The sequence below is a fragment of the Elephas maximus genome, chromosome 20 (genome assembly GCF_024166365.1).
Source record: "Elephas maximus indicus isolate mEleMax1 chromosome 20, mEleMax1 primary haplotype, whole genome shotgun sequence".
NCBI lineage: Eukaryota > Metazoa > Chordata > Mammalia > Proboscidea > Elephantidae > Elephas > Elephas maximus.
Window position 1 is genome coordinate 52,774,788 of NC_064838.1, and position 144,179 is coordinate 52,918,966.

The 144,179-nt window shown below is 43.4% G+C and overlaps 2 protein-coding genes across 4 annotated transcripts; one reads left to right on the forward strand and one right to left on the reverse strand.

Annotated features, from left to right (window-relative positions):
* Nucleotides 1-13,132: 13,132 nt before the first annotated feature.
* On the reverse strand, nt 13,133-113,663 carry LOC126063825 (CTP synthase 1-like). 3 transcript variants are annotated; one of them, XM_049862219.1, is made up of 19 exons: nt 113,436-113,660; nt 109,446-109,624; nt 107,287-107,457; nt 96,565-96,665; nt 95,638-95,754; nt 88,020-88,103; nt 87,436-87,516; nt 81,974-82,125; nt 80,068-80,200; nt 78,806-78,894; nt 77,899-77,993; nt 77,125-77,187; nt 75,030-75,073; nt 74,640-74,736; nt 73,337-73,392; nt 73,142-73,238; nt 72,483-72,627; nt 71,566-71,660; nt 55,898-61,198 (listed from the first exon to the last, which is right to left on the reverse strand). In XM_049862219.1, exons 2-18 carry the CDS (start codon nt 109,609-109,611, stop codon nt 71,576-71,578), a joined length of 1,776 nt encoding a protein of 591 aa, XP_049718176.1. In that variant the 5' UTR covers nt 109,612-109,624; nt 113,436-113,660; the 3' UTR covers nt 55,898-61,198; nt 71,566-71,575. The 3 variants fall into 3 exon arrangements, with proteins under 3 accessions (XP_049718177.1, XP_049718176.1, XP_049718174.1); XM_049862217.1 differs by lacking the exon at nt 55,898-61,198 and adding an exon at nt 64,707-69,717 and having other exon boundaries at nt 113,436-113,659; XM_049862220.1 differs by lacking the exons at nt 55,898-61,198; nt 71,566-71,660 and adding an exon at nt 13,133-13,223 and having other exon boundaries at nt 113,436-113,663.
* LOC126064358 (schlafen-like protein 1) lies at nt 64,060-66,297 on the forward strand. The gene is made up of 2 exons (XM_049863364.1): nt 64,060-64,420; nt 65,986-66,297. Exons 1-2 carry the CDS (start codon nt 64,106-64,108, stop codon nt 66,295-66,297), a joined length of 627 nt encoding a protein of 208 aa, XP_049719321.1. The 5' UTR covers nt 64,060-64,105.
* Nucleotides 113,664-144,179: the final 30,516 nt, after the last annotated feature.

Here is a 144,179-nt window from a genome sequence, read left to right on the forward strand (position 1 = left end):
CTCTTGAACATAGAGTAGCTAAAGTGAAAGGAAGAAATGATGAAGTAAAAGAGCTGAACAGAAGATTTCAAAGGGGGGCTTGAGAAGACGAAGTAAAGTGTTAACAATGACATATACAAAGATCTGAAGATAGAAAACAAAAAAGGAAGAACACAGTCAGCATTTCTCAAGCTGAAAGAACTGAAGAAAAACTTCAAGCCTTGAGTTGCAATTTTGAAGGTTTCTATAGGGAAAATATTAAAAGACACAGGAAATATCCAAAGAAAAGGAAAGGAATATAGAGAGTAACTGTACCAAAAAGAATTGGTCAATGTTCAACCCTTTAAGAAGATGGCTTATGATCAAGGCCTGATGGTATGGAATGAAGAAGTCTAAGCTGCACTGAAAGCGTTGGTGAAAAATGAGCCTCCAGGAATTGATAGAATATCAACTGAGATGTTTCAACAAATGGATGCAGTGCTGGAAGTGCTCACTTCTCTATGCCAAGAAATGTGGAAGACAGCTGCCTGGCCAACCAACTGTAAGAGATCCATATTTGTGCCCATTCCAATAAAAGGTGATCTAGCAAAATGCAGAAATTATTGAAGAATATCAATATCACGTGCAAGCAAAATTTTGCTGAAGATCATTCAAAAGTGGTTGCAGCAGTACATCGACAGAGAACTGCCAGAAATTCAACCTGTATTCAGAATAGGACATGGAACAAAGTATATAATTGTTGACGTCAGATGGATCATGGCTGAAACAGAGAATACCTGAAAGATGTTTACCTGTGTTTTGACTACGCAAAGGTATTCGACTGTACGGATTATAACAAATTATGGCTAACAGTGAGAAGAATCGAATTTCCAGAACACTTAATTGTGCTCATGAGGAACCTGTACATAGACCAAGAGGCATTCATTTGAACAGAACAAAGGGATACTACATGGTTTAAAGTCAAGAAAGGTGTGCATCAGGGTTGCATCCTTTCATCACACTTATTCAATCCGTATGCTGAGCAAATAATCAGGGAAACTGGACTATATGAAGAACGTGGCATCAAGATTAGAGACAGACTCATTAACAACCTGTGATATGCAGATGACACAACCTTGCTTGCAGAAAGTGAAGAGGACTTGGAGCACTTACTAATGAAGATCAAAGGCCATAGCCTTCAGTTTATATTACATCTCAAGGTCAAGAAAACAAAAATTGTCACAACTGGACCAACAAGCAACATCTTAACAAACAGAAAAGACTGAAGTTGTCAAGGACTGCATTTTACTTGGATCCACAATCAACACCCATGGAAGCAACAGTCAAGAAACCAAATGACGTATAGCACTGAGCAAATCTGCTGAAAAAGATCTCTTTAAAGTGTTTGAAAGCAAGGATGTCACTTTGAGGACTAAGGTACACGTGACCCAAGTCATGGATTTTTCAATCACCTCATATGCATGTGAAAGCTGTAAAATGAATAAGGAAGACCAAAGAAGAATTGACACATTTGAATTATGGTGCTGACAAAGAATACTGAATATAACCTAGACTGCCAGAAGAATGTACAAATCTGTCTTGGAAGAAGTACAGCCAGAATGCGCCTTAGAGGCAAGGATGGTGAGACTTCATCTCACATACCTCGGACATGTTATCAGGACAGACCAGTCCCTGGAGAAGGACATCAAGCTCAGTAAAGCAGAGGGTCAGCAAAAAAGAGGAAGACCTTCAATGAGATAGACTGACACAGTGGTTGTTGCAAGAATGGGCTCAAGCATAACAATTCTGAGGATGGCAAAGGACCAGGTGGTGTTTTGTTCTCTTGTACATAGGGTCACTATGAGTCGGAACTGACTTGATGGCACCTAACAGCAACGTCACTTTGAGGGGAGAAAATCACCCAGGACAGCGCTGTTGAGCTGCTGGGTCTGTACTCAGGAGGCTGGGGGTGGAGGAAGAATCGCTGGTTAAAGCAGTCCTACTGGTTAACACACAATCTATAGTCCAGTGCTCCTTGGCTATGTGGGTGAAGTGGCCAAGTCCAGTGCCTGGCCAAGGGACACACCTCCATAATAAACACTAAATGCCCATTTCCCGCCCCTCCCCCTTTTCTAAGTCAACCAGCATACTCAACATCCATAACTTTTCATCTCTATCATTCTATCCCCAATGTGTCCGTCAGTTTGTCGTACTGTAGGGGCTTCTGTGTTGCTGTGATGCTGGAAGCTATGCCACTGGTATTCAGGTACCAGCAGGGTCACCCATGGAGGACAGCTTTCAGCTGAGCTTCCAGACTAAGACAGACTAGGAAGAAGGACCCGGCAGTCTACTTCTGAAAAGCATTAGCCAGTGAAAACCTTATGAATAGCAGCAGAACACTGATAGAGTGCTGGAAGATGAGCCCCCCAGGTTGGAAGGCACTCGTCTGGGGAAGAGCTGCCTCCTCAAAACAGAGTCGACCTTAATGACATGGATGGAGCAAAGCTTTCGTGACCTTCATTTGCTGATGTGGCATGACTCAAAATGAGAAGAAACAGCTGCAAACATCCATTAATCGGAACCTGGAGTGTACGAAGTATGAATTTAGGAAAATTAGAAATCGTCAAAAATGAAATGGAACACATGAACATTGATATCCTAAGCATTAGTGAGCTGAAATGGACTGGTATTGGCCATTTTGAATCAGACAATCATATAGTCTACTATGCTGGGAATGACAACTCAAAGAGGAATGGTATTGCATTCATCATCAAAAAGAATGTTTCAAGATCTATCCTGAAGTACAATGCTGTCAGTGATAGGATAATATCCACATGCCTACAAGGAAGACCAGTTAATACGACTATTATTCAAATATACACACCAACCACTAGGGCCAAAGATGAAGAAACAGAAGATTTTTATCAGCTGCTGCAGTCTGAAAATTGATCGAACATGCAATCAAGATGCATTGGTAATTACTGGCGATTAGAATGCGAAAGTTGGAAACAAAGAAGAAGGACCAGTAGTTGGAAACTATGGCCTTGGTGATGGAAACAACGCGGGAGATAGAATGATAGAATTTTGCAAACCAACGACTTCTTCATTGTGAATACCTTCTTTCACCAACATAAACGGCAACTACACACATGGACCTCACCAGATGGAACACACAGAGATCAAATTGACTACATCTGTGGAAAGAGATGATGGAAAAGCTCAATATCATCAGTCAGAACAAGGCCAGGGGCCAACTGTGGAACAGACCATCAATTGCTCATACGCAAGTTCAAGCTGAAACTGAAGAAAATCAGAGAAAGTCCACGAGAGCCAAAATATGACCTCGAGTATATCCCACCTGAATTTACAGACCATCTGAAGAATAGATTTGACCCATTGAACACCAGTGACTGAAGACCAGACAAGTTGTGGAATGACATCATACATGAAGAAAGCAAGAGGTCACTGAAAAGATAGGAAAGAAAGAAAAGATCAAGATGGATGTCAGAGGAGACTCTGAAACTTGTTCTTGAGCATCAAGCAGCTAAAGCAAAAGGAAGAATTGATGAAGTAAAAGAACTGAATAGAAAATTTCAAAGGGCGTCTCAAGAACACAAAGTAAAGTATTATAGTGACAAGTGCAAAGAGCTGGAGACGGAAAACCAAAAGGGAAGAACGCGCTCGGCGTTTATCAAGCTGAAAGAACTGAAGAAAAAATTCAAGCCTCGAGTTGCAATACTGAAGGATTCTATGGGGAAAATATTAAACGACGCAGGAAGCATCTAAAGAAGATGGAAGGAATACACAGAGTCATTATACTAAAAAGAATTAGTTGATCTTCAACCATTTCAAGAGGTGGCATATGATCGGGAACCGATGGTACTGAAGGAAGAAGTCCAAGCTGCTCTGAAGGCATTGGTGAAAAACAAGGCTCCAGGAATTGATGGAATATCAATTAGATGTTTCAACAAACAGATGCAGCGCTGGAGGTGCTCACTCGTCTATGCCAAGAAATATGGAGGACACCTTCCTGGCCAACTGAGTGGAAGAGATCCATATTTATGCCTATTCCCAAGAAAGGTGATCCAACCGAATGTGGAAATTATAGAACGATATCATTAATATCACACGCAAGCAAAATTTTGCTGAAGATCATTCAAAAACGGCTGCAGCAGTATATCAACAGGGAACTGCCAGGAATTCAGGCTGGTTTCAGAAGAGGACATGGAACCAGGGATATCATTGCTGAAGTCAGATGAATCCTGGCTGAAAGCAAAGAATACCAGAAGGATGTCTACCTGTGTTTTATTGACTATGCAAAAGGCATTCGACCGTGTGGATCATAACAAACTATGGATAACATTGTGAAGAATGGGAATTCCAGAACACTTAATTGTGCTCATGAAGAATCTTTACATAGATCAAGAGGCGGTTGTTCGGACAGAACAAGGGGATACTGATTGGTTTAAAGTCAGGAAAGGTGTGCGTCAGGGCTGTATTCTTTCACCATACCTATTTAATTTGTATGCTCAGCAAATAATCCGAGAAGCTAGACTATATGAAGAAGAACGGGGCATTAGGATTGGAGGAAGACTCATTAACAACCTGTGTTATGCAGATGACACACCCTTGCTTGCTGAAAGTGAAGAGGACTTGAAGCACTTACTAATGAAGATCAAAGACCACAGCCTTCAGTATGGATTGCACCTCAACATAAAGAAAACAAAAATCCTTAAACTGGATCAAGGAGCAACATCATGAGAAACAGAGAAAAGACTGAATTTGTCAAGGATTTCATTTTACTTGGATCCACAATCAACAGCCATGGAAGCAGCAGTCAAGAATTCAAAAGACTTATTGCATTGGGCAAATCTGCTGCAAAGGACCTCTTCAAAGTGTTGAAGAGCAAAGAGGTCACCTTGAAGACTAAGATGCACCTGACCCAAGCCATGGTATTTTCAATCGCGTCATATGCATGTAAAAGCTGGACAAGGAATAAGGAAGACGGAAGAAGAGTTGACGCCTTTGAATTGTGGTGTTGGCCAAGAATACTGAATATACCGTGTACTGCCAAAAGAACGAACAAATCTGTATTGGAAGAAGTGCAGCCAGAATGCTCCTTAAGGCAAGTATAACGAGACAGCATTTTACATACTTTGGACATGTTGTCAGAAGGGATCAGTCCCTGCAGAAGGACATCATGCTTGGCAGGGTACAGGGTCAGCAGAAAAGAGGAAGACCCTCAACGAGGTAGATTGACACAGTGGCTGCAACAATGGGGTCAAGCATAACAAAGGATGGTGCAGGACCAGGCAGTGTTTCGTTCTGTTGTGCATAAGGTTGCTATGAGTCGGAAGCAACTCGATAGCAGCAAACAACATCATTCTGTGCTGAGAACCTCTACCTGAAGCCTTCTCAGAAAATTCTGATTCCTATTAGAAAGACAGGCTCCCCTCTGAGTTTTTGAACAAATGATCCCTCACTGAAGGCTGCTCACCTGGAGGGGAGCCTCCACCACAGTTCAGCAGACTGAGCACAGGCACATCCCGCATAGTGCTCAGACATTTCCACCTGGCCGAGGACAGAAAGAGAATGAAGAGCAAACCATGCCTCTCATTCTGCATTATTTATTTCTCATGTTAGAGAGCACATGTTAAGTCCAGCCAGAACACAGTAGGCATACAGCTGTGGCTATAGTTACATCACACTAAGGAAATAGCTTTTCATATCGCATTTCAACTGCAGTAACACCATTCTGGAAAAAAGATTTCCCCTTGAGGCAAAGCTGTCTCTCCATGAGGGTTTCAGAGGCAGTTTCTCAAAGTTTTTTGTTTTTTTTTTAAAGCAACCCCTTGATGCAAGGAGTGTCTCCCAGCTCCAGGAAGAGGAAGCATGGCCAAAGGCATGGGGGTTTAAAGTTGCACTTCAGAGAGAAAGATTTCTCAACATTTCATGTGACATCAAAGTGACTGTCCCTTTGGACAAGTACCAGCCACAGTTGGCACTGAAAGTTCCCGTAGCTCAGGGCAGTGTCTACATTTTGACTCTGGTTTCACTGTTCTTGGTGGCAAGCAATGCCTTCAAGGCACCAGCACCAAAGTGTTTTAAGTACTAGCTAAGCATACCTTTCCATGCTTTTAAGTCCACGTGGCACACTTTCTATAATGGCCCAGGCATTCAAGGGAAAAGGAACAGGTATTGCACTCGAATCCACAATGACACAAGGTAGTTGGAGAAACATGGTGGAGGGGCGCTCTACCAGGCCCCACCTATCATCAGCTCCCTTCCAGACCTGCTGCTGCTCTTCACAGAAACTCAAGAACTGCACAACAGTGTCAACAGCAGTACACTGCATGGGAGTCAATACACATAATTGACATAGCCATGGTTAAGACTGTGTGTCAACTTGGCTGGGCCATGATTCTCAGTGGTTTGGCAGTCATATGATGTTGTGATCACATCCATGACGGGATCTGCTGTGAGTAGCCAATCAGTTGAAAGGGAGCTTCGTTGGGTGTGTAGCCTTCATCAAGTATGTGGACATTCTGGCAAGGCTCATGGTTTTGCTCACTCTGGATCCTGCAGCTGGCTCCCCTTTGTCTGACCTCTGGTTCTTGGGACTCGAGCCAGAACCTTACCTGCGGTCTTGCCTGCCGATCTTGGGATTCATCGATCTTTGCAGCCTGTGAGCAACACCCCTGCTTTCTGACCTGCCAGTCTTGGGTTCATCAGCCCCTGCAGCAATGTTAATCAGGAGAAGCCTCTAGCACGACCCACGGACTTGGGACATTCTAATCTCTCCAACCACATGAGCCATTTCCTTAATAAATACGTACATATTTATACATTTTACTGGTTTTGCTTCTCTAGAGAACCCAGCCTAAGATGTTTGGTGCCAAGAGTGGTTCTAGAGAAACAAAATTGTAAGGATGAGTTTTCTAAATTGGTTCTCAAGTCCAGTGAAAGATGCTGATGGCTCAGCTTCCAGCAGTAAAAAGGGCACTGCTAATCTATGGCATGAGGTGGCAATACAAATACGCAAAATATCACCAAAAATCAGGTAGTGGTGAAAGGCGAGGCTCTGGGTGAACACGTGTGATACCTTTCCACAGTTTTGTCATAACAAGAAGTATAAGGGAGCTGGTTGGTTGGTCCTACTTTCACTAGACAAACTGGTGAAAGAGATGAGGTCAGGGCTTCAAAGTAAAACTCAAGTGCCACATAAACAACCTTAAAGTTTTTACTTGTGCCTTGAAAAGAATGCCTGATTTCTTGTAGAAACAGAGCTGATAGTGCCCAAAACCAAACCAAGTCTTATTGTAAAAGTGGCTAAATTACAACATCAACTCAATTGCCAATCCTGAGAGGTGTCTGAAGTTAAAGTGAAGGCATTGACTGGGAAGAAATGGGATCCCGAAACTTGGGATGGAGACATATGGACCGATAATCAGGAAGCTGCAGACACTGAGCCCCTAAACTCCATTGAATCATTCCTGCCAACAGAACTAGCCCTCTCACTCCCATCTGAAGAGTTTATTCCATATTTGTCTGCTAAACTACCCTCCCCAGTAAAATCATTAGCCCCTCCACCCCCATCTAATGAGATCAAACCAGCTGCATCTAAAGACCCTTTGAGTCATCATTGCCTGGGGCATCACCTGAGGCAGATGCTAGAGGGAGACAATACTGAATGTGCTCAAAACACTTCCCCACCTATTTTGGCTTCTATACCTATAACTAGACTTAAGACCCAGCAAGCCTTAAAAGGTGAAGTATAAAGTGTGATCCAGGAGGAGGTACACTACACGCCAAAAGAACTGTTTGACTTTTCTAGTATGTGCAGACAGAAGTTAAAGGAATATGTATGGGAATAGATATTACGGGTGTGAGATAATGGCAAAAGGAACATAAAAATGGATCAGTTTACTGACATGGGCCCACTAAGCACAGATTCTTCATTCAATGTTTCAGCTCGGAAGTTAGGAAGGGATCTAATAGTTTATTTGGTTGGGTCGCTGAAGCATGGGTTACACAGTGGCTTACGCTAAATCAAGTTGAAGTACCAGACCTGTCTTGGTATACTGTAGAGGAAGGCATCACTTGAAAGTGGACAGTGGCAGCACTACAGCCCCTTTCTGGGACCTCCCTGAAGGACATTGGTGAAGGGAAATCCTCCCAATGGGCAGAACTTCGAGCAGGGCACCTGGTTGTTCACTTTGCTTAGAAGGAGAAACAGCTAGATGTATGATTGTATATTGATTCATGGGCTGCGGCCAATGGTTTAGCTGGATGGCCTGGGACTTGGAAGGTACATGATTGGAAAATTGGAGACAAGGAGGTATGTGGAAGAGGTATGTGGATAGATCTCTCTGAATAGGCCAAAGAACTGAAGATACCTGTCTCATGTGAATGCTCAACAAAGGTGACCTCAGCAGAGAAGGATTTTAACAATCAAATGGATGGGATGACGTATCTGGAAACCAGTCTTCTTTCCCCAGCCACACCCATCAGTGCCCAGTGGGCTCATAAACAAACTGGACATGGTGGCAGAGATGAAGGTTATGCATGGGCTCAGCAACATGGACTTCCACTCACCAAGGCTTATGATTTAGCTGCAACCACTGCTGAGTGCCCAATCTGCCAGCAGCAGAGACCAACAATGAGTGCCTGATATGGCACCATCCCTCAAGGTGATCAGCCAGCAACCTGGTGCAAATTGATTACATTGGACTGCATCCATCATGGAAAGGGGAGCTTTTTGTTCTTACTGGAATAGACACTTACTCTGGATATGGATTTGCCTTCCCTGCATGCAACGCTTTTGCCAAAACTACCATCCGTGAACTCGCATAATGCTTTATCCACTGTCATGGTATCCTACACAGCATTGCCTCGGATCAAGGGACTGACTTCACAGCAGAAGAAGAATTCCACGCTCATGGAATTCACTGGTCTTACCATGTTCCCCATCATCCTGAAGCAGCTGGCTTGACAGAACAATGGCATGGCCTCCTAAAGACACAATTACAGCGCCAGCTAGATGCAGATACCTTGCAGGTTTGGGGCAATGTTCCCCAGGGGGCTGTATATGCTCTAAACCAGCGTCCAATATATGGTGCTGTTCCTCCTATAGCTGGGATTCATGGGTCAAGGAATCAAGGGGAGGAAATGGGACTGGCACCACTCACTATTACCCCCTAGTGACCCACTCGCAAGATTTTTGTCTCCTGTTCCTGCGATGTTATGCTCTGCAGGTCTAGAGGTCTTAGTTCCAAAGGCAGAAATGCTCCCACCTGGAGACACATCACTGATTCCATTGAACTGAAAACTAAGAATGCCACCTGGCCATTTTGGGCTCCTTATGGCTCTGGATCAACAGGAAAAGAAGGGAGTTACCATACTGGCTGATGTGATTGATCCTGATTACCAAGAGGAAACCGGATTGCTATTACATAATGAAGGTAAAGAAGAGTATGTCTGGAATGCAGGAGATCCCTTAGGACATCTCTTGGTACTACCATGCCCTGTGTTTAAAAACAGTGGAAAGCTACAGCAACCCAATTGTGACATGACCACTAATGGCCCAGACCCTTCAGGAATGAAGGTTGGGGTCACCCCACCAGACAAAGAACCACCACCAGCTGACGTGATTCCTAAGGGCAAAGGGAATACAGAATGCATGGTGGAAGAAGGTAGTTCTAAATACCAGCTACGACCACGAGACCAGTTGCAGAAACAAGGACTGTAATTGTTATGAGTATTTCTGCTTTGTATGTGTGCTTCAAATAATTTTTGTTTTCTTCTCTTATAAAATATGAGATGTAAACATAGCTAGTGCATTTTTGGTTGTATTGTGTTCGTTGTATCATGTTAGGTGTATGTATGACTTTATAATTGTCTTTATTCAGAGATTATGCATGGTTTAAGGAGATGTGCACAGGTGCCAGACTGACAAGGGGGGCTGTGATGATTAAGATTATGTGTCAACTTGGCTGGGCCATGATTCTCAGTGGTTTGGCAGTCATATAATGTTGTGATCGCACCCATGATGTGATCTGCTGTGAGTAGCCAATCAGTTGAAAGGGAGTTTCCTTGCGTGTGTGGCCGGCATGGAAAATGTGGACATTCTGGCAAGGCTCACAGCTTTTGCTCACTCTGGATCCTGCAGCTGGCTCCTATTCCTCTGACCTCTGGTTTTTGGGACTTGAGCTAACAGCTTACCTGCGGTCTTGTCTACTGCTCTTGGGATTCATCGACCTTTGCAGCCTGTAAGCAACAACCCTGCTCTCTGAACTGCCTGCTATGGATCATCAACTTGACTAAGCCACGGTTCCCAGAATTATGTGATTCCCCATCAGTTAGTCTTCTGATGTGATTTTCCTATGTGTTGTAAATCCTATTACTATGATGTTAATGAGGTGGGATTAGCAGCATTTATGTTAATGAGGCAGGACTCAATTTATAAGATTAGGTTGTTTTAAGCCAATCTCTTTTGAGATATAAAAGAGAGAAGCCAGCAGAGAGACATGGAGACCTCATACCACCAAGACAGCAGTGCTGGCAGCAGAGTGCGTCCTTTGGACCCAGGGTTCCTGCACCTGAAAAGCTCCTAGACCAGGGGAAAACTGATGACAAGGACCTTCCTCCAGAGCCAACAGAGAGAAAGCATTCTCCTGGAGCCGATGCCCTGCATTTGGACTTCTAGCCTACTAGACTGTGAGAAAACAAACTTCTGTTTGTTGAAGACATCCACTTGTGGTATTTCTGTTATAGCAGCACTAGATAACTAAGACATTGCCAATCTTGGGTTTGCCAGCCCCTGCAGCTATGTGAATCAGTAGAAGCTTCCAGCCTGACCCCCGGACTTGGAATATTCCAGTCGCTACAACTGCGTGAGCCATTTCCTTATACAAAGCTCTCTCTATGTATTTATACACTTCACTGATTTTGCTTCTCTAAAGAACCCAGCCTAAGACAGACATGCCGGTAACAGTTTTCCAAACACACTTCTCTCATAATAAAATAATTTTAATAAAAACAATTTAAAGGAAGTGTCAAAAGCTGAGTGTAAAATCAAATCTGTAAACTCTATCGAAGTTCAAAGGTTCTCTTGAAGAATCATCCCTGTTTAAAAAAAAAAAAGCAAACATTTTAGCAATTACATGATGTCTGTTAAGGCAGAAACGTTAGGAGTTATAGTCAGTTGCCTGGTAAACTATACACCTGCTTTTCACTGAAGAACAGTCGTAGGAGTCTGGTATAAGTAAGAGCTAAAGCCATAATCCCTACAGAAGCATACATTTTCAAGATCTTCCGTCAACTCCTGCCTCTGCCCCTGTAATACAAGTGTTCTATTTCACAGCACCCAGCCTCTTAACAGTGCCGCCAACGGGGAATTCTCTACTTAGCAAGGCAGTTAGAAATTCCATATAATTGACCAAGTATTGGCCACCTTTACTGTTAAGGTTTCCTTTCTCTTTATATCAGCAGCTTAGACTGTCAAATAGCCTATGGCCAAGGGCAGGTTACCCAATAAGCAAGGTAAGCACAGGCTTACTGGTGCTTACTTAGTAATCTGCAGTGAATAGCTTTACATTTTTTCACATCAAAGATTCTGCTTCTAGGTATGGCTGGCCTCTGTCTCTCTCCAAACCCATAGAACCTTGTTACAGAATCAAATGCTCTGTTCAAATTTACAGTTCCTGACAGGGACAGATTACTCAGTAAGCAAGGTAAGTACAGGCTGACTTGTGCTTACTGATCTGTAGCAATGGGGTAAAAACCATGTGAAATTGTTTACTACAAATTAGTAAGTATACACAAGTCAGCCCATATATACCTTCCTTATCGGGTAATCTGACCTAGATTCTCATACCCACTCAAATACTTAAGGTTAAGGCCAAGTGGCTTATCAACCAAGGCAGAAGGGAAAACATGCCAATCATGTGATCATGCAGATCAGACCAGCACAGTAAGAGGCCAGCAGATAGGTGGTGAAAGGTATGCAGGATTCAGGGAGGCCTGCCTACCCGAAGGAAACCCTGGTGGTGTAGTGGTTAAGAGCTACGGCTGTTAACCAAAAGGTCAGCAATTCAAATTCACCAGGAGCTCCTTGGAAACCTATGGGGCAGTTCTATTCTGTCACATAGGGTCACTATGAGTTGGAATCAACTCAACAGCAATGGGTTGGGTTTGGTTTGGTTTTGGTTTACCTAACCGAAAGGAGCCCTGGTGGTGCAATGGTTTGCTTCCATAAAGATTACAGCCTCAGAAACCCTGTGGGGCAGCTCTATTCTGCTCTATTGGATGGGTATGAGTTGGAATCAACTCATGGCAATAGGTTTACCAGCCTGAGCCTTGGGGCAAGAACTCGTTTTACCTGTGGTTGGACCCCCAATTGTGGAGCCACACCCATAAACCTGGTTCTCCTTTCAGAGCCCACAGATTCCTGACCGACACCCCAAACCCCTTCTGATAGATACCCTCCCCAGCAGAATATGCTGTTCTGCTGACACCATCCTATCAGGTCACCTTAACAGGGCTTTATACGACCCACCGCACTGCCCATATAGTCACTCCACGTCACAAATCTACAGACCTTGTCACTATAAAGACAAATATTCAAAGTCTGTTCAATAATTGTTCAGATTTTGAAGGATTTCAGAATAAGCAGCAATTAACATACAAATTTTATTTTATAAGCAATATCAGGTTTGAATCACTACAACTGATGAAAACATGAGGTTTGGCAAAAATGACAAATGCCATAACGTCACCCCGTCCCCTTCTTCAAGATCTCCCAAGATTATGACCAAGTAAAATAAAGAAGGTCTAAGAATCTAGTTCCCCTAGAACTGATCAGACTGGCACCTGCATGTACGATCAGGAAATGAGGCAACAGTACAAATCAGCTGAGAAAACAAACTACCCAGTGCCTGGTGCCCTCCCCTTCTTGAGGCCCCCAAAGCAGGGCAGATAGGTGCAATGTAACCTGGAGGAGGTGTCCTCTTCCCTCACCCTCCTCAGCAAGGGGTACCTGTCCCTCATCTGACACCCACAGTGACTTTGCCACTCTCATTCTCTGGCAGATAAAAATTTTCCGCACTAAACTTCCTTGTAATCCTACTATATTATCACCATTTAAAATCAATAATAATAAATATCACTTACATTGCCAGGTTCAGTCATGATTTATTGATGGGAATTTCAATTCCATGATTTCAGAGTCAGGGGAGCTGCTTCCACTTCTGTCACTGTAGGTGTCCCTGTAGAATTCAGATGGTTAAGTCATCATCTCCCACCCAAGGCTCACTTTACTTCCCTGATTTTGTAACCACCATTACTTAGGGCCCTTGTCTGTACACAGCAGGATTAGAAAGACTCCTTACTGCATTACACATTTAGCATGAGGCTGGAGAGGGATTTCCTTCTAATTACTGAAGACACACCATCAATTTAAACTTTAGTCATGATGCCCCAGTCATCAAATCAGAGAAAGTAACTGGTGTCTGATAAAGGTGGCAATGGGGTGTGATCCGCCCCCCAACATTGACCACAGGGTCCTACTGCCAAATGTGATCAGTTCAGCATCGCCGGAACCCAGATGCTGCAGGAGGGGGACCTGGCCACTAAGCTGGGGCGGCAGAGGCAGCACAGCAGCAGCCTGAGCAAACCCTAGGAAAGGGAATGTATGCGTAGATGTGAGGAGGAGCACAGGGCATGCCGCCCAAGGACCCTCGGCAGGAAAGACGCCCTGGTTCCCATGGCTTTTCTCAATAATAACCATGTGATGCCTCATCACAATGGGTTAGTGACCACCTAAAGGACTGAAATGAGCCCTCACGGCACAGCGGTTAAGCAAGAGCCTGGCTGCTAAACGAAAGGTCGGCGGTTCCAACCCATCAGCTGCTCCACAGGAGAAAGATGTGGCAGTCTGCTTCCATAAAGCTTAACAGTCTTAGAAACCCTACAAGGCAGTTATACCCTGTCCTATACGGTTGCTATGAGTTGGAACTGACTCGGTGGCAACAATTTGGTTTTTGGTCTTTAAAGGACTGGAGAAGATGAGAAATTGGTGACTGGGGGACCAGTGAACCCACCTGGGTGAGAGCCAACAGCCATTCTGGAGGTAATGTGGGAGCCTCCCTACAGAGGCCAGGAGAAGGCCCAAGTAGGGTGGGGAAGGCTTGATAGGTCTGGGCAGGAACTTAGGGTAGTACTGAACCCCAACAAAAAAAGGATGATCTGAAACAGAAATTCACAAGAAACAGCTCCCTTATGAATGTTAGAGACGGTAAAGAGGATGAAAAAAAATCGCGTTAAATATTCCTATTTCCATCAACCCTAACTTATTAAAAAATAATTTAGTCGTAGGCAAAAAGCAACCCCAAAACATGAGAGATTTATGACCTTTCCTCCAACAGAAGGGTCTCCTCTCCTGGCTCTTGATCCCTGCTTCCCTAGCTCCCATGACTTCCAAAAGACTGGGTCATGCATTTCCTGTAAGATCTGAAAGGGCTTTAATACCAAGTCCAAGTATCATTTGAGAACAAGGAACTGAGACCTAGAGATTAAACAGCTGCCCAAGGAAAACCATGGTACAAAGATGAACCTCCCAGGGTTCCAGATACATTGTCCACCAAGGCTCTTCCTAATTCTGTGAGGTCATGGCAACACCTTGCATTCTTCTACTTTCCCACATGCCAAGAAACTAAATTTTCCATTAAATACAACTACCCAAGTAATCACCTTCCAACTCCACAATTTCCAACTCTCTCCTTCCACATCCTGGCCAACAAACTTCAAGCCTTGCTCTTCCAAAAGCTTTTTTTTTAAAAAAATAATTTTTATTGTGCTTCAAGTGAAAGTTTACAAATCAAGTCAGTCTCTCACACAAAAACCCATATACACCTTGCTACACACTCCCAATTACTCTCCCCATAATGAGACAGCCTGCTCTCTCCCTCCACTCTCTCTTTTCATGTCCTTTTCACCAGCTTCTAACCCCCTCCACCCTCTCATCCTCCCTCCAGGCAGGAGATGCCAACATAGTTTCAAGTGTCCACCTGATCCAAGAAGCTCACTCCTCACCAGCATCCGTCTCCAACCCATTGTCCAGTCCAATCCATGTCTGAAGAGTTGGATTTGGGACTGGTTCCTGTCCTGGGCCAACAGAAGGTCTGGGGGCCATGACCACTGGGGTCCTTCCAGTCTCAGTCAGACCATTAAGTCTGGTCTTATGAGAATTTGGGGTCTGCATCCCACTGCTCTCCTGCTCTCTCAGGTGTTCTCTGTTGTGTTCCCTGTCAGGGCAGTCATCGGTTGTAGCCGGGCACCATCTAGTTCTTCTGGTCTCAGGATGATGTAGTCTCTGGTTCATGTTGCCCTTTCTGTCTCTTGGGCTCGTAATCGCCTTGTGTCCTTGGTGTTCTTCATTCTCCTTTGATCCAGGTGGGTTGAGACCAATTGATGCATCTTAGATGGCTGCTTGCTAGCATTTAAGACCCCAGACGCCACTCTTCAAAGTGGGATGTAGAATGTTTTCTTAATAGATTTTATTATGCCAGTTGACTTAGATGTCCCCTGAAACCATGGTCCCCAGACCCCTGCCCCTGCTACACTGGCCTTCAAAGCATTCAGTTTATTCAGGAAACTTCTCTGCTTTTGGTTTAGTCCAATTGTGCTGACCTCCCCTGTATTATGTGCTGTCTTTCCCTTCACCTAAAGTAGTTCTTATCTACTATGTAATTAGTGAATACCCCTCTCCCACCTTCCCTCCCTCCCCCCTCTTGTAACCACAAAAGGATGTTTTCTTCTCAGTTTAAACTATTTCTCAAGTTCTTATAATACTGGTCTTATACGATATTTGTCCTTTTGCAACTGACTAATTTCACTTAGCACAATGCCTTCCAGGTTCCTCCATGTTATGAAATGTTTCACAGATTCCTCACTGTTCTTTATCGATGTGTAGTATTCCATTGTGTGAATATACCATAATTTATTTATCCATTCATCCATTGATGGGCACCTTGGTTGCTTCCAGCTTTTTGCTATTGTAAACAGTGCTGCAATAAACATGGGTGTGCATACATCTGTTCGTGTAAAGGCTCTTATTTCTCTAGGGTATATTCCAAGGAGTGGGATTGCTGGATCATATGGTAGTTCTATTTCTAGCTTTTTAAGGAAGTGCCAAATCGATTTCCAAAGTGGTTGTACCATTTGACATTCCCACCAGCAGTGCAGAAGTGTTCCAATCTCTCCACAGCCTCTCCAACATTTATTATTTTGTGTTTTTTGGATTAATGCCAGCCTTGTTGGAGTGAGATGAAATCTCATTGTAGTTTTGATCTGCATTTCTCTAATGGCTAATGATCGTGAACATTTCCTCATGTATCTTTTAGCTACCTGAATGTCTTCTTTAGTGAAGTGTCTATTCATATCTTTTGCCTCTTCCAAATACTTTTTCAAGACTGGATTTACCTGTTGAAGCATGAAAGATAATTCTTCTGGTCTCTCAGCTGTGATTCCAGAGTAACAGAAAGGAGAACATTTTAAAGGTCACAGGCTCAAATCTTCACCTCAAATCTGTGGCGGTGCCTCTCCTCCCTGAATTCTGGATCTCCATAGAGTTTTCCTGGCAAACAAGCATCTGATGTAAGGAACTCTCATTTCACCACATAATGTGTTCACGACCACACCCTGCTCCCAGTTTCCATTTCATCATCTATACTGCCAGGCTTATGAAGGTAGTTCTGTGATTCTCCTACCAACCACGTTCACCAGCTTTTAACAGCACAATTTAGACTATTCTCGGGCTACCGACTTTTTCTGAGCCCTCCAAGGAAAATCATAACAGATGCAGACTTTTCCCACCACCCTCAAACACACGATCAGTGAAGTACACAGCACTATTCTACTGCAAACTGCCATGGAAAACAAATCAGAATGTACCAAAAGGCCGAAGCCCTGAGAGTGAACAGGGAAAGGAAGACATTTTAAGAGCTACACAGAAGACGCTCAGGGCCAGCACCGTGCGGTTCAAGCCACAGTGCCTCACAGCATCGAAGGTGACTGGTGGCTGTGGGTGAGCAAGCTCTGCATTTGCAAACGGGCTGGTTTACTGACTCATTCGCAGCCACCTGGTGAGATCCCCAAACCACAGAACATTGGAGTTGAAAATTTCAAGACTTGAAGATCATCTACTCAAGTGATTCTCAAAGTTTGCTGCTATGAAACCCCCAGTCAGACACAGGGGTGCTATTGCTAACAGATTAAAGGTGGAATTTTCCCAGCCGGCAAGTAAAAAAATCCCAGCTAATAGAGTATTTTTCTTAAATATTTCCCTCGTTCAATTTTCTCTAAATCTTTAGCACCTATTAGTAATTTGTTACAATAAAATCTATTTAGATTGAGGATGGCGCAGGACTGGGCAGTGTTTTGTTCTGTTGTACATAGGGTCGCTATAAGTCGCAACTGACTCGGTGGCACCTAAAAACATTTAGATCAAACCGTATGAAACTGCCGTTTTTGTGGGATGAACATGGTCAAATATCAGCAATTCCACACAGGTCAACCTAACAGTATAATAAAGTAACAGATTCTAATGGACTGAACCCAACTGCCTCATTGCAGTGAGTGGTCCATAAGCAAGGTGCCCAGGTCCCTGTGTGCATAGCCAGTGACGTTTCCCAGACCCACACTGCTTCTTTGGCTGTCATAGTGCATTCTGAAAGAGCAAGAATAGGAGTGGAATAAATAGAACTTTAAAAGCAAGAACAAAACCAAAAAAGCCAGCCTGGTCTTTCAGAGCCATGGCACCACCCGAGTCCCAGGTGTGCTGAGCCGAAGACCCAGGTTGGCACGAGGCAGCTCTTACTCATGACTGAGTTCTTGGTCTGGAACACGGTTCTCCTCTTGCCCAGCCTCATGGTTCCGCCCATCTGCCCAGGATTGTGTTTGGGCATGTCTATGACCTGAAGGTGTTCAGAAAACAAACATGGAATGCCCAAACTCTACTTGTTATGAGACAGACTGCCTTGTGGAATGAACTAAGCCAGTGAGTAGGTTCTATTTCCCAGCCTTTCCTTATAAGAGCTGCTTTGTCACAGGGTAAAGCACCCCTATTATCATGTTAAACCTTTTGTTGGGTAGGAGTTTTACACTTCAGCCTATCCTTAGGGTCTGCAGGACTGGACACAGCTCCCTCCTCTAGCCATTCCCATTCCCACCTCCAGCACTGTGGATCACTACTGCGGCTAGAGAGCACATTCCAGTGAAGACTAATACAAGAGAGTGTGTCTGAGACTAACCAGTGATCAGCTACCTTTGAGTCTATTCTGACTCATGGTTATTCCATGTGTTTCAGAATAGAACTAAACTCCATAGGGTTTTCAATGGCTGATTTTTTGGAAGTGGATTGCCAGGTCCAAGGTACCTCTGGGTGGACCTGAACCACCAACCTTTCAGTTAGCAGCCGTGCACGTTAACCGCTCGGGGACTCCAGTATAACACTATATGTTATACCATGACATGTCTGTCTCCCCCACCAGACGATGAGCTGCTCTAAGGCAAGAATGTTCATCTCTGGTCCGCTGTGTCAGGAGCAGGGCTAGCTGTCAGCAGGAGCTTGGCAGGCGACTGTGAAATGAATGACTGAGGGAGTGGGTCGCCGTGGCATTCCAGCAGTGACGCCTCAGCTCAGCTCACAGGGCACCACTCCTCTGAGCACTGCTGGCCTCAAGGACCTTCCCTGTGCCCTGGCTCCCCACTCCCGCAAGGCTCCACACTTCAACACCTGTGCCCTTCTTCTTCACGTAATGGCCTGGTCTTTGTAACCTAACTATATCAATAAGTGAGGAGTGGGTATATATACGTGTTTCATATCAATATTATTATAAAGTGCTCCTAGGAGCTGAGAGGACCTGGGGTGGATAAGTATTTTAAACAGGAATCCCCTGCAGCTGGCTATGGCGGTACCTGTCTTAAAATTTTCTGTGGCAAATTGGGAAGATTACTAAAGAATTACATAATGAAAAATAGAAGTTTTTCCTGTCCAGTAAACCTAAAAGAGCAAACCTCAGGGTTCTCTGGGATGGACTGAAGTGGTCTCACTTCCTGTTTCTAACCATCCATCCCTTTCATAAAAGGCCCTTCCACACCTTCTAAGTTGTACTGAGATTTGAACACTTGACTCACCACCAGGTGACTTGTCTTAGAGTCAAACTCTGTAGAATTGGCATCTGAAAAATCAAAGTACCTGTGTTACAAACAAAGCTGTTTATTTAATAGTTTCATTCCTAAGCTCTAAACTGCAACTGCCCTCCTCAGTTTAAAGTCATTCAATGATTAAAACAGAACCTAGGGACAGCATTTTTTAAGACTTGAAATAATCAGCACGCCAACTCCAGTCAATTTTTCTATTCAACCTGTAACTCTCTGGGAAGTCGAGCGGTACAAAATGGGGACACCAAACCCAGTGGCATAACCCAATAATCTTTATTTAGAGAATGCATCTTTGTGACAGTTCTTATATTACTGTCTTAATTTTTTCACTTTTTGTTTCAAGACTCTCTCTCCAAGATGGGCAAGTGCTATTTCATCTCCATTTCTTTCATCCTCAGCATCTAATACATTGCCTTATTCACTTGCCTTGCTCAATAGCGAAATCAGAAACTAACTGATTTCAAAACCCAAATAGCCTTTCTATCCTTCACTGAATTTACCATCTAACCATAAGCAAAAACTAATGACTAAAAGGGAAGGAACCAATTTCCTGGTACTGCGTGTCTGGTTCTTTCTGTGTCAAAGATAGGTACTATTCCCTCCTGGGCCTGAACTGGGGCCGAGTCTCAACTGAAGGGTAAGCTCATGCCCAGGTCAGTCACCTATCTGGGAACCGGAGTAGGAGGCACGGGGATCACAGCTGGGAAGGTCCAGGGTGCCTGGAAGGCCAGCTCTGGGGTACCAGGTGGTAAGACAGTACCTGTCAAGAGCTAAGAAGTCAGAAACCAAAGGACATACCACCTACAAAACTGAGCTCCCGCCCCCTCGGGGTTACTGTGAAGCAGCCTCAGGAAAAATGCAAAATGGGAGCCCAGCCTAACAGCAAGCTGGCTTCAGAGAACCACCTGTGCTCTGTAGAACCAGTACATTCCTTCAGGTTGCTTTGTTTTTCTTAGAACTTATAAAGTCTCTCTGAAAATCTAGTATTTGTTGGTCAAGCTAAGGAAATGAAGGGGCTGTGGCCGACTATGATATCAGAGGCCCCATGAACCACATTCTCATGTACTCCCTTCCACACTGACTCTGGGCTTGGCCATGTGACCTGATGGCACGTTGGGCTTGTCATTTTGGAAGCCAGCCACCATGCCATGACGAAGTTTGGGCTGAACTAGCAAATAGTGAGCTGCCACATGGGAAGACCACCTCGAGGTCCCTGCCTGAACACAGGGCAGGAGTGGTCGCAGATACACCATGTGGAGCAGAGAAAGTGTCCCCCCAGTCCAGTCAGCCCAGGGAACACTGACAAATACTAAATCACTGCCACATGAAGCCACTCTGTTGGGGGTGGTCTGTTACGCAGTATTGCACAGCTAGCTAGGCGGAGAGCTGGTATTATAGGCCAGGCAGTGCTGAGGACTATTTACATGAATTATTTCACTTAGTTTTTACAACCATGTGAAGTAGGTGCCGTTGTTATCCTCAGAATACAGAAAGAAACAAACAAAAAAAGGCCCAGAGAAGATAAGGGGCAGGGAAACCAGACTACTGGAAATGGAACAACCAGAACAGAAAGAGAATGTTGACACACTGAGAAAAATGTAGCTAATGTCACTGAACAATTTGTGTGGAAATTGTCAAATGGGAACCTAACTTGCTGTGCAAACTTTCACCAAAAACACAAGAAAATATTAAGAAAAAATTTAAAAAAAGGCTCAGAAAGCCTGAGTAATTTGCCTAAAACCACTCAATTAATTATCCACTTTAAGTCAGAATTTGAGGCCAGGTCTGAAGGCTCCAGAGCCAGAGTTCCCAGTAACTAAGCTTCACTTAGGCCCGTTTCCTCACTGGGCACAGCCCCATGATGGTGGCCATGGTAACCACCATGATTCAGGAACAGAAAGCTGGGCTTCATGCTCAGCAGTGCTCCCTCCTTCCTGTGCTGTGGGCCTTGAGGAACCAGGCTCCGCCTCCACGAACATGACAGTCCCCCTGTGCTGTACCCTGTGAGGCACTGAGAAACCAGGCCTGTCCCCTTCCTCTGCTCCCACTGCCCAGTGAGCAACAGGCTTCCCACCCTTCCAGGGAAAATGTGAGCGGGAACTTAAAGTGGTCTAATATTAGGCATAAGGTTTTAAATGGACACTTAACCTTGCCATCCCAGCACATTTCTTGAGAATTCCACCACAGCCAGCTGCATTCCTAAGCACACACCTTCCGAGTGGGGAGGAAAACAAATGAAGCTCCATTGAAAAGGCACCTCCCATGTTTCTAACCAGCTGCTGTGGACTTTGTGCCCCATTTGGTCACAGAACTACAGTCGCGATCAAACTTCCACCATCTCCTGCTATAAACAAGACCCCCTGCCCTTAGGTTTTATCTGTATCAGACTCCAAACACTGGGTCCAAGTGCATATAAGGCTTTCAAGTTTGGGAAAATTATTCCATTTACAGATAAGCAATATTATTTCAACACTTAAAAATTCAGGTTAACTTATGGACCACAGCTACCACAGCCTCCACCAGACTAAGTCCAGCACAACTAGATGGAGCCCAGCTACCATCACTGACTGCTCTGACAGGAATCACAGCAAAGGGTCCGGGATATAGCTGGAGAAAAATGTAGAACAAAATTCTAAATCACAAAAAAAGACCACACTTACTGGCCTGACAGAGACTGGAGAAACCCCGAGTATGGGCCCCGACACCCTTTCAGCTCAGTACTGAAGTCACTCCTGAGGTTCACCCTTCAGTCAAAGATTAGACAGGTCCATAAAACGAAACAAGACTAAAGGGGCACACCAGCCCAGGAGCATTGACTAGAAGGCAGGAGGGGACAGAAAAGCTGGTGATTGAGAACCCAAGGTCAAGAAAGGAGAGTGTTGACAAGCTGTGGGGTTGGTAACCAATGTCACAAAACAATATGTGTACTAATTGTTTAATGAGAAGCTAGTTTGTTCTGTAAACCTTCATCTAAAGTACAATTAAAAAAGAAATTCGAGTTAAGAAAACCTTTCATCAAGTCCCCACTTACAACTGATCAGGGTGAAAATTACTAAAATTTACAGCACCAGGAAGCATCCTAAGTCACGTTGTCCAATTACAGTCAGCTGGCATGCCAAGTGAGAAGGTTTTAATACTCGATCTTACATGAATGATCAAATAGTCCTTAAGTGGACAGAATTTCCTAATTGATATTTCATCCCACCCAAAATTCCATGACATCTACATGTAGCTCCCAAGCTTGTACATTTTGAAGGTGAGTTTGAATTTCTCCCCAACAGAACCAACAAGGCTTCTTGAGCTTCTGTCTAGAAAGAAAGCATCTATGGTTTGTTTCAATGACCTTCCAGTGTTATGTATGGGTGCTCTTTCCTGCTCAGGCTGGAGAGTGCACTGAGTAGCTCCTTACCTAAAAAAGGCTTTTTCTGTTTTCAAGCCCAGCCAATTGCTTGGATTTTTCCTTCCACTCCTCGAACACCGAACCTGCCTGGAACCAGCACTCCACTGCACAACAGAACAAACCACGTGGCAACTCCCCTTCCACCAGTCCAGCCTTCAGTACACACCTACCCAGCCATTACTGAGACACTGGCACCATGAACATACTCCATGTATTTTGTGCCTGGGACTGTGTTATTTAAAGACTGCCAATGAGCTGTGTGCAAACACCATGAACTTAAAAAACAAACAAAATCATGGACTCTTCTTAATAACATTAGAAAATGCTTATAACAAGTGAAAAAAAAAATACAATATACACAATAAAAAAACACGGTAACTGCACAATTAATATTTGCCCCAGGTACTGATTCTTTCATAATTTTACTTTCTATTAACATCATTTATTTTACCTCTTGGCTTAAAGTACTCCCCCTTTATAACGCACCATTTCTATGTGTGATGGAGTAGGAAGGGCCTTTCCACATCAGCTCTGTGTGCCAAACTGGCCAAAAGTCTCAGTAATAGCTGCAGTGGCTCCATAACATTCAATTGTTTAGCAAAATAGAAATTATTCCTAATTTTTCATTATTATAAATAATAGCTGCCCAAAGCAAAATATTTTTTAGAGTCTATTGAGGGGCACTCATCGAATACTACAGATAAAAAAATCTTTAAATAAGCCTCATCAACGTATACATGTAGCAAAGAAGACCAATAAAATGAGGACATGTTTTCCTCAGGCTGAACTATACTGGTAAATTGTGTTTTTGTAAGGCTTAAACCATATAGCATACAGCCTTTTTGGTCAAGGGCTATGGCTGCCAACCAAAATGTCAACAGTTCGAATCCACCGGCTGCTTCTTAGAAACCCTATGGGCAGTTCTACTCTGTCCTATAGAGTCACTATGAGTCAGAATTGACTGGATGCCAACAGGTTCAGGTTTTTATAGTCTTTTCAGTAATAAAAATATTAAAACAAGTAGAGGCAGTTGTTTGGACAGTACAAGGAGATACTGATTGGTTTAAAGTCAGGAAAGGTGTACGCCAGGGTTGTATTCTTTCACCATACCTATTTAATCTGTATGCTGAACAAATAATACGAGAAGCTGGACTATATGAAGAAGAACGGGGCATTAGGATTGGAGGAAGACTCATTAACAACCTGCGTTATGCAGATGACACAACCTTGCTTGCTGAAAGTGAAGAGGACTTGAAGCACTTACTAATGAAGATCAAAGACCACAGCCTTCAGTATGGATTACACCCCAACATAAAGAAAACAAAAAACCTCACAACCGGACCAAAGAGCAACATCATGATAGACAGAGAAAAGACTGAAGTTGTCAAGGATTTCATTTTACTTGGATCCACAATCAACAGCCATGGAAGCAGCAGTCAAGAAATCAAAAGACGCATTGCATTGGGCAAATCTGCTGCAAAGGACCTCTTCAAAGTGTTGAAGAGCAAAGATGTCACCTTGAAGACTAAGGTGCACCTGTCCCAAGCCATGGTATTTTCAATCGCATCATATGCGTGTGAAAGCTTGACAATGAATAAGGAAGACAGAAGAAGAGTTGACACCTTTGAATTGTGGTGTTGGTGAAGAATGATGAATATACCATGGACTGCCAAAAGAACGAACAAATATGTCTTGGAAGAAGTGCGGCCAGAATGCTCCTTAGAAGCAAGGATGGCAAGACTGCATCTTACATACTTTGGACATGTTGTTAGGAGGGATCAGTCCCTGGAGAAGGACATCATGCTTGGCAGAGTACAGGGTCAGTGGAAAAGAGGAAGACCCTCAACAAGGTGGATTGACACAGTGGCCACAACAATGAGCTCAAGCATAACAACGATTTTAAGGATGGCACAGGACCGGGCAGTGTTTCATTCTGTTGTGCATAGGGTCGCTATGAGTCTCATGAGACTCAACAGCACCTAACAACAGCAACAATAGGACACAAAAGCATAGTATTTTGTTCTTTAAAAAAAGAAAAAAACAGGAAGCCAGAGGTAGAGAACACGACTTACTGAGCACTGCAGAGCTTCTGACACACTTCGCAGTACGGGCTGGGATCTTCTTGTAAGGTGCTTGGCTCCAGGTCTGTAAAATCTCTGCACTGGGGGTTGTTCAGACAAGAGAGGAAGAAGCCGGCTCATGTCTCCAGAGCCACATTCTTCCACAATTAAAAAAAAAAAAAAAAAAAAAAATTTTTAAATTTTGTCAATACTCCATCTTTCTCAGTTTTAAAAGAATAAAGTCAATATGTTTATAATTAATTATAATTTTAAAATAAATTTGAAAATCTTTCTTATATTTTAAAATACAAGAGTTTCCTTCAACATCATCCAGCTCCCATATCCAGCTCTCCATCTGCACATACTTGAGTCTGCTTAGGATCCCGTCTCCGCTAAGCCACTGGAATAGGCTCTCAAGTGTTCTCTATCCAAGTGACACTTTCTCTACTTCATCTCCCACCCAGATTCTTTTCATTTTTCAAAACTTTACTGAAGTATAATTTTACATATGATAAAATGTAAAAATTTAAGTGGACACTTCTATGACTTTTGTCAAATGTATACACATGCCCCAGTCATCCTCAAAAGAAACGTATTATCACTATCTCTTTTTAAAGATGACGGATATGAGGCACAAAGAAGGTGAAGTAACCTGCCAGGGTCACACAGCTCATAAGTGGCAGAGACAGAATTTGGGCCACCTGGCTCCAGGGCCCATGCTCTGAACCTTGACACTCTACTGCCTGTGTAGAGGCAGGGAGGGTCACTGCCCTCACATTCCACAGCTCAGCTGCTGCTCACCACTTTACAAACCAGAACATAAGAACTACTACTGACCAAGTGCCACCCATGTTCCAGGCCCCAGTTTATGAGATGGATATTATTACCCCCACCTTACAGATGAGGAAAATGGTACCAGCACAATTTAAGAAAGGGAGTCCAAAGATTCAGAGCCTCAAAGGCATGGCCTCAGAATCACAAGGCATCTAGAATGGCTCCTAGGCAGTGTCTTCAACTGTGCAACCCACCTCTGGCCCATTTCCATGGGCTATTTTACTGGGTCCCTGATATTCAGATCCAAGCATTCACTCTCATCCAGTGTCTACTCTGACCATGTCTCCCCTTCATTCTTTCATCAAAATGCCCTACTGCTCTCTCAAAGCCAGGAGCCGACCACAAATCTTTTCATCCCTAAAGAGAAACTCTGAGGCAGGGCCAAGATGGTGGAGTAGTCAGATGCTTCCTGTGGTCCCTCTTACAACAAAGACTCAAAAAAAAAAAAAACAAGTGAATTGAATATATATGACAATCTAGGAGCCCTGAACATCAAAGACAAAGTTGAGGAATCAGGCCAAGCTGCAGGAGGAGGGAGAGACGGTTCAGAAACAGCAACGAGTTGCCAGATCTGACCTGGCTGGCACCAGCACACGGCAGGCTGAATCGGCTAGCGCGAGTAGTGAGGCAAGCAGTGGCACTCAGGATACATCTTCCACATCAGGAGAAACCAAGAGGCAGAGAGTCTGCTCAAACCTCCAGAACCACCGAGAAACTGGGCTCGGTTGGCAAAAGAGAAGTACAAGTGTCTAATCTACCGCACAGATCAAAATACAAAGATTAAAAAAAAAAAAAAAACCTTTTGGGATGTAGATCTTTCCCATTTACCCACCCCCTCCCTGCTCTCCTTTGGGTCCCAGTCTGCTTCAGCGATTGCTGCTCTCCCTGGGCTGGAAGTAGGACCCGTCACACGCTCTGAGCCATTCTCCTAGCTTTGGAGAGGGAACAAAGTAACTAACAGGAAAAAAAGAATCTGCCAGGAACTCAGGGCAGACATAGCCCCTTTGCCTAAGCACAGGCATAAGGGGCCCACGGACTTTGAATGCCTTTCACCCCTGCATAGACCTGTGTGGGCCCATTTCAAGAATGCAGGCCCTCATTAGCACAGTATAACACAGTATATACCCGAAGCCTATTTGCATCTGCATCTGCTATAAGGGGGAGTGGCAGATTCATGACACTTGACACTGCCCTGCCCATTAAGCAGGATCCTCACCTATCCACATAAGGGGCCTGAGGGCTGGTGGCTCCACCCACTACACCCAGCCACCTACAACAGGGGTCCAAGAATAAGTGGTGACTCCAAGTTCTTACAGCCAACAGCATTGGGTACCCATAGTCCGACTGCAAAATCCACCTACCTATGCACTGTAGGGACATACCTTTCACCCAGACAGGGGTAGCAGTCAGCCCCCTGCCTTGATCAGCGCATGACCCCCTACTCTAGCCAGATACCTGTATCTAATCCAATTACCCCTGCTCGTCTAGGGCTGTAGGCGAGAGCCTGCACCACACACTTGGTGGCCGACTACCTGGACTCCTGAGCTGAATCCACACAAGAAAAGTAAATGCACTCCTGGGCTCGCATACCTAGTAACAGCTCTAGCCACTTGGAGACAGGACATGAGAGCTTCAAAGATGCCAATAATCAAACTAGTTCACATGACCAGCTTATTTGGGCATATCAAAACAAAACAAGAAGCTAGGACACAGTAAGCAAACATAAAATAAATAAATATAATAACTTATTGATGGCTCAGAGACAACAGTCAATATCAAATCACATAAAGAGGCAGACCATGATGGCTTCAGCAAGCCACCAAAACAAAGAATCAAACCTTCTGGAGGAAGATAATTTCTTGGAATTACCAGAGGTAGAATTCAAAAGACTAATATACAGAACTCTTCAGGAGATCAGGCAAAATGCAGAACAAGCCAAGGAACACACGGACAAAGCAACAGAGGAACTTCAGAAGGTTATACAAGAGCATAATGGCAAATTTAACAGGTTGCAAGAATCCACAGACAGAAAACTGAAATCCAAAAAATTAACACTAAAATTTCAGAATTAGACAACTCAACAGAAAGTCATAGGAGCAGAACTGAGGCACTGGAAGTCAGAATTAGTGAGGCTGAAGATAAAGCACTTGACACCAACTTATTTGAGGAAAAATCAGATAAAATAATTTAAAAAAATGAAGAAACCCTAAGAATTATGTGGGACTCTAATATCAAGAGGAATAACCTATGAGTGACTGGAGTACCAGAATGGGGGGGGGGGGGAGGGGATAACAGAAAATACAGAGAGAATTGTAGAAGATTTATTGGCAGAAAACTTCCCCGATATCATGAAAGACAAGAAGATACCTATCCAAGAAGCTCATCAAACCCCACACAAGGTAGATCCCAAAAGAAAGTCACCAAGACACACTATAATCAAACTTGCCAAAACCAAAGATAACAAGAGAATTTTAAGAGCAGCTAGGGACAAATGAAAAGTCACCTACAAGGAGAGTCAATAAGACTTAACTCTGACTAGTCAGCAGAAACCATGCAGGCAAGAAGGCAATGAGATGAGATATATAAAGCCTTGAAGTAAAAAACTCCCAACCAAGAATTATATATTCAGCAAAATTGTCTCTCAAATATGAGGGTGAAATTAGAACATTTCCAGATAAACAGAAGTTTAGGGAATTTGTAAAAACCAAACCAAAATTACAAGAAATACTAAAATGAGTCCTCTGGTTAGAAAATGAGTAACATCAGGTAACAACCCAAGACTAGAGCAACTAGATATCAACCCAGATAGGGAAGTCACAAAAATAAATCAAAGCTTAACACTGAAAATAGGGAAATAGATATGTCAATATGTTAAAGAAGACAACATTAAAACAAAATAGAGGGACTAAAAAATGTAGTCCTAAAGAGAAATTCTGAGCTCCAAAAGTGTGAAGCATGTATGCACAGCATCTGCTCATATCGAATCTGCCACCCTGTTCACCCCTTGGCTGCACCCACACCATTCCACCTTACCTTGATTTCCAATTTGTGGTTAATGGCCAGCACAGAGTGCTCCAAAGCTTTAGTGACAGATACATACGAGTTCAAGTTCTTGGTGTATTTGCCCACGAGGGCAATAGAGCAGGTCTTGAGTAAGCAATCATCTCTACCAAACAAAGGTCAACAAATACCCGTTTACTTAGACTGTACATAACCTCTTCAGACCACACTTGCTTTTTTAAGAAGAAAAACATGTTGGGAAAAAATATAATAGGAGCAGATATTAACTGATTTCTATGCACCGACCAGCAAATAGGATGCAATTTTCAGATCAATATGGAAGGCTATTTAAAGAAAGTAGATTTCAGAAGCTGTTACAAACAGACTATTTGAAAACCTCATATGAGAGGGTGGGGTGAAAATAACAGAGTAGTCAGACACTTCCTGTCGTCCCTCATAATGAAGACCAAAAACAAAAAGTGATTCGATTATATATGACAATCTTGGAGCCCTGAACATCAAAGACAAAGGTGAAGCGTTGCCAGTTGCAAGGTCACCAGCACCTTGCTGCCTGGGTTGGTCGGCACATGAGGGCTGAGGTGAGCAGTAGCATTTGAGATGCATCCCGCCACATTGGGGGAGGCCCGGTGGCAGAGTCTACACAAGCCTCCTGAGCCCATGCAAGGGCAAAATAACCCCTCCCCGACAGTTTCACGAAGGGAGAGGTGCTTCTTTCCCCTCACCCACCCCCAACTGGCTCCACAGCAGTCCAGCAGTATTCAACAACTGCCATGCCTGCTAAGCCAGTACTCAGGGTAGGTCGGGGGGCCCTGCCCTTTCATCCAGCCACTGGTATGAGGAGTCCACAGACGCACAGCACCCTTCACCCCTGCCTAGACCTGTATGGGCTGATTCAATACTCTAAGTCCTCATTAGCATAAATCAGCAGGGCACACACCTGAAGCTCATTTTCAACTGCAGCAGCCAGGGGGGAGCTGCAGATTTGATCATATTTGACACCACCCTTCCCCTTCAGCAGGGACCTCACCCACCCATACCAGAGAATAAGTTGTACCTCCCAGTCCCTTCAGCCAACAGCACTGGGTGCAATACCACCCACCCAACTATACACTCTGGGAGGTAGGGACAAGCCCTCCACCTAGGCACCTGGGAGTAGCCTTCTGCCCCCTGCCTTGCTCTGCACATAGCCTCCTCCTGCAGCCAGATACCAACGCCTGCTCTGAACACCCCTATATAGCCCTGCCCATGTAAGACTGTAGGTGAGAGTCTGCACCACATGCTCAGTGACCAACGACCTGGATACCTGTGCCACACCTGCACAAGAAAAGTGAACAGGCTCCTAGGCTCATGCACCTGGTAGCTGCACTAACCACCTGGGGACAGGATGTGAGAGCTTCAAAGACACCAATAACCAAAGTAGCTCACACACACCCAGCCTACTGGGGCATATCAAATCAAAAGAAAACAAAAACCTAGAACACAGTAAACAAACACATAATAAATAAATACGTTACTGATGGCTCAGAGGCAATAGTCAATGTCAAATCATATAAAGAAGCAGGTCAAGATGGCTCCAACAAGCAGCCAATATAAAGAACCAGGAAACCTTCGGGAGGAAGACAAGGTCATGGAATTACCTGAGACAGAATTCAAAAGACTAACATACAGAGCTCTCCAAGAGATCAGGAAGTATATCAGGCAAAACTCAGACCAAGCCAAGGAACACACAGACGAAGCAATACGGGAATTCAGGAACATGTTACAGGAACAAAACGACAAATTTACCAGACTGCTAGAAACCATAGAGAGACAACAACTAAAAATCCTAAAGATTAACAATAAAATTTCAGAATTAGACCACTCAATACAAGGTCATAGGAGCAGAATTGAGGCAACGGAATGCATAATTAGTGAGACTGAAGATAAATCCCTTGACATCAATTTGAGGAAAAATCAGAAAATAGAACTTAAAAAACGAAGAAAGTGTAAGAATTATGTGGAATACTATCAGAAGGAAAAACTTATGAGTTATCAGAGTACCAGAACAGGGGGGAAGAATGGAAAACACAAAGAGAACAGTTGAAGATTTCCCAGCAGAAAACTTCCCTGATATTATGAAAGATGGGAACATATCTATCCAAGAAGCTCAACAAGCCCCATAAAAGGTAGATTCAAACTTGCCAAAACCAAAGACGATGATAGACTCTTGAAAGCGGCTACGTATAAATGAAAAGTCACCTAAAAAGAAGAGTCAGTAAACTAAGCTCTGATTAATCAGAAGAAACCATGCAGGCAAGAAGGCAATGGGATGACATACATAAAGCTTTGAAAGAAAAAAATTGCCAGCCAAGAATTACATATGCATCAAAACTGTCTCTCAAATATGATGGTGAAATTAGATTTCCAGACAAACGGAAGGTAAGGGAATTTTTAAAAACCAAACCAAAATTACAAGAAATATTAAAAGAGAGTCCTCTGGTTAGAGAACCAACAATATCATACAGCAACCCAAGACTAGAACACAGGACAGATCAACCAGTTATCAACTCAGATAGGGAAGTAGCAAAACAAAGTCAAAGCTAAAAGACTAAAAACAGGGAACCAGAGGTGCCAATATGTAAACAATGACAATGTCAAAACTGAAAAGAGGGAATAAACAGTACAGTCAGAACTTCTATATGGAGAGGAAGTTAAGGTGATAACAAGAAATAGAAGTTTAAACTTAGAAAAATAAAGGTAAATTTTAAGGAAACTAGCAAACCTACACATCAAAATAAAAAAGAATAAAAACATAAGGACTGAGCAAATACAAAATCAATAATAATGAAAAAGATGAAAACAAAACACATAAAGAAAAACAACTCAGCACAGAAAATTAAGTGGAAAAAGAAACTGTCAACAACACAAAAAAACACATCAAAATGACAGTAGTGAACTCATGCCTATCAATAATCACACTGAATGTAAATGGACTAAATGCACCAATAAAGAGACAGAGAGTGGCAGAATGGATTAAAACAAAACACGCTTCATCTATATGCTACCTCCATGCCTTAGATTTAAAGACACAAACAAACTAAAACTCAAAGGATGAAAAAATATATATCAACCAAACAACAACCAAAAAAAAGAAGGAGTGGCAATATTAATCTCTGACAAAATAGATTTTAAAGGAAAATCCACCACAAAGGATAAGGGAGGACATTGTATAATCATTAAAGGGTCAACACACCAGGAGGACATAACAGTAATATATGTTTATGCACCTAATGACAGGGCTCCAAAATATATAAAACGCACTCCAACAGCACTGAAAAGAGAAATAGCTCCACGATAATAGTAGGAGACTTCAACACACCACTTTTGGTGGAGGACAAAACATCTAGACAGAAACTCAATAAAGATAGAGAAGATCTAAATGATTACATCAATCAACTTGACCTCATAGGCATACACACAACACTCCACCCAACGGCAGCCGAGTATACATTCTTTTACAAAGCACATGGAACATTCTCCAGAACAGACCACATATTAGGCCACAAAGCAAGCCGGAACAGAATCCAAATCATCAAAATAATACAAAGCATCTTTTCCGACTATAATGCCATAAAAACAGAAATCAATGCTAGAAGCAGCAAGGAAAAAAAGATCAAGTACACGGAAATTGAATAACACTTTGCTCAAAAACAACTGGGGGTTACAGAAGAAATCGAGGATGGAAAAAGGAAATTCATAGAACCAAATTAGAATGAAAACACATCTTACGAGAACCTTCGGGACACAGCAAAAGCAGTGCTTAGAGGTCAATTTATATCAACAAATGCACAAATCTGAAAAGAAGAAAGGGCCAAAATTAAAACATTAACCCTACAACTCAAACAAATAGAAAGAGAGCAGCAAAAAAAGCTCTCGGGCACCAGAAAAAAAGGAAATAATAAAAATTAGAGCAGAAATAATGAAATACACAATAAAAAACAATTGAGTCAACAACACCAAAAGCTGGCTCTTTGAAAAGATCAACAAAATCGATAAACCATTGGCCAAACTGACAAAAGAAAAACAGGAGAGGAAGAAAATAACCCAAATAAGAAATGAGACAGGCGTTATCACAACAGACCCAACTGATAAAAAGGATTACAACAGAATACTACGAAATACTGTACTCAAACAGTTTTGAAAACCTAGAGGAAACGGGTAAATTTCTAGAAACACACTACCTACCTAAACTAATACAAATCGAGGTAGAAAAACTAAATAACCCATAACAAAACAAGAGATCAAAGAGGTAATTAAAAAAACTCCCAACACCAACAGAAAAAAAAACTCTGGCCTGGGCTTCTTCGCCTGAGAATTCTACCAAACTTTCAGAGAAGAGTTAACACCACTACTACTAAAGGTATTTCAGAGCATAGAAGAGGAAAGAATATTCCTGAACTCATTCTACGAAGCCAGCATAACCCTGATACCAAAACCAGGTAAATACACCGTAAAGAAAGAAAATTGCAGACCAATATCCCTCATGAACATGGATGCAAAAATCCTCAAAAAATTCTAGCCAATAGAATGCAATAATATATCAAAAAAAAAATTCATCGTGACCAAGCGGGATTCATACCAGGTATGCAGGGATGGTTTAACATTAGAAAATCAACCAATGTAATCCATCGCATAAATAAAACAAAAGAGAAGAACCGCATGATCTTATCAGTTGATGCAGAAAAGGCATTTGACAAAGTCCAACACCCATTCCTGATAAAAACTCTCAGTAAAATAATAGAAGAGAAATTCCTTGACATTATAAAGGGTGTTTATAAGAGCCAAAAGCCCACACCATTCTAAAGGGAGAGGGAGACTGAAAGCATCCCCCTTGAGAATGAGAACCAGACAAGAATGCCCTTTATCACCATTCTTATTCAGTATTGTGCTGGAAATCCTAGCCAGAGCAATAAGTCAAGAAAAAGGAATAAAGGGCATCCAAATTGGTAAAGAAGAAGAAAAGGTGTCCCCATCTGCAGATGATACAATCTTATACACAGAAAACTCCAAAGAATCCACAAAAAAAAAACTACTGGAATTAATAGGAGATTTCAACAAAGTATCAGGATACAAGATAAACATACAAAAATCAGTTGGATTCCTCTACACCAAGATGAGAACTTCAAAAAGAAAATCATCAAATCAATACCATTTACAATAGCCCCCAAGAAGATAAAATACTTATGAATGTATCTAACCAGAGATGTAAAAGACCTATACGAAGAAAGTTATAAGACACTACTGCAAGAAACCAAAACAGACCTACGTAAATGGAAAATCATACCTTGTCCATGGATAGGAAGATTCAACATTGTGAAAATGTCTATTCTACCCAAAGCGATCTATAGGTACAATGCAAATTCCAATGGCATTTTTTAATGAGATGGAGAAACAAATCACCAACTTCATATCGAAAGGGGAGACGCCCCAGATAAGTAAAGCATTACTGAGTAAGGACAAAGTGGGAGGCCTCACACTACCTGATTTTAGAACCTATTATACCACCACTGTAGTCGAAACAGCCTGGTACTGGTACAACAAGAGATACACAGACCAATGGAATAGAATTGAGAACCCAGACATAAATCCATCCATCTGTGAGCACCTGATATTTGACAAAGGCTGAAAGTCCGTTAAAGAGGGAAAAAACGGTCTTTAACAAAAGGTACTGGCATAACTAGATATCCATCTGTAAAAAAATGAAACAGGACCCATACCTCACACCATACACAAGAACTAACTCAAAATGATCAAAGACCTAAATATAAAATCTAAAACGATAACAGATCAGGGAAGAAAAAATATGGACAACACCAGGAGTCCTATTACATGGCGTAAATAGTATACAAACTGCAACAATGCACAAACACCAGAAGAGAAACTAGATAACTAGGAGCTCCTAAAAATCAAACACTTATGCTCTTCAAAAGACTTCACAAAGAGTAAAAAGAGAACCTGCAGAAAAAGTTTTTGATATATCTAATAAGGGTCTAATCTCTAAAATCTATAAGATACTGCAACACTGCAAAAACAAAAAGACAAATAATCCAATTAAAAAATGGGCAAAGGCTGTGAACAGGCGCTTGACCAAAGACATTCAGGCGGCTAACAGACACATGAGGAAATGCTCACGGTCATTAGCCATTAGAGAAATGCAAATCAAAACTACAATGAGATACCATCTCACTCCAAAACGGCTAGCATTAATCCAAAAAACACAAAATAATAAATGCTGGAGATGTTGTAGAGAGGCCGGAACACTTACACACTGCTGGTGGGAATGTAAATGGTACTACTTTGGAAATTGATCTGGTCCTTCCTTAAAAAGCTAGAAATAGAAGTACCATATGATCCAGCAATCTCACTATTTGGAATATATAGTAGAGAAATAAGAACCCTCACACGAATAGATACATGCACACCCATGTTCACTGCAGCACTGCTCCCAACAGCAAAAAGATGGAAACAACCTAGATGCCCGTCAACGGATGAATGGATAAACAAATTATGGTATATTCACACAATGGAATACTACGCAAAAATAAAGAACAAGGATGAATCCACAAAACATCTCACAACATGGATGAATCTGGAAGGCGTTATGCTGAGTGAAATTAGTCAGTTGCAAAAGGACTAATATTGTATGAGACAATCATTGTGAGAACTCAAGAAAAGGCTTAAACACAGAAGAAAACATTCTTTAACGGTTATGAGGGTGGGAGGAAGGAAGAAGGGTATTCACTAACTAGATAAACTAGATAGTAGACAAGAATTATTCTAGGTGAAGGGAAGGGCAACACACAATACAGAAGTCTGCACAACTGGACTAAACCAAATGCTAAGAAGTTTCCTATTCAACAACCAAACACTTAGAGGGACAAGACTAGCAGGGGCAGGGGTCTGGGAACCACAGTTTCAAGGGACATCTAGGTCAACTGACATAACAACGTTTATTAAGAAAATGTTCTGCATCCCACTTAGGTGAGTGGCGTTGGGGGTCTTAAAGCTAGTAAACAGCCATTTAAAATGCATCAATTGGTCCAAACCAACCTGGAGCAAAGGAGAATGAAGAACACCAAAGACACAAGGAAAATACATGCCCAAGAGACAGAAAGGGCCACATAAACCAGAGACTCCATCAGCCTGAGACCAGAATAACTAGATGGTGCCCAGCTACCACCAATGACCACCCTGACAGGGTACACAACAGAGAATCCCTGATGCAGCAGGAGAAAAGTGGGGTAAAGAACTCAAATTCTAGTAAAAAGACCGGACTTAATGGTCTCACTGGGACTGGAGGGACCCCAGAAGACATGGCCCCTGGACTCCCTGTTAGCCCAGAACTAAAACCACTCTTGAAGCCAACTTTTCAGACAAAGATTAGACTGGACTATAAGACATAAAACGATACTGGTGAGAAGTGGGCTTCTTAGCTCAAGTAGACACATGAGACTAAATAAGCAGCTCCTGTCCAGATGCAAGATGAAAAGGCAGAAAGGGACAGGGGCTGGTCGAATGAACATGGGAAATACAGGGTAGACACACAGATACAGGGTGAACATTATAGGGAGAGCAACTAGGGTCACATAACAATGTGTGTATAAATTTTTGTATGAGAAACTAACTTGAACTGTAAACTTTCACTTAAAGCACAATTTTTTAAAAATGAAAAATTATAATCATAAAGTATAATTAGTAACAGCAAAATGTTTGTAATGTTTTATGAAGAAAAGATCATAAAAACATACCTGTAAATGGACAAACTGAATGAGAACAGGTCAGAGCAATGGGAGGAGTGCTCCCTTCCCAAATGCTAAAACCAGGCACACCCACCGCTCTGAAACACTGTGTGATGGGTGTGGATGATTAGGCAACGTAAGGCATCACAGAACTTTAACAGGAAACTGGAGTGGAGACAGTTCTTCAGGTAATGAGTTTCGGCGCAATAATAAGAGAAGGGCATCCCTGGGGGGTGCACATGGTGAACATGCTCGCTGCTAACCAAAAAGTAGGTGGTTTGAATCCACCCGGAAGAAAGACCTGGCAATTTACTTCTGAAAAAAATAAAAAATCTGTCACTGAATATCCTGTGGAGCACAGCTCTGCTCTGACACACATGGAACCGTCATGAGTTGGAAACAACTCAATGGTAACTGGTTCTTTTTTTTAGTAAGCCTGCACACCCTTGCTGATCCCTTCTGGTGTGGGTGAGCAGCATGTTCCCAAACACAGAGTACTCCAGCCAGGGTCGGCCCAGAAAGAGGAGCCTAATCTAGGGCTTCAGGGCTGTGTGCCAGCCCACTGCACTAGGACGTCTGTCTGAATTGATTTGCTAGCTCATGAGAGACAAGTGTGATAGAAAGTAATCTGGACTTGCTGTCTGAGACCTGGGACCCAGCCCCAGCTCTACCAGGACTCCCTCAACCAGAAAGCAACTTCCTGACAGCTAAGAGGCCCTCTTAACAACCGTGACATCTCTTCCCATTAAAACCTTTTCCAATACACGTTGACAGCAGAAACGCTGAAGTGCAGCAGCGAGAGCTGGATTCCCTGAGGCCTTACAAACAAGAAAAATAAAGCTCCTTCTAGAGCTTTTCACTGAGGCATACCTGTCAGCCATCTCTTTCCACTTCCTCAGCATTTTTTGTGGCTGCCTCTTAATAGGAAGATTGAGTCTTCAAAGAAAATAATCTGAGTCTTTGAAGAAAATAATCTACAACCCCTTGTTCTTCTAATAACAAGGGGACTCAGTAGATGAGTGAGACAGCGTGAACACAGATGGCCTGTTTTAAAAAAAGAAAAAACGCTATTTAATAAAAACAAACAAAAACTAACTGGCGTCATAGCCTCCTACTGGCTGTATGTCCTTGGGAAAATATCTGTTCTCAACTTGAAAACATAAAAACGACCAATTTCTCAAAAAATGTAAATAACTGAAGCCAACTCAAAAAGAAGAGAACAGAAAATTAATGGCTACTCTATTAAGAAAATGTATTTAAAAAAAAAGTCACAAACTAAACCATAAATGTAATAACACCATACCCAAGTAAGACCTGTTCCGAGAATGCTGGAATAGCTTACCAGAGGACCAGTGGTTCTCAGACTAGGCTGTTTGTTAGAATCACTTGGGAGCTTATATAAATCCTGAAGCCCACCCTGCACCCCAGGCCGCTTCACTCAGAATCCTGGGGGGGAGGCAGCCCTGCACCCCAGGCTGCTTCACTCAGAATCCTGGGAGGAGGCAGCCCAGCACCCCATGCTGCTTCACTCGGAATCCTGGGAGGAGGCAACACCGGAGTGTGTTAAAGCTCCCCGAGTGATTCCGATATGTAGCCAAGTTGAGACCCACCTGTTACAGAATGAACCGTGTCCCCCAAAATTACATGTGGGAAATCCTCACTCTTATGCCATGGATGTAATCCCATTTGGGAATAGGGATTTCTTTATGGTAACAAGGCCAAGTCAGTGCAGGGTGTATCTCAAGCCCATAACTTTATGAGATACAAAAGAGCAGATCAGGCCCAGAAGCACGCAAGCACTAATGGAGAAGGACTGATGCCACGTGGAGACCACCAAGGAACCGAGGAAGAAAGGCTGAAGGAGACGAGGATTTCCCCTCAGAGCAGACAGAGCCTATACCTAGAGCCAGCACCCGAAAGTCAGACTTCTAGCCTCCTAAGTTGTGAGAACATAAATTTCTATCCATTAAAGCCTGTGGCATTTCTGTTATAGCAGCACTAACAAACTAACGAATGACCACATAGGAAATTTAACAGTGTAATTCAAGTATCCAATAACCTAGCCTCAAAATTCCTTGATCATAACTTCCCATCCCCTCTGCTTCAGCTAAACCCGAACGACGCCACCATGTCAACTTATCACCCTAGAATTTCCATACTAAGCACCATGCTTACATATATTACAGGTTCCAACATTTTGGATTTCCTGCACCACAGGTCCCCACCATGAGCACAGCTAATAGAAAGACTAAAATATGTCTGACAGCCTACAACGCCCTCTACAACTGGCACCAGGTACACAAGGTTGATGAGCGGGTCTTTACCCTGAAGAAGCTCACAGTCTACTAAGGGAGGCAAACAGAGACACACACATTCAGGGGCCATGTGATAAGCTCAATCCCTGGGTTGTGTAAACAGTTCAGCGCTCAGCTATTAACCAAAAAGTTGACAGTTCAAGCTCACACAGAGGTACCTTGGAAGAATGGCCTGGCGATCGACTCCTGAAAAATTAGCCATTGAAAACCCCATGGAGCACAGTTCTACTCCGCCATAAGTTGGAATCAATTAGACTTCTACTCGTACTAGTTCGATAAGCTCACTACCAGCAGGTATGACACACACAGGGGGCCTCAAGAAGGAAATGGTTAACCATGAAGTTTGAGGTCAAGGAGGTCTGGCAAGTAAAGCTTTTCTGAAAATGCCATGTCCTAGCTAGGCCCTGAAGGATGACAGTGAAGAAGAGATTGCTAGACCAACAGGGAGAGAGAGCACTGATTGCTCACAGAAATCAGGAAGTGCAAAAACCCAGCAAGGAGAAAAGAGGCAGGAGTGGTAAAGGTAGGACTGGGGAACCACAAGAGATAAGAAAATGATGAGTCAAAAAGCCCAGGGGTATCAGTTCTTCTAGGAACCGTCTACTGTCTCAAACTATAAAACAACTGGTTAGGAGACTCTAGGACAATGAAAAGCAAAAAAGATTTACATGGAGATCAAATTGCTACTTGCTCGCTTAGGTTCAGCATGACAGAACATCGATATTTTGTCTTTCACTGATGTCTTGAGAGGATTTGAGCACCCTCACACAACCTAGCAGTAAAGAAAACAAGTAGGTTTAGATAGAAATAAGGGGTGACAAAGTTGTTTTATTCCTGAATGAAATTAAAGCAGACATCACATTGCTAAGATGGATTAAAATGTTAACAATGAGCAAAACACAAGTAAACTATGAAAATATATTACATATTTTCAGAACTTAAATCCCTAAACCCCAAATGCCAAGAGAATGGCAATATAAATGGCAGGATATTAAACAGACAGATGAATGAAACACACGAGCTAAGTGGGGTTTTCCTCCTTCGTTGCTGTTCTTAGGTTGGAAGGAAAAGAGGAAATGAAGGAATGAAAGGAGAGAGAAGGCATGGAGAGTCCAAGGCCTCACACATGCCAGGTACGGAAATCCTGTAAAGTAAGAGCCCAGTTCAGAGCACTGTACCTATTTTCTCCACCATCAATTAAAATCCAAAGCAGGCCAAGAAAATAAAGGTTTTATCTTTCATGGAGGAAAGATCTGAATCAGACATATAAGATCACACCGAAACCAGGTAATCAGAAAATCTTACCAGATCTGGGGAAAGCCCAAGCTCTCTAAGTTTCTGAACACTGTACTGAGTGGGTTTACTCTCTTCTGTTCCCATGTGGAGCTTAGCTATTTTACAGAAGAAAAAGAGAATTAATTTCTTTATAATAAGGAATTTTCAAGTATGACTTTTCCCCGAACACTTTTTTCTAGGGAAATAAATAATTTGACCATTTGTAGCATTTAATTTTAACTGTTGTCAAAGTGACACTGGCACACATTTTAAAGTCAAATAGTTCTAAACGTTTGTCTTAAAGATCGGTGGTACCCAGTCCTCATCCACCCCTTCCCATTCTCCAAGCCCCACAGGCAACCACTCTGCAACTCTTCTAACTGATCCTTCTGGCACGCTTTATTGCTACGCCTTGACATTTAATTTGAGACATTTTCTACTGATTTCACTGGTTGACAACGATCCCACCCTCTCTCCTTCCGCTACCCCCACAACATGTATACCCTCCTGTGCCTGCAGCCCCAGTTCAGGATTTTGGTTAGATCTCTCAGCAGGGTTCACATATTTTTGAGTATTTAATTGCTATTCAATTAAACCTTGTCCCATACTTTTCCGTTCTGGTCTAATTTTTTGTTTTCCCTCACATTAATAAATATTTTGTTTCTGTCATTTTGTTTTTGGTACTCTCAAGTTTTTTTTTTTTAATTGTGTTTTAGGTGAAAGTTCATAGCACAAATTAGTTTATCATTCAAAAATTTTATACACAAATTGTTCTGTGATATTGGTTACAATCCCCACAATGTTTCAGCACTCTCCCCCTTTCCCTTAACACCCTGGGTTCTCAGTGTCCATTCATCCAGTTTTCCTGTCCCTTCCTGCCTTTTCGTCTTAGCTTTTGGGTAGGTGTTGCCCATTTGGTCTCATATACTTCATTGAACCAAGTTGCACATTCTTCATGAGTGTTATTGTGTGTTTCATAGGCCTGTCTAATCTTTGGCTGATAAGTGGACTTCCAGAATAACTTCAGTTCTGAGTTAGCAGAGTGTCCAGGGGCCACAGTCTGGGTGGTCAGTACTCTGAGTTTTCTATGTACTAAATATCTTTAGTCTCCTTTCACATTTTAATCAATATGTTTGCTGGGTATAAAATTCTAGGTTGGAAGTCCTTTTCCCACACTAGCTTTAAAGAAATAGCTTCGTTATCTTTAAGTTGCCAGTACTGAAAAGTCTAATTCCATTCTGATTCCTGATGTTTCTCTTTAGAAAACTTTACTTTTCTCTTTAGAGGCTTTTAGAATTTCTGTCCCGTTATTCTCAAAGTTCACGATGACATGCCTTTGTGTGTGCATGTGTATGTGTTCTTGCAATAAGCTGGGAATTCAGTGGGCTGTTTCAAACTAGAAGCTCATCTTTGGAAATTTCCATGGACTGTTTTGTTCAAAGGTTAGAATATGTTTTCTGTAATGGGCCAGATAGCAAACATTTTAGGCTTTGTGGCCCACAGAGTCTCTGTGACAACTCTGCTGTTGCACTGCAAAAGCAGCCATAGACAATATGGAAACAATAGGCATGGCTCTATTTCAATAAATCATTATTTTAAAAACAGGTGGCAAGCTGACTCCCGGTGCAAATTGCCACTTCTCTGTTTCTCTGTTTATTTTCTGGAACTCCTATTATCTGGTTGTTAGAACTCCTGGACCAGTTATCTAATTTTCTCTCCTGCTTTCTGGGATATTTCCTCAGCTTTCTTTCTCTTAAGTTTTTCATTTCTGGTAACCAACTTTTAATATCCTGGAGTTATTTGTTGTTCTCTGAGTTCCCCTACGGCATTCACATCTCGTTTAATGCATGTAGTTTCTCTCCTCTGAATTCTCAGAGGACATTACTGACAGGTGTTTTTTTCTAAGTTTCCTGCTCCCCGCAGAGCCTCAGTTTCCTCTAAGGATCCCGTTATCCAGTTGTTTTGGCCTCTTACATGTTAGAAACTTTCTCCAAATGTCTGGGGACCACTGGATGCCACCTCCTATTAAAGGCCGAACTGTTTCACTGGGAAGCCCCTGAGACAGGGCTGTTTCTCCAGGGCTAGTCAGATTTTCAGAGAAGACTCTTACAGTCTCTTCTAGGAACCAAGTGGCAGAAGAAGAAAGGGTATCTCAACAGCACTAAGTTGCACTTAATCCTCATGTTTTGAGTTCAGTACTACTGCCCTCAACTGTCCCTAGTGTGTGCCCATCCAGAAACTCTCTCTATAGAAAAATCCTACAGTTCTCTGCCAAGGTGGGAGAGGGGCTGATGCCAGGCTATACACATTAGAGAAGAAAATATGTGGGTCTAACCATAACAGCACTTATGAGTCCTTCCCCTTCCCCCCCACCACTGACCCCACTTACAGATGTGTCTGGTGCTGCCAGTTCCTAAGCCTTCTGGGGTTCTACAAGGCGAACAGGGTTGCTTCTCTACTTTCCAGGATTCAGTTCCCCCAGGTCTGCTAGGTTGGTGTCTACTTGCCCATCTGCTTTCCAGCTTCTAATTTTGTTACTATTGACTCCTCTCACATTCTATTTATCTTTGTAAATCTTTGTGTTAAAATAAACCCTCTACTTTAGTTACAGTGAGGTTTTTCCATGTAGTAAAGACAAATGCACACGTTCAACCCACTGTCACTTAACTGCAACTGCCCTTTCAAATGTTTCCATCTGAAACTTTCAAAAAATATAATTATAATTTTTAATTCACAAAAAAGTTCTTTTTCCCTGCTTCCTGCACTTAAAAATGTCAGAAAAGGAGTGAAAATTATCCTTTTCTCCCTCCTGTCCACTTTTCCCAAAGTACAACTTGAATACCTTACCTCAGGACTAGACTGACAAGAATATTACAAAAGTTCTCTCTTTTCACTTTGAATTGGAATTGACAGAAAGCCTCAATAAAAGGTCTGCTTTCTATATTTCCCACTGTTTCACCGAGCTAGAAGAACAAAGTTATTTTAGAGGTTAACGCTAAACCTTCCTCTGGTGGTTTCATTATTTAACAACTGTTTCCTGTCATCTCAATCCAATATCAGTAACAGCAGTAATACAGACTCTCTAGCCCTGTACAATGTTAGTTAACTGTAATCAAACATTTCCTTGTGCTAAAACATAACTTTTCAGACAGGCTCACCATTCCTCAAGGTTATGGATCCTTTTGTATCACTTCAAGAAAAAGGTCAGGTGAGAGAAGTACTAGGAATTTTGCTTGTATGGGACTCACAAAGCAAAAAAGCCTAAAGCCTATCTCCTTAGGTAAACACAATTAACTTTCGTATTGAAAAGCATCAATTATAAACAAACCACTGGAACTTTTGAGTCTCCTATCTTTGAAGGAACACTGCAATCCAATAGCCTAAATCAACATTGCAAGAGCACAGAAAAGCCCAAGAGCTTCAGTGGTAGTTGTCTCACTGGTTGTTGATGACTGACTAAGGAAATGAGTGTGTATGCTTGTTCATATAGACAGGAACTATAGAATTTAGGAAAGACGCGTACCAACCTCAATAACACACACTTGAGGTTCCAGGCCATCTTCGTCTACAGGAATTAACGCCTGTCTCGTTACCCACTCCTGGATTGCATCCGTGACATGAGGGACAACTGGGAAAGAGAAATGTGTCACCTACACTTTTCCGTCAGCACTGATTTTAACCAGAGGGTCCAGTCAAGATCCAGGCAGATACAGCTTGTGTTAAACTGCTACACTCTGCCTTGACAGAATAGCAGTAGGGTCACTTTTTTCACTGGTCCCAAAAAATCTTTGGCTTCACACTCCCGACTGCTTCCTTTCCAGGTTTCCAGGTTGTGGCTGGAACCACCACAAGGGAGCAAGGCCAAGCTCGGCATCCTAAGCCACATCAGGCCATCTGTCCCTCTACATTTGCAGAGTCCATCCTCGGGCTGCATGCCAGCATGACAGGCCACACAGCCACCCATGTTGCTTATAGCCAAGGCTGAAAGTGGGAACATCACACCTGAGTGCTTTCCCAGACTGCTGGGACCCTGTTCCACCATGTTTCCAGTCACCACGGGTTGACACTCCAGTGCAGAGGGCATTACAGGACAGCAGTGGTTTGGGCAGAGCGCCTGGCGTCAGAATGCCTGCATTCCAATCTCAGTTCCACCACTCATTAGCTGTGATCTTTGGGCAAATTATGTTAACTATTTCTAAGTAACTCTTCCTAAACTCAGTTTCCCCAACTGTTAAGTGGAGGTAATAGCTCCAATTAACACAAAGCTGTGGAAATTTTATGAGATAGAGCTTATAAAATGCTAAGCAAAGTGCTCAACAAGTGCTGGCTATTGTTAAAAACTTGGTAAAAATCATAGTCATAGAGCTGAGACTGCAAGTTAAGGTGCAGAGATTACAGTTGAATTTGCTAGGCACGTAACCAGCAGGGCCTCAGGCACAAGGATAGTCATTATCTATTTCATATACAGGAGTCAAAGCAATCTTTTAACAATGCAAAGCTGAATTCATCGAAGCCCTCCCTCTGCTCCTTGAGCAACCAAGCCCTTTGTGGCCTTGGGCCTCTGCACTTGCCAAGGCCACCTCCCCCCGCTCTTCCCATGGTGGGCCTCTTTCCATGCCATTCACAGAGCCATCATGGCCTCTCCAAGTAATTTCTGAGTAAACTGCAAACAACTCTAAATTATCAACTGAAGCCATATTTCAGTAACAGTACTTTGACACATCCATGCTGAAATTACAGAAAACGTAAATGTTTGTACTTAGATGAAAATAAACATCTCAATGGTAAATCCAACATTACCTTGGAGTGTTTTTCTCAAGTAATCTCCATTGCGTTCCTTGTTAATGACGTGCTGGTATATCTTTCCAGTGGTCAGACTATTGTCCTGACCAGATGTAAAGGAAACGTTCATAGTTACCCAGGTCAAGGTCTACTTCCCCACCATCATCCAGCACAAAAACTTCCCCTGCAGGGAACAGTAAACTGTTTAGGTAAGATATACACATATATTAAGGTCATGTTGATTATAAATCACCTCTGGGCTACACTGTAACCCTAAACAAAGTTGTGAAACTGAAGTTTCCCCTTACTCCTTTGCTGGGCATTCTTTCCTTGAATCTTTGTTCTAGAAATTTTACACAGAATGGTTCATTGCCACCATCACAATGGGTGACAAGCTTAAAAGTCGGGACAAAAAAATGTCTCATATTCCCCTTCAAATAGCTCATCCTTTGCTCAAGAATTTTGTATTAAATATCGCTCCAGTCTGTCAGGCTTTTCTTGACTCTATTTGTTACAAAAAGATTTTTGCTCTATTGATACTTATCCTTTAAAACTTAGAGGTATGTTTTAACAGCACATTTACTCCCAATTTTAAGCAATCCAACCTTTAGGTATTGTCTTAATTATCTAGTGTTGCTATAACAGAAATACCAGAAGAGGGTGGCTTTAACAAACAGAAATTTATTTTCTCACAGTTTAGGAGTCTAGAAGTCCAAATTCAGGGCACCAGCTCTAGGGGAAGGCTTTCTCTCACTGTTGGCTCAGGGGGAAGGTCCTTGTCTCTTTTCAGCTCCTGTTCCTTGGTTCCTTGGCAATCTTCATGTGGTGTGGCATCTATCTTGCCCCATCTCTGCTTGCTTCTCTCTGCCTAACCTGCTCGTGTTATTTCTCAAAGGTTACTGGCCTGAGACACACGCTACACTGATATGGCCTCATCAACACAGCAAAGAAAACTCTATTCCCAAATGTGATTACATCCACAAATATAGGGGTTAGGATTTACAACACATATTTCTGGGAGACACAATTCAATTCATAACAGGTATCTAAGACAAGTTCTTACAACACATCATCGATGTTGTTGGTAGGTGCTGTCGAGTCAGTTCCAACTCATAGCAACCCTATGTACACCAGAACAAAACACTGTCTGGTCCTCCACCATCCTCACAATCGTTGTTATGGTTGAACTCACTGTTGCAGCCACTGTGTCAATCCATGTCGTTGAGGGTCTTCCTCTTTTTCACTGACCCTCCACTTTTTGAAGCATGACGTCCTTCTCCAGGGACTGATCTCCCCTGATAACATGTCCAAAGTATGAGAGATGAAGTCTTGCCATCCTTGCTTCTCAGGAGCACTCTGGTTGTACTTCTTCCAAGACACATTTGTTCATTCTTTTGGCAGTTCATGATATATTCAATATTCTTCTCCAACCCCACAATTCAAAGGTCTCAATTCTTATTCAGTCTTCCTTATTCATTTTTCATCTTTCACTTGCGTATGAGGTAACAGAAAACACCATGCCTTGGGTCAGGCACACCTTAGTCCTCAAGGTGACATCAACACGTTAAAGACATCTTTTGCAGCGGATTTGCCCAATGCAATGCTTCTTTTGATTTTTGACTGCTGCTTCCATGGGTGTTGATTGTGGATCCAAGTAAAATGAAATCCTTGACAACTTCAACCTTCTCTCCACTTATCATGAGGTTGCTCATTGGTCCAGTTGTGAGGATTTTTGTTTTTTTTATGTTGAGGTGTAACCCATACTGAAGGCTGTGGTCTTTGATCTTCATCAGTAAGTGCTTCAAGTCCTCTTCACTTTCAGCAAGCAAGGTTGTGTCATCTGCATAATGCAGGTTGCTAATGAGTCCTCCTCCAATCCTGATGCCCTGTTCTTCTTCATACAGTCCAGCTTCTCAGATTATTTGCTCAGCACACAGACTAAATAAGTATGATAAAAGGGTACAACCCTAATGCACACCTTTCCTGACTCTAAACCACACAGAATTCCCTTGTTCTGTTTGAAAGACTGCCTCTTGATCTCTGTACAGGTTCCTCATGAGCACGATTAAGTGTTCTGGAATTTCCATTCTTCGCAATGTTATCCATAATTTGTTATGATCCACAAATTCGAATGCCTTTGCATAATCACTAAAACATAGGTAAACATCTTTCTGGTATTCTCTGCTTTGAGCTAGGATCCATCTGACATCAGCAATGATATTCCTAGTCCCATGTAATCTTCTGAATTTGCCTCAAATTTCTGGCAGTTATTTCCTGTGGCTATACTGCTGTAGCTACTTTTGAATGACCTTCAGCAAAATTTTACTTACATGTGATATTCATGAAATTGTGCTATAACTTCCACATTCAGTTGGATCACCTTTCTTGGGAATAGCCATAAATGTAGATCTCTTCCAGTTGGTTGGCCAGGTAGCTGTTGATAGGTACTTAATAATAACAAACTAGTACAATACTATTTTTCTACCCTCCCTTAACAGCTTCAACTGTTTCACTCGCCTTAAAGAGCCTGGCTTATATTGTCCAAGATGCATTACCAAAACAGAATCTCCAGCTTACAGGTCATCTAAACCCAGCATCTATCTGTTGCTTGAATTCCCTACAAAGTAGCCATTTAACCTCTGACTGAACACCTCTTCCAATACGAACCCATGACTTCTTAAAATTGGTCACCACACTATTGAAGAGCACTTGCTAATAAAAAGCTTCCCACAGGCTGTCAGCCAGAACCCTTTGATCGTGCAACGTCCGCCCTGTGATCACAACGTTCTCCGCTGCTGGTAGTGCAACCCCAGCCCATTTCTTCTGCTGGGACTCTGGACCTAGGATCACCTGCAGTGTCACCCCGGCCTCTAAAAGGGAAGTCCAAGAAAGAAGACTGCTGGGCGCTGACTCCCTCCTGAGTCCCTTTTACCCACATCTCCCCTGACACTGACTGCTTTAGATAAACAAAGGGTCCAGAGACATACGGGTCATCCAGCTAACATTCACTGAACACCCACAATGTGCCACGCACTGTCCTGGGCACCAAGGGACACAGCAGTGAACAAGACCGACACAGACCGTGTGCCCAGAGGTCTAAAGGTGTAGTTAAGACAGGCTAGAACCATAGAGCCATTTTTCTTAGCCTCAGGCCAGCTCCTCACCCAGCCCATTTCCTAGAGCTCATTTTTCTTTTCCTCCTCAGAACCTTCTTAAAGATAAACAGCCACGGGCTAGCCGGAATCAGCTGAAACAGGTCCTGCTCTCCATCCTGACATACCAATGACCTGTAGCTCATTAACTGCTTCATGCATAGTAAATTCTCTGCCCCTGGGTGGAGCTGGCGTGCTGATAAAAATGACTAAGTAATCTCCTGCAGGGAGAATCGAACCCAGGCATTAGAAAGTGCCTACTCATTCTAAAATGCCGCACGCCTGCATATGCGCCATTTTGTATTGTGAAACTGATCCTACCTATATAACCACCCTTGACAAGCTGCCTGCGAGGCAGTCTTGGATGGCATGCGTCCCCGTCTGTCTCCTCACTTGGCCAACCAATACAGTTGCTTTTCCTTCACCCCAAGTCGGTCCCTGTCTTTTTGGCCCTGATGGAGTTATGCCAAGCAGAACCTGGAGTTCCAGGCAACATAGCGAGGCAAAATGATAAGCTAATTACACTATTTATTGTGATATTCATAAGTGCTTGGTGATGAAGCGCCACGTGGCCAGGGGAATCCCCAGCCGGGACTGACCAAGTCTGGTGAGGACTGGGCATACAGTTGGGAAGTCTTCCTGAAATGGTGACTTTAAAGCTGAGACCTGAAGTTTACTGGCAAAGAAAGGGGAGAGAGAGATGGGAATAAGAATGCCTTAGGCAGAAGGAAAAGCACTTGTAAAGACTGAGGTGGAGGAGAGCCTAGGCCAGCTGAACTGAAAGGCCAGTGTAGTTGGTTGAAGATAGTGTGAGATCAGGCTGGAGAGGCCAACAAGGGCACACCATGCAGAGCATTAAAAGACCAAGTTAAGGATTTTTGTTCTCCTGAGGACAGCGGAAAGCCATAGAAACTTATCTGAGGAGGAGGTTTTGTTTTCTTTTGAATAGTGAATACATGCTCATCGTTAAATTTTTTTTCCCCAACATTACACCAGCATATACGTGAACACCCCAGTGCTCTTATCTTCTTCCCCAGAAACAATTTGTCACAAGTTCTTATATATTTTCAGTGAAGGATTTAAAGCAAGGGTGTGACATAATCAGATTATATTTCAGGGCAATTGAGACAGATAGGGTTAACCATGCTGGTGGAACAAAAGAGCTATTAAAAGGTTACCATCTAGAGGCTGGGTAAACAGGAACCACACCCTGTCAACATGAGACACTGTCTCCTTCTTAGTGTTTTTCTAGTCTCTCACCCTTTTTCACCCCTTTACAGGCTCCCTCATGTGCAGAACAAAGTGTGACCGCTGTTTAACATTCCTTAGACCTCCGAAGATGGTGATGTAGTGCCAAAGATCAGTGCGCTTATGCTATATCCCATAAAAAAAATAGTAAGTGATAAAAAGCGCTGCCGAGAGGACTCCATCTTGAGTATCAGCAGGTTCCATCTTGGATTCCAGATGCCCGGGCAACCTAATTAACATGCACTGCCATTCTGAGAAGTACCCACCCCTTGAAAGAAGCCCACTAAATATTCAGTACTCTATTGTCTCCACCAAACCCATGTAAGCCCTAGCCTTGCTTCCCTTTTCGAGTCAGTCTTTTGGAGAGGCTGAGATCCCCCCTGACTCCTTTTGCTTGACTCAAGCAAAATAAAGCTTACTGAAGATAGTTTGTCTTTCACCTGTATTCTTACTCAGGAAAAGACAAGGACCCTTTGTATCAGATTGGCGATTGGTAACACAATCACTCAAACAGATCCCAAGAGACCAGTTAGGAGACTTCTGCAGTGACCCGGAAGAGAGGCTTCTGGTTCCTTCCATCTCTGGATCAACACTGCTCCTACCCTGCCAAATTGCCCAATCTGCTCTCAGCTCCATGTCTAAGAAATATTCAGGATGGGTTTCACAAGCTCTAGGGCCACATATTCTATGGGACATAAAAGACACTGAGAATGAACTTCCTGGAGTAATGAAGATGCTGTGGGAGATACTAGTATGAACCATTCACTTGGCAACTTTTCTGGATGGCCACTTTAGACTACCCTTTTCTTCCTCAGACCTCTACTATCTCCTCCTTTATATACTGTCTCTCAGCTGATGGCCTTGCTTCCTACTTATTTCATTGAGAAAATTGAAGCCATGAGAAGAGAACCTTCCACAAGCTCCCACCACCATATCCATCAACCTACTTTTATCCCAACATGTAAGTTCTGCCTTCTCTCCTGTTACGGTGGACAAACTTCTCATGCTCTTGGAGAAGGTCAGCCTTTTCTTGTTGCATGGAGTACCCTATCATCTCACCAACTCAAGAACACCAACCCTAGCAATTCTCCTCCCTCCTGCATCATCAATTTTTCCTTCTCTACTGGATTATTTCCACTAGCATGGTGCAAACATGGTGTAATTTCTTCCACCTTGAAAGAAAACAAAACCCCTCTCTTGACTCCACATCCTTCTCCGGCCACTCCTCCATTTCTCTCTGCTCCTTTTCAGCACAACTCCTAGAAAGAGTTTTTTGTACTTGTCACAGATTCCTTTCCTCCCATACTCTTCACTCACTCTGGTCATGCTTTGCTCATGTATTTCCACAGAACCTGCTTTTGTCAGAAATTACCTCCATGTTCTCAGACCTCTTCTGGATACATTAACCCAAACTCTAACCTCTAATGCTTGCTCACAATATTCACAAGCCTGAGATAAAGATAACAGTGTGGCAGTATGTGCATGGCATGGGTGCACGGTGTGTGTGTTTGCATAGTTGGGCTGTCCTCTCTCCCACCTTGGGCTCACAGACTCCCTGTGGGCTTCTGGGTGCAGCTATATTGCCCCTAGAGCTGCCCCCAAACTGACCCTGTAACAGTATCTGTGACAGTTGGTCACTCCCTCTTGAAACATGTTCTTCACTAGCTTCTGGGAAAGCACGTTCTCAGTTTTTCTCCTATTTCCCAGGCCTGTCTGCTGGGTCTCCCTTCCTAGATCCTCTTTCTGACCTGTAAGCACAGGTGCGACCCAGGGCTCAGTCCTAAGATCTCGATCTACAGTCATTCTCTACATGACAAGGTTATATACCAGACTTCTGGACTACTATTTATATTCTGATGACTACCAAAGTTATATTTCTAGCCTGAACCTCTCCCCTGAACTCCAAGTATGGGGTCCTTCTAGGCACAGAGCCCTGAAGTCAGCCCTGTACAAGGGTATAAAAGGCCAGCCCCTTTGTCTTCAGGTGGGGCAATTCCATGGTGCCATTCGTGAGTTCTACAGCTGCCCATGGGATCTGGCTGAGGCTAGATTCAGCAAAACTGGGCATCAGCAAACACTTTCCTTAAAACACCAGATATTAAATATTTTAGGCTTCGTAGGTCATACAATCTCTGTTGCAGCTACTCAACTGTGTAGCTATAGCTCAAAAGTAGGCATAGACAATATGTAAATGAAATGTGTGGCTGTGTTCCAATAAAACTTTATTTACAGAAATAAATGGTGGGCCAGATTCAGCCCAAAGGCTGAAGTTTGCTAACCCCTGAGCTAAACAAACTTCTTGTCTAACTTCTTTCCTGCCCTTACACTCTGTTACAGCTTTCACCTGAGAGCACTTCCTCAAATCATTCACTTGTTCAAGAATTCTGTCTCAGACTTTGTTTCTCAGGAACCCAACCTGAGACAGCACCCCTCCTACGTGCCTGTAGAATGCCTGATGCTCACTCTAAGGCATTTATCACCAAAAAAAACCCTACTGCCAGCAAGACGAATCCGACTCATAGCGACCTTATAGGACAGAGTAGAGCTGCCCCGTAGGGTTTCCAAAGAGTGCCTGGTGGATTCAAACTGCGACCTTCTGGTTAGCAGCCATCACACTTAACCACTACACCACCAGGTTTTCCGCATTTATCACAGTGTGTTGAAATTGCTTATTGACACATCTGTCTCCTCCACACCAGACTGTAATGAGATTACTTAACCTTTCTGTGCCTCAGTTTCCTTATCAGGTACAGTGTCTATCTACCTTTTAATAACCAGGGTCTAACACATTTAATTCTCACTACTACACTATAATCCAAATGCCATCATTGTCACTGCATTACCCATGATGAAGCAAAAAATGAACGCATATCCATGATATAGGAAGGTTCACTTTGAATCCTCTTTCAGTTTTGCCCCCCTCTTCTATCCATCACCAAATCTTGCTAACTGCTTCTCCATCAAGGCTTCTCTGAGGAACATTTTTCCTGTTTACAGCAACATGTTGTCACTCTAGTATGGTATTTTCATAGATTATCTGGGTGGAAAGGGGGACAGGAGGGAGATGGCAATTATTGACTTGAATTTGTTGACTGGGGTTAATTATTCTAAAATTAAATTTTATTTAGTTTTCAATCTATAAATGGCACAAAATTCAAAAGGCAAAAAGCAATACACAGTAAAAGCCTCCCTCCCATACCTACTCCCCCAGTCACCTAGCTTCCCTCCCAGAGGCAACCATGTTTATCCTTCTTGTTTATCCTTCAAAAGATACTCTGTGCATCTGTACATATCCTTCTTTGTTGATTCTATATTGCCTTCATTCAGGTGGATTATGTGGGATTTTCTTCACTTGAGCTAGCTTTCATTAATGGTATTATTAATGAATTAATTGGTTATACCCTTACTTGGTTCCAGAAAGTATTAAAGACCATTTATGTGTGTGGGGGGCAGGGGGGATATGAGAGAAGAATGAGGCAAAGAAAAAATAAGGGTAGGAATTTTTCTCTTCAGTGACACTCCATCTCCTTCAGGATAAAGTCAAAGCCATGATGTATGAGACATGCACAAACTGGCCTCAGTTTACCTCTCCAGTCACATCACCCCCTGTGTCTAGCCACACTGTACTCTTTCAGTTCTTTGAATATCTCATTGACAAACCAGATTAGGTTGCATGAGTGTGTAAGCGTGTATATCCGGAGAATGGAGAACATTCAAGGGATCCTAGAATGCAGCCCACAAGGATGCATCCTTAAGAACTGGTAGCAGACAGTTGGACAGACATGGCTCTGGCAGCCTGCTTGTCTGTTTGCTACTTTTGCCTCTTTAAATATATGTCAAATAAAACCTTTCTTTTTGCTTTACTAAACTTTGTGGTGTTCTCACCCTACAACACTTGATGGTGTAGTTGTTGCAGAGATTCTAAAGCCATAAATCCAGTCGACCTCGAGGGGACCTGGACTGTGGAGCAGAAGCCAGCAAGCAGAGGTCCTGTCTTCTGGCCACATGTGTTCCCATTTCATGTCCCTTTGACACCAGCGGGGTGAGTGCTCTTGGAAAATGAGCCTTTGCTTATTCTTTTTGTTCTCTTTCTCGTGTTTTCTTTAGTTTTGTTTGGCATATTTGTTTTAAAAACTGATTGATTAAGTAGAATCTTTCTTAGATTTTTGTTTGATCATTTGGTTAAGAGTGACATTTACTAACTCTGGATTCAGGCACTTGAAACATTAAAGAGGTAATTCTATTTCCAAAGAGTTCTGGGTCACTATAAGCTGCAAAATTTGGGCATGGGTCAACCAGTAAAAGCCATTAGGGTGGTCACCAGCGCTCATCATGAGCATTAAAGACTCCCATGACAGCATAAGATGGTCTCAAGACAGGCGAGAGCACTAGCCTGCCACCCAAAAGCCAACTCTCACTCAACAGAGGTACACATTGGTTCGAGCTAAACACTGTCCAACCCCGAGGCATTCCCCATTAGAGTTCTTTTTGTGACTCAGAGAAAACCTGGGAAATAGTGCTCTATTTTGCCAAATTTACAGGGGGAAATAATAGCTCCTGACCTGTTTATGAAATGTGCAGGGTGAAGTGGTAGCTCCAAATCTGTTTTATGATAGTTTCTCAATAAAGAATCATGGTGTTAAAATTAAAATCACGGATACCTACTTTAAAATACTTTCCAGTTGAAGGAACTAGTATATTTAAGGTCTAAAATAAGAGACTAAGTCTCTAGCCAGCAGAATGAATTAAGTTCAAAAAGAAGAAAACCAAAGACTTGAATCTTAGAGCTTAACATCTTTGATAAATGAGCCTGGACTTTCCGCCTGCTACAAATTGAACACACGAGAAATAATTTGGAACTTCAGTGACCATGTTGGGAAAATGGGCTTGCATTTGTATTGTCTTTTCCTTTTCGGGGAACTTTTGCTTGATGCTCAGGTTTTGTCAGAAGCCCTAATATTCCTCCATCTGAAAAAAATGGGGCTCTGGCAAATTAGTAAGTTTTATCTAGAACCTGTTTTTTCCATTGAATTGAGTTGATTTTACCAAAAATTGCTATATACACTTTAAGAAACTAGGATCCCCACATCCTTGTTTTGTGTGGTATTATCTGGTGAGTTTATGTGGTCTTTCTGTCGTGATTTGTTCTGAGAGCTTGCTTCTGGTCCACAACATTGTGTCTTAGTTTCTGTCTTGTATCACATTGGAGGCTATGGCTGAGAGTTACTGTTTTTTTGTAAAGCTGTTTCAGAACCTCAGTTCTTTCCTTGTCCCAGAAAAACTGTGCCTTGTGTCTGTCTTAGGATTTAGACTTTTAGTAGCTACTCTGAAAAACTTTACATTCTGTATGTCAATCTTAAAAGCAAAGCCTTTCTAACTAACTTAAGCTAGATATTATAAAATTTGTTTTATTTGGAGAGATTGGAACTCTCATACACTGCTGGTGGGAATGTAAAATGGTACAACCACTTTGGAAATCTATCTGGCGTTATCTTAAACAGTTAGAAATAGAACTACCATACAACCCAGAAATCCCACTCCTCGGAATATACCCTAGAGATACAAGAGCCTTCATACAAACAGATATATGCACACCCATGTTTATTGCAGCTCTGTTTACAATAGCAAAAAGCTGGAAGCAACCAAGGTGTCCATCAACGGATGAATGGGTAAATAAATTGTGGTATATTCACACAATGGAATACTACGCATCGATAAAGAACAGTGACGAATCTCTGAAACATTTCATAACATGGAGGAACCTGGAAGGCATTATGCTGAGCGAAATGAGTCAGAGGCAAAAGGACAAATATTGTATAAGACCACTATTATAAGATCTTGAGAAATAGTAAACCTGAGAAGAACACATACTTTTGTGGTTACGAGGGGGGGAGGGAGGGAGGGTGGGAGAGGGTTTTTTTATTGATTAATCAGTAGTTAAGAACTGCTTTAGGTGAAGGGAAAGACAACACTCAATACATGGAAGGTCAGCTCAATTGGACTGGACCAAAAGCAAAGAAGTTTCCGGGATAAAATGAATGCTTCAAAGCTCAGCGGAGCAAGCGCGGGGGTCTGGGGAACATGGTTTGCGGGGACTTCTAAGTCAATTGGCAAAATAATTCTATTATGAAATCATTCTGCATCCCACTTTGAAATGTGGCGTCTGGGGTCTTAAATGCTAACAAGCAGCCATCTAAGATGCAGCAATTGGTCTCAACCCACCTGGAGCAAAGGAAAATGAAGAACACCAAGCCCACATGACAACTAAGAGCCCAAGAGACAGAAAGGGCCACATGAACAAGAGACCTACATCATCCTGAGACCAGAAGAACTAGTTGGTGCCCGGCCACAATCGATGACTGCCCTGACAGGGAGCTCAGCAGAGGACCCCTGAGGGAGCAGGAGAGCAGTGGGATGCAGACCCCAAATTCTCATAAGAAGACCAAACTTAATGGTCTGACTGAGACTGGAGGAATCCCGGCGGTCATGCTCTCCAGACCTTCTGTTGACACAGGACAGGAACCATCCCTGAAGACATCTCATCAGACATGAAAGGGACTGGTCAGCGGGTGGGAGAGAGACGCTGATGAAGAGTGAGCTAATTATATCAGGTGTACACTTGAGATTGTGTTGGCAACTCTTGTCTGGAGGGGGGATGGGAGGATAGAGAGAGAGGGAAGCCGGCAAAATTGTCAAGAAAGGAGAGACTGAAAGGGCTGACTCAAGACGGGGAGAGTAAGTGGGAGTAGGGAGTGAGATGTATGTAAACTTATATGTGACAGACTGATTGGATTTGTAAACGTTCACTTGAAGCTTAATAAAAATTATTATAAAAAAAAAAAAATTTGTTTTATTTAAGGAAAAAGGATAATTTTGTCTTAAGGTAAAGCTAGCAGCTCCAGATTATGGAAATGGAGGCATAGGACAAGCCTAGGGGGGAAAAAAGGCTAGCCAAGAATTGATGGATTTCTTTACAAAAGTGCTAAAGAGCTTTGATATTTATGGGGTAGATAAAAGGTTGTGATAAAGAGAAAGCAAAACTGCTTACCAAGAGAGTAAGAAAAGGGAAAGAAATTAGTTATCTTTTGCCCTTCAAAATGCCTAGGTCAATTTCAACATACGTAAATGAAGTTTGTTGTTGTTAGGTACCCTCGAGTGGGACCCTATGTACAACAAACCAAACACTGCTGGGTCCTGCGCCATCCTCACAATCTTTGTTAAGCTTGAGCCCATTGTTGCAGCTACTGTGTCAATCCCTCTTGTTGAGGGTCTTCCTCTTTTTCACTGATCCTCTACTCTACTAAGCTTGATGTCCTTCTCCAGGGACTGATCCCTCCTGATAACACGTCCAAGGTATGTGAGACATAGTCTCACCATCCTTGCTTCCAAGGAGCATTCTGGTTGCACTTCTTCCAATACAGATTTGTTCATTCTTTTGGTAGTCCATCATATACTCGATATTCTCCACCAACAGCACAATTCAAAGGCGTCAATTCTTCAGTCTTATTCGTTCCTTATCTAGCTTTTACCTGCATATGAGCTGATTGAAAACACCATGGCTTGGGTCAGGCACACCTTAGTCTTCAAGGTGACATCTTTGCTTTTCAACACTTTAAAAATGTCTTTTGCAGCAGATTTGCCCAATGCAATGCGTCTTTTGATTTCTTGACTGCTGCTTCCATGGCTGTGGATTGTGAATCCAAGTAAAATGAAATCCTTGACAACTTCAGTCTTTTCTCCGTTTATTGTGATGTTGCTTTTGGTCCAATTGTGAGGCTTTTTGTTTTCTTTATGTTGAGGTGTAATCCATACTGAAGGCTGTAGTCGTTGATTCTCATCAGTAAGTGCTTGAAGTCCTCTTCACTTTCAGCAAGCAAGGCTGTGTTATCTGCATATCACAGGTTGTTAATGAGTCTTCCTCCAATCCTGATCCTGCATTCTTCTTCATATAGTCCGGCTTCTCGGATTATTTGCTCAGCATACCGAGTGAGTATGGCGAAAGGATACAACCCTGACGCACACCTTTCCTGACTTTAAACCACTCAGTATCCCCTTGTTCTGTTGGAATGATTGCCTCCTGATCTATGTACAGGTTCCTCATGAACACAATTAAGTGTTCTGGAATTCCCATTCTTTGCAATGTTATCCATAATTCATCATGACCCACACAGTCAAATGCCTTTGCATAGTCAATGAAATACAGGTAAACATCTTTCTGGTAGTCTCTGCTTTCAGCCAGGATCCAGCTGACATCAGCAATGATATCCCTAGTTCCATGTCCTCTTGTGAGTCCTGCTTGAATTTCTAGCAGTTCCCTATTGATATACTGCTACAGCCACTTTTGAATGATCTTCAGCAAAATTTTACTTGCCTGTGATATTAATGATATTGTTCAATAATTTCTGCATTTGGTTGAATCGCGTTTTTTGGGAATGGGCATAATATGGATCTCTTCCAGTCAGTTGGCCAGGTAGCTGTCTTCCAAATTTCTTGACATAGACGAGTGAGTACTGCCAGTGCTGCATCAATTTCTTGAAACATCTCAATTGGTATTCCGTCCACTCTGGGAGCATTTTTTTTTTTTTTTTTGCCAATGCCTTCAGTGCAGCATGGACTTCTTCCTTCAGTACCATTGCTTCCTGATCATATGCTACTTCCTGAAATGGTTGAATGTCGACCAATTCTTTTTGGTACAGTGACTCTGTATTCCTTCCCTCTTCTTTTCATGCTTCCTTCGTCATTTAAAAATTTCCCCGTAGAATCCTTCAGTATTGCAACTGGAGGCTTGAATATTCTCTTCAGTTCTTTCAGCTTGAGAAATGCCAAGCATGTTCTTCCCTTTTGGTTTTCTATCTCCAAATCTTTGCACCTGTCATCATAATACTTTGCTTTGTCTTCTTGAGCGGCCCTCTGAAATCTTCTGTTCAGCTCTTTTACGTCATCATTTCTTCCTTTTGCTTTAGCTGCTTGACATTCAAGAGCAAGTTTCAGAGTCTCTTCTGACATTCATTTTGGTCTTTTCTTTCTTTCCTGTCTTTTTAATGACCTCTTGCTTTCTACATGTATGATGTCCTTGATGTCATTCCACAATACATCTGGTCTTTGCTCATTAGTGTTCAATGTGTGAAATCTATTTTTGAGGTGGTTTCTAAATTCAGAGGGATATACTCAAGGTCGTATTTTGGCTCTTGTGACTTGTTCTAAATTTCTTCAGCTTCTACTTGAACTTGGATATAAGCAATTGATGGTCTGTTCCGCGGTTGGCCCCTGGCCTTGTTCTGACTGATATTGAGCTTTTCCATCATCTCTTTCCAGAGATGTAGTCAATTTGATTGCTGTGTATTCCATCTGGTGAGGTCCACATTTATAGTTGCTGTTTATGTTGGTGAAAAAAAATTTTTTTTCAATGAATTAGTCATTGGTCTTGCAAAATTCTATCATGCAATCTCAGACTTCATTTCTATCACCAAGGCCGTATTTTCCAACTACTAATCCTTCTTCATTACAACTTTCACATTCCAATTACCAGTAATTATCAATGAATCTTGATTGCATGTTGGATCAATTTCAGACTGCAGAAGTTGGTAACAATCTTCAATTTCTTCATCTTTGGCTAGTAGTTGTTGCAAAAATTTGAATAATAGTCATATTAACTGGTCTTCATTGTAGGCATATGGATATTATCCTATGACTGACAACATGGTACTTCAGGATAGATCTTGCAATGTTCTTTTTGACAATGAATGTGACACCATTCCTCTTCAATTTTTTCATTCCTGGCATAGTAGATCCTATGACTGTCCAATTCAAAATGGCCAATACCAGTCCATTTCTGCTCAATAATGACTAGGATATCAATGTTTATGTGTTTCATTTTTGGTGACTTCCCATTTTCCTAGATTCATACTTTGTACATTCCATGTTCTGATTATTAATGGATGTTTGCAGCTGTTTCATCTCATACCTTATGTGATGGTTAAGATTGTGTGTCAGCGTGGCTGGGTCACGATTCTCAGTGTTTTGGCAGTTGTATAATATTGTGATCACTTCCCTGTTGAAATTTGATATGTGATCGTCCCCATGATGGAATCTGCTGAGTGGTACCAGCAGGGGTGGGGCCTGTGGCAGCTCACCATTCCCTCAGCCTTCATCTCTCCGTCTTCTACCGCCTACTTCCTTTCTGCTCACCTTGCAAACGTTGTTAGCTTGTTCTGGATCCAGCAGTTCTCTCGTCTGATCTCTGGTTCTTGGAACTTGAGCTAGCAGCTTACCTGTCCATCTTGGGATTCACTGATCTTCATGGCCTGCAAGCAAGAGTCTTGCTCCCCAACCTGTTGATCTTGGGTCTGCCAGCCCCTGTAGCTACGTGAATCAGGAGAAATCTTGTGGTCCTGCCTGCTAACCTTGGGGATTCCTTGACCTTCACAGTCTGTGAGCAGGAGCCCTGCTTTCCGACCTGCTCATCTTGGGTTTACCAGCTTCCACAGTTCCATGAATTAGGAAAAGCCTCTATCCTGACCCAAGGACTTGGGACATTCCAACCCCTACAATCGTGTGAGCTGTTTCCTTGGTATAAATTCTCTCTATATATGTTTATACACTTTACTGGTTTTGCTTCTCTAGAGAACACAGCCTAAGACACCTTACAATGACATAATGAAAAGCACCTGTCAAAAGGTAGGTCTTCCCCAAAAAGATTTCTGCAATAATTAAGACTTGTGTGTCACCCAGGCCTTCATCCCTGTCATATAGCAGGTCACAACCTTGTCCTTCTAAAGGTAGGGCAATGCTTAACCTATTCCTCAGAGGTCTCTAGAGAACAACCTCTATCCTGGGCACAGAGTAGGACCTGGTGCCAGGGGCCTCAGGAGCCAGCCCTGTGCATTCTGATCCCTCCTGGGACAGCTGGGCCTGCCAGTTCCAGGGGAGCCTGGGATCAGTGACCAAAAGGGAGCTGAGTGCTTTGGACTGGGCAGTGGGGTGGCCTGGAAAGAGAGGTGGCCTGGAGAGACATGACAGAGGGAAGAAGTATGTCTTCAGCCATGGGATTCTAGGACTGCCCAAGAGAGCACCATGGCCAAGCTGTGTGAGTGGTAGGTGGGTAGCTGTATCTGCTCAGGCTGGGTGGGATGGAGGAAAAGTTTTCCTTTGGACTGCCCCCATTCTGCCTGCCTGAGGCTGGCCAAGAAGGCATTGTTGCCTCACATGAGATCACAGGGATAGGTGAGCTGGCCCCACCCATTTCCTCAGTCATGGCTCAGGCTGTCCCCCTGCCACGCTTGAGTGTGGGACCCAGTGCCCTGGGAGCTGCTGACCAGGAGACAGGCACTGTAGGTGCTCAGGGCTGGTTTTCCCCAGGAACCATCAGGACATGTAGGTCACAGGCCTCCCCTTTCCTCTTACTCCTGTTGGCCTTCCATGCACCCATCCTAGCTGTGGTGGCCCCCAGGCCCTGACTGCCTCAAGCATCGGATCTGAAAAGATGCAGTCTGGTGGGACCTACCATACAAGCCAGAGGCTGGGTGTGTGGGGGGTGAGTGGAGGGCCGTGTGTGCACATACAGGCACAGCTCAGGAGTGAGGCCCCCAGCATGGAGGAAGGCAAGAGTCCCAACTCCAACTTCTTTCTGCTCTGCCTCACTTCTCCTTTCTGGGCCCAAAATGGAGGACTTAGTCTAGACTGTTGTTATGTGTCATCACAGCAATTCCATGTGATGCAGTAGAACTGCCCTGTAGGGTTTTCTTGGCTGTAACCTTTATGGAAGCAGATTACCAGGTGTTTCTCGGGCAGGAGATGGCTAGGAGTTCTTAAACAGGATACCAGAACCTCCTAGAATTTTACGTATATGTACATAAGGCCATCTTTCATGGGAGGAGGTACAGCTTTCATCTTATGCCAAAAACATCAGAGCTCTGCTCTAAGGCCCTCTGCTGCCGCCCTGACTCTCTCGTTCCAGAGCCTCTGCTGGGCTCAAGCTGAGCTGCAGACCAGCCAGAGAGAGAAGCAGTCATGGGGTCTCTGGTCAATCCTCCCCTAGAAGTAGACTTAAGGCCTCCTTTCCATAAGGCCCTCTTTTACAAGTTTCTCTGGTTCCTGGAGGCAGCAATCGTCTTCTGATGAACAGGAAACACTGAGGGCACGTAGGTGGGCAGGCCTGTGGATAGGAAAGGTTGGAGAAGATGAGGTCTCTGGGACTGTTGAAAGAACACCAGTGGGGCCCTATGACACCTGAGTCTTGTGGGCCTGTCTTCCCTTCTATGAAAGGAAGGGGCAAGGCCACATGCTCTGTTCACTGGCACAGCCCTATATGACTCTCCTCTTTCCTGTCCTAGGCTCAGTTAGGTGACCAGCCCTTTCCTGTTGGTCCTCTGCTTTCCCCCTCCCACCACGGCCCTGCCCAGCCCCTACTAATTGGTCGGCCTCTCAGGAGCCTTGGCATCCTCTGAGTCCCTCTGGGAGGCTCTGGACCCAGCTGAGAGCCCACGGCCCTGGGAGGAGCAGCCAGCGATGAGGAAATGAGGAATGCCTTCTGAGGGAGACTCCTCCAGAGACCCCCAGGAAGAGACCATGAACACAGGTGCTGGAGCTTCCCATAAAGCCCTTGGGCGCATGGCCCTGCAGGAGCCCCCCACAATGGAACCCTGCCTGAGAATGCGGACCCTGAAGCGGCCTTCACAATACATGCTCTCTATGTGGGCCACCTGAACCCCCAGTTCTTCACTACAAGACACCCTGGAGTAGCTTGAGGGGCCTGTGGTCAGGGAGCACATTGGGGCGGTGAGGTGACTGTGAAAGGCCCATGCAGTGGTGCAGGTAGCCACCCCTGAGGCCACCATGGCCTCACTCCCCTGGCACTTGCAGGCGGCCCCAGAGGTGCATCTGATCCTCAAGAAGCTGGCAGCCCAAGGGAAGGAGCTGGTAGTGAGGGCCCAAAGCCGCAGATAAGTGGACGTTCCCCAGGCCACTAGGCCCATAAGCCCCAAAGCCTCACCCAGGAGAAAGGCCTGGGTGTGGACAGTCTATGCTGGGTAGGGGTGGGGGGGTGTCTTGGTGGAGCTGGGGACATATCTGCAAAGTTGGGGGCTGCTACTGAAATGATCATGGCCTGAAGCTGGTAGGGCAGGCGTCCACCCAGAGGTTTGCTGACCCTCACGGTTTGCCTCCAGTCTGGAAGCACATGTGAAATGGCCTGTCTTGTGAAAGCTCAGTGTAGGACTCATCTCTGGGTCCCTTTGCATCCCTGCCTCTGGGCCAGGGCACACAGGGGTCCCGGCTTTCTCTTTGGCCCACCTCACTCATTCAGTTGACAAACGACATGCCCGCCTGTCCCAGGCAGTAAGTCTGAGGTTAAAAGTGGGGCCCTGCCCTCCCGAAGGAGCCCTCATCTGTGAACACAGCCAGACAGCCAGTTTACAAAATTGCCAGGTGGCTGCCTCAGACTGGGGAAGGAGACAGGAGGCTCTGCACTGCCCTCCTGGGACAGATTTGCGGAAAAAAAAAAAAAAACAGGTTGCAGTCAATTCCAACTCATAGCGACCCTATAGAACAGAGTAGAACTGCCCCATAGAGTTTCCAAGGAGTGCCTGGTGGATTTGAACTGCCAATCTTTTGGTTAGCAGGCACAGCACTTAACCACTATGCCATCAGGATTTCACAGGCAAAGTGAAATCCAAGCTGGGACTCGGAGTTTGACAGGCAGGCACTCAGTGGGAAAGTACATTCCAGAGGGACACTGCACATGCAAAGACACAGGCTGGTTCCTTTCCCTTACAGAAGGGCAAGTTATTCAGCATCTTGGTGCTCAGGCTGAAAGCTACAGGGGGAACTGAGGAAGACAGTTGGGCCTCTGGCCAGGGCAGGCAGGGCTGTGAGACCAAGGCAGAGCAGAGAGTCAGGGAGAATACTCAAACTGGCTGTGGTTGTGGTGCGTCGTTCCGAGATAGGTAGTCTCGGTTTTCCCTTTTGGGGGATGAAAATGCCATGGTGTTTAAACTATTGCAGAACTAAACAGACCTGCCTGCCTGATGTCCCGTTTGTATGAGTCTTATCATGCTTCTAAGGATGATGCAGTTGCCTTCTGGGGAGCTGCAGGGCTTGTGGGGATGTGACCCTCACATCCATGGCCAGCCCGAGCTTGGCTCCTAGCCCTGTAAGCTGATTAGGGAGGCCTGCAGGCAGCCAGAAGCCAAGGAAGGGCTGTAGAGGGGAGTGACTTGATCTGACCTGCATTTGGGGTCAGCAGGGAGAATGATGGGTTGGAGTGGGCTTGGATGCAGGGACACCAGTGAGGGGCTAATACGGTCATCAGGGGCAGACTGATGAGGCCAACTAGGGAAGCCACATGCCCAGAGTGCTGAAACACACAGATGACAGCCCAGGAAGGGGACTCAAGAGGCACAGAGGAAGGGGGAGTCAGGAGGACTTGTCAATAGTCAGGAAAGTGATGGGCAAGGGTTTCAGGGAGATTAGGAAGGGGTCAGGTCTCTGGGCCCCTCTCACTTTGGGGACCTCAGGGTGCTAATAAGGCACCTCCTGGAATGATTCCATTCTGGGCCTCAAGTCTGACCACAATCCAAGTGAGAAAAGGTTGCTCCACAGGTTTCCCAGCTCCCAGAGGCCCAGCCGGCAGAGAAAGGAGCAGCTGCTAGTTTGAGCCTTTGACCCAGCTGATGGCTTGGGCCCTCCAAAGGTTTCCAGCATTGGCTGGGGGGGTGGGGACAGAATTGGGCTCCTCACCAGGAGGGTCAGGTCCCAAAAGTGGAAGGAGGCGGGTACCCTAGTAGTCAGGCCTTCACATCACCCAGGCAAGGGCTCCGACTCTTGCCTTGCCCCTCACATCTACTCTCGATCTCCCCCTCCCTTTTTTCCGCAGAAGGAAGACTGCAGCCTGAGCCTGGGTCCCAGGCCCTGTGCTAGATCTGACTGCAGTGGGAGGTCCTTGGTTCCACCTGCAGAGACCCCACCCAGCCCGTCCTGAGCCTCTGGCGGGGTGGAGGGAGGGGGAAACCATCACCTCCCGCCCAGCAGTGGGCGCGCCGACAGCGTCATCGTGCGCTAGGAGATGCTAGGCCAAGTGCAGCTTTTCCAGGGCGCCTTCCTGGGCAGCGAGACACACAACATGGAGTTCAAGCACAGCAGCAGCCAGGACCTGAGCCTAGCGCCCAAGCATCACATGCAGTGCTGTGCGTGTGCCCTCAACAGCGGGGACAGCAACCTTTTCATGGGCGTCGAGGACAGCGGCTTGGTGCAGGGCATCCGCTGCAGCCCCCACGACCAGGACCTGCTGGTGGACTCCATCCTGCAGGGCTTCAAGCCCCAGGCCTTCCCCGACACCTACACCCTCACTTTCAACCCAGTGATCAGCGGACCCCTCAAGGTAAGCCTGTATGACAGCAAGGTTTCTCGGTCTGTTTTGTCAGCTGTCATCACTTAACAAATGATGAGGGCCATCTACTCTGCTAAACCTGGAGCTGAGCAACACTGGCCCAGGAGGGTGGTAAAGGGGAGTTGCTGGAAGGAAGGCTGGAGAACAGGCTGAAGGAACCCTGCCCCCACCCCACCAGGCTCCCTAAGGAACTGTGAGCAACGTGGTCGCCATGTAGGTGGAATCTGGGGCTGCAAACTGTCAGGTACAGAACCCCCAACTGCTGCTGCTGCCCTTATCAAGGTGATCCACCTGCGCGTGCATGCACCCAAGGCCCAGAGCGAGCCGCAGCTCTAGAAGACCCAGAGGGGGAGGTGTTGCTGCTTCAACGCAAGCAGAAGCATCCGGGGCCCACTATCCCGCAGCGCCACCCAGGAGTGATGCAAGCAGTTAAGGAGGGCAGCTGCGGAGGGCAGATGGGAGCCATGCTAACCAAAGGCCCCTTAGGCTGCTTGCTGTGCAGTCCTGAGCAAGCCAGTTTCCCTTGGTCCTCCACCATCACCCACCAAGTACACCAGAGGGGGCGGACTGAATAACCCACTACATCCTGTAGTCCACTGGCCTGTGCCTGGGGGTGAAGGCCCCTGGCTACTTTCTAAAATCTACATCCCACCTTCCATGCCTGGAATACCCCACCTCCTTGGTCTAGGGGTTAAGGCATTCAATTGTTGAGTGGCTGGGAAGGGGGAGGTTGGACTATCTTGAAGTTATGAGAAACCTGGAGGACTGGGTGCTGCTTCTTAGGGGAGGCCTGTAAGAGGGGTGGCAGGTCACACGGAAAGGCCTTTTCAAGAAGCAATCAAGTGGTGGCAAAGCAGAGAGGGCCAAGGGGCTGACAGGGAGTGAGGAAAGGACTTGGCCACAGGGTGGCCAACCTGTCCCTACCCATGGTTCTTGGTGAGGCTGCAGAAGATGGGTCCACTCAGGGGCAGATTACTCAATAAGCAAGTAAGCATGGACTTACTTGTTCTTACTTCCTAATCTGTGTGAACAATTTTACATGGGTTTGACCACATCTGTGAAATTATTCACTACAAATCACGACGGAGGCACAGGAAAGCCCATGCTTACCTTACTGAGTCATCCACCTGTCAGGGATTATAAATTTGTAAAGAGGCTTTGATTCTGTAGGAAGGTTCTGTGGCGTTGGGAGAGAGACAGATGCCAGCTATACCTAAAAGGAATATCACTGATGTGTTGAAAAAATGTGAAATTGCTCACTATGGATGATCTGATAAGCAAGGTAAGCACTATTGGAGAATCCATTCCTGGGTCTACCCCAAGGTCTGGGATACTGGTAGGGCCTTCACATCAGGCAGCCTCCCTCAAGACTCCAGAGCCAACTTGGTCAGAGGTGGTGGCATGGCCAGGGGACCTGGCTTCCCTCACCTAACAGTGCCAACATGTTGCCCAGTGGCTGTGAGCAAGGCTCATCAGGATCTGGGAGGTGGGGTTGGGAGGCAGACAGGCCTGAGGGCTCAGCTTGGACATCTTCTGCTTCTCTGATGTCCCCTCAGAAATGGATGGCAGAACTGGGCAAGGTGGAAGAGAAGGTAAAGGTGTTGACACTGGAGAGCGAGCAGCTCCAGCAGGAGCTGAAACAGCTGGCTAGCCTCCTGTACCTGCTATGTCTTGTGAGGCACCTGAAGCCAGGGCAGGAGGGGCCAGTGCACCACACAGGAGAGGTGCAGTACTTCCTACCTGTGCCCGAATTCTGCCAACAGACTCCATCTGGGCTGACCAGGGAGGTGGTGCTGTGCTGCTTAGAGATGGTCGGGAGTGCTCTGCTTCCTCTCCTCCAGCAGCCCTGCACGTGGCACTTCAACTAGCCCCGTGGGGCTTCAACCCTGAGCAGACCCCCGTATGGGTGGCTAAGAAATTGCTCTCAGCTCAATCCCCACGGAACCCTTACTTTCAGAAAGAAGTTGGCCAGAACTACCCAGGGTTGAGCTGTAAGGGACTGTCCCTCTCCCTAAAATGCTGGTTTTGACTGGGCTGGGATCTAGGGCTCCAGATGACTAAACGGGGCTAGAATGGAATCTGGCATCTTCCACAGAAAGTAAGGCACATTCAATAACTGGTTACAGGCCAAACAGATGACCCTGCAACCCTCATTCCTGGCTGTATGGTTAAGATTGTGTGTCAACTTGGCTGGGCCATGATTCTCAATGTTTTGGCAGTTGTGTGATGTGCTCACTTCCCTGTTGAAATCTGATATGGGATCACCCTGATGATGGGATCTGCTGTGAGTAGCCAATCGGTTGAAAGGGAGTTTCCTTGGGCACATGGCCTGCATCAAGCGTAGGTGGACGTTCTGACAATGCCTGGGGGCTTTTGCTGGTTCTAGGTCCTACAGATGACTCCTGTTCTTCTGACCTCCAGTTCTTGGGACTTGAGCTAGCAACTCACCTGCAATCCTGCCTGCCTATCTTTGAAATTATCGATCTTCACAGCCTGCGAGCAAGAGCCCTGCTCCCCAGCCTGCTGATCTTCGGTCACCAGCCCCTGTGGCTACATGAATCAGGAGAAGCCTCTATCCTGACCCACGGACTTGGGGCATTCCAGCCTCTAAAACTACGTGAGCCATTTCCTTGATATAAATCTCTCTATATATATTTACATGCTTTACTGGTTTTGCTTCTCTAGAGAACCCAGCCTAAGACACTGGCTTGCTGGAACTTGTGACGTCTATGGCCCTTAATAAATCACATGTACCTGGGGTGAGAATGTTCTTTCTAGGATGCTTGACCAGTCTGTTAGGTGCACCTGTGTGCAGGGGACAGCACCAGCCCTGGCCCTGATCACACAGAGTGGTCAGGATACAGTCAAGCTCTGCCTTAAAGACTGGGTGCCTTGGGGCACACTGCTACACCACTTTGCTTCAGTTTCTTTACCTATAAGATGTGCCTGACCCAAGTCGTGGTGTTTTCAATCGCCTCAGATGCATGTTAAAGTTGGACAATGAATAAGGAAGACCAAAGAAGAACTAACACATCTGAATTATGGTGTTAGTGAAGGATACTGAATATACCCTGGACTTCCAGAAGAACGAACAAGTCTGTCTTAGAAGAAGTACAGCCAGAATACTCACTAGAATAAAGGATGGCGAGACTTCCTGTCACATACTTTGGACATGTTATCAGGAGGTACTAGTCCCTGGAGAAAGGGTATCATGCTTGGTAAAGTAGAGGGTCAGCAAAAGAGAAGACCTTCAGTGAGATGTACCGACATTGCGGTTGCAACAATGGGCAAAAGCGTAACAACTGTGAGGATGGCGAAGGACCAGGTGCTGTTTTGTCTGGTGTTTCATTGTGTTGTTCGTACGGTCCCTATTGAGTCAGAACTGACTTGATGGTACCTAATAACAACAACAACGTCACTTTGGAGGGAAAACATCATCCAGGACAGTGACCTTGAGGTGCTAGGCCTATACTTGGAAAGCCGGGGTAGAAGAAGAGCTGGTGATTAAAGCAGTCCTGCTGTTGGGACACCATCTTCAGTCCACTGCTCCCTGGCTCTGCAGGTGATGCACCCAAGTCCAGTGCTGGGCCAAGGGAAGGGCCTCAGTAATGAATACTAAATGTCCATTTTTTCCCCTTTTCAAGGTCAGGCAGCATATCCAACACCCATGACTTTCATCTCTATCATTCTATGCTGAGAACCTCTATTTGAAGCCTTTTTGAAAAATTCTGGTTCCTATTAGAAAGAAAGACTCCTCCAACTGAAGGCTGCTCACCTGGAGTGGTGCCTCCATGAGAGCTCAGGAGACTGCACGCAGGCATGTCCTGCATCACACTCAGAAGGTTCCATCCGGCCAAGGACAGAAGGAGAGTGAAAAGCAAGCCATGCCTCTCTTTCTGCATTATTTATTCCTTAAATTAGCATACGTTAGGTCCAGCCAGAACACCGAAGGCATACAGCTGTGGCTACTGTTACATCACATTAAGAAAATAGGATTTCTTATTGCATGCTAACTGCAGCAACACTCATCTGGAAGAAAGAAGTTCCCTCGAGGTAAAGCTGTCTCTCTATGAGGGTTTCAGAGGCAGTTTTCCAAAGTTCTTTGTTCTTTTTCAAAGCAACTCCTTGATGCAAGGAGTGTTTCCCAGCTTCAGGAAGAGGAGGTGTGGCCAGAGGCATGGAGGGTTTAAAGTCACACTTCAGAGAGGAATAGATTCGTCGTTTCATACGTCATCAAAGTTGACTGTCCCTTTGGACAAGTATCAGCTACAGGTGGCAATGAAAGTCCCCATAACTGAGGGCAGTGCTGAGATTTTGACTTTGGTTTCAGTGTTCTTGGTGGCAAGCAATGCCCTCAAGTTACCAGCACCAAAGTGTTCTAAGAATTAGCTCAGCGTATCTTTCCGTGCTTGTAAGTCCACGTGGCACACTTTTTATAATGGCCCAGGCAGCCAAGGGAAAAGCAACAGATAATGCACTCGAATCCACAATGACACAAGATGACTGGAGAAACATGGCAATCGAGGGCCACTCTACCAGCTCCGTCCATCATCAGCTCCCTTCCAGACCTGCTGCTGCTCTTCTCAGAAACGCAAGAACCACACAGCAGTGACAACAGCAGTACATTGCACAGAAGTCAATACACATGACGGACATTGTGATGGTTAAGACTGTGTGTCAATTTGGCTAGGCCATGATTCTCAGTGGTTTGGCAGTCATATGATGTTGGGATCACCCCCATGACGGGATCTGCTGTGAGCAGCCCATCAGTTGAAAGGGAGTTTCCTTGGGCGTGTGGCCTGCATCGAATATGGGGACATTCTGGCAAGGCTCATGGCTTTTGCTTGCTCTGGATCCTGCAGCTGGCTGTCAGAACTCTCGTTCTTCTTGCCAGCTGATCTTGGGATTCGTCGATCTTCGCAGCCTATGAGCAAGAGCCTGCTCTCTGACCTGCTGATCTTGGGTTCACCAGTCCCTGCAGCTACGTGAATCAGGAGAAGCCTCCAGCCTGACCCACAGACGTAGAATGTTCCAGTCTCTACAACTTAATGAACCATTTCCTTGATACAAATCTCTCTCTATATATAATTACACGCTTTACTGGTTTTGCTTCTCTAGAGAACCCAGCCTAAGACAGGCGTGCCAGTAACAAAGTTTTCCAAATACCTACTCCCCCATAATAAAATAATTTTAATAAAAACATAATTTAAAGGAAGTGTCAAAAGCTCAGTGTAAAATCAAATCTGTAAACTCTATCAAAGTTCGAAGGTTCTCTTGAGGAGTCATCCCTGTTTTAAAAAAAGCAAAACATTTTAGCAATTACGTGAGGTCTGTTAAGGTAGAAACGTTAGGCGTTACAGTCAGCTGCCTAGTAAACCATACGCCTGCTTTCCAATGAAGAATAGTAGTAGGAGCCTAGTGTGAATAAGCAGCAGCTAAAGCTGTAATTCCTACAGAAGCATCCATTTTCAAGATCTTCCGTCAACTCCTACCGCCACCCCTGCTACAAGCATTCTATTTCCATAGCACCCAGCCTCTTAACGCTGCCGCCAACCAGAAATTCTGAACGAGGCAGTCAGAAATTCCATATACTTGATGAAGTACCTGCCTTCTTTACTGTTAAAGTTTCCTTTCTCTTTATATAAGTGGCTTAGACCATCAAATAGCCTACACCCAGGGGTGGATTACCCAATAAGCAAGGTAAGCATGGGCTTACTTGTGCTTACCTAGTAATCTGTAGTGAATAGTTTTATAGTTTTTCAACATATCACAGATTCTGCTTCTAGGTATGACTGGCATTTGTCTCTCTCCAAACCCCACGGCACCTTCCTACAGAATCAAAGGCCTTTTCCAAATTTATAATCCCTAACAGGGAGAGATTACCCAGTAAGCAAGGTAAGCACAGGCTTACTTGTACTTACTTATCTGTAATGAATAGCTTCACATCTTTGATGGGGTGAAACCATGTGAAATTGTTCACTACAGATTAGTAAGTAAGAACAAGTCAGCCTGTGCAAACCTTGCTTATTGGGTAATCTGACCTTGCTTTTCATACCTACTCTCACACTTAAGGTTAAAGCCAAGTGGCTCATCAACCAAGGCAGAGGAAAGCATGCCGATGGGATCCTGCATTCAGACCAGCGCAGTAAGGGGCCTGCAGGTAGGTGGTGAAAGGTGTGCAGGATTCAGGGAGGCCTATCTACCCAAAAAGAGCCCTGGTGGTGCAGTGCTTTCCTTCCATAAAGATTATGGCCTTGGAAACACTGTAGGGTAGTTCTCTGCCCTACAAGGTGGGTATGAGTTGGGATCAACTCATGATAATGGGTTTACCTGCCTGAGCCTTGGGGCTGGAACTCGTTTAACCCATGTGGTTGGACCCCTCACATTGTGGAAACACACCCATAAACCTGGTTCTCCTTTTAGAGCCCAGAGATTCCTGACCGACATACCAAACCCCTTCTGATAGCTACCGTCACCAGCAGAACGTGTTGTTGTACCGACACCATCCTATCGGTTCATCTTAACAGGACTTTATACAACCCATGGCACTACCCATATTGTCACTGTACTTTACAAATCTACAAACCCTGTCACTATAAAGACATTCAAAGTCTGTTCAATAATTGTATGGATTTTGATGGATTTACAGAATAAGCAGCAACTGACATAAAACTTTGTAAGCAATATCAGGTTTAAAGCACTCCCTGAGGCTTTAAACGTGAGGCTTGGCAAAAATGACAAATGCCATGTCACCCCTGTCACCTCCTTCAAGATCTCCCAAGTTTATGGCCAAGTAAAATAAAGAAGGTCTAAGAATCCAGTTCCCCAAGAACTGATCAGACTGGCACCTGTGTGTAGCCATCAGGAAATGGGACAACAGTACAAATCAGTTGAGAAAACAAACTCCCCAGTGCCTGGTGTCCTCCTGCTCTGAAGGCCCCTGAAGCAGGGCAGGTAGGTGCACTGTGACTTGGAGGAAGTGAGTCACGTTGCAAGGGGTGCCTGTCGCTTATCTGACGCCCACTGTGACTTTGCCACTTTCATTCTCTGGCGGATAAAAATTTTCAGCACTAAATTTCCTTGTAATCCTACTATGTTATCAGCATTTAAAAACAATAATAATAAATATCACTTACATTGCCAGATTCAGTCATGATTTATTGATGGGAATTTCAATTCGGTGATTTCAGAGTCAGGGGAGCTGCTTCCACTTCTGTCACTGTAGGTGTCCCTGTAGAATTCAGATGGTTAAGTCATCATCTCCCACCCAAGGCTCACTTTACTTCCCTGATTTTGTAACCACCATTACTTAGGGCCCTTGTCTGTACACAGCAGGATTAGAAAGACTCCTTACTGCATTACACATTTAGCATGAGGCTGGAGAGGGATTTCCTTCTAATTACTGAAGACACACCATCAATTTAAACTTCAGTCATGATGCCCTGGCCATCAACTCAGAGAAACTAACTGGTGTCTGAGAAAGGTAGCAATGGGGTGTGATCCGCCCCCTAACATTGACCACAGGGTGCTACTGCCAAATGTGATCAGTTCAGCATCGTCGGAACCCAGATGCTGCAGGAGGGGGACTTGGCCACTAAGCCGGGGCGGCAGAGGCGGCACAGCAGCAGCCTGAGCAAACCCTAGGAAAGGGAATGTGCAAATGTGAGGAGGAGCACACGGCATGCTGCGCAAGGACCCTCGGCAGGAAAGACACCCTGGTTTCCGTGGCTTTTCTTAATAATGACCATGGGATGCCTTGTCACAATGGATTAGTGACCACCTAAAGGACTAAATGGAGCCCTGGTGGTGGAGTGGTCAAGCACTTGGCTGCTAACAGAAGGGGTGATGGTTGAACCCACCAGCTCTGTGGGGGAAAGATGAAGCAGTCTGCTTCCGAAAAGGTTTACAGCCTTGGAAACACTACGGGGCAGTTATACTATGTCCTGCAGAGCTGCTATGCGTCCAAATCAACTCAATGGCAACGGTTTGGTTTCTGGTCTTTAAAGGACTGGAGAAGGTGAGGAACTGCTGAATGAGTGATCAGCGAACCCACCTGGGTGAGAGCCGGCAGCCTTTCTGGAGGTAATGTGGGAGTCTTCCTGCAGAGGCCAGGAGAAGGCCCAAGTAGGGTGGGGAAGGCTTGATAGGTCTGGACAGGAACTCAGGGTGGTACTGAACCCCAACAAAAAAAGGATGATCTGAAACAGAAATTCACAAGAAACAGCTCCATTATGTATACTATGCATAGAAGGTAAACAGCATTAAAAAAAAAAAATGCTTGTTAAATTTTCCTATTTCCATCAACCCTAAATTATTAAAAAATAACTTCTTAATTTGGATGTAGGCAAGAGGTAACCCCAAAATACAGGAGATTTACACCCTTTCCTCCAGCTGAAGGGTATCCCCCACTATGACTTCCAAAGGACTGGGTCATACGGTTCTGTGAGATCTGAAGGTGCTTCAATACCAAGTCCAAATCTCATTTGAGAACAAGGAACTGAGACTGAGAGGTTGAACAGCTGCCCGAGGAAAACCATGGTAAAAGGATGAACCTCCCAGGGCCCCAGATACACGGTCCACCAAGGCCCTTCTCCTTACAAGGCAGTGCTGCTTCCTAATTCTGTGAGGTCATGGGCAACACCTTACATTCTTCTATTTTCCATATGCCAAGAAACTAAACTTTCCTTGAAATTCAACTGCCCAAGTAATCACCTTCCAACTCCACAATTTCCATTCTCTCTCCTTCTACATCTTGGCCAACAAACTTCAAGCCTTGCTCTTCCAAACACTTTTTCAAGACTGGATTCACCTGTTGAAGTGTGAAAGATAATTCTGCTGGTCTCTCACCAATGATTCCAGAGTAACAGAAAGGAGAACATTTTAAAGGTCACAGGCTCAAATCGTCACCTCAAATCTGTGGCGGTGCCTCTCCTCCACGAATTCCGGATCTCCATAGAGTTTTCCTGGCAAACAAGCAACTGATGTAAGGAACTCTCATTTCACCACATAACGTGTTCACGACCACACCCTGCTCCCAGTTTCCGTTTCATCATCTATACCGCCAGACTTGTGAAGGTAGTTCTGCAATTCTCCTACCACCCACGTTCGCCAGCTTTTAACAGCACGGTTTAGACTAATTCTGGGGCTGCTGACTCCTTTTGAGCCCTCTAAGGAAAATCGTAACAGACGGAGACTTTTCCCACCACCCTCAAACACACGATCACTGAAGTACACAGCACTATTCTACTGCAACCTGCCATGGAAAACAAATCAGAATGTACCAAAAGGCCGAAGCTCTGAGAGTAACCAGGGGAAGGAAGACATTTTAAGAGCTACACAGAAGACACTCAGGGTGAGCACCATGCGGTTCAAGCCACAGTGCCTCACAGCACCCAGGCTGACTGGTGACTGTGGGTGAGCAAGCCCTGTATTTGCAAACGGGCTGCTTTACTGACTATTCGTGGCCACCTGGTGAGATCCCTAAACCACTGCATATTGGAGTTGAAAATTTCAGGACTTGAAGATCATCTACGCAAGTGGTTCTCAAACTATGCTATTATGAAACCCCCGGTCAGACACAGGGGTGCTATTGGTAACAGATTAAAGGTGGAATTTTCCCAGCGGACAAGAAAAAAAACCTGACTAAGAGTATTTTTCTTAAATATTTTCCTCCCCCAATTTTGCCTAAATCTTTAGCACCTATTAGTACCTTGTTATAACAAAGTCTATTTAGAGTGATGATGGTACAGGACTGGGCAGTGTTTTGTTCTGTTGTACACAGGGTTGCTACAAGTCACAACTGACTCGACGGCACCTAACAACATTTTGACTGAACCGTATGAAATTGCCATTTTTGTGGAACAATCATGGTCAAATATCGGCAATTCCATATAATTCAATCTAACAGTATAAGGAAGTGACAGATTACAATGGACTTGACCTAACTGCCTCATTGTAGTGAGTCGTCCAAAACCAAGGTGCCCCAGGTCCCAGTCTGTATAGTCAGTGATCTTTCCCAGAACCACATTGCTTCTTTGGCTATCACAGTGCATTCTAAAAGAGCAAGAATAGGAGGGGAATAAAAAGAACTTCAAAAGCAAGAACAAAACCAAAACAGCCAGCCTGGTCCTTCAGAGCCATGGCATCACCCAAGACACAAGTCCCAGTTGTGCTGAGCCGAAGGCCCAGGCTGGCACGAGGCAGCCCTTACTTATGACCGAGTTCTTGGTCTGGAACAGGGTTCTCCTCTTGCCCAGCCTCATAGTTCCGCCCATCTGCCCAGGATTGTGCTCGGGCATGTCTATGACCTGGAGGCGTTCAGAAAACAAACAAGTCTTAATTATTTTAATCAGGAATCCCCTGTAGCTGCCTATGGTAGTACCTGTCTTAAAATTTTTCTGTCACAAATTGGGAAGAGTACTGAAGAATTACATCATGAAAAATAAAAGTTTCTCCTGTCCACTAAACCTATAACAACAAACCTCAGGGTTTTCTGGGATGGACCAAAGTGGTCTCACTTCCTGTCTCTGACCATCCATAACTTTCATAAAACGCCCTTCCACACCTTTTAAGTCGTCTGAGATTCAAACGCTTGACTCACCACGGGGTGCGTTGTCTTAGAGTCAAACTCTGTAGAATTGGCATCTGAAAAATCAAAGTACCTGTGTTAGGAAAATTGTTACAAACAAAACTGATTATTTAATTGTTTCATTCCTAAGCTCTAAATCGCCAACTTCCCTCCTCAGTATAGAGTCATTCACTGATTAGAACAAAACCCAGGAACAGCATTTTTAAGACTTGAAATACTCAACACACCAACTCCAGTCAATTTTTCTATTCAACCTGTAACTCTCTGGGAAGTCAAACAGTACAAAATGGGGACACCAAACCCAATGGCATAACCCAATAATCTTTATTTAGATAATGCATCTTTATGACAGTTCTTATATGATTGTCTTAATTTCTTCACTTTTTGTTTCTCTAAGATGGACAAGTGCTATTTCGTCTCCATGTCTTGCATTCTCCACATCTAATATGTTGCTCTTACTCACTTGCCTTGCTCAATTGAGAAATCAGAAATTTAACTAATTTCAAAATCCAAATAGCCTTTCCATCCTTTACTGAATTTACCACCTAACCATGAGCAAAATCACTAAAGACTAAAATAAAAAGAACAATTTCCTGGTACTGCATATCTGGTTCTTTCTGTGTGAGTGGTAGGTATTGTTCCCCTCCTGGGCCTGATCTGGGGCCAGGTCTCAACTGAAGCGTAAGCTCATGCCCAGGTCTGGCAACCTGAGTAGGAGACCGGGGGATCACAGCTGGGAGAGGTCCAAGGTGCCAAGAAGGCCAGCTCTGTGGTGCTGGGTGATAAGACAGTACCTGCCAGGAGCTAAGAAGTCAGAAACCAAAAGCCGTGCTGCCTACAAAACTGAGGAACCCAGCCTAACAGCAAGCTGGCCACAGAGAACCACCTGTACTCTGTAGAGCCAGTATATTCCGTCAAGTTGCTTTATTTTACTTAGAACTTATAAGGTCTCTCTGAAAATCTAGTTTTTGTCAGTCGGGCTAAGGAGAATAAAGTGGCTGTGGCCAACTATGACATCAGAGGCCCCATGAACCACACCGACTCTGGGCTTGGCCGTGTGACTTGCTGGCACGTTGGGCTTGTCATTTTGGACGCCAGCCACCATGCTGTGAAGAAGCTTGGGCTGAACTAGCGAATGATGAGCCACCGCACATGAAGACTATCTCGAGGTCCCTGCCTGAATGCAGAACGGGAGTGGTCGCAGGTACACCACGTAGAGCAGAGAAAGCGTCCCCCCAGTCCAGTCAGCCCAGAGAACACTGACAAATACTAAATCATTGCTGCATGAAGCCACTATGCTGGGGGTGGTCTGTTATGCAGTACTGCACAGCTAGCTAGGCAGGGAGCTGGCATTACTGAGCATTTCCTATAGGCCAGGCACTGCTGAGGACTATTTACATGAATTATTTCACTTAGCTGTAACAACTATGTGAAGTAGGTGTCATTTTACAGAAAGAAACAAACAAAACAAAGGCCCCCAGAAGACAGGAGGAGGGAAACCAGAGTACTGGAAATGGGACAACCAAAACACAAAGCGAACGTTGACACATTGTGGAAAATATAACTAATGTCACTGAACAATTTGTGTGGAAATTGTCAAATGGGAACCTAACTTGGTATGCAAACTTTCACCAAAAACACAATGAAAATATTAAGAAAAAAATTTTAAAAAGGCCCAGAAAAGCTAAGTAATTTGTCTAACATCACCCAATTAATTATCACTTTAAGTCAAAATTTGAGGCCAGGTCTGACGGCTCCAGAGCCAGAGTTCACAGTAACTAAGCCTCACTTAGGCCCGTTTTCTCACTAGGCACAGCCCCGTGATGGTAGCCATGGTAACCACCATGCTTCAGGGGCAGAAAGCTGGGCTGCATGCTCAGCGGTGCTCCCTCCATCCTGTGCTATCGGCCTTGAGGAGCCAAGTTTTGCCTCCATGAACACAGCAGCGCCCCCGTGTCTGCACCCTATAAGGCACTGAGAAACCAGGCCTGTCCCCCTCTGCTCCCACTACCCAATGTGCAACAGGCTTCCTGCCCTTCCAGGGAAAATGTGAGCGGGAACTTAAAGTGGTCTAATACTAGGCGCACGTTTTCAAATGGACACTTACCTTGCCATCCCAGCACATTTCTTGAGAATTCCACCACAGCCAGCTGCATTCCTAAGCACACACCTTCCCAGTACAGAGAAAAAACAAATGAAGCTCCATTGAAAAGGTAGCTCCCAGGTTTCTAACCAGCCTGCTGTGGACTTTGTCCCCCGATTGTTCACAGAACTACAGTCTCGATCAAACTCTCATCATTTCCTGCTATAAACGAGCACCCCCTGCTGGTATGCTTTCTCTGTACCAGATTCCAAACGCTGGGTCTAAGGGTACATGGGGCCTCGAAATTTGAAAAGTTTCTTCATTTTACAGATAAACAATATCCTTTTCAGAACTTAAAAATTCAAGTTAAGGGAACCTCTCATTAAGTCCCACTTACAACTGATCAAGGTGAAAAGTGCTAAATTTACAGCACCAGGAAGCATCCTAAATCACGTTGCCCAATTACAATCAGCTGGCATGCCAAGTGACACGGTTTTAATACTCGATATTACATGAATGCTCAAACAGTCCTTAAGTGGATAGGACTTCCTAATTGATATTTCATCCCACCCAAAATTCTATGACCTCTACATGTAGCTCCCAAGCTTGTACATTTTGAAGGTGAGTTTGAATTTCTCCCCAACAGAACCAACAAGGCTTCTACTTGAGCTTCTGTCTAGAAAGAAAGCACCTATAGTTTGTTTCAATGGCCTTCCAGTGTTATGTATGGGCGCCCACATGGTACCTTCTCTTGCTCTTTCCTGCTCAGGCTGGAGAGTGCACTAGGGAGCTCCTTACCCAAAAAAGGCTTTTTCTGTTTTCGAGCCCAGCAGATTGCTTGGATTTTTCCCTCCGTTCCTCGAACGCCAAACCCGCCTGGAACCAGCACTCCACTGCACAACAGAACAAACCACATGGCAACTCCCCTTCCACCAGTCCAGCCTGCAGTACACACCTACCCAGCCATTACTGAGACACTGATGCCATGAACGTACTCCATGCATTTTGTGGCTGGGACTCTGTTATTTACAGACCGCCAATGAGCTGCATGCAAACACCATTAACTTAAAAAACAAACAAAATCATGGACTCTTCTTAATAACATTAGAAAATGCTTACAAGTGAAAAAAATAACATACACAATAAAAACAATACAGTAACTATACAATTAATATTTACCCCAGGCACTGACTCTTTCATAATTTTTAATTTCTTTTAATATCATTTATTTTATCTCTTGACTTAGAGTGCTCCCCCTTTATGATGCACCATTTCTACATCTGCTGGAGTAGGAAGGGCCTTTCCAGGTCAGCTCTGTGTGCCAAACTGACCAAAAGTCTCAGTAATAGCTGCAGTGGCTCTGTAACACTCAAGTGTTCAGTAAAATAGAAAGTATTCCTAACTTTCTCCGATTATAAACGATAGCTGCCAAAAACAAAATATTTTCGAGAGTCTACTGATGAGCACAAATCTTTAAATAAGCCTCATTAATGGACAGATGTAAAGAAGTAGACCGATACAATGAGGACAAGTTTTCCTTAGGCTCAACTATATTGGTAAGTTGTATTTTTTTCCTAAGGCTAAAATCATATAGTATATAGTCTTTTCAGTAATTAAAAATATTTAAACAAGTAGATGACTCACTACTAGGACACAAAAGCATAAAATAAAACCCAGGAAGCCAGAGGTAGAGAATACGACTTACTGAGCACTGCAGAGCTTCTGCCACGCTTCATGGTACCGGACAGGATCTTCTTGTAAGGTGCTCGGCTCCAGGTCTGTAGAATCTATGTACTGGGGGTTGTTCAGACAGGGGAGGGAGAAGCTAGCTCATGACTCCACAGCCATATTCTTCCATACTTTTAAGATAATATTATCACTACTCCATCTTTCTTAGTTTTAAAAGATTAATTTCAATATGTTTAAATCTAATTATAAGATAAATTTGAAAAACTTTCTTATATTTCAAAATACAAGGGTTTCCTTCAAAATCATCCAACTCCCACGTCCAGCTCTCCATCTGCACGCACTTGGGTCTGCTTAGGGTCCCGCCTCAGCTAAGCCACTGGAATAAGCTCTCAAGTGTTCTCTATCCGAGGGGCGCTCTCTCCACTTCATCTTCCATCCAGATTCTTTTCATTTTTTAAAACTTTACTGAAGTATAATTTTACGAACAATAAAATGCAAGCATTTTAAGTGGACACTTTTATGAGTTTTCTCAAACGTACACACACACCCCAGTCATCCTCAAAAGGAAGGTATTATAACTATCACTTTTTAAAGATGAGGAAACTGAGGCACTAAGAGGGTGAAGTAACCTGTCCAGGGTCACGGAGCGTATAAATGGTAGAGCCACAATTTGGGCCACCTGGCTCCAGGGTCCATGCTCTGAACCTCGATCCTCTATTGCCTCGTGTAGAGGCCGGCAGGGCCACTGCACTCAAATTCCACAACTCAGCTGCTGGTCACCACTTTACAGACAGAACGTAAGAACTACGACTGACCGACTACCGCCTATGTTCCAGGCCCCAGTTTATGAGATGGATATTATTATCCCCACCTTACAGATGAGGAAAACGGTACCAGCGTAGGTTAGAAAGCCCAAAGAGTCAGTGCCTCAAAGGCGTGGCTTCAGAGTCACGAGGCATCATGAATGGTTTCTAGGCAATGCCTTCAACTGTGCAACATGCCTCTGGCCCATTTCCATGGACAATTTTATTTGGTCCCTGATATTCAGATCCAAGAATTCACTCCCTCAGTGTCTACTCTGACCACACCTCCCTTTCATTTTTTGCTCAAATTCCTCACTGCTCTCCCAAAGCCAGGAGCCAACCAAAAATCTTTTAATCCCTAAGGAAAAATTCTGAGCTCCAAAAGTACGAACCAGATATGCACGCACCATCTCTGCCAGTATGGAGTCTGCCTCCCTGTTCACCCATCGGCTATACTCACGCCATCCCTCCTTACCTTGAGTTCCAATTTGTGGTTAATGGCCAGTGCAGAGTGCTCCAGAGCTTTAGTGACAGAGGCGTACGAGTCAAAGAGCTTGGTGTATTTGCCCACGAGGGCAATAGAGCAGGTCTCCAGTAAGCAGTCATATCTACCAAACAAAGGTCAACAAACACCCATTTACTTAGACTGTACATAATCTCAGGAGATCAGACTTGCTTTTTAAAGAGAAGAAAGACATGTCGGGAAGAGCATAATAGGATATTAACTGAGATATTAACTGAGTTCTATGCACAGACCTGTAAACATGAGACAATTTTCAAATCAACATGGCTGGCTATTTACAGAAAGTAGATTTCAGAAGCTGTTATAAAGTGACTATTTCAAAACCTCATACGAATTGGTTAAAAAAATTAAAACCTCAAAGGGAGAAAAAAATTAAGACACAAACAATTCACAAGATTCCTGTGATTAGTATACCAATGTAACGAAAATTGTTTACCCAGCTAGTAAATCAAGAGAAAACCACATTAAGAGAAAATGTATCTTATAAGCCTTTTATCAACCAAAAATCTTAAAAAGTAATAGTACTTAAATGCTGACAGGTGTAGACAGAAACTGTTACACTAAACAGTTACTTCTAGAAAGAAACTGAGTAACATGTATTAAGAGCCATAAGAACCATTATGTCTTTCAGTTCAGGAGTTTTACGTGTAGGAAGCTATCCAACTGGTATGAAACAGTCGGGGACAGGAGGATGGGAATAACTACTATATAATTAAATATTTCCAGCACCAAAACTTGACAGTCATCTCAAATTCTTTACAGAACAAGGCACAACATGAAAAAAACACAAAATAAAATCTGAAAAACTGTCAACAACCTAAGTGCCTAAAAAAGGGAAAATTCAAATAAACTATGGGGCAGCCACATAAAAGAACATTTTATACTCATTAAAAATTAAAAAGTATCATTAGTAACAGAGGAAAATGCTTGTAATGTTTTCTCAAGATCACAAAACTATGTGCCATTTTTGTAGCTACATAAAGATACACCTACCTATAAATGGATAAAGGCTGAAGGAGAACAGGTCAGAGCAACAGGAGTGCTCCCTTCCCAAACGCTAAAACCAGACACACCCACTGCTCTGAAACACCCGGTAGAGATCCTGGATGTGGATGATTAGGCAATGTGAGACATCGCAGAGCTTTAAGAAGTGGAGTGGGGACAGTCCTTGAGGTAATGAGTTTTGGCAGCAATAATAAAAGAAGGGTGCCCCTGGGGGGTGCAAATGGTGAACGCGCTCACTGCTAACTGAAAGGTATGTAGTTCGAATCCACCCGGAAGAAAGGCCTGGCAATCTACTTCTGAAAAAAATTTAAAAATCTGTCACTGAATATCCTATGGAGCACAGTTCTACCCTGACACACATGGAACCGTCATGAGTTGGAAGTGACTCCACGGTAACTGGTTTTTTTAGTAAAAGAAGACTGCGCGCCCTTGCTGATCCCCTCTGGTGTGGGCGAGCAGCATGTTCCCAAACACAGAGTGCTCCAGCCATGGTCAGCCCAGAAAGAAGAGCCTAGTCTGGGGCTTCAGGGCTGTGCGCCAGCCCACTGCACTGGGATGCCTGTTTGAATTGATTTTCTAGCTGATGAGAGACAAGTGTCATAGAAAGTAATCTGGACTTACTGTCTGAGACCTGGGACCCGGCCCCAGCTCTACCAGGATTCCCTCATCCAGGAAGCAACATCTTGACAGCTAAGAGGCCCTCTTAACAATCCTGACATCTCTGCCCATTAAAACCTTTTCCAACACTCACTGACGGCAGAACCGCTGAAGTGCTGCAGCAAGAGCTGAATTCCCTGAGGCCTTACAAACAAGAGAAACGAGGCTCGTCCCCCAGCACCTCACTATGGCATACCTGTCAGCCATCTCCTTCCACTTCCTCAGCATTTTTTGTGGCTGCCTCTCAATAGGGAGATTGAGTCGTCTAAGAAAATAATCTACAACCCCTTGTTCTTCTAATAACAAGGGGACTCGGTAGATGGATGAGACATCCTGGACACAGATGACCTGTTTAAAAAAAGAAAAAAAGTTTAGCCTCCTACTGGCTGCATACCCTTCGCAAAATATGTTCTCCATTTGAAAACAGAAAAAAGACCAATTTTTAGAGAAATATAAATAACCAAAACCAACTCAAAAACACCAGAATAGAAAATTAATGGCTACATTCTTACGAACGTGGATTAAGAAACACAAATACCCAAGTAGGATGTGGCCCAAGAATGCATGAACGGCTTAACAGAGGACCAGTGGTTCTCAGGCTTGGCTGCTTATCAGAATCATTCGGGCAGCTATGAAAACCCAAAAGCCCACCCTGCACGCCAGGCCACTTCACTCAGGATCCTGGGAGGGAGGCAGCCCCGCACCCCAGGCCACTTCACTTGGAATCCTGGGAGGAGGCAGCCCTGCACCCCAGGCAGCTTCACTCAGGATCCTTGGGGGGAGGCAGCCCCGTGCCCCAGGCCACTTCTCTCAGGATTCTGGAGGGGAGGCAGCCCTGCACGCCAGGCCGCTTCACTCAGAATCCTGGGGAGGAGGCAATACCTGCACCCCAGGCCGCTTCACTCAGAATCCTGGGAGGAGGCAGGCCCGCACCCCAGGCCGCTTCACTCAGGATCCTGGGGAGGAGGCAACACCTGCACCCCAGGCCGCTTCACTCACAATCCTGCGGGGAGGCAGCCCCGCGCCCCAGGCCACTTCACTCAGAACCCTGCGGGGAGGCAGCCTGGCACCCCAGGCCGCTTCACTCAGAATCCTGGGAGGAGGCAGACCCACGACCCAGGCCACTTCACTCAGAATCCTGGGAGGAAGGCAACCCTGCACTCCAGGCCACTTCACTCGGAATCCTGGGAGGAGGCAGCCCTGCACCCCAGGCTGCTTTACTCAGGATCCTGGGGGGGGAGGCAGCCACGCACCCCAGGCCATTTCACTCAGAGTCCTGCGGGGAGGCAGCCCAGCACCCCAGGCCGCTTCACTCGGAATCCTGGGAGGAGGTAACACCAGCATGTGTTAAAGCTCCCCGAGTGATTCCGACGTGCAGCCACGTTGAGACCCACCTGTTACAGGACGAACCGTGTCCCCCAAAATTACATGTGCGAAATCCTCACTCTTACGCCATGGATGTAATCCCATTCTTTATGGTAACAAGGCCACATCAGTGCAGGGTGTATCTCAAGCCCATCCCTTTCTGAGGTACAAAAGAGCAGATCAGGCCCAGAAGCATGCAAGCGCTAATAGAGAAGGACTGATGCCATGTGGAGACCACCGAGGAACTGAGGAAGAAAGGCTGAAGGAGACAAGGATTTCCCCTCAGAGCAGACAGAGCCTTTACCTAGAGCCGACACCCTAAATTCAGACCTCTAACCTCCTAACCTGTGAGAACATAAATTTCTGTTCATTAAAGCCACCCATCCATGCGTTTCTGTTGTAGCAGCACTAACAAACACATGACCACATAGGAAATTTAACAGTGTAATTCAAATATCCAATAACCTAGCCTCAAAATTCCTTGACCATAACTTTCCTTCCACTCTGCTTCAGCTAAACCTGACCTGCGCCACCATCTCAACTTATCACCCCCTAGAATTTCCATACTATGCATCCTACTTAGATATATCACAGGTTGGAACATTTTGGATTTCCTTACCACAGGTTTATACATATGGACCCACCAGATGGAACAAACAGAAATCAAACTAACTAAATTTGTGGAAAGAGATGATGGAAAAGCTCAATATCATCAGTCAGAACAAGGCCAGACTGTGGAACAGACCATCAATTGCTCATATGCAAGTTGAAGCTGAAACTGAAGAAAATCAGAGCAAGTCCACAATAGCCAAAATATGACCTTGAGTATATCCCACCTGAATTTAGAGACCATTTGAAGAACAGATTTGATGCATTGAACAATGGTGACCAAAGACCAGACAAGTTGTGGAATGACATCAAGGACATCATACTTGAAAAAAGCAAGAGGTCATTGAAAAGACAGGAAAGAAAGAAAAGACCAAGATGGATGGCAGAGGAGACTCTGAAACTTGGTCTTGAACGTCGAGCAGCTAAAGCAAAAGGAGGAACTGATGAAGTAAAAGAACAGAAGATTTCAAAGGGCTTCTCGAGAAGACAAAGTAAAGTATTATAATGACATGTGCAAAGAGCTGGAGATGGAAAACCAAAAGGGAAGAACATACTCGGTGTTTCTCAAGCTGAAAGAACTGAAGAAAAAATTCAAGCCTCCAGTTGCAATACTGAAGGATTCTACGGGGAAAATATTAAACGATGCAGAAAGCATCAAAAGATGGAAGGAATATACAGAGACATTATACCAAAAAGAATTAGTCGACATTCAACCATTTCAAGAGGTGGCATATGATTGGGAACCAATGGTACTGAAGGAAGAAGTCCAAGCTGCTCTGAAGGCATGGGCGAAAAACAAGGCTCCAGGAATTGATGGAATATCAATTGAGATGTTTCATCAAATGGAGGCAGCGCTGGAGGAGCTCACTCATCTATGCCAGAAATATCAAAGACAGCTTCCTGGCCAACTGACTGGAAGAGATCCATATTTATGACTATTCCCAAGAAAGGTGATCCAACCGAATGTGGAAATTATAGAATATCGTTAATATCACACGCAAGCAAAATTTTGCTGAAGATCATTCACAAATGGCTACAGCAGTATATCGACAGGGACCTGCAGAAATTCAGGCTGGTTTCAGAAGAGGACTTGGAACCAGGGATACTGTTGATGTCAGATGGATCCTGGCTGAAAGCAGAGGATACCGGAAGGATGTTTACCTGTGTTTTATTCATTATGCAAAGGCATTTGACTGTGTGGATCATAACAAACTATGGATAACACTGCGAAGAATGGGAATTCCAGAACACTTAATTGTGCTCATGAGGAACCTTTATATAGATCAAGAGGCAGTTGTTCAGACAGAACAAGGGGATACCGATTGGTTTAAAGTCAAGAAAGGTGTGTGTCAGGGTTGTATTCTTTCACCATACCTATTTAATCTGTATGCTGAACAAATAATACGAGAAGCTGGACTATATGAAGAAGAATGGGGCATCAAGATTGGAGGAAGACTCATTAACAACCTGCGTTATGCAGATGACACAACCTTGCTTGCTGAAAGTGAAGAGGACTTGAAGCACTTAGTAATGAAGATCAAAGACCACAGCCTTCAGTACAGATTACACCTCAACATAAAGAAAACAAAAATCCTCACAACTGGACCAATGAGCAACATCATGATAAACAGAGAAAAGACGGAAGTTGTCAAGGATTCTGTTTTACTTGGATCCACAATCAACAGCCATGGAAGCAGCAGTCAAGAAATCAAAAGACGCATTGCATTGGGCAAATCTGCTGCAAAGGACCTGTTCAAAGTGTTGAAGAGCAAAGATGTCACCCTGAAGACTAAGGTGTGCCTGGCCCAAGCCATGGTATTTTCAATTGGATCATATGCACGTGAAAGCTGGACAATGAATAAGGAAGACAGAAGAAGAGTTGACGCCTTTGAATTGTGGTGTTGGCAAAGAATATTGAACATACCATGGACTGCCAAAAGAATGAAAAAATCTGTATTAGAAGAAGTACAGATTTGCTCCTTAGAAGCAAGGATGGCGAGACTGTGTCTTACATACTTTGGACATGTTGTTAGGAGGGATCAGTCCCTGGAAAAGGACGTCATGCTTGGCAGAGTACAGGGTCAGCGGAAAAGAGGAAGACCCTCAATGAGGTGGACTGACACAGTGGCTGCAACAATGAGCTCAACCATAACAACAATTGTAAGGATGGCGCAGGGCCAGGCAATGTTTCATTCTGTTGTGCATAGGGTCACTATGAGTCGGAACCGACTCGACAGCACCTAACAACCACCACCACCACCACAGGTTTCCTCTGTGAGCACGGCTAACAGAAAGACTAAAATATGTCTGACAGCCTACAACGCCCTCAACAACTGGCACCAGGTACACAAGGCTGATGACAGGGTCTTTGCCCTGATGAAGCTCACAATCTACTAGGGGAGGCAAATATAGACACACACAAACACTCAGGGGCCGTATGATAAGCTTGTTCCCTGAGTGGTGCAAACAGTTAAGTGCTCGGCTATTAACAAAAAGGTTGGTGGTTCGAGTCCACACAGAGGTACCTTGGAAGAATGGGCTGGTGATCTACTTCTGAAAAATTAGCCATTGAAAACCCTGTGGACCACAGTTCTACTCTGACACACATGAGTCGCCATGGGTTGAAATCAATTTAACTTCTACTCATACTGGTACCGTAAGCTCACGACCAGCAGGTATAAAACACACAGGTAGCCTTGAGAAGGAAGTGATTAACCATGAGATTTGAGGTCAAGGAGGTTTGGCAAGTAAAGCTTTTCTGAAAATGCCATGTCCTAGCTAGGTCCTGAAGGATGACAATGAAGAAGAGACTGCTAGACCAACAGGGAGAGAGAGCACTGGTTTCTCACAGAAATCAGGAAGCGGAAAAACCCAGCACTAAAAAGAGTGTGGGGTGTTGTCTTAGTTACCTAGTTCTGCTGTAACAGAAATACCTCAGGAGGATGGCTTTAACAAAGAAAAATTTATTTTCTCACACTCTAGTAGGCTAGAAGTCCAAATTCAGGGCATCAGCTCCAGGGGAAAGCTTTCTCTGTCTGTCGTCTCTGGAGGAACGTCCTTCTCATCAATCGTCCCCTGGACTAGGAGCTCCTCCGCGCAGGAACCCTGGGACCAAAGGACATGCTCTGCTCCTGGTGCTGCTTTCTTGGTGTATGAGGTCCCCCTGTCTCTCTGCTCACTTCTCTCTTTTATATCTCAAAAGAGATTGGCTCAAAACAAAATCCAATCTTGTAGATTGAATCCTGCCTTATTAATATAACTGCCACTTACCCCACCTCATTAATATAGAGGTAGGATTGACAACACATAAGAAAATCACATCAGATGACAAAATAGTAGACAATCACACAATACTGGGAATCATGGCCTAGCCAAATTGATGCACATATTTTGGGAGGATACAATTAAATCCATGACAGGTGATAAGAGACCTGAAAGACATTCAGCATGGCGGGGGCATAAAGTACAAGGAGCAAAGAGAAAAGAGGCAGAAGAGGTAAAGGTACGTTTGGGGCACCACAAGAGCTAAGAAAACAATGAGTCATAGAGCCCAGGGGTATCAGTTCTCCTAGGAACTGTCTACTGTCTCAAACTACAAAATTACAAGCCTGGTGAAATTGGTTAGGAGACTCTAGGACAACGAGAAGCAAAAAAGATTCACATGGAGATTGAATTGCTACTTACTTGTTCAGGTTCAACGTGGCAGAACATTGATATTTTGTCTTTCACTGATGTCTCAAGAGGATCTGAGCACCTGCACACAACCTAGCGGTAAAGAAAACAAGTCAGGTTAGGTAGAAAGAAGGGGTGACAAAGTCAAGTTTTATTCCTGAATGAAATTAAAACAGACATCACACTAGGATGGATTAAAATGTTAACAATGAGCACAACACAAGGAAACTATGAAAATATATCACCTATTTTCAGAACTTAAATCCCCAAGCCCCAAACCCCAAGAGAATGGCAGGATATTAAAAAGAACCACACAAGCTAACTGGGGTTTTCCTCCTTCATTGCTGTTCTTAGGTTGGAAGGAAAAGGAGAAATGAAGGAACGAGAGGAGAAGGAAGGCATGGAGAGCCCAAGGCCTCACACAAGCCAGGTACGGAAATCCCGTAAAGTAAGAGCCCAGTTCAGAACACTATTTTCTCCACCATCAATTAAAATCAAAAGCAGGCCACAAAAGCAAAGGTCCTATCTGTCATGGAGGAGAGATCTGAATTAGATATGTAAGATCACATGGAAACCAGGTAATCAGGAAATCTTACCAGATCTGGGGAAAGCCCAAGCCCTCTAAGTTTCTGAACACTATACTGAGTGGGTTTACTCTTCTGTTCCCTTGTTGAACTTGGCTATTTATAAAAGAAAAAAAAAAGTTAATTTCTCTATAATAAAGAATTTTCAAGTATGACTTTCCCCTGAATACCTTTTACTAGGGAAATAGATAATTTCACCATTCATAGAACTTAATTTTAATTTGTCAGAGTTACACATGCATATAGTTTAGAGTCAAATAGTTCTGCAAGGTTTGTCTTAAAAAACAGTGGTATCCAGTCCTCATCCACCCCCTCCCATTCTCCAAGCCCCAGAGGCAACTAGTCTGTAAGTCTTCTAACTGATCCTTCTGGCATGCATTATTGCTACGTCTTGACATTTAGTCTGAGATATTTTCTGATTTCCCTGGTGGATGACGATCCCACCCTCTCCTTCCCCTGTCCCTACCACAGGTACACCCTTCCTGTGCCTGCTGGGCCATCTCAGGATTTTGGTTAGATCCCTCTGCAGGCTTTATATATTTTGGGGTATTTAATTGCTACTCAGTTAAACCTTGTCCCGTACTTTTCTTTTCTGGTCTAATTTTTTGTTTTCCTGAACGTTAATAAATTTTTTGTTTTTGGCATATTGCTTTGGTACTCTGAGGTTTGTTTTTTTTGGAAATTGTGTTTTAGGTCAAAGTTTACAGCACAAATTAGTTTGTAATTCAAAAATCTTATACACACAGAGAGTCACAGACTGGATAAAGAAACACGATCCATCTATATGCTGCCTACAAGAGACACACCTTAGACTTAGAGACACAAACAAACTAAAACTCAAAGGATGGAAAAAAGTATATCAAGCAAACAATAAGCAAAAAAGAAGAGGAGTAGCAATATTAATTTCTGACAAAATAGACTTTAGACTTAAATCCACCACAAAGGATAAAGAAGGACACTATATAATGATAAAAGGGACAATTGATCAGGAAGACATAACCATATTAAATATTTACGCACCCAATGACAGGGCTGCAAGATATATAAATCAAATTTTAACAGAACTGAAAAGCGAAATAGATACCTCCACAATTATAGTAGGAGACTTCAACACACCCCTTTCGGAGAAGGACAGGACATCCAGTAAGAAGCTCAACAGAGACACGGAAGATCTAATTACAACAATCAACCAACTTGACCTCATTGACTTATACAGAACTCTCCACCCAACTGCTGCAAAATATACTTTTTTTTCTAGCGCACATGGAACATTCTCTAGAATAGACCACATATTAGGTCATAAAACAAACCTTTGCAGAGTCCAAAACATCGAAATATTACAAAGCATCTTCTCAGACCACAAGGCAATAAAACTAGAGATCAATAACAGAAGAACGAGGGAAAAGAAATCAAATACTTGGAAAATGAACAATACCCTCCTGAAAAAAGACTGGGTTATAGAAGACATCAAGGAGGGAATAAGGAAATTCATAGAAAGCAACGAGAATGAAAATACTTCCTATCAAAACCTCTGGGACACAGCAAAAGCAGTGCTCAGAGGCCAATTTATATCAATAAATGCACACATACAAAAAGAAGAAAGAGCCAAAATCAGAGAACTGTCCCTACAACTTGAACAAATAGAAAGTGAGCAACAAAAGAATCCATCAGGCACCAGAAGAAAACAAATAATAAAAATTAGAGCTGAACTAAATGAATTAGAGAACAGAAAAACAATTGAAAGAATTAACAAAGCCAAAAGCTGGTTCTTTGAAAAAATTAACAAAATTGATAAACCATTGGCTAGACTGACTAAAGAAATACACGAAAGGAAACAAATAACCCGAATAAGAAATGAGAAGGACCACATCACAACAGAACCAAATGAAATTAAAAGAATCATTTCAGATTATTATGAAAAATTGTACTCTAACAAATTTGAAAACCTAGAAGAAATGGATGAATTCCTTGAAAAACACTACCTACCTAAACTAACACATTCAGAAGCAGAACAACTAAATAGACCCATAACAAAAAAAGAGATTGAAACGGTAATCAAAAAACTCCCAACAAAAAAAAGTCCTGGCCCGGACGGCTTCACTGCAGAGTTCTACCAAATTTTCAGAGAAGAGTTAACACCACTACTACTAAAGGTATTCCAAAGCATAGAAAATGACGGAATACTACCCAACTCATTCTATGAAGCCACCATCTCCCTGATACCAAAACCAGGTAAAGACATTACAAAAAAAGAAAATTATAGACCTATATCCCTCATGAACATTGATGCAAAAATCCTCAACAAAATTCTAGCCAATAGAATCCAACAACACATCAAAAAAATAATTCACCCTGATCAAGTGGGATTTATACCAGGTATGCAAAGCTGGTTTAATATCAGAAAAACCATTAATGTAATCCATCACATAAATAAAACAAAAGACAAAAACCACATGATCTTATCAATTGATGCAGAAAAGGCATTTGACAAAGTCCAACACCCATTTATGATAAAAACTCTTACCAAAATAGGAATTGAAGGAAAATTCCTCAACATAATAAAGGGCATCTATGCAAAGCCAACAGCCAATATCACTCTAAATGGAGAGAACCTGAAAGCATTTCCCTTGAGAACGGGAACCAGACAAGGATGCCCTTTATCACCGCTCTTATTCAACATCGTGTTGGAAGTCTTAGCCAGGGCAATCAGGCTAGACAAAGAAATAAAAGGTATCCGGATTGGCAAGGAAGAAGTAAAGTTATCACTATTTGCAGATGACATGATTATATACACAGAAAACCCTAAGGAATCCTCCAGAAAACTACTGAAACTAATAGAAGAGTTTGGCAGAGTCTCAGGTTATAAAATAAACATACAAAAATCACTTGGATTCCTCTACATCAACAAAAAGAACACCGAAGAGGAAATAACCAAATCAATACCATTCACGGTAGCCCCCAAGAAGATAAGATACTTAGGAATAAATCTTACCAAGGATGTAAAAGACCTATACAAAGAAAACTACAAAGCTCTACTACAAGAAATTCAAAAGGACATACTTAAGTGGAAAAACATACCTTGCTCATGGATAGGAAGACTTAACATAGTAAAAATGTCTATTCTACCAAAAGCCATCTATACATTTAACGCACTTCCGATCCAAATTCCAATGTCATATTTTAAGGGGATAGAGAAACAAATCACCAATTTCATATGGAAGGGAAAGAAGCCCCGGATAAGCAAAGCACTACTGAAAAAGAAGAAGAAAGTGGGAGGCCTCACCTTACCTGACTTCAGAACCTATTATACAGCCACAGTAGTCAAAACAGCCTGGTATTGGTACAACAACAGACACATAGACCAATGGAACAGAATTGAGAACCCAGACATAGATCCATCCACGTATGAGCAGCTGATATTTGACAAAGGACCAGTGTCAATTAACTGGGGAAAAGACAGCCTTTTTAACAAATGGTGCTGGCATAACTGGATATCCATTTGCAAAAAAATGAAACAGGACCCATACCTCACACCATGCACAAAAACTAACTCCAAGTGGATCAAAGACCTAAACATAAAGACTAAAACGATAAAGATCATGGAAGAAAAAATTGGGACAACCCTAGGAGCCCTAATACAAGGTATAAACAGAATACAAAACATTACCAAAAATGATGAAGAGAAACCCGATAACTGGGAGCTCCTAAAAATCAAACACCTATGCTCATCTAAAGACTTCACCAAAAGAGTAAAAAGACCACCTACAGATTGGGAAAGAATTTTCAGCTATGACATCTCCGACCAGCGCCTGATCTCTAAAATCTACATGATTCTGTCAAAACTCAACCACAAAAAGACAAACAACCCAATCAAGAAGTGGGCAAAGGATATGAACACACATTTCTCTAAAGAAGATATTCAGGCAGCCAACAGATACATGAGAAAATGCTCTCGATCATTAGCCATTAGAGAAATGCAAATTAAAACTACGATGAGATTCCATCTCACACCAGCAAGGCTGGCATTAATCCAAAAAACACAAAATAATAAATGTTGGAGAGGCTGCGGAGAGATTGGAACTCTCATACACTGCTGGTGGGAATGTAAAATGGTACAACCACTTTGGAAATCTATCTGGCGTTATCTTAAACAGTTAGAAATAGAACTACCATACAACCCAGAAATCCCACTCCTGGGAATATACCCTAGAGATACAAGAGCCTTCATACAAACAGATATATGCACACCCATGTTTATTGCAGCTCTGTTTACAATAGCAAAAAGTTGGAAGCAACCAAGGTGTCCATCAACGGATGAATGGGTAAATAAATTGTGGTATATTCACACAATGGAATACTACGCATCGATAAAGAACAGTGACGAATCTCTGAAACATTTCATAACATGGAGGAACCTGGAAGGCATTATGCTGAGCAAAATGAGTCAGAGGCAAAAGGACAAATACTGTATAAGACCACTATTATAAGATCTTGAGAAATAGTAAACCTGAGAAGAACACATACTTTTGTGGTTACGAGGGGGGGAGGGAGGGAGGGTGGGAGAGGGTTTTTTTATTGATTAATCAGTAGATAAGAACTGCTTTAGGTGAAGGGAAAGACAACACTCAATACATGGAAGGTCAGCTCAATTGGACTGGACCAAAAGCAAAGAAGTTTCCGGGATAAAATGAATGCTTCAAAGCTCAGCGGAGCAAGCGCGGGGGTCTGGGGAACATGGTTTGCGGGGACTTCTAAGTCAATTGGCAAAATAATTCTATTATGAAATCATTCTGCATCCCACTTTGAAATGTGGCGTCTGGGGTCTTAAATGCTAACAAGCAGCCATCTAAGATGCAGCAATTGGTCTCAACCCACCTGGAGCAAAGGAAAATGAAGAACACCAAGCCCACATGACAACTAAGAGCCCAAGAGACAGAAAGGGCCACATGAACAAGAGACCTACATCATCCTGAGACCAGAAGAACTAGTTGGTGCCCGGCCACAATCGATGACTGCCCTGACAGGGAGCTCAGCAGAGGACCCCTGAGGGAGCAGGAGAGCAGTGGGATGCAGACCCCAAATTCTCATAAGAAGACCAAACTTAATGGTCTGACTGAGACTGGAGGAATCCCGGCGGCCATGCTCTCCAGACCTTCTGTTGACACAGGACAGGAACCATCCCTGAAGACAACTCATCAGACATGAAAGGGACTGGTCAGCGGGTGGGAGAGAGACGCTGATGAAGAGTGAGCTAATTATATCAGGTGTACACTTGAGATTGTGTTGGCAACTCTTGTCTGGAGGGGGGATGGGAGGATAGAGAGAGAGGGAAGCCGGCAAAATTGTCAAGAAAGGAGAGACTGAAAGGGCTGACTCAAGACGGGGAGAGTAAGTGGGAGTAGGGAGTGAGATGTATGTAAACTTATATGTGACAGACTGATTGGATTTGTAAACGTTCACTTGAAGCTTAATAAAAGTTATTATAAAAAAAAAAATAAAAAAAAAATCTTATACACGAATTGTTTTGTGACACTGGTTGCAATTTCCACAATGTGTCCGCACGCTCTCTCTTTCCCTTTCCACTCGGAGGTCTGTGTCCATTCACCCAGTTTCCCTGTCCCTGCCTGCCTTCTTGTCATTGTTTTTGGGCAGGTGTTGCCCGTTTGGTTTCATATACTTGATCGAACCGAGATGCACATTCTTCATGAGTGTTATTGTGTGTTTCATAGGTTTTCTAATCTTTGGTTGAAAGGCAGACTTCGGGAGTGACTTCAGTTCCGAGTTGGCAGAGTCTCCAGGGGCCACAGTCTGGGAGGTCAGTACTCTGAGTTTTCTATGTACTATCTTTAATCCCCTTTCACACTTTAATTGATAGATTTGCCAGGTATAAAATTCTAGGTTATAAATCCTTTTTCCTTACTATTTTTAAAGAAATAGCTTCAATATCTTTTAGCTGCCGGTATTGAAAAGTCTCATGCCATTCTGATTCTTGATGTTTCTCTTTAGAAAACTTTATTTTTCTCTCTAGAGGCTTTTAGAATTTCTGCCCCATTATTCTCAAAGTTCACGATGACGTGCCTTGGTGTGCATGTGTGTACATGTCACTGTTCGTGCAATAAGCTGGCGATTCAGTGGGCCCTTTCAATCTAGAAGCCCATCTCCGGAAATTTCCTTGAATTGTTTTGATCAAAGGTCAGAAAATGTTTTCTGTAATGGGCCAGACAGCAAATATCTTAGGCTCTGTGGCCCAGAGTCTCTGTCACAACTCTGCTGTTGCAGTGCAAAAGCAGCCATAGACAATATGGAAACAATAGGCATGGCTCTATTTTGATAAAGTTTTACTTTAAAAACAGGCCATAGGCTGACTCCTAGTTCAAATTACCACCTCTCTGTTTCTCTGTTCTTATTTTCTACAACTCCTATTATCTGGCTCTTAGAATTCCTGGACCAGTTAACTAATTTTCTTACCCTTACTCTCCTACCTTCTGGGGTATTTCCTCAGCTTTCTTTCTCTTAACTTTTTCATTTCTGGTATCCAACTTTCAATATCCGAGAGTTATTTATTATTCTCTGAGTTCCCCTACAGCATCCTGGTCTTGTTTAATGCATGCAGTTTCTCTCCTCTGAATTCTCTGAAGACATTACTGACAGGTGTTTTTTTTCTAAGTTTCCTGCTCCCTGTGGATCCTCAGGTTCTTCTAAGGCTCCCTTCATCTGGCTGCTGGGTCTCTTACATATTAGATGCTTTCTCCAAATGTCTGGGATCACTGGGTGCCAACTCCTATTAAAGGCTGACTGGAAGTGACTGAACTATTTCACTGGGAAGCCCCTGAGACAGGGTTGTTTCTCCGGGGCTAGTCAGATTTTCAGAGAAGAATCTTACAGTCTCTTCTGGGAACCAAGTGGCAGAAGAAGAAAGTGTGTCTCAATAGCATTAAGTTACACTTAATCCCCGTGTTTTGAGAGTTCATTACTACTGCCCTCAACTGTCCCTAGTGTGTGCCCATCCAGAAACTCTCTCCATAGAAAAATCCTGCAGTTCCCTGCCAAGGTGGGAGAGTGGCTGATGCCAGGCTGTACCCATAAGAGAAGATGTGGGGGTCTAACTGCATCTGAAACAGCAGTTATGAGTCCTACTCCCCACCCCCTCCGCTTACAGAAATGCCTGGTGCTACCAATTCCTAAGCCTTCTGGGAGTTCTATGAGGCAAAAAGGTTGCTTCTCTGCTTTCCAGGATTGAGCTCCCCCAGGTCTGCTAGCTCAGCTTCTACTTGCCCATCTCCTTTTCAGCTTCCTGATTTTGTTACTATTGACTCCCCTCACATCCTATTTGTCTTTATAAATTTTTATCTTAAAAAAAATCCCTCTACTTTAGTTACAGTGAGGTTTCGCCCCATAGTAAATACAAAGGCACATGTTCAACCCACTGTCGCTTAACTACAACTGCCCCATCCCATTTGTTTCCATCTGATCCTTTCAAAAAATATAATAATAATTTTTAATTCACAAAAAAATTCTTTCTTCACTGCTTCCTGCACCTTGAGCACTTAAAAATGTCAGATAAGGAGTGAAAATTATCCTTTTCTCCCTCTTGTCCACTTCTCCCAAAGTACGACTTTGAATATCTTACCTGAGGGACTAGACTGACGTGAATATTACAGAAGTTCTCTCTTTTCACTTTGAATTGGAATTGACGGAAAGCCTCAATGAAAGGCATGCTTTCTATATCTCCCACTGTTCCACCGAGCTGGAAGAACAAAGTTATTTTAGACGTTAGCGCTAAACCTTCCTCTGCTGGTTTCATTATCTAACAACTGCTTTCTATCATCTCAACCCAATGTTGCTAACAGCAGTAATACAGACTCTCTGGCCCAGTGGAATGTTAGTTAATGGTAATCAGACATTTCCTTGCGCTAAAGATGACTTTTTTGGACAGGCTCACCATTCCCCAAAGTTATTATGGATCCTTCTATATCACTTCAAGAAAAATGTCAGGTGAGAGAGGTACTACAAAATTTTACTTGTATGGGACTCACAAAGCAAAGACACTTAAATCTTATCTCTTTAGTTAACCGGGATCACCTTCTGTATTAAAAAGCATCAATTGTAGTAAACAAAGCTGTTGGAACTTTTGAGTCTCCTATCTTTGAAGGAACACTGCAACCCAACAGCCTGAATCAGCATTGCAGGAGCACAGAAACTGAAACCAAGTGATGCTCACTTAGAGATGACTGTTCCTACACAAGTCTGTGGACTTCCTCAACAGGGAGATGAAAATGTGTCACACCACCCTTAGTGGTACGGTCAGTACTAAATGATCTATAAATGCGGACAAAGGACAATCACTTGGATGAAGTACTGCTGTCTACGTGTGGCCAGTGCACATGACTATGACCTGACCTGCCATACTGCAACATAATTCACTGACAGAGATAGGAGGCCCAAGAGCTTCAGGGGTAATTATCTTACTGGCTGGAGATGGCTGACTAAGGAGAAGAATATGTATACTTGCTCAGGTAGGCAGGAATCACAAAATTTAGAAAAGAAGCATACCAACCTCAATGACACACACTTGAGGTTCCAGGCCATCTTCATCTACAGGTATCAACGCTTGTCTCATTACCCACTCCTGGATTGCATCTGTGATGTGAGGGACAACTGGGAAAGAGAAAAGAAATGTCTCACCTACGGTTTTCCATCAGCACTGCGCTTATGCCATGATAGTGGGCCAGTAGTTTTCTGACACCATCTTTTTAAAAGCAGAACACTTTTCTCAAATGTACACTTGTGCAAAACCCCAAGTACATCAAACAGACCTACGTGGAGCTGTGAAGTGAAAGTAAGACACAGCCTCCACAGTGCTGCATTAAAAATCCTGTTTTCTCAAAGACACAAGGTAATTATGAGCCCAAGAGGCAGAAAGGGCCACATAAATCAGAGACTACATCAGCCTAAGACTGGAAGAACTAGATATTGGTGGCCTGGCGACCACCGATGACTGCCCTGACAGGGAACACAACAGAGAATCCCTGATGGTGCAGGAGAACAGTGGGATGTAGATCTCAAATTCTCGTAAAAAGACCAGGCTTAATGGTCTGACTGAGGCTAGGACCCCAGAATTCATGGTTCCCAGACCTTCTGTTTGCCCAAGACTGGAACCATTCCCAAAGCCAACTCTTCAGACAGGGATTGGACTGGACTGTAAGACAGAAAATGATACTGGTGAGAAATAAGCTTCTTGGCCCAAGTAGACACATGAGACTATGTGGGCAGCTCCTGTCTGGAGAGGAGATGAGAACGCAGAAGGGGACAAAAGCTGGCTGAATGGACACGGAGAACAGAGTGGAGTGAAGGAGTGTGCTGTCTCATCGGGGGAGAACAACTAGGAGTACATAGCAAGGTGTATATAAATTTTTGTATGAGAGACTGACCTGATTTGTAAAGTTTCACTTAAAGCAGAATAAATAAAAATTAAGAAATCTTGTTTTCTTTGTTTGGCTTCCTCCTCCACAGTGTTGCATTAAAAATCCTGTTTCCTTTGCAGGGCTTCTTTTCCCCCTCCCACCGCCCCGAGCTTTGCATCTGATTCCTGCTTTTGCTTGGAGGTTGTAGGTAATCCCCACTGTGCCTGCACAGTATGATTAAGAATGTTCCTGACGTAACTCATACGAACTCCTAATGTGTAAACCCCTTAAAAGTAACTTGTCTGCTCGCCCTTGGGGAGCAGTCTTAGTAGCAGCAGCTCTGACTGACTCCTTTTCCTTGTACAACGAAATAAAGGTACCTTTCCTGTTCTCCCACCTTGGTCTCCCATTTATTGGCCGATATGAGTCATGCCACACAAGAACCTACAGTTTCCCCCCAATATCATTTCTGGTGAGCCAGCCAGGAGTCGACAAAAGACCAACCCCGATGTCTGGCACCACCAGGAGGTTCCTCTTGGAGACCTTGGAGCAGCTCTGAAAGCCAATTCACCTGGGACCCAAAAGGTAAGTCTGTGGGAGGCACAAAATGCACCTGGGTTGTTTGGTAAATACTTAGGTAAGGCCTTAGAAGAATCCCAAGAAGTGGGAGGAATTGACCACTGAGGTACCTTTAAGTTGGTGCACTGGATTAGGTTGTGTGAGTATGTTAAGTGTGGGTATTCGGAGAATGAGGAACGTTCAAGGAATCCCGGAACGTAGCCCACTAAGATGCATCCTTCAGAACTGGGAACAGAGGTTTGGACAGACGTGGTTCTGGCAGCATGCTTGTCCCTTTCCTACTTTTGCCTCTTTAGACATATGCCAAACAAATCCCTGCTTCTTGATTTACTAAATTTTGTGGTGTTTTCACCCCGTAAGAGTTAATGGTGTAGTTATTGCAGGGATTCTAAAGCCACAAATCCAGTTGACCTCAAAGAGACCTGGACTGGGGAGCAGAAGCTGACAAAGAGAGGGCCAATCATCTGGACCTATGTTTGCACTTCATGTCCCTTTGACACCGATGGGGTGAGTACCCTCGAAAAACGAGGTTTTGCTTGTTTTTTTTGTTCTCTCTCTCATGTTTTCTTAAGTTTTGTTTGGCATATTTGTTTTGAAAACCAGCTGTCTGATTAAGGAGAATCTTTCTTAGATTTTTTTGCTTGATTGGTTGGTTAAGAGTGACATTTACTCTTTTAGTGAACTGCAGTTTAGTGTCCGGATTCAAGCGCTTGAAACATTAAAGAGACAATTCTATTTCCAAAGGGCTCTGGGTCATTATAAGCCGCAAAATTCAGGCACAAGTTGACCAGTAAAAGCCATTAGGGCTGTCACCGGCGCTCATCATGAACATCAAAGATTCCCATGACAGGATAAAGCGGTCACGAGACAGGCTAGACACTAGAGAAAACCTGGGAAATAGTTCTCTGTTTTGCCAAATTCTCAGGGGGAGGTAAGGGCTCCTGACCTACTTTATGAAATTCTCAGGGAGAAGTGGTAGCTCTGTATCTTCTTTTATGATATCGTTTCTCAATAAAGAATCACAGTGTTAAAATTAAAATCATCAGTAGCTACTTGAAAATACTTTCCAACTAAAGGAACGAGTATATTTAAGGTCAAAAATAAGAGACTAGGTCTCTAGCCAACAAAATGAATTAAGTTAAAAAAGAAAACCAAAAGCCTAAACTTTAGAGCTTGACGTTTTTGATAAATGAGCCTGCATTTCCCGTTACTGAGACACTGGTTTAGGGTTCATATTTAAAACACCATAAACTGAATATATTAGAATCAATTTAGAATTTCAGCGGCCACTTTGGGAAGTGAGCTTTCCATCTGTGTTGTTCTATCCTGTCTTTCTCAGGGAACTTTTGCTTGATGCTCAGTTTTTGTCAAAAAAGTCTTATATTCTTCCATCTGAGGTTCTGGCAAGTTAATGTTTTATCTAATACCTGGTGTTTTTTTTTTTTTTCCTTCTGTGAATTGAGTCAAGAGAGTGAGGGTGGTGCAAGATCAGGCCTTCCCAGCCGCTAGGCTCAGTAGCCAAGAACTGACAGATTCATTTACAAAATCGCTAAAGTGCTGTGGTATTTACCAGGTAGACAGCCCTTCAAAATGCCTAGGTCAACTTAAATACATATAAATGAATTGGGATAACCCAATCTTGTCTTCCCTGAGTCAAGAGAGTAAGGGTGAGATAGGATCAGGCCTTCCCAGAACCCAGTCTCTGAAGTCATATATCTCTAGGGAAGCTTTTGAAAGAGACTTCCGACTAAGTGGAAACTTTTTTAAGACAAAAGAAAATAAGAAAAATTTGCAGCTTTACTATTAAAAAAAAAAAAATTTTTTTTTTAAAGTTACCAAAAATTAGAGAGATCTCAATCATAAAAGAACTATAAACAAGTTCTCTCTACCATAAAAGAACTCTAAAAAAAACAAAACCCACTGTCTTCGAGTCAATTCTGACTCATAGCGACCCTACAGGACAGAGTAGAACTGCACCATAGAGTTTCCAAGGAGCAACTGGCGAATTCGAAGAGCCAACCTCTTGGTTAGCAGCCATAGCACTTAAACCACTACGCCACCAGGGTTTCCCAAAAGAACTCTAAGAATAAAATAAAAATAAAAATAAAAATCACAATGAGACACACCTAAAATGGCCTAGAAAAATGTTTCCACCCATAGCCAAAGACTTGAGGTTATACCCATCTCAATGAACTGGTCAGTTGAACAGAAACTTTCTGATTTCCAAAGCTGGTTGATAAAAATCTTTACGGGCTAAAATTAGATTGAAAAAAACAGTAAAATTTAAATAACTTGGAATGTTTGAATAAACTTCATTCTTCATTTCAACAATTATGTTTGCTGGTATACACACTTAAAATAATTTATATATCTTTTAGGTAACTTACAGGTATTAAAATGAGTAAATAGATATTCATCATAATTTAAGGTTATATACCTCCGCTTTTCATAGCACACACACAATAAAAGGTGTGTGTGTGTACACATATGTAAATATATATACATATGTCTGCTAATGAGTTATGTTCATTTTTGTCATTTTAAAAGGATGTACTATAAGAGATACAGGACAAAAACAACCTTTAGGAGGTTTATTAAAAAGAAATTTAATATAGTCAAAGGTTTTATCTGACTGAAGTTTAATAGTTTATAAGATTTTTAGGAGCTTTAATATTAAATAACATATAAAGCAAAGAATTGTGTTTCTCACTGTTAAAATAACAAAAACTGTCTTTGATTTCTGAGTTAAAGGGTTAATTTATTCTCTGTGTAATCTGCCTCGAAGACAAAGGTGCGGCCTCTCATTAAAATAAAATTCCTGAGTTGAAAACCAAGCTACATGGCTTGAGGAAAAAAAAAAAATTATATAAAGGAAATGTGTAGTCAAAATCAAGAGAAATGCTTGATTCTCTTTGGGTCAAAATTTTTATGTTAGTATTTCCTCTTATGTTTTTGCCTAATATTAAGACAGCAAACACAAATTATACCATAATTTTATTATTATTTCTTTATTGCTAACTTGGCCTCAACTTTATATTTCGAATCTAGCATCAAAGCCAATGGTTTGACTGGGGAATTCACATCACTTACCTGTGTAATCTTTTTATTACTATTCAGGTACTTAGAGACTTGATAATCCTGGCATTTCCTGACTATATCGTATTATGTCTCAAAATTATTATATAGAATATTATATCGGAAGCTCTTTAAAAATAAGATCAATCATTATATTTGAAAATATTTTTGTTTGAAGTTTTTTTAACTGACTTTGAATTTTATAATTAAGAGTATTATGTTTATAAATTAGTCATGACCATATTAAGATTTGTCATTTGCACCTAAGTTTTTTTTCTGCTGATTTGCTGAAAACGTTTGACCAAAGTATCTCAACAAAAAGATGGACTACATTAGACTTATGAAAGGAACTGTGACTAGACTGAATCAAGATTTCCAAAACTCTTATACAGAAGCTGATGGATTCAGACTGGCTGATCCAGAATCACGTGGAACAGAAATTAACTACACAAGACTGAGTAAAGGAATACTATGAGTTTTATGTGGGAATACTGCTGATGTTTTAAGGTCCTACTTTCCGGAAATAAGAAACCATTTTCCTTTCTCCTAAATTATTTAACTAATGGGTTTATTTATTTTAACTCTTGAATTAGAAGTTATTACTGGTAAACTTGGCAAAGTTGTAAAGATCATAGCCAGAGAAGTATTTGAAATTCATTTGAGTCATGATTTTATGAAAAAGAATAGCATAATTCCTATTAGTTCTCTCAAAAAACCATTTTGTGACACTTCTGCTTCTGAGAAAATGACCCATGACTGTTAACAGGTAAACCAAGGAGGAGCAGCTTGCTCTCGAGAAGAACGCTTAGTATGTTTTAAACAGATTAACTGAAGATCTCCAGTAGAAGAGGTCCATCCCGTATTACCTTGCTAATCATGTATTCTCCAATGAAAATCTGCTGTCACATTTAAATTTTTCTATACCTCCTGTTTCCTCTAGATAAACTTTGTGTGTTCCTTTTGTGTGGTGGGTCCAACTACACTAGTTTAAATGATCCCTTTCTAACGGACAGTGAGTTTACAGGGGCAAACTCTTGTTTAGATTCCTGGTGAATGAACTGGTAACACACTTCAGAGAATATTAAGACTACTTTTAGATATTCATAGTAATGATGCTAGTAAATACTAAAGAAGTAATATTAAATTGTTACACATTATAAACCAACAGTCAAAAAGAAACCCATTGGTCCAATACTAAGGGTGGGGTTGGTAGCTTTAATGTCTATTATGCTATAGTTAAATTGAAAAAAATCTTTAAGAAATTTATCAATCATAACAGACACATGGACCAATGAACAGAATTGAGGATCCAGACATAAATCCATCCACATACGAGCAGTTGATATTTGACAAAGGCCCCAAAACAGTTAAATGGGGAAAAGACAGTCTTTTTAACAAATGGTGCTGGCATAACTGGATATCCACCTGCAAAAAAAAATGAAACAAGACCCATACCTCACACCATGCACAAAAACTAACTCAAAATGGATTAAAGACCTAAATATAAAATCTAAAACGATAAAGTTCATGGAAGAAAAAATAGGGACAATGTTACGAGCCCTAATACATGGCATAAACAGTATATAAAACATTATTAAGAATGCAGAAGAAAAACTAGATAACTGGGAGCTCCTAAAAATCAAACACCTATGCTCATCCAAAGACTTCACCAAAAGAGTAATAAAACTACCTTCAGACTGGGAAAGTTTTTAGCTATGACATTTCTGATCAGCACCTGATCTCTAATATCTACATGATACTGCAAAAACTCAACTACAAAAAGACAAATAACCCAATTAAAAAATGGACAAAAGACATGCATAGACACTTCACTAAAGAAGACATTCAGGTAGCTAACAGATATATGAGGAAATGTTCACGATCATTAGCCATTAGAGAAATGCAGATCAAAACTGCAGTGAGATTTCATCTCACTCCAACAAGGCTGGCATTAATCCAAAAAACACAAAGTAATAAATTTTGGAGAGGCTGTAGAGAGATTGGAACACTTCTACACTGCTGGTGGGAATGTCAAATGGTACGACCACTTTGGAAATCGATCTGGCGCTTCCTTAAAAAGCTAGAAATAGAACTACCATATGATCCAGCAATCCCACTCCTCGGAGTATATCCTAGAGAAATAAGAGCCTTTACATGAACAGATATATGCACACCCATGTTTACTGCAGCACTGTTTACGATAGCAAAAACATGGAAGCAACCAAGGTGCCCATCAATGAATGAATGGATAAATAAATTACAGTATATTCACACAATGGAATACTATGCATCGATAAAGGACAGTGAGGAATCTGTGAAACATTTTATAACATGGAGGAACCTGGAAGGCATTATGCTGAGTGAAATTAGTCAGTTGCAAAAGGACAAATATTGTATAAGACCACTATTATAAGAACTTGAGAAATAGTTTAAACTGAGAAGAAAACATTCTTTTGTGGTTACGAGAAGGGGGAGGAAGGGAGGGTGGGAGAGGAGTATTCACTAATCAGATAGTAGATAAGAACTACTTTAGGTGAAGGGAAAGAGCACACAATACAGGGGAGGTCAGCACAATTGGACTAAACAGAAAGCAAAGAAGTTTCCTAAATAAACTGAATGCTTCAAAGGCCAGCGTAGCAGGCACAGGGGCCTGGGCACCATGGTTTCAGGGGACATCTAAGTCAATTGGCATAATAAAATCTATTAAGAAAACATTCTGCATCCCACTTTGAAGAGTGCCGTCTGGGGTCTTAAATGCTAGCAAGCAGCCATCTAAGATGCATGAGTTGGTCTCAACCCACCTGGATCAAAGGAGAATGAAGAACACTAAGGACACAAGGCAATTACGAGCCCAAGAGACAGAAAGGGCCACATGAACCAGCAACTACATCATCCTGAGACCAGAAGAACTAGATGGCGCCCGGCTACAACCGATGACTGCCCTGACAAGGAACACGACAGAGAACCCCTGAGGAAGCAGGAGAGCAGTGGGATGCAGACCCCAAATTCTCATAAGACCAGACTTAATGGTCTGACTGAGACTGGAAGGACCCCAGTGGTCATGGCCTCCCGACCTTCTGTTGGCCCAGGACAGGAACCATTCCCGAAGCCAACTCTTCAGACATGGATTAGACTGGACAATGGGTTGGAGAGGGATGCTGGTGAGGAGTGACCTTCTTGGATCAGGTGGACACTTGAGACTATGTTGGCATCTCCTGCCTGGAGGGGAGATGAGAGGGTGGAGGGGGTTAGAAGGTGGTGAAATGAACACGAAAAGAGAGAGTGAAGGGAGAGAGTGGGCTGTCTCATTACGGGGAGAGTAATTGGGAATGTGTAGCAAGGTGTATATAAGTTTTTGTGTGAGAGACTGACTTGATTTGTAAACTTTCACTTAAAGCACAATAAAAATTATTTAAAAAAAAATTTATCAATCATTATGGGACAAATAACAGATGAAGTTGTTAATGAGATAAAAACACAACAGTCATCTCTGACCTCATTAGCCAAGATGACATGAGACAACAAAACAGCCTTAGATTTTTTAGCCCAAGAAAGGGCAATCTATACTGTGGCAAATACTGTATTCAGAAAAAAACACAAGAGAAACAGAACAGAATATACATAGAATTAAACAAGCTACTTGGGCACACACTATGACACCTTTACAAACACCAGATTTATTTGGTTAGTTAACATCAAGAATAGATACATGAGCTAAATCACTATTGCAAGAAATAATAATAATATTCTTAGTCTGCATCCTGATAGTATTAGGCGTAAGAAAATTTATCTTTTATCGTCTTACACACTTAAAAAGGCCTCAGACTAAAATGCTGATGTACACTGAGTCTGCTCACTTCGGCAATGGATTGATGGGAACGTTGCTCTTACTTAAGATTCTGGTAAAGAACCGGGTGGTAGCCGGTGGCAAACAGCACCATGAGTTTAAAGAGCCTAACGTGGCCACCATCTAAGGGTTCAACTAAGTCCAGGTATTAATCATCAATGTGTTATCTCCAATCTCCAATCAAAAGAAAAGAATAATTTAGGAGATAATATTGGAGCCATTAACTCCCTGTTCCTGAGCATAAAGAATGTGACCCAGCTGGAGCTGGATTCACAAAGACTCATAAAGACACATCAACTGGACCCTAGTATAAAGACAACATTGCTAAGACAATCTTAAAAAAAAAAATCTTTTAGGGAAACATTCATATAACAGGACATAAAGCCACTCTTTTTCTTTTAATACTCGGTAAATAGTTATAAACCAACAAGAGGTCAGTAGCCCCAATGAAAGGCCTAGGTCCAATATTTGCCCCTCCCCAAGAATATGCCAAACAACTCCGAGCCAGGCTATCATTCAAAATGGATACTGGGTCCTGAATGACTAACGTCCAAAAAGAAATAGAAGGAGTGAGGCAGACCCTCCACAGTGTTACATTAAAAATCCTGTTTTCGCTAGCAAGCAGGCCATCTAAGATGCATCAATCAGTCCCAACCCACCTGGAGCAAAGGAGGATGAAGAACACCAAAGACACAAGGAAAATAGAGCCCAAGAGACAGAAAGGGCCATATTCCATCTACCACCAATGACTGCCCTGACAGGGAACACAACTAAGAGTCCCTGACACAGCAGGAGACATGTGGGGTGCAGAATTCGAATTCTATTAAAAAGTCCAGACTTAATGGTCTGACTGCAACTGGAGGAACCCTGGAAGACATGGCCCCTAGACTCTCTGTTAGCCCAGAACTGAAACCATTCCCAAAGCCAACTCTTCAAAGATTAGACTGGACTGTAAGGCATAAGATGATACTGGTAAAGACAGTACTTCGTAGTTCAAATAGATACATGAGGCTAAATAGGCAGCTCCTGTCCAGAGCGAGATGAGAAGGCAAAAAGAGACAAGAGCTAGTTGAACGGACATGGGAAATCCAGGGTGGAAAGGAGGGGTGTGCTGTTACATCATAGGGAGAGCAATTACGGTCACATAACAATGTGTTTAATTTTTTTGTATGAGAAACTAACTTCAACTGTGAACTTTCACTTAAACCACAATTTTAAAAAAATTTAATGTAAAAAGAATAAAAAAATTTTCAAGATGATGATGTTAAAAAAAAATCCTACAGGATCCATCAATATGCTGTCTACAAGAGACACACCTTAGAAGCAAAGATATAAATTTATTAAAAACCAAAGGATGGAAAAAAATATATCAAGCAAATAACTTCCAGAAAAGAGCAGGAATGGCAATACTAATTTCAGATTAAAAAAAAAAAAATTCTGTTTTCTTGCTTGGCTTTCTCCCCAACAATGTTGCATTAAAAGTCCTGTTTCCCTTGCTGGGCTTCCTGCCCCCCAGCTTTGCATTTGAATCCTGCTTTTGCTTGGAGGTTATATGTAAACCCCACTGCACCTGTGTAGTATAATTAAGGATGTTGCTGACGTAACATATATGAACTCCCTACTTGTAAACCCCTTAAAAGTAACTTGTCGGCTCGCCCTTGGGGAGCAGTCTGGGCAGCAGGACCTCTGACTTCTTTTCCTTGTACAACAAAATAAAGGTGCCTTTCCTGTTCTCTGGAAACCCTGGTGGCATAGTGGTTAAGTGCTATGGCTGCTAACCAAAAGGTCAGCAGTTCGAATCCACCAGGCGCTCCTTAGAAACTCTATGGGGCAGTTCTACCGTGTCCTATAGGGTTGCTAAGAGTCGGAATCGACTTGATAGCAACAAGTTTGGGTTTTTTGGTTTTTCCTGTTCCCCGCCAACCTCCGTCTCTCATTTATTGGCCTATATGAGTCATCCTGAGCAGAGACCACCTTCTCAGACATCACCCCCCAGCCCATGTGGCACTGATGATGGACAGCCTGAAAACCACAGCACACAATGGATGTCCATTTCCCTATCACCGCCTACACACAATAAGTCCAGATCTACAGCATACACACCATCTGGGTTAATGCCCTAACCTAGTTGACTGCAACATTTCACAGCTCTCAGGGCTCACGTCATACCACTTAGGCTGGGCTAACAGCTTCGATGCCATTTACAGAGCATCATGGCCTCTCTAAATGATTTCTGAGTAAACTGCATACAACTCTATCAACTGAAGCCATATTTCAGTAACAATACCTTGACACTTCCATGCTGAAATTACAGAAAACGTAAATGTTTGTACTTAGATGAAACTAAACATCTCAATGGTAAATCCAACATTACCTTGGACAGTTTTTCCTAAGTAATCTCCATTGCGTTCCTTGTTAATGACGTGCTGGTATATCTTTCCAGTGGTCAGATTATTGTCCTTGGTGAGGCGGATGTCAAGGAACCGCTCATAGTTACCCAGGTCAAGGTCTACTTCCCCACCATCATCCAGCACAAAAACTTCCCCTGCAGGGAACAGTGAAAATGTTTAGGTAAGTCACAAATATGTGTACCGTGGCACAACTGGAGTTCCAAAGTGTAAACACTCGAATAGAACAAAGTCTGCCTTAATTTGATATAAGGCAAAGAAATGTATTCCCAGAAAACTAAATATGCACAAAAGAAGGAAAAATTACCGATCATTCTCCAAAAGGTAATGTCATACTCCCAGCCTGTCAACACTCTCACTCTTAATCAGGAGTTAGGCAATAGCAAGGAGTGGAGGACATCACCATCTGGAAGGCTGTGGCTACATCAGACTCTATGGTGGGAAGCTACTGTAGTATGGTGTTTGCTGCTTACAGAAAAAGAATTTTCAAAATACTCTAATTGAGAAAACTAAAGTTTGAAATGTGATAAAAGTATCATTTGATTCAAAATTTATATAAGATACATATATTTAGGTTGTGTTGATTATAAATCACCTTCTGGGCTACATTTTAATCCTAAACAAAGTTGTGAAACTGAAGAAGTTTACTCTTACTCCTTTGCTGAGGATTCGTTCCTTGAAGATTCATTTCAGAAATTTTACACAGAACGGTTCATTCCTACCACCACAATGGGTGACGAGCTTAAAACTGGAAAAAGAAAAATGTCTCATTTTCCCCTCCAAAGAAATAGCTCATCTTTTGCTCAAGAATCTTGTATTAAATATCACTCCAGTCTGTTGATCTTTTCCTGATGTTATTTGTTACATGAGGATTTTTGCCCTATTGAAACTTATCCTTATAGATTTTTACCTCAACATTAGACAGTAAGACAATAATTTTATAAAATTTTAAAGCTTAGAAGTATGTTTTAATAGCACATCTCCTCCCAATTTTAAACAATCCATCTTTTAGGTAGCGTCTTAGTTATCTAGTGCTACCGTAACAGAAATACCACAAGTGGGTGGCTTTAACAAACAAATTTATTTTCTCACAGTTTAGGAGTCTAGAGTCCAAATTCAGGGCACCAGCTCTAGGGGAAGACTTTTTCTCTCTGCTGGCTCTGGAGAAAGGTCCTTGTCTCTTTTCAGCTCCTGTTCCTCGGATCCTTGGCGATCTTCATGTGGTGTGGCATCTATCTTGCCCCATCTCTGCTTGCTTTTCTCTGCCTAATCTGCTCATTTTACTTCTCAGAGGTGATTGGCCTAAGACACACACTGCACTTATATGGCCTCATCAACAAAGCAAGGGAAACCCTATTCCCAAATGTGATTACATCCACAAGTATAGGAGTTAGGGTTTACAACACGTATTTTGGGGGGATACAATTCAATCCGTAACAGGTATCCGAGACAAGTTCATACATCATGCCACTGAAAGGTACTCAGTAATAATGAAGTAGTAAAATGGTATTTTTTTACCTGCTCTTAATGGTTTCACCTGTTTCACTTGCCTCAAAGAGCCTGGCTTATATTGTCTAAGCTGTTTTAGCAAAACAGAATCTCCAGCTTACAGATCATCTAAACTCAGCATCTATCTGTTGCTTGAATTCCCTACAAAGTGGCCATTTAGCCTCTGACTGAACACCTCTTCCGACAGGAACTCATGACTTCTTGAAGTTGGTCACCCCACTACTGAAGAGCACTTGCTAATAAAAACCTCTGGCTTCTGTTGGGCCAAAATCTGTTTCTCTACGACTTCTGTCCTCCAATCCTATCTCAATGTATGGGGCCACAAAGAATAAACATAATTCCTCTTCTCAAATATTTGAAGAAGGTTATCATGCCACCAGGTTTTGTTTTTCAAGAGAACTGACAAACTTTCAGTCAGCCACCAACAGACTATTTTTCTTGCTTCCTCTAATCAAGCAAGAAAACCACCATTCTGTATACTAAGGACCTTTTGAAAAGGCAGGAAATGAATGTTATGTAATGGAAAACATACATAAAACTTCTAAGGGCTACATGCTCCTCCATATATTATACAATCATTATTTAAAAAAAAAAAAAGGAAATGCATTTGGCTTACCATGCTCGTAAGGAGAGAAGGTGCCTGCATCAATGTTAATGTACGGGTCAATTTTAATTGAAGTTACACGTAAACCACATGACTTCAGAATTGTGCCCACGCTGCTGGCAATGATTCCTTTTCCAATTCCTGATATAACGCCGCCAGTAACTAGAATGTACTTCATTTTAATTTCTGACCTGGGAGAAAGAAAAATTATAAATAGATCTCAACCAGTCAACTTAAAAACCAGAACGAGTTGCTGTCAATTCCAACTCATAGAGGCCCCATGCGTGTGAGAGTAGAACTGTGCTCCACAGGGTGTTCGATGGCTCATTTTTAGGAAGTAGATTATCAGGGCTTTCTTCTGAGGTGCCTCTGGGTGGACTTCAACTGCCAACCTTTTGGTTCGCAGCCAAACACTTAACCCAGGAGAAAGAAAATTATAAATAAAATACATCTCAACCAATCAACTTATCTGGGTTCAAATACCAGCTCTGCCACTACCTATAGCCTTCTTGGAGCCTTGGTTTCCTTGTCTGTCAAAATGACTACTGAAGGTTGTCAGGTTTATATGGGATCATAACAAGCATCTGGATCTTGGAACACTGAGTAACTTTAGTCAAATATGAGTTAAAAAAACAAGTGCTACTCAAATAACATAGCTTTTTTTAAAGCTTTGATAACTAGCAACCTTGAGAGTCAACCAACTAACAAAACAAAATACCTCTACGCTGTTGATAGAACACTATGCCCCAAGTATTGGCTAGCATTACTGCTTAAAACCCAAAAAAACCAAACCCAGTGCCATCGAGTCGACTCCGACTCATAGCAACCCAATAGGACAGAGAAGAACTGCCCCACAGAGTTTCCAAGGAGCACCTGGCAGATTCAAACTGCCAACCCTTTGGTTAGCAGCTGTAGCACTTAACCACTACACCGCCAGGGTTTCTGGCATCACTGCTAGACACTGGCATACCCAGCTGCCTGGTTAATCTTCTTACATGAGAAAAAAAAAAAATTTATTTCAATCTTGGATAAGTACTCCAATCCACTGAAAGAAATCTCCTTGGCTAAACTACAATGTATCGCCAAGAAAATGCACCTCCTCTAGGTTACAGGTAAGAATAAAACTTCAACACTTAACAGTTGCAGATAAACCTAAAATTTTCTTTTAATTACTGGCAGTTCTCATCTGTAATTTAATAACAACTTGCTCCTTGTCACCAATCTCTCCCAGATATGCCATGAAGAGAGTGTGTGTGTGCTGGGGGACAGGGACATCAGATAATAAGCCTACAGGAGGTACATCATGAGCAGAGGACTCAGAAGGTAGATTAAAGTCAAAGAGTAGTAAAGTCACGGCAGGGAACAGAAGGACACACTGGATGAGAGATAAAACGACGGATACAAAGACAGCTGAGTCAAGAGGCAGGTGAAAACAACACAGACAAGAGGTGAGAAGATATCCACAGGCTTGTCAGGGAGGGTTTATTGCTGTTCCCCAGCTTCAGAGGCCCAAAAACATCATTTGGTCAGCAAACCCAAATGTGATCAAATTGAGAAACACAATCGCCACCAAGTAGCACAGAATGCTTGCTTGGTCACGGTCAGGACATCTTCCTCCTCTGGGAACACTCCATGTGAAGCCAAGTTATAGAAAAAATAAGCTAAGAAAGGAACAAGGAACTGAGAAGTTCTGCTTGAAGCATCACCCCCGCCCTGCCCCACTTCTCCCCTGCACTGCCCCACTTCTTCCCTGCACTGCCCCACTTCTCCCCTGCACTGCCCCACCTCTCCCCTGCACCGCCCCACTTCTCCCCTGCCCCACAGGCTCCCTGAGCACCACAAGGAGGTAAGAACGCTCAAAACGTCTTTCCTGTCATACGGCGAGGCAGCCACCCCAACCACGTCCTGCTCTTTCTATCCTGTTGCAGCACTCCCAAAAGCAGGTTCTGTGGCTCCTACAAAGTGCATATGGGATCCCCTAAAGGGGTTTTATGGATAAAGAAATTGGAGAAATGCTAGTTAAACAAAATCAACTGGCTTCTTTACCGCCTTCAAGCGTATGCTGTGATCTCCCAAAAAGGGTATACAGTATGCCATTTCTTGTTTGACCCTCCAGCCCTAAAAGTCCCTATTATTTGCGGGAAATACCACCCTGCCCATCACCTTACAGTTGAAAGGTTCCTATTGACACATGACTATCAGAAATGGCTACCTCATAGATATGAGCTAAACTGACATAACCCTTGCTGAGACTGGACCCTGGATTCACTGGTTAAATTTTGGATGTTCCTAGAAATTCTTCAGCCACCTTTTTTACTGGCTGGGTTACTTCTACAGAAGACTAATCTCATCTATTTGCATTTGACGTGCCCCAGTTTTAATCTTTTGGGAAGGCTCTTGCAGTCTCCCACAGTGCCTGGCAATAAATATTCCCACGCACTCAAGGACCAGGTGGGAGGCAGGCAGGACTCACCTGCTCACATTTACTGGCTACCTACCATGTTTGAACTACTGCACTAGACACTGTAGGAACCACAAAAATCAATCAGATTTGGGTCTGTATCTCAAGTTGCGGCTGTTCAGCTAGAGGCATAAAACATTTAGAAATAAATGAGCAATCCCGTGGTAGTCAAAAGCATATGGACAAAATGCAGTATAAAAGAACAAAGAAGAGACAACAGAAAGCTTTCCCTGTGGAGACCAAGGTGAATACCATGGCCCATCAGAGGAGGGTGAGCGAAGTAAGTCCAGCTCGGAGAATGCTCCTGCTTTGCAGACCTGAGACTGGCAATGGCCCTTGAAGGACTAAGTAGCTGAAAAAGTTTGGCAAAGGATACAGGGAGAGCAGCCTGTGTAGGAAGCTGAGGGACATCTACTGAGAACAGCGGTAGGGCCAATTTTGCTAGAGGAGGATGGTGAGGGGACTGTGAAAATAAGTTGGAAAGGTAAGCAAGGGGCCAAATGATGCAGGAACTTGAATGCCCAACTCAGAGCTTTATTCTGAAGATGATGGGGAGACACCAAAAGGCTTTCCTGCACACAAGTAATACAGATCAAGCTTCAACAGAGGAATTCAACAACGATGGGGCGGGGGAACCACAACGTAGAAATTGAGCTTTTTTTTTTTAATGTTATGAGGTCCAGATGCAGCTCCACCACTTGTGCACGAGACCACAGTCAAAGTCACCCAAGCTGCCGAGAAGTCTGAGTTCTCACATCTGTAAAATGGGGTGATAATCTCTGCATCGCCTGTATCACAGGACTCCTGAAGATTCAAAATTATAATGACTGTGGACATAAGCAGGCGACGAAAACCCAGTGAACTTCTTTAAAATGAGAGCATGCAGCCGGAGGGAGAGGAACAGCTGTGGGGTCTAAGGGGACGGCGGTGGGCGGGCCGGTGAGCTCAAAGGCACCTTCCACCCACTGGAGCTCGGACGGGCCGCATCCCTACGTGTACGAAAGGGCTGAGGGGGCCGCCGCTAAGGCCCGAGCCGCCTTCCACCACGGAAGGCCTGCCTGCGGTCTTGCCCTCCCATCCCAGGAAGGCTAGGCCGGTGCCTTGAGGCCGGAGGATCAGGGCGGCCCGGATAGAGGTGGCCGCCGGGGCTCTCTCGAGGGAGGGAACGCTGAGAAAAGGGGGCTCCCCCGTCTCGGCGGCCCTCTCCGGCCACGAGCCACAACTGGCTCAGCCTACACAGGCCGGGCGAAAACGAGAGCTGTCGGGCCCTGAAGCCCAAGCCCCGCGGCCTCTGCGGCCGGCCGCCCACGCCCCTTAGGCCTCCGTCTCAACAAGACGCTGCCATGCGGTCCCGCCGTGGAGCCGGCATCTAGCTGGCCCGGGCAACTCCTGTCAGGCACGCAGCCCATTGGCCAGGAGGCCGGGCCACCCTCACCCCTGATTGGTGGGGAATAATGTCTGTCAACCGGCGGGGCCGCTGTCCCGCGCCGAGCTCCGCTCACGCCGCTGATTCCCGCTTGGGATCCCTGGAGTCTGCCTACCTGACACCAGCTTGAAATCAGCCAAAGAAGTAAATCGGTGACGCGCGCAGTGACCCCCCGCAGCCAGTGAACAAGCCCGGCCGCTCGCGCCCGGCAGCCTTTCACCACGGCGGGCTCGAATCGGTGCGCACGCAGAGGGCGGGGGGCGGAGCCAGGAGTGCGCCGGGCCGCAGGGCTCCGAGTGCGCAGGTGCGGGGTAGTCGCAGCTTTCTGACTGGCCGGGGCTGCTGTGCTCCAGGGAGTCCTCCAGGCGTGCTGACCCGGCGGTGGAGACTTAGGGCTGGCCAGCTCGAGTAGGCTGTGGCGTTTCTGTGGCAATTTTTATCGCAGCCGATAGTCCAAACTTTTCTGTTGAAAGGGAGGAGGCCGTTTCGGGACTCACACCTAGCCAGTCCGTCGCCTGGCTCCAAACCCCTTCCCCAGCAGCCTGCTGGAGTTCTTGCCACCCGCTTCCCCCGGCGTGCTATCCAGATCCACCTGATGGTGCACTTAAGCGTCCACACTGTGAGCAGGACGTTCACAGGTGCTGGCCTCTCCCGCCTGGCGTCTGGAGCTAAGGTCACCAGCAGTGTCACCCCGGCCTCTGACAGAGACGTCCAAGAAAGAAGGCTGCTGGGCGCTGACTCCCTCCTCTGAGTCCTTTTCCCCACATCTGCCTTGTGATTTAGAAAACATTGGACTCATTATTCCCTGTCCTTGAGCATAGAGAATGTGAGTGACCTGCTGGAGCTGGGCCCACAAGGATTCACAAGGACACATCAACTGGGCCCTGACATAAAGACAGTAGATGGGACAATCTTGGAAAATATCTTTTAGGAAAGTTTTCATATAAGACAGAACAGAAAAGACTTCCCACTCACCTTTTTCTGTTAACATTTAGTGAATAGAAATTTGTTAGACCAATGAAGACACTCCTGACTGTCATCACTAAAACCTGTACCAATGATTCAAAATGTAGGCTCACAGCCTCTGGCCAATCTGTGAAAATGTGAAGCTTTCCATTGGTTTTGCCAGTTTTGTAATGTTGATACGTACTGATGATTCTGTAACACTCTTTGGACTCAGGCAAACATGGCTGTGGCAGTGTGCTTGTCCATTTTCCCATTCTTGCCTTTTCTGTAATATTCCTTGGACTTGGGCAGACATGGCTCTGGCAGCATGGTTGTCCGTTTCCCACTTTTGTCTTTTTGAATATATGCAGAATAAAACTTTCTTTGTGAGTTACTAAGCTTTGTGGTTTTTTTACCCTACAACACCTGAAGCCAGCTGCTCTAGATGAATAAAAGGTCCAGAGACATATATGTCATCCAGCTAACATTTCTTGAACACCCACTATGTGCCACACACTGTGCTGGGCACCAAGGGACACAACAGTGAAAAAGACCAACACAGACCCTGTCCCCAGAGGTATAAAGATGTAGTTTAGACAGGGCTAGACTGGTACTGGTACTGGTACAACAACAGATACATAGACCAATGGAACAGAATTGAGAATCCAAATATAAATCCATCCACATATGAGCAGCTGATATTTGACAAAGGCCCAAAGTCAGTTAATTGGGGAAAAGACAGTCTTTTTAACAAATGGTCCTGCCGTAACTGGATATCCATCTGCAAAAAAATGAAACAAGAACCATACCTCACACCATGCACAAAAACTAACTCGAAATGGATCAAAGACCTAAACATAAAATCTAAAACAATAAAGATCATGGAAGAAAAAATAGGGACAACATTAGGAGCCTAATACATGGCATAAGCAGTATACAAAACATTACTAAAAATGCAGAAGAGAAACCAGGTAACTGGGAGCTCCTAAAAATCAAACACCTATACTCATCCAAAGGCTTCATCGAAAGAGTAATAAGACTACCTACAGACTGGGAAAAAGTTTTTAGCTATGACATTTCCAATCAGTGCCCGATCTCTAAAATCTGCATGATTCTGCAAAAACTCAACTACAAAAAGACAAATAACCCAATTAAAAAATGGGCAAAAGACATGAATAGACACTTCACTAAAGAAGACATTCAGGTAGCTAACAGATATATGAGGAAATGTTCACGATCATTAGCCATTACAGAAATGCAGATCAAAACTGCAGTGAGATTTCATCTCACTCCAACAAGGCTGGCATTAATCCAAAAAACACAAAATAATAAATGTTGTAGAGGTTGCGGAGAGACTGGAACACTTACACACTGCTAGTGGGAATGTAAAGTGGTACAACCACTTTGGAAATCGCTTCCTTAAAAAACTAGAAATAGAGCTACCATAGGATCCAGCAATCCCACTCCTTGGAGTATATCCTAGAGAAATAAGAGCCTTTACACAAACAGATATATGCACACCCATGTTCATTGCAGCACTGTTTACAAGAGCAAAAAGTTGGGAGCAACCAAGGTGCCCATCAACAGATGAATGGATAAATAAATTATGGTATATTCACACAATGGAATACTACGCATTGATAAAGGACAATGATGAATCCATGAAACATTTCATAACCTGGAGAAACCTGGAAGACATTATGCTGAGTGAAATTAGTCAGTTGCAAAAGGACAAATATTGTATAAGACGACTATTATAAGAACTGGAGAAATAGTTTAAACAGAGAAGAAAATATTCTTTGATGGTTACGAGAGGAGGGAGGGAGGTAGGGAGGGAGAGAGAAGGGTTTTCACTAATTAGACAGCAGATAAATTTGATTTTAGGTGAAGGGAAAGACAACACACCATACAGGAGAGGTCAACACAACTGGACTAAACCAAAAGCAAAGAAGTTTTCTGAATAAACTAAACGCTTCAGAGGCCAGCGAAGCAGGGGCAGGGGTTTGGGGCCCACGGCTTCAGGGGACATCTAAGTCAATTGGCATAATAAAATCTATTTAGAAAACATTCTGCATTCCACTTTGGAGAGTGGCGTCTGGGGTCTTAAACACTAGCAAGCGTCCATCTACGATGCATCAATTGGTCTCAACCCTCCCGGAGCAAGGAAGGATGAAGAACACCAAAGACACAAGGTAATTTTGAGCCTAAGAGCCAGAAAGGACCACATAAACCAGCGATTACATCATCTTGAGACCAGAAGAACTAGATGGTGCCCAGCAACAACCGATGACTTCCCTGACATGGAACACAACAGAGAACCCCTGAGGGAGCAGGAGAGCAGTGGGATACAGACCCCAACTTCTTGTAAAAAGACCAGACTTAATGGTCAGACTGGGACTAGAAGGACCCCGGCGGCCATGGTCCCCAGACCTTCTGTTGGCCCAGGACAGGAACCATTCCCGAAGCCAACTCTTCAGATGGGGATTGGACTGGAATATGGGATAGAAAATGATGCTGGTGAAGAACGAGCTACTTGGATCAGGTAGACACATGAGACTATGTTGGCATCTCCTGTCTGGAGGGGAGATGAGAGGGCAGAGTGGGCCAGAAGCCGCCCGAATGGACACAAGGAAAGAGAGTGGAGAGAAGGACTGTGCTGTCTCCTTAAGGCGAGAGCAATTAGGAGTGTATAGCAAGTTGTATGTAAATTTTTGTATGAGAGGCTGACCTGATTTGTAATTTTTCACTTAAAGCACAATAAAAATTAATTAAAAAAAAAAAAAGACAGGGCTAGAACCATAGATCCATTTTTCTTAGCCTCAAGACAGCCCCTCACCCAATCCATTTCCTAGAGTTCTTTCTTTTCCTCCTCAAAGAAAAACAGCCGCCAGCTAGCCAAAATCAGCTGAAACAGGACCTGCTCTCCATCCTGACATTCCAGATGACCTTTAGCTCATTAACTGCTTCATGCATGATAAATTCTCCACCCCTGGGTGGAGAGCTGACATGCTAATGAACAAAAATGACTAAGTTTCTCCTGCAGTGGGAATCGAACCTGGGCCTTAAAAAATGCTTACTCATTCTAAAATGCTCCGCGCCCGCGTGGGTGCCATTTTGCATTTTGAGACTGATCCTGCATATATAAGCCAGCTTCAACAAGCTGCCTTCGAGGCAATCTTGGATGGCACACAGTGCTGTGTGTTTCCTTGCTTGGCCAACCAATAAAGTTGCCTTTCATGCTCCCCAGCTCGATCTCTGTCTTTTTGGCCCTGATGGAGTTACGCGGAGGAGAGCCTGGAGTTCCTGGCAACATAGGCAAACTGATGAGCTCATCGGTCTGTTTATTACAATTTTCATAAGTGCTTGGTTATGAAGTGCCCCCTGCCAGGGGAGTCCCCATCCGGGACTGACCAAGTATGGTAGGGACTGAGGATTCAGGCAGGGAAGTCTTTTCCCTGATATGGTGACTTTAAAGCTGAGACCTGAAGTTTACTGGCAAAGAAAGGGGAGAGAGAGATGGGAGTAAGAATGCCTTAGGCAGAAGGAAAACCACTTGTAAAGACTGAGGTGGAGGAGAGCCTAGCCCAGCTGAACTGAAAGGCCAGCATAGCTGGTTGAAGAGGCCAACAGGGGCACACCATGCAAAGCATTATAAGACCAAGTTAAGGATTTTCATTCTCCTGAGGACAGTGGAAAGCCATAGAAACTTATTTAAGGAGGAGGTTTTGTTTTCTTCTGAATAGTGAATATATGCTCATGCTTAAATTTTTTTTCCCAAAAATTACCCCAGGGTACACCTGGAAAGTAAGTCTCCCACCTCTGTACCCCAGTGTTCTTATTTTCTTCCCCAGAAACAATTTGTCACGAGTTGTTATATGTTATCCTTGAAGGATTTAAAGCAAGGGTGTGACGCAATCAAATTGTATTTCAGGGGAATTACTCAAACAGATTCCAAGAGAACAGTTAGGAGACTTCTGTAGAGACCCAAAGGAGAGGCTTCTGGCTCCTTCAAACTCTGTAAGGCAGAGATCCCCAGGCTATGGAAAATTCCACTATCTCAAGCAGCCTTGCATCAGAATCCTGGTTTCTTTGCTTAGCTGACCCAGTAGCTTTTGCTTCAGAATCCTGTTTCCTTGCTTAGCTTCCTCCCCACAGCTTTGCATTAGAATCCTGCTTTCTTTGCTTGGCAAGCCCTGTAATTTTACATTAAAATCCTGGTATGCATGAAGTTACATGTAAACCCCATTGCGCCTGCATAGTATGATGAAGAATGTTGCTGAAGTAACTTGTATGAACTCCCTACTTGTAAACCCCTTAAAAGCAACCTTTCCCCTCACCCTCAGCGAGCAGCCTTGGCAACAACAGCTCCAAATGACTCCTTTCCTTGTGCGAGGAAATAAAAGTGCCTTTTCTATTCTCTCACCTCAGTCTCTCGTTTATTGGCCAATACAAGTCACGCTGAGTTATGGCGGTTTGTAACATCTGTATCACCACTGCTCCTACCCTGCCAAATTGCCCAAGCTGCCCTCAGCACCAAGTCTAAGAAATGTTCAGGATGGGTTTGAATGTGCTCTATGGCCACACATTCTATGGGACATAACAGACACTGAGAATGTATTTGTTGGAGTAATGAAGATGCTGTGGGAGATACTACAATGAACCATTCACTAGGCCACTTTTCTGGATGACCACTTTACACTTTCCTTTTCTTCCTCAGACCTCTACTATCTCTCAGCTGATGGCCTTGTTTCCTTTTTATTTCACTGAGAAAATTGAAGTCACAAGAAAAGAATCTTCCACAAACTCCCACCACCATATTCATCAACCTACTTTTATCCGATCACATAAGCTCTGCCTTCTCTCGTTACCGTGGACACGCTGTCCACGCTCCTAGAGAAGGTCAACGTCTCCTTGTTGTATAGAGTGCCCTATCCTCTCACCAACTCAAGAACATTACCCTAGCAGTTCTCCCTCCTGCATCATTAATTTTTCCTTCTCTACTGGATTTTTCCACTAGCATGGTGCAAACATGCTGTAATTTCTTCCATCTTAAAAGAAAACAAAACCCCTCTCTTGACTCGACATCCTTCTCCAGCCACCCCTCCGTTTCTCTCTGCTCCTTTTCAGCACAACTCCTAGAAAGAGTTGTTTGTACTTGTCACAGATTCCTTTCCTCCCATACTCTTCACTCACTCTGGTCATGCTTTGCCCATGTATTTCCACAGAACCTGCTCTTGTCAGAAGTTACCTCCACGTTCTCAGACCTCTTCTGGGTAAATCAGCCTAAGCTCTAATCTCTAATGCTTGTTCACAATGTTCACAAGCCACAGATAAAGATAACAGTGTGGCAGTATGTGCATGACATGAGTGCACTTGTGTGTGCATGTGTGTGCACTTGTGTGTTTGCATAGTTGGGCTGTCCTCTCTCTGACCTTGGGCTCACAGACTCCCTGTGGGCTTCTGGGTGCAGCCATATTACCCCTAGAACTGCCCCAAACTGACTCCATAACAGCATTTGTCACAGTTGGTCACTCCCTCCCTGAAACGGTGTTCTTCACTAGCTTCTAGGGAAGCACGTTCTCAGTTTTTCTCCTATTTCCCAGGCCTGTCTGCTGGGTCTCCCTTCCTAGATCCTCTTTCTGACCTGTAAGCACAGGTGCGTCCCAGGGCTCAGTCCTAAGATCTCGATCTACAGTCATTCTCTACATGACAAGGTTATATACCAGACTTCTGGACTACTATTTATATTCTGATGACTCCCAAAGTTATAGTTCTAGCCTGGACCTCTCCCCTGAACTCCTAGTATGGGGTCCTTCTAGGCACAGAGCCCTGAAGTCAGCCCTGTACAAGGGTACAAAAGACCACCCCTTTGTCTTCGGGTGGGGCCGTTCATGTTCTAGAGCTCCCCATGGGATCTGGCTGAAGCTAGATTCAGCAAAACCAGGCAACAGCAAACTTTTTCTTTAACAGGGCAATAGTAAATATTTTGGGCTTCGTGGGCCATACAGTCTCTGTTGCAGCTACTCAATTCTGTAGCTATAGCTCAAAAGTAGCCATAGACAATATGTAAATGAAATAAGTGTGGCTGTGTTCCAATAGAACTTTATTTACAGAAATAGGTGGTGGGCCAGATTTGGCCCAAAGGCTGAAGTTTGCTGACCCCTGAGCTAAACACATACCTTGTCTCACTTCTTTCCTGCCCTTACACTCCCTTACAGGTTTTGCCTGAGAGCACTTCCTCAATCATTCACTTGTTCAAGAATCCCATCTCAGACTTTTATCCTCGGGAACCTGGCCTAAGACAACACCTCTCCTACATGCCTGATGCTCACCCTAAGGCATTTGTCACAGTGCGCTGAAATTGCCTATTCACCCATCTGTCTCCTCCACACCAGATTGTAATGAGATTAGTTAACCTTTCTGTGCCTCAGTTTCCTTATCAGGTACAGTGTCTATCCACCTTTTAATAGCCAGGGTCTAGCATATTTAATTCTCACTACTACACTGTAATGCAAATGCCATCATTGTCACTGCATTACCCATGATGAAGCAAAAAATGAACACATATCCATGACCTCTTGAGAACACATGGGAAAGTTCACTTCGATCCTCTTTCTGTTTTGCCCCCCTCGTTCTATCCATCACCAAATCTTGCTAATTGTTTCCCCACCAAGGCTTCTCTGAGTAACATTTTTCCTGTTCACAGCAGTACGTTGTCGCTCCAGTCTGCCATTTTCGTAGATTATCTGGGTGGAAAGGGGGACAGGAGGGAGGCGGCAATTATTGACTTAAATTTGTTGTTTGGGGCTAATTCTTCTAAAATTAAATTTTATTTAGTTTTTAATCTATAAATGGTACAAAATTTGAAAGGCAGAAAGGAATACACAGTAAAAGCCTCCCTCCTACACCTACTCCTCAGTTACCTAGCTTCCCTCCTGGAGGCAACCATGTGTATCCTTCTTATTTATCTTCAAAAGATACTCTACGCATCTGTATATACCCTTCTTTGTTGGTTCTATATTGTCTTCGTTCAAGTGGGTTATGTGGGATTTTCTTCACTTGAGCTGGCTTTCTTTTATGGTATTATTTCGTGAATTAATTGGCTATACCCTCATTTGGTTCTAGAAAGGATTTAAGGCCATTTATGTGTGTGTGTGTCTGTGTGTGTGTCTGTGGAAAAGATGAGAGAAGAATGAGGCAAAGAAAAAATAAGCGTAGAAATGTTTTCTCTTCAATGACACTCCATCTCCTCCAGGATAGGGTCAGACCACACTATGATTTATGAGACATGCACAATCTGGCTTCAGTTTACCTCTCCAGCCACATCACTGCCTGTGCTCTAGCCACACTGAACTCTTTCAATTCCTTGGACATGCCATCTATTCCCTTTTTTACACATGGACCTTTGCATAGACCCCTGCTATAGTATCCCCTCCTCATCGTCTTGCTAACATCACTTCTCAGCTTGGTCATTGCTTCCGTAAAATCACTTTTCTAGACAGCCTCTGTCCCCCAGGTTCAGGTAGGCACTTCTCCCCAATGCTTACACTGCTGCCTGTACTACCCTGAACCTATCAAACTGGATTTTAATAGTTCATTTTGTTGTCCAAATCCCTCACTTGTCTAAAAACTCTTTGAGGTCAGGGACCTGTTTACCTTACTCTTGTATGCCCAGTACCTGGCTGGTCCCAGCACATGTAGGCACTTGGTAAATATTTGTTCCACAAATGAATGAATCCAGAAATTAAATTAGATCCTAAATCCTATACCCTTTCTAGAAGTGAGTCACAAATTGGATTTTTAACTTCCCAGCAGCCAAAGTGAAGAGGGCAATATGATCAAATAGAAAACCATACAGTAGTTGTTCAGGAGAAATATCACTTCCTCAAATAACCCTCCACTGGCACCCAAGTCCCCTTGACTGGCCCTCCTAGTCTCCCTGCTTTTCCTTACATTTATCAAAACTGTAATAATTGATGGAGTAATTGATTATTTGATACCTGTCTTCCCCACTAAACCGTATCATTTTCATTCATGAATCTATTCCTAGCACCTCTCACATTTCCTGGTTTACTGAATCAGTTAAAAGGACCATTATTCCAGCTATTGAGATCAGAAATCAATTTCTCCTGTGAGTCTTATGGAAAGGACATAGGATATATCATGGAAGGATGAATGGTCTCAATAACATTCTTACAGCGGACACAAAGGCAAGAATCACAGGGCTATTCCTTATAATACTCTCAGTAGAGACTGCTAGCAGCCCACACAGCACAATTCAGGCAAAGCAATCCTACAGAACCAATAGGGTACCAACAGGACACGGTCCAGGGAAGAAGCCATCTGATGGCCTGGCTTATCCAGGAGTAACCTACAGAGTATCTTCAGGGCTTCCTCTATAAAGGCTGTTCTCTAACCTGGGTGCTGGGTAGATTTTGAGAGACAGTGGAGTCAATATTATACTCTCTGAGAGGTACATGGGATGGAGCTATTCTGAGCTTCAAGTTACTTTCAGAATCATCTGAGCTGGAAGGCAAAATTCACATCCACCTCAGAATTAATTGATGCTGTCCCTTCCCAAAGAACACGATGGGATGTCAAAACAATCGGATGGAGATATCTGCCTCATGTAGGATAGATAATAATATGTAGTACTACTATATGACCATATCATATAATTATACTCAAGAACACATTTAGGGAGGGGAAAAATCCAATGAAAGAGAAAGAAAAAGACATTTTAGAGCATATTTTCTTAGTTGATAAAAAAATATCACAGCTAACATCATCACACATCCCAGGTTTGGGGGTAACAGTTCTGATTTCTGGAAATTTATTATTTTTAATAGAAGTAATGTCTATAAACTAAATGTGATTTTTGTTGTTGTACCCTCATAAGACTCTTCATGCAAACAAATGGGCAAATGAGAAAATAAATAATTTTTAGATTGTATGTCCTGACTTTTTGGTTCAGAAAACATGGCAAACAGAACTCATTTCTGGTGCCCCATGAGCCCTTCAAAACCCCTTCAAAAAAAAAAAATTGCAGTGGGATCGATTCCGACTCCTGACAACCTAATGTGTGTCCGAGTAGAACTCTGCTCCACAGGGCTTTCGATGGCTGATTTGTCAGAAATAGATCACCAGGCCTTTCTTCTGAGGCACCTTTGAGTGGACTCAAACCTCTAACCTTCTGGTTAGCCACCTAGTGCCCCTTTGAACTACACCAAAAAAAAAAAAAAAAACCCATTGCCATCAAGTTGATTCCAACTCACAGCGACCCTTTAGGACAGAGTAGAATTGTCCCATGGGGTTTCCAAGGCTGTAAATCTTTATAGAAGCAGACTGTCACATCTTTCTCCCATGGAGCAAATGATGAGTTTGAACTGCCGACCTTTAGGTTAGCAGCCCAGCACTTAACCACTGCGCCATCAGAACTCCTCTTCAACCATACCAACCAAAAAAACCAAACCCGTTGTCTTCGAGTTGATTCTGACTCGTAGTGACCCTATAGGACAGAATAGAACTACCCCATAGGGTTTTCAAGGAGTGGCTGGTGGATTCAAACTGCTGATCTTTGGTTAGCAGCCAATCTCTTGACCACTGCCCTGCCAGGGCTCCTTGAACCGCACAGGACTCTCAAATAAACACACAATCTAAGTAAAAGCTCTGTGCTTATTACGCAAATGCAGTTTCAAGACGAGCTCCCACCGCTTGCTTCCAACCAAATTGTAGCCCTTACACTCTTCCAATATTAAAATTCTAGAGACAGAGCATTCAGTCCACGGTACTCATCACATCACTTGGCACATAGTAGGCCCTCAGTAAGTAATTGATAAACTTGAATTAAGACTGTAAAATTACCTTGTGACTTTTAACTTCCTTGTGGTCTGGCTTTTTTCCATCTATCTGACCAAAGCAATTACCACACTTCACCTGGTGGGAGGATACCACGAGAGCAACCCTTACATCCATCCAGCTCAATAATCCAAGGGTCTCAGATGTTTCCAGGCAATGTTTCTCCAGGATGATTTGTGGACTAAGGGTTGCTCAGGGTCAGTACGTCAATATTCTCCAGATCCCCACTGAGCATCTAGCATTCCCCCAACTGCTACAGACTTTAGTCACCTAATGAACACAGTGACACAACGTGGATGGACGATCAGGAGACTGAAGATTTAGGAAGATTTAGATCCAGCAAGCCATAATTTATCTATAAAACTCAATAGTTATTTAAATTCAGTCTCCAGTGTCTTACTGAGGACAGGCTCCAGACATCTGTACCTAAGATCTATCTAAGAGATATATTTGTCCCCAGAGCAAGGACTCATACTCCTTTCATTAACGCCTTGCTCCCTTGAGAGGCGTCTTTTAAATCTGGGGAAAAGCAGGGAATCAGAGGGTATCTAACAACTCCCATGTTTACATAATCAGCACCTAAGATTCCTGCTACACACGGTGAGAGTTTGTCATTATTCAACCTTTTAAAATACCTGTATTCAACATGTATTTAGCTAATCTGAGCTCAAGAGGAGATAGGAAAATACCCACCTGTTTGGGAGTTTCAATAACTGGTAAGATTAACTAGGGTGATGTGCTAGGAGTGACGCTCTGGGAGAAGGAGGTTAAGGACGCCTCTATTGCAGTTTTTTTGAAGCATAACATACATACAGAAAAATGCATGGCAGATTTTTCAGAAGTAGATCACAAGGCCTTTCTTTCGAGGCACCTCTGGGTGGACTGGAACTTTCAAGCTGTACGCTTAACATAAGTGTGCAACTTGATGAGTTTTTACAGTTGCGACCACACCATGTAACCATCACCCAGATCAAGAAACAGCATTACCCAGAAGCCCCCCTTGCTCCCCTTCCAGTCACCATTTCCCCTAGCACAAACATGTCATAACTGAAGCTTTATTTTCGTATATTCCATTTTGGCCAGAACTTCACTGCCAACTAGAAAGAAACATGTATGCAAGGGTGATTTTTATGACTTCAGAGTAGATAAAATAGAATCAATAATGAAATCATAACAATAAATACACTTTAAATATAAATATACACCTTGATAACCCACAAGTATAAAAATCATCCTCCATAAATACTTTGTTCATAGACTATCTTCGTGGTGTCCTGAATTCCAGGATGTATCTAAGAGGGTTTACTTATGTTCCCTTAGTTACAGATATTTTCAAAGAGTTTATGTAGGAGCAACACAATCAAATTTTTGAAGAAAAATTAAGTATCACAGAGCAATTTTTAATATTGATTACATTTCATGTTCTACAAAGAATGAGTATTTCTTAAATATTACAGTGAAACAAATATACCTGCTTACAGATACGTACAATTTACTACTTTATACTTCAAACATGCAAGAAAAAAGTTATATATGTAATAGACGTATATACAATTTTAGCTATAATAAATGGTATTGCTCTTGTGTTGGTCTTGCTGTGTCCTATGCATACCCAAGGCACACCCATGGCTTGTCACCGAACAGAGAAGGGACCAGCAGGGACAGAAGGGAACTCAAGCCCATGCTTGTTCCCATGTTGTCATCTTCAAAGCAATATTTTGAGTTCTGTAACTTACTGGCAGCTCCTTGGAAACCCTATGGTGTAGTTCTACTCTATCCTATAGGGTCACTATGAGTTGAAATCAACTCAATGGCAAAAGGTTTGGAACCCTGGTGGCACAGTGGTTAAGCATTCGGCTACTAACCAAAAGACTGGTAGTTTGAATCCACCAGCTGCTCCTTGAAAACCCTGTGAGGCAGTTCACTTTGTCCTATAGGGTTGCTACAAGTCAGAACCAACTCAACGGCAACAGGTTTATAAGTTACTGTGGCTAGGTCAAAAATGTCTGTGCCTGCAGGGTAGCAGGGAAGGGGGTCTGGGGACCATGATTTCATGGCACATCTAGGTCAACTGGCATAATAAAATCTACTAAGAAAACGTTCTGCATCCCACTTTGGTGAATGGTGTCTGGGGTCTTAAACGCTGGCAAGCAGCCACCTAAGACTCATCAGTTGGTCTCAACCCACCTGGAGCAAAGGAGCATGAAGAACACCGAAGACATAAGGAAAATATGAGCCCAAGAGACAGAAAGCGCCACATAAACCAGAGACTCCATCAGCCTGAGACCAGAAGAACTAGATGGTGTCTGGCTACCACCAATGACTCCCCTGACAGGGAACACAACAGAGAATCCCTGATGGAGTGGGAGAACAGTGGGATGCAGACCTCAAATTCTCATAAAAAGACCATACTTAATGGTCTGACTGAGACTGCAGGGACTCCAGAGGTCATGGCCCCCAGGCCCTCTGTTAGCCCAAGACTAGAACAATTCCTTAAGCCAACTCTTCAGACAGGGATTGGACTGGACTGTAAGACAAAAATGATACCGGTGAGGAATGAGCTTCTTGGCTCAAGTAGGCACATGAGACTATGTGGGGGATTCCTGTCTGGAGGTAAGATGGTAAGGCAGAGGGGGACAGGAGCTGATTGAGTGGACACGGGGAATATAGGGTGGAGAGAAGGAGTGTGCTGTTACATTAGGGGGAGAACAGCTAGGGTTACATTTCAAGGTGTGTGTAAGTTTTTGCACGAGAGACTGACATGATTTGTAAAGTTTCACTTAAAACACAATTTTAAAAAAAGTCTTTCTCAATGTATCGTTAAGTGAGAAAACAGACACAGAGAAGTGGACATGATTCCATTTTAATAAAAAGTGTTTTAAAAACAAAACAAAAAGTCTGTGCCCGGATATATAGTAAGATGTGTTCTCAAGAACCAAAACTATATATGGGTGGCTCGTTAGTTAAGAGATCGGCTGCTAACCAAAAGGTCAGCAGTTCAAATCTACTAGCTGCTCCTTGGAAACCCTATGGGGCAGTTCTACTCTGTCCTATAGGATCGCTATGAGTCGGTATCAATGCGACAGCAATGACTTTGGTATATGCTTCACTGGTTTTGGTCCTCTGTAGAACCCAGCCTAAGACTTTTGGTACCGAGAGTGGGGTGCTGCTCTAACAAACACCTACAATGTGGAAGTGGTTTTTTAATTGGATAATGAGAGGCTGGAAGAGTTTTAAGGTGCCTAAATGGGTTTAATAGTAAGAGCCTAGATTGCCTTGAAGAGACTGTTGGTAGAACTATGAACATCAAAGGCAATTCTGGCAAGGGCTCAGAAGGAAGTGAGGAGACCCACAGAGAAAATCCCTATCATCGTAAAGAATATATATGGCTCCAGCAAGAGAAAGTTTATAGAAATGTGGGTGTTAAATGTGCTTCTGGGGAGGCTTTAAAGGGAAATGATGAACATGTGATTAGGCAATGGAGGAAGGGTGACGCTTGTCAGAGAACAGAGGGGCCCCCAAATCTGCAAACAAAGTAACAGGAAATGGGCCAGGGCACAGAAACAAAGCCAGTCCCCAGAACAATAGGGCAGGGTATCAGAAAACAGCCCACAAACTTCTTTAAAGTTCCCTTTCAGAAGCAGCTGGAAAAAACCAGCCCCAGAGACATGCGCAGAATATCCACCTGTGACCGCTGTGTGACCTTCCACCAGGGGCAGTGAGGGGCTGCAACTGCAGCCGGGGAACCAAACTTGGGGAGCGGGAGACTGCGCAGGCACAACACCCCATAATAAGTCCTGCTATGAATCCCAGAGACCTCCAGGACAGGAGCCATCTTAGAAAGCTGCTGCACGTGCACCATAGTTAACATATCCCTGCCTAAGCCTATGAATAAACATGAATCTTTCCCCCCTCAAAAAACTTTTAAAAACTCAGACAAGTCTTTTGTTCTGTGAGACTGGGGTATACGTTGCTTAGGCCCTCCTCATTTCCGCTTGCAAGCCTCTTCAGTAAAGCTTTGCTTGTGTGGAAAATTCTGCGTGCCTTACCTGTTCATTCTCGACCAGTGAGAGGCAAGAACCTTATTCAATTCTGGCAATAGTTTTTCATGTGATAGCACAGGACTTGTTTGAATTATGTTTGGTCAAAGGTAGAACTTGTAAGTAATGAACTTAGATATTTTGCTGAGGAAATTTCTAAGCAAGATCTTAAAGGGCCATGTGGTTTCTCCCTGCCCCTTACAGTAAAATATAAGAGGAAAGAGACGGACTTAACAATGAACTGTGCAAAATGAAAACAGAGCTTAAAGATTTGGAGAATTCTGTCGTACAAACTAAGGACTTGTGTCCTACAATGTTCACCAAGGATGTGGCTACATAATCTTTTCTTAAAGAGATTAATCCTACGACTGATAGATCTAACCAACCAACACAGTTAAAAAACGACTGAAGGAGACAAAGAACGGCAGGAAAGAATGCTGTCTGTCTCTTGGAATTCTACAGGCAGGAACACGTCAAAAAATCTACATCTGTTGTCCTCCAAGAAAAGAAAAGAACAATCCCTGGAGCAGCTCAGAGATCAGCAGAATTGTTGGAAGGAGCACAGGAAGCAAGGCCTTCTCAGTTTCAAAGAGCGGGACTGCAGTCTCCTGGATCTCAAAGGGTGGGGCCACAGCCTCCCAGGTTTCAGAGTCGGATCTTCACCAACTTAGCTCCAGAGTGTGGGGCTGCTGTTAAGGTGTGCCGGGGGATGGGGCCACCATCCAAAGCTGAGGGGTGGGGCTGCCATGCCGAAGGGGCAGAGGAACAGGGCCTGCTGGGGCCGCAGGGGTGGGATTGCCAGTCAGATGCACTAGGAGAATAGGGCTGCCTAAAGCTGAGGGAGCGGAGTTGCTGTCCCAAAGGGCCTGGAAGATGGAGCTGAAGCCCAGGGCCAAGGGGTCTGCACCCAGAATCCCGAGGCCATGTCCAACACCCAGAGTTTGGATGACAGGGTCATTGCCCAGATGTTTACAGAGAACAGAGGATTATTTTCAAGCCTTGAGAGCTAATGTAATTTGTTCCGCTGAGATTTGGACTTGCTTGGTGCCTGTTATCCTTTCTTTCTCTCCAATTTCTCCCATTTGTAATGGAAATGTCTACCTTGTGCCTGTCCCACCATTGTACTTTGGAAGCAGATAACTTGTAGTCTAGATTTCACAGGTTCACAGGTGAAGAGGAACTTTGCCCCAGGATGGAATACACTGAAAGTCTCACTCACATTTTAGATGATTCAGAAGATGAGACTTTGGACTTGGAGTTGGTTTAAGACTTTTGGGATGATGCGATGGAGCGAATGTGTTTTGCATGTGAGCAGGACATGAATTTTGGGGGGCTAAAGGGTGGAATGTTATGGATTGCACTGTGTCCACCAGAAATATGTGTTGTAAATCCTAACCTCTACTCCTGTGGTTATAATCACTTTTGGTAATGGGTTGTCTTTGTTATGTTACTGAGGCAAGATTAGTGTAGGGTATATTTTGAATCAATCTATTTTGAGATTTAAAAGCAAGCTGGCAAGAAGAGATGGGTGGCAAGAAGAATAAGCTAGTAAGATAGATGCCAAGACACATGGAGAATCTCCAAGGAACCAGAAAGCAGAAGCTGAAGAGACAAGGACGTCCCTCCAGAGCCGGTGGAAAGAGAAAGCCTTTGCCTAGAGCCAGCACTATGAATTCAGACTTCTAGTCTCCTAAGCTGTGAGAAAATTTCTGTTTGTTAAAACCATTCACTTGTAATATTTCTGTTACAGCAGCGGTAGATAACAAAGACAGTGGACTTGAACCTCCAACCTTTCAGTTAGCAGCCTAGTGTGTTAACACTTTGCAGCACCCAGTGGCTCTGTGCTAGCCACTAGGGATACAGAAAAAGCCTGAGCTCCCTTCAGCCATCACTATATGCCAGACGCAGTGCTGAGTGTTTTACCTACATCCCTCACTTAATTCTCACGCAGGCCTTTGAGGCTGGTTTTCTTATTTTACTCATTTTACAGATGAGGAGACCGAGGCTTAGGATGGCTAAGTACCTGCCCAAATCCCCAGCTTGTAATCAGTGGAGATGCAGTTTGGAGTCCTTGCTGCCTGTCTGAATGAGAGATGCTCACTGTCTGCAAGGTGGGTAAAGAGACAGCTAATAATACTTGTCAAATACAACAATGTAAAGCTAGAAAGATGCTGGTTTCTTTGCCTTCCCCGCTGGCTGGAATGCCCTCAGGTGATGGCTATCCTGGGACTTCTTACTTTAGGACTGTTGCATGAGGGGAAATATAATTTTATATTTTTAAGATACCATTATTTGAATATTTTTGTAGCAATCAAATTTTGTTCTAACTCAGTGTTCCCCAAGGTTTTTCCCATCTTGGATCATGTGAAAAATGACAGAATATTGTCTATATAACATATTAGGGTAAACTCAAGACTTGAGGATATTTTCATAGGGCTTGGTGAACATACTAATTGTATTTTTTATATGACATAATATAAAAAGAAATAAAATACAAAGTATTTAGGAAGATAGTAAATAGTGAATTTGAATAAAACTTCCGAATAGTGTCTTTTTTAAATTTTTGCAAAGAAATTAGCTGGCTTCCATGAACACATTTTTTTAAAATGTGGTAAAAATATATATAACAAAACATTTGCCAATTTAGCAATTTTTATATGTGTGATTCAGTGACAACATACTTTTTTTGTATTAGACTTTATACTTGAAATGGCCATAAAATTCCTAATAATGTTTTTCTAATTATGTTCTCTTTCAATTCATGATCATCACCACTGACAAGAAACTTTGCACCAGTAGATGGTGTGAATGACAGCAATATCCTTCTTTTTTCCATCCGATTGTCAGAAAAGCCTTTCTTGCTTATTAAATCAGGATCCTTGGAATCTTATTTTAACAATGCAATTATTCTCTAAATCTAACAGTTGTGCCTTTTCTTTCATTGACAAAAATGTAATGGTGAAATTTCTTGTAATAATATAAAGGGCTTTCAAATACAATAGTATTTTTTCATGCCAAGTCTTAGTCACCTAGTGCTGCCATAACAGAAATACCGCAAGTGGATGGCTTTAACAGAGAAATTTTTTTTCTTGCAGTCTAGTAGGTTCAGGGCGTCGGGTCAAGGGGAAGGCTTTCTCTCTCTTGGCTCTGGAGGAAGGTCCTTGTCCTCAAATCTTCCCCTGGTCAAAGAGCTTCTCAGGCACAGGGACCCGGTATCCAAAGGACACACTCTGCTCCTGGTGCTGCTTTCTTGGTGGTACGAGGTCCCCAACTCTCTGCTTGCTTCCCTTTCCTTTTATCTCTTGAGAGATACAAGGTGGTGCAGGTTCCCACTTTGAAGAGTGGCATCTGGGGTCTTAAACGCTAGCAAGCAGCCATCTAAGATACATCAATTGGTCTCAACCCACCTGGATCAAAGGAGAATGAAGAACACTAAGGACACAAGGCGATCACGAGCCCAAGAGACAGAAAGGGCCACATGAACCAGAGACTACATCATCCTGAGACCAGAAGAACTAGATAGTGCCCGGCTACAACCGATGACTGCCCTGACAGGGAACACAACAGAGAACACCTGAGAGAGCAGGAGAGCAGTGGGATGCAGACCCCAAATTCTCATATGACCAGACTTAATGGTCTGACTGAGACTGGAAGGACCCCCGTGATCATGGTCCCCAGACATTCTGTTGGCCCAGGACAGGAACCATTCCCGAAGCCAACTCTTCAGACATGGATTGGACTGGACAATGGGTTGGAGAGGGATGCTGGTGAGGAGTGACCTTCTTGGATCAGGTGGACACTTGAGACTATGTTGGCATCTCCTGCCTGGAGGGGAGATGAGAGGGTGGAGGGGGTTAGAAGCTGGTGAAAAGAACACGAAAAGAGAGAGTGGAGGGAGAGAGTGGGCTGTCTCGTTAGAGGGAGAATAATTGGGAGTGTGTAGCAAGGTGTATATGGGTTTTTGTGTTAGAGACTGACTTGATTTGTAAACTTTCACTTAAAGCACAATAAAAATTATAAAACAAAAAAAGGTGGTGCAGGTCACACCCCAGGGAAACTCCCTTTACCTTGGATCAGGGAGGTGTTAAAATACCACCCTAATCCTCTCAACATAAAATTACAATCATAAAATGGAGGACAATCACACATGGTCTTAACCAAGTTGATACACATTTTTGGGGGGACACAATTTAATCCATTGAGACAGATAGGGTTAACTGTGCACCAGCAGAACAAAAGAGCTGTTAAAAGTTTGCCATCTAGATAGAAGTTGGGTAAACAGGAACCCACCCTGTCAACATAAGATAAGATTAAAACAACCCATGAATTACTGTCTCCTTCTTAGTGTTTTTCTTCTCCCCTTCTCCTTCACAGGCTCCACGTGTGCAGAAGAACAAACTGTGACCGCTGTTTAACCTTCCTTAGCCCTCCGAGGAAACCCTGGTGGCATAGTGGTTAAGTGCTACGACTGCTAACCAAAGGGTCGGCAGTTCAAATCCGCCAGGCGCTCCTTGGAAGCTCTATGGGGCAGTTCTACTCTGTCCTACGGGGTCGCTATGGGGTCGCCATGAGTCGAAATCAACTCGATGGCACTGGTTTTGGTTTTCTGGGTTTAGCCCTCCGAAGATGCCAATGTAGTGCCGAATATCGAGTGTGCTTGCGCTATATCCCGTAATAAGTGATGCCAAGGGCTACCGAGAGGACTCCATCTTGAATATCAGCGGGTTCCATCTTAGATTCCAGATGCGAGCACAACCTATACCACAATTCTGAGAAGTACCCGCCCCTTAAAAGAAGACCACTAAATATTCATTACTCTTTTGTCTCCACTGAACTGGTACAAGCCCTAGCCTTCCTTCCCTTTTTGAGTCAGTCTTTTTGAGAGGCTTAGATCCCCGCTGACTCCTTTTGCTTCACTCAAGCAAAATAAAGCTTGCTGTAGATAAAGTTTGTCTTCCGCGTGTATTCTTACTCGTGAAAAGACAAGGACCCTTTGTGTCAGGTTGGCAATTGGTAACACCATGACACCAAGTACTTTAAAGTTATGATGAAATTTCCTTCCAGCATAAATAGATGTTGCTCTATTCATCTTAATTTTTCTTTGGGATTCAAATGATAGTTCCAACTGGATTCACTGGTAAACCATTTGTATTTTCACTTCTCCAAAGGTGAATTTTTTTCGTTGAATCCATATATGTTGTTAGCATATATTAATATACTTTCATGTGATTCTTAGTTTTTGATCAAGTTCATTCAGATTCAAAAATGTCAATTAAGTAAATCAGATTTTGAAGTCAATTGCTATCCTTCAGCAAATTGCAAAGTGAGACTGATTCACAATTTATAAATTCTATTTTTATTATTTTTTAAGCTCATGAACTCTTTTTTCTTCAACAATTTCTACATGTGTAATTCAGTGACGTTGATTACGTTCAAGCTCAGCAACTCTTGCCAAACTCTTCCTTTGGAGAGCCAATCCATTACTGTATGAAACTGCAAAGAGTAGTTTTCTTTTCCTATTTCTTCACAGGAAACTGAAAACATACAGAACGGAGAGACTTGGGTTTAATTCACCATTTTGATCACATCATTTTTTGTGGAGTTCAGATCTTCAAGGAGACTTTTACATACGAAGCAAGGTGGCCAGGCCATTTCTACCTGCGCCTAAAAGCAAATTATTCAGGAAAATATTTAACCCTTGGTAAATGTCTGTAATTGCAAAACAAGAAACAATGTTTTTTTTTAATGAGATCTGTTACAACACTTTCAAGCACAGCTCGAGAAACTGTTCGTAAGGTCTTGCATTAAATAGCCAAAGCCAAAAATCTCACCCAAATGCAGAATTGCTCTTTTTACTAGTCCATGTGAAAATCAACACCAAGTTTGGGAACAAAGAAGCAAAAGAAAAGCAGTTACTTTCAAAGACTCCCGTGAATACATTGAAAACATCTTAGATGATGTAGAACCAAAGCTAATCCAGAAGCTGAAGAAAACTTTCGTGGATGAATCTACAAATATCACTTACTATGGTCAGCTAGAAGCAACTGGAAGGAGCCCCGGCGGCCCAGTGTTTAATCACTACGGTCCTAACTGAAAGGCTTTAGTTTGAACCCACCAGCCGCTCGGAGGGAGAAAAATATGGCAGTCTGCTTCCGTAAAGATTACAGCCTTGGAAACCCTAGGGGGCAGTTCCACTCTGTCCTGTAGGGTTGTTAGGAGTCGGAATGGACTCCATTGCAAAGCGTTTAGAAACATAAGCAGAAATCTCGAAGACCAGTGAGGAGGAGGATCCTTGGTGGTGAAACAGATAAATGCTCTGTTAACCGAAAGGTCAGCGGTTCAAACCCACCAAGTGGTTCCTTGGGAGAAAGACGTGGTGATCTGCTTCTGTAAAGATTAGAGTCAGGAAAACCCTATAGGGCAGTCCTACTCTGTCACATGGGGTATCTATGAGTCAGAATTGACTTGACAGTACCCAACATCAGCAACAACAGTGAAGAGGAAAGAGAGATACATGAACACCCTAAATCGACTAAGGTATGTTACAACACTGGGTCTTTTCCATGACATAAGATTTATGGGCCAAAGGATAGAACTGGGAGGGCCCCAGAGTCCAAATGTGAGGACACCCTTGGTATATTTATTGCTTGCTGATATATAACAATTTATTTATTCATTCATCTGTTGATGGACATTTGGGTTGCTTCTAGTTTGGGGCTATAATCAATAAAGCTGCTACGAACATGCTTGTATATGTCTTCTTGTAGACATACAAACTCACTTCTATTGGGTAAATAAATACCTAGTGCAAATGGTTAACAAGCTCAGCTGCTAACCAAAAGTTTGGTGGTTTGAATCCACCCAGGGGTGCCTCAGAAGAAAGGCTTGGCAATCTACTTCCAAAACATCAGCCACTGAAAACCCTGTGGAGCACAGTCCTGCTCTGGCACACGTTGGGCTGCCCTAAGTTGGGATCCACTTGACGGCAACTGGTTTTAGAAACTCTGGGTCATAGAGTTCATATTTTAACTTTAGAAAGATTTTCTTATTTTTCAAAGCTAACAGTAACTCATTCTGAAATCCCATCAAGAATCAAACTATGTTAAATGTTAACGTTAAAAATCAAAAGTTGCTCACTCAATCAGAAATGACAATTGAGAAAATGAGCTACATAAATTATTTTCTATATGGAAACACTTAACATTAAGTAATAATAATACTACTAATATTCATACTTCTCTGTTAGAAAAGGAAACCCTGGTGGTGCAGTGGTTAAGAGCTACAGTTGCTGACCAAAAAAGGCGGCAATTCAAATCCGCCAGGCACTCCTTGGACACAGTATGGGACAGTTTTACTCTGTCCTATAGGGTCACTCTGAGTCGGAATTGACTCGATGACAATGGGATTAATGTTAGAAAGAATGTGAAAAATAAGAGAGAATTAAGTTAAAGGAAAACCAATATTTTACATGTACTTGGAAAATAGACTGTCATAGATGGTAAATAAATCATAATTAGGCTAATAATCAAATTATTTGGACTGATCTGATTGGCACCTCTGGGTCGTGTTACATTCTGTGGCCACAACAGAGCCTTTCTGGTAGTTAGTGCCTTGCGTAAAATCTTAGCCACCAAAATAATTATTACCAAATTCAAGAAGTTTACAAAGGGAATATACAATAGTGCTCAAATGTATTTTCAGCTGTGATAAATTTTTGAGTGTTGAACAGGTCAATATAACTATAGCCTATTCGTGGTACACCAGTTAGGAAGCTCTTTCCTAATCAACAGAAATAGGGATTCCAAGACAAACCACGTTCTATGGTCAGATAATTTTTGAGGCTTCTGTGCTGTTGGCACTGTGGTTAGGTGTTAGGCTGCTAATCAAAAGGTCGGCAGTTTGAATCCACCAGCCGCTCCTTGGAAACCGTATGGGGCAGTTCTACCCTGTCCTTATAGGGTCGCTATGAGTTGGAATCAACTTGACAGCAATGGGTTTGGGTTTCTTTGTTTGTTTGTTTTGTTTTGTTTTCTGTGCTAAAGCTAAACTGCAGGTTTGATACTATAGGAATTCTTGGAACTTTTAAAATGCCAATACTCATCGTGAATTTTTTTTGGCCCCCAAACGAAAATAGGCAAAGCACAGAAACGAGTAGTTCTCATAAACTAAACACAAACATTCAGTAAACATATAAAAATGGTCAATCTCAATCGTAACTAAATAAATGCACGATAAAACAAGATAGAATTTGTCACACAAAATTGGCAAACCTGATAAAGCTTTATAACATCCAGTGAACTTGGGTGGGCACAGGTGCTCTCATATATGGTGGGAGGTTGGGTAGATCCCTAAAGACCGGAAGGAGTATCCGTAAGAGATCATGCCCGGCTGCTGTAACAGAAAGCCAGTGACTTCATTGATAGGGACTTATTATCTTCCCCAAAACTAAGTCCGGAGATAGGCATTCCAGGTTGGGGCAGCTCTCCACGACATCACCAAGGCCTCAGGCCCTTTCTGTCTTTCTACTCCACCATCCTTAGCATGAGACTATTTGTCTCATACTTGCCTCATTGTGACCTCATGGTTACCTTATGGCTGCTTTACCTCCTTCCTCAAGTTCACATTCCAAGCAAGAAGAAGGGGCATTAAGGAGGAAAAGGTGGTGACTCTATTAGGAAATTGACACTTTCTCAGAACCCCCCAGCAGACTTTTCTTTTTGAAATGTATAACATACTGTTATTTTTTTTTAATTGTGGTGAAAATATACACACCAGAACATTCACCAATACGACAATTTTTACAGTTACAATTCAACAACATTAATTACATTTTTCATCTTGTGCAACCACTCTTGACATCCTTTTCAAAGTATTCCACCACCATGAACATAAACTCAATGCCCCAGAAGCAAAAACTTTCCCTTTCCACCCCATGACAATTATCTTAGGTTTCCACATATTTGCTTATTTTGTATAAGTGAGATCATACAGTATTTGTTCCTTTGCAACTGATTTATTTCCCTCAGCATAGTGTTTTCAAGGTTCGTACGTGTTGTAGCATGCATCCTAACTTCATTTCTCTTTATGGCTGAGTAGTACTCCATTGTGTGTATACACCACGTTTTGTTTATTCATTCATCTGTTGATGGACATTTTGGTTGTTTCCACCTCCTAGCAGACTTTTACTTACATCTCTTTGTCTAGAACTGGCCACCCCCAGATGCAAGGAAGATTGGGAAATGTAGGTTTTTAGCTTGGCACATTGCCTCTTTGAGCAACATCAGATGATTGGTTTCCCTGACCTGGCCTCCCTGGCTCTCTAATCTCATCTCTCTCATTTCTTAGGATTCTGCCCCTTGGCTTCTGCTCTTCAGCCCCATTGACTCTAACGGATGATGTTAATGCCCCACCCAGATGCCTTCAGGCTCACCTTACCCCCCATGTTTTGTGAGTTCCCCAGCTTTGTTATACTTTTGCTTCCAACACCCAGAACCGGTAGCTCTTTTTCCGGGGGGCTGCTTTCAGACTACTGGAGACCACTTTGCCCACATGACCAGGTCCAGAAGTGCCTGAGAATTTACATCTCCCTGGCATGGCCCTTAACCAGAGATCAGTGGCACGGAGAATATGACAAACACTGGGGTGTAACTTCCACTCCAGAGCTCCCCTGCAGGATCAGGCTGAGATCACTGTCTGAAGGATCTTGCCTGAAATCATGCCCTTGTTTGGCTTGCTCCCTTTCCCTGCCCTGCTTGCCTTACTCCTTTACCAGTTACCCCTACTCCCCTGACCAAGGAAGCAGTGCCTTTATAAATCACTTGCACGCGAATCTTCATCTCAGTCTGCTTCTGGGTTCCCTGACCTAATACGCTGAACTTCTTGCTGTTCCTAGAATATGACAAGCATGCTCCTGCTCCAGGATCTTTGCATACTCTTAGGAATGCCTTCCCCCAGTGCTACGGATTTGGTTGTGTCCCCTCAAAATATATGTTGAAATCTTGGTCCCTACCTGTAGAGCCACTATGAGTTGGAACTGACTTGATGGCAACGGGTTTTATACCTGTAAATATGATCCCATCTGGAAATAGGGTTTTCTTTGTTATCTTAATTAGGTCATACCTGAGTAGGGTGAATTCTAAATCTAATTGCTTTTGAGTTATAAAAGAGCAGAATGGACACACACACACACACACACACACACACATGCAGACAGGTGGTATGTGGGGATTGTCTACAAAGGAACGCCTAGGATCACCGGCAAACTCCAGAACTAGGACAGAGGTCCGCAGAAGGAATCGATATGGCTGAGACTCTGATATGGACGTTTATCCTCCTTCAGAACTGTGAGAAAATTAATTTCCATTCTTTACTTTTCTTTCTCTTTTTTTAAAACTTTCTTTTTCATTCTGGGTTAACAGTGTATATGGGGGCCATCGTGTCAGGGATTCCTCTGGCCTCTGTCAGACCATTAAGTCTGGTCTTTTTATGTGAATTTGAGTTCTGTGCCATACTTCTCTCCTGCTCTGTCCGGGACTCTCTGTTGTGTTCCCTGTCAGGGCAGCCATTGGTGGTAGCTCAGGGTCTTAGGCTGGTAGAGTCTCTGGTTCATGTGGTTAAATTTCCATCCTTTAAAGCCACCCACTGGTCGTATTTCTGTTACAGCAGCACTAGGAGACTAAGACACCCAGATATATGCATGGTTCACATCTTCAGTTTGTTCAGATCTTTGTTCAAATGTCACCTCATCTATGAGCATTTTATCAACCACGTTGCTGAAAACAAACCCCTCCGTCAATTTCTATTCCCTTAACCTGTTTAATTTTCTTTATCTCACTTATCACTACTTAACATTATATAATATACTTATATTTTATGTATTATCTTTCTCCCCCACTAGAATGTAAGCTCAAGGACTAGAAACTTATTTTATTCCGTCTGTGTTCCCTGTATTAGAAATAGTGCCTCCCAGAAGGAAGGTCTCAAATGATCTCTAAAGATCTGTTCAGTCTTAGGTATTAGAGAGTATTTTTCAGCTTTGAAAGCATTTTTTTTTTTTTTTTTTTTTGGAGGGAGGACCCAGCTTTTTAGATTTCATAAGCATTTATCGAGACACCAAAGCTGAGTCAGGAGCCTCCCAGATCTCATGGTCTCAAGGAAGACCCTGACTTCCCAAACAAGCATCTACATACAGTGTGGGGTCTCTGCAGTGGTCTGTGCACAGGGCTATACAGACACAGAGGAAGAAACAAATTCTGCCTGAGAGAGTTCAGGAAGGCTTCATGGAAGAGGTTGCATTTGACATTAAAGGAAGAAAGTTTCTCAGAGGGAGCAGTTGGGGTTGCAGGTGAGTTAGGAGGAGCAATATGTGGGAAGGCATGAAAGTGCACGGCCCTAAATGCGTGGATAAAACTGAGGGTGCCCAAGGAGAGCAGCAGGATACTGAGGGGCAGGTGACAGGAGAGATCATAGAGGCTGGGCAGTAAAGGACCTTGAATGCAGGACTTTGTCCAGAAAGCAGTGGAGAGCCACTGGTGGGATTTAAGATGGGGTGGAACAAAGGTGAGTATGGTAAGAACTCTGGGTTTTGTCAGGTTATGTCTGTTGGTGACATGGACCAGGTTGAGAGGGAAAGACTAAGTGCCCCGAAGTCAGCTGGGGAGCTCCCTTCCTGTCACCATGTCCGCTTACAGCTCCAGGTGCAGAGCTGAGATATTGGCACTAGGTGGCGCTATGACGTAGGACATGGGCCTCCTACCTTTGTTGACCCGTTCAAGCTTCGCTGGGCATCTCAGCTCCAACTTCAGCTCTCAGAAACCTTTTGGACTTCCAGCCAGGCACACAGAGCCTTGTGCAATCTTTTGTACAGTATGGCATCTTATTTAACTTTATCCTTCCGTGTAATAATAGCTGAGACTGCAGTGCTACTGGGGATGCAGAGAAGAACAAACAGCTAAGATTCTTGCTGTCTTTGTGCACTTGACAAACCAGCGGTTCTCAGAGTGTGGTCCTGGGGCCAGTAGAATCCACATCTCCTGGGAACTGTGAGAAATGCACATTCTCAGGCCCCAATCCAGACCTACTGAACCAGATTCTTTGAAGGAAGAGTGGGCCCAGCAATCTTTGTTTTTTTAACAATCCTTCTGGATGATTCTGATGCACACTCAAGGCTGAGGATCACTGGTCTAAGAAAGCACAGTACAATGTAATGAGTGCCCTCAAAGGGGTGAGCCTAGCCAGGCAGAAGGGCCCTGTTATGGAATGAATTGTGTCACCTAAAAATGTGTATCAACTTGGCTAGGTCGTGATTCCCAGTATTGCTATCATTTTGTCATCTGATGTGATGATCCTATGTGCTGTAAATCCTAACCTCTATGATGTTAATGGGGCAGGATTAGAAGCAGTTATGTTAATGAGGCAGGACTCAATCTACAGGATTAGGTTGTATCTTGAGTCAATCTCTTTTGAGATATAAAAGGCAGAATCAAGCAGAGAGGAGAGGGATGTCATGTCACCATTAAAGAAGAACCAGAAGGGGAGTGTGTCCTTTGGACCCAGAGTCCCTGTACTGAGAAGCTCCTAGACAAGGGGAAAATTGATGACAAGGACCTTCCCCCAGAGCTGACAGAGAGAGAAAGCCTTCCCTTGAAGCTGGCACCCTGAATTTGGATAGTCTCCTAGACCGTGAGAGAATAAATTTCTCCTTGTTAAAGCCATCCACTTGTGGTATTTCTGTTATAGCAGCACTAACTAGATAGCTAAGACAGGCCCCAACTCAGACTAGGGGACCAGGGAAGGCTTCCTGAAGATGTCACAGTAGAAATCAGCCAGGCAGAGAGGGGAGAGAAAACCATTCCCAGCAGAGAGAATGGTGCCAAGGTCCAGAAGAGAGAGTTCAGTTTCTCATTTAGCTCTAGCTCTCAGGGCCTGGTACAGAGGGGCTAAACTTTTGTCCCACCAAGAAACTCTTAGTATTTCTCCACAGTGGGTCTCATGTTTTGAAAGATGATGTCTTCCAAACAAGCTGCTCTGAATAATGAATAATTCATTTGTTTCCTATTTATTAATCAATATTCACAGATCCAATCAGAGCTTCTGATTAGCACAAGATGTCCAAACTTCCTACTCTGAATTAATAATGATGGTTACTACCACTTGAGGAGGACTGACTCTGGGCCAGGCTAGGTGCCAAGCGCATTACTAGCTCTCTCAGTCTCCACCATAGACCTCTGAGTGAGGTACTCTTAGCACTCCCATTTTACTGAGGAGGAAACTGACACTCAAGCGAGGTTAAGTCACTTGTCCAAAAGAATATGACTGGGTTTGGTGGGGCTGAGATTCTAACTCTGGCCAGTCGCCTCCAGAGCTGATGCTCTTGATCAAATGCTTTCCTGTTCTTGGGAGTGATGGAGGCCCAGCCCCAGAGAAAGATACTTGGCCTGGTAGCACATAGTCCTATCTGCAGCAGATGCATTATTCCCATTATGCGCTTTGAAGTATTAAAATAGATCATGGTACCCGTTTCTATCTCAAGCGTTTCCTGGGGTTCTGGGACTCCAGGGTAGAACCACTGAGCTAGCCCAACATTCTCTCTCTCCTCCCCCAAAACTTTCACCCACACACACACCCACTACCTAGACAAGAATGTGGAAGCCCAAGGAGGGGCAGTGAAGTGGAGGCAACCTTCCTTCCGGGAACCCCTCAAAGCATCTTCTGACACCATGAAACTAGAAAAAGCTCAGTGGTCCTTGGTTCATTGTCCTCAGCTTCTGCCTTCCATTTCCCTCCCTGCCTCCCTCCCTTGTGTTCATCCTTCTACAAGCACCTACTGAGCCCCTGCGCTGTGCCAGCCCCCAGGCAGTTGGGATACAGGAACAAATAAGTACTTCATGCCATTCTTTCTATTTGTCATGGATGAAAACATGTTGCTGCTACTTTTTTTTTTTTTTTTTTAAGCTATCTCCATTGGTGAACAGACATCACAAACGCAGCTTTTCCTGGAGTTCACTGCAGATGTAGGCAGCACCAGCACACACTATATCCTGACCCACTGACTTTGGAGGACAGAGTACACCTTCCCGACTCCATCGCACCTACCTCTCTACCCTCTGTTCCTAAGGTGAGCAAGCTCCATGGCCCTTTTCCCTACCTGAGACGTTTAAGGCATGCTGGCCTCTTCCCTCTCTCAAAAGGAGCCATCTGGTAAATTGCTTTACAGTAGCTGACCTTTCTCCCTTCTGCCTTCCTGTCTTTGATGGTTTGTTGCTAATCTCTTTTCTAACTTCCTTATGCCAGTTTTATAGCCAGACTTCACCATCTGCCTGATGGGTGAATTCTCTTAATCTATGTTTGTGTTTGGTGGTTTTGTGAACCCTGGGCGGTTCAAATGGATAATGTGCTCCACTGCTAACCAAAAGGTTGGAGGTTCCAATCTACCCAGAGGCAGCTGGAAGAAAGACTTGGTGATCTACTTCCAGAAAATCAGTCATTGAAAACCCTGTGGAGCACAGATGTACTCTGACACACATGTTCATCACGAATCAGAGCTGACTCCTCGGCAGCTGACTTCTTATGTTGGTGTTAATGAATTAGTTCAAGTGACCTTCTATGTGCTGGGCTCTGCGCTGCCTCCTAAAGATACAGAAGACAGCTGAACATGCGTCTGTCCTGGGGAAGCTCACAGCCGGGGGTGGGAAGAGGAAGCTGTAATTACCACACTCTGTGAAAGGGTATTATGAATTTAGTTTTCCTCAAATAAGGTATATTGAAGTCTTAAACACCTCCCCCCGCCCCCCCATAAATGTAACTTGTTTGGAAAATAGGGTCTTTAAAAATGTTATCAGTTAACATAAGGGTGCATGGTAAACCAAAGTAAATGATGTCCTTATAAAAGAGGACAACAGAACAGAGGGAAGACAACACCAAGAGAGAGGCATGGAACAAATTCTCCTCAGAGCCCTCGGAAAGAATCAACTTGGTCGATACCCTGATCCCAAACTCCTAGCTTTCAGAACTGTGAGACATTAAATTTCTGCTCTTACAAGCCACCTACTTTGTGGTACTTCATTACTGCAGCCCTAAGAAACTAGACAAAGGGTTATTGAACAAGGTAGCTTAATTGTTCACCCCAACCGCACTAAGAAATAGTAGGCAAACACAAGAGGCCTCCCTGGTTCTCTCAGAAAAGGGACTAGTCCTTGCAAACTCTAGCTTCAAAAGGAAACCAGGAGTCTTGATGGGAAGTCTTCAATAGCCAGGGGAGGGAAATATGGTCCAGTTGAAAACCCTATTTGTTAGCAGCCTGGGAATCATTTGTCCTTAGGGGCAGACTTCTAATAACCAGTCACAAACACTGATATATAAACCAAGATGTCAGTTAAAATATTTTTAATAAAAAATATTTTTAAATTGTTATAAAAGTAACATGTGTGTCTTAGTTATCTAGTGCTACTATAACAGAAATACTACAAGTGGATGGCTTTAACAAGAGGAAATTTATTCTCTCACAGGCTAAGAGGCTAGAAGTCCAAATTCAGAGTGCCAGCTCCAAGGGAAGGCTTTCTCTGTCAGCTCTGGCGGATGGTCCTTGTCATCAATCTTCCCCTGGTCTAGAAGTTTCTCAGTGCAGGGACCCTGGATCCAAAGGATGTGCTCCCCTCCTGCTTCTTCATTCTTGGTGGCATGACATCCCTCTCCTCTCTGCTTGATTCTGCCTTTTATATCTCAAAAGAGATTGACTCAAGATATAACCTAATCCTGTAGATTGAGTCCTGCCTCATTAACATAACTGCATCTAATCCTGCCTCATTAACATCATAGAGGCAGGATTTACAACACATAGGCAAATCCCATAAGATGACAAAATGGTAGACAATCACACAATACTAGGAATCATGGCCTAGCCAAGTTGACAGATATTTTGGGGGACATAGTTCAATCCGTGACACTACTCAAACTCTCTGTGCCCCAGTTTCTTCACATTTAAAACCAAACAAACTAACCCAGTTGCCCTGGAGTCA

Excerpts from the sequence above, each read along its gene's own strand:
- LOC126064358 (XM_049863364.1), top strand. The coding sequence starts at position 64,106 with ATGCTAGGCCAAGTGCAGCTTTTCCAGGGCGCCTTCCTGGGCAGCGAG. Across the intron at positions 64,421-65,985 it reads TGATCAGCGGACCCCTCAAG|AAATGGATGGCAGAACTGGG; the intron begins GTAAGCCTGTAT and ends ATGTCCCCTCAG.
- LOC126063825 (XM_049862220.1), bottom strand. The coding sequence starts at position 109,611 with ATGAAGTACATTCTAGTTACTGGCGGCGTTATATCAGGAATTGGAAAA. Across the intron at positions 107,458-109,445 it reads CTTCTCTCCTTACGAGCATG|GGGAAGTTTTTGTGCTGGAT; the intron begins GTAAGCCAAATG and ends TGTTCCCTGCAG. Across the intron at positions 80,201-81,973 it reads TGGAAGGAGATGGCTGACAG|ATATGACTGCTTACTGGAGA; the intron begins GTATGCCATAGT and ends TTTGTTTGGTAG.